The following is a 144,179-nucleotide window of genomic DNA, read 5'->3' as shown; positions in this document are numbered from 1 at the left end:
CATAAACAGCAAGCCCCTAGGAAGCAGTTACTGGCCACAACGTGTCTTCTCTCTCTCAGAGCGAATCCTGGATCCCTCCTACCCGTTGACGCCTGTGGTTCTTCCTAAATTCTGCTCAGAGCAAAGACTGTGGTTTCTGCTCTAAGTGTATGACATGAAAATCCATTTTTAGGCCATGCAATGAAATATGCGGCCCTGTAGAAAGCTTCCGGAATAAAGAGAGATGACAATAAACCCTTCTCCAGACTTTTTAGGGATTCTTCAAACCATGGCTTCTAATGTGAGACTTTGATACACGTCCCAAAGACTGAATCCTGAACCTTTTAAAAACAACTGGGAAAAAGGACTGAGAACGCTTTAATGCTTCTATACCGATTTTTAAAGAGGCTTGCAAAATATAATTATTGAAAAATACTGTTTGGAGCCGTGTCGTGATTAAGAATGCACCTGAAAATGAAGTTGCCTGGCAATTTTGAGTTATTCCCCAACTTAAAAAAAAAAAATCCACTTGATGGACTTTAAAATGATTTTGTATTTAAAAAGTGTGCATCTCCATCCAGGCTGACAGCTTAAGTACTAGGCTCTGTCCAGATAGAATCTGAAGCGAACTAAGGCAGAGCTTTTCAAATGCGAGCAAATTGGACCTGCCAGTCTGATCACCGCCGTGTCTGTAGGCACGGCTCCATTAGTTTCTGTACTCCTGTCTGACCCAGGAGCCGCCTCAGACTCACAGACAACCGCTGTGGATCATCCAACAAGTGCAGGGGAAAGCCAGCCAAGGTTCCTGGCCCTCTGGATTGGTCATCCTGGGTAGAAGGATGGAGAGTTGTGTAGGATTTAGAAGTTCAACCTTGTATGCATAGAAAGACAACAAGAGAGTAGCTGTTTCTCTGTTTATAAGCTCACTCACAATAACGAGAGCACCCTGCCCTCATTTACTGATGCATCTCTGTTAGCTTTCTCAACAGTTCTTGCTTTACAATTCTTTCTTTAAAAGGATTTATTTATTTTTATTTTATGTATGCCACTGTCTTCATGCACACCAGAAGAGGGCATCAGGTCTCATTACAGATGGTTGTGAGCCACCATGTGGTTGCTGGGAATTGAGCTCAGGACCTCTGGAAGAGCAGCCAGTGCTCTTTACCACTGAGCCATCTCCCCAGCCCTGCCAATGCTAAAGCCTGAGTGTGGTTGGGCTCCTGGCTTTGTGGAATTGGTGTTTGAACCTGATTGCTACTTCTTTCTTAGATCTTTTTAAGATTCCAATTTGGCTTATGTTGCTCCCTCTCTGAACCTAGCTATCTCAGTCCTTACTCTTGTGAACCTAGTTTTCAGCAGAGTGCACTGGGCTACTTGGCTTTTTCTCTGTGTCTACAAGAGTGTATAAGGGGTCGGACAGGGTGAGAGGGGATGTGGGAAAACTTAGAAAACTCCATCACTAAGATAGGATGGGGCATGAGGAACAGAAGGAGGGTGAGAGGGGTAGAAAGAGAAGTGGGGCGGAGAGGTAGGGGTAGGAAGAGAGCAACAGCTAAACATAAACAGAGGCAGCATGAGAGTACTAGATTTTCAGTTTTTTGTTGACCACCCTAAAGTCTGAAGTAGATTCGCATTGGATGTTTATTTCTATCTCAGCCCTCAGATTTTGCTGCCACCTGGTGCTAGAATGTTCTAAGAGGTGCCGACAAAATAGTTTGACACACTCCAGAAGAATCTAGGTCCCAAGGCAACACACAATGAAAACGATGGGATACTTACTTAATACATGAATAAAAGGCAGAACATCAAAAATTGCTTAATAGAATAAGCAATGAATACGGCCATTATAACAACTTTATAACAGGCATTGATGCAAATCATCATGTGGTCTTGAGATATTAGCATCACTGGGGATTATGAGCCATTTTGTCCCCCCTTTTGAGCCTGCACAGTCAATTATTACAGAACGCTCTGTATTTGTACACACAACAAATATTTTGTCTCGGTCAGTAATGTCCTTCAGCGGGAAAACTTCACTGTCCCTCTGTTCTAATTAGGATTGGTCATAAGTCATGGAAACTCGTTTTTGGTGTGTGTGTGTGTGTGTGTGTGTGTGTGTGTGTGTGTGTGTGTGTACTTCATTGGTTTGTTTTACTTCTCTCCGTTCTCCATCCAACCTCCATTGCTAAATGGTCCCTGTAAGCAGGATCTGCTTCCCCTGTTTCTTAGATTTCCAACATGATTTGTCCCCATTCCAATCTGTGTGTTGGGAAATTTTTTTCCCTTTCCTGTCACCCAGATTAACTTCCCTAGTCTAATGTCATTGTTGTTGATATTGAGACAGGATCTTGCTATTTAGTCCAGTCTGGTCTAGAACTTATGATTCTCCTGCTTCAGCTTCTTGATTGCTAGGATTATAGGTGTATACCTCCAACCCCTCCCCACTGATCTTTCAAAGAAATGCCATGCTTTTGGGCTCCCAAACAGAGCAGGATTTTTATGACTTGGCATTTGTTTTAGCTGTTGAGGGACATAAAAAGAATTCCCCAAGGTCCAGATAAGACAGAGGTTCAATGATAATATCATTCATCTGAGGTAGATTGAATCTCCACAGATGACCAAAAGGATTATCGTCACAAAATCTGCTCTTCTTACAATGCAACTGGCTTCTCCTTCCACGGAAAAGTGCAATCTGTGTTCTCTTTCACCCTGCCTGGATGGGCCATGACTTTGGAGGATGTTATGTGACTTTCGAGGCCAGATGAGAAATGATAATTGCTCTGCTTGTCTGTTATGAAATACTTTTAGAACATGGCCATGGAACAACTACAAAGAAATTCAAATTAGCTCACGCAGGAACATCTTATCGAGAGGTCACTTGTATTTCTTCCAGCCAACAACTCAGCTGAGGTCCCCACCAAGCCAGGATCAACCATGGACAGCCCTCCAGCTGATATGATCCAATCCACTGAGTTCCCTACCCCCATTCCAGCCTTCATGCCTTCACTGCTGAGGCTTAGCCATCAGAGAGCAGAAAGGAGCCATCTCTGCTGTGAGGTTCGAACTTCCAGTGCACGAACTGTGAATATAGTAAAGTGTTGGTTTATGCCACTGATGTTTTAGTGTGACTTTCAGTGTAGACATAGCCATGGAAATTGTCTTCTTCTTGGTGTGTTACTCACAAATTGGGAGGAAGCGAGGTGGCTCAGACTCCAACTCCTCCATTCCTTTGATGTAAGCTCCTTCCCGTTGGAAGTATCTCCCTCAAACAGTCTGAGTCCTTTCCACCTGTTAGATTCTCGAGTCTGACTTCTGGCATCCCAGAAGCCTCACCAGTAATGAAGCATGACTTCTCCGCTTCTCTCAGGAGATCTGAGACTTCCTAGCAAATAATTCTCTCTTGTCATTTGCAGTCCATTTCTATTTATCATTGGCCATTCATTCTACCATCCGCCCCTGGAAGTGACATCTTTCCTACAAGTGACATTAGGAATTTTACTTCTTCAGAAGCCACTCCAACCAACTCATAGAGATTTGACCTCACCTTCAGGTTCCAACAAGACAATTATGTGTTCGATGACCCCGTGACACCATTTTCTCAATCAGTGGTTCCAAACCTGTGGGTTGAGACCCCTTTGGGAACTTCACATGGCAATGACCCCTTCACAGGGGTCATATATCAGATATTCTGCATCTCGGATATTTGCATTATGATTCACAACAAATTTGCAGCAAACTTGCAGTTCTAAAGTAGCAACAAAAACAATTTTATGGTTGGGGGTTCATTACACCACAAGGAACTATATTAAAGAGTCACAGTGTTAGGAAGATTGAGGACCACCATTCTAGATTATTCATCTTTAGTGCCAAGATAATGGGTCTGAGATATATTGAGATACTATAGGTTGTGCTAAACTCCCTCCACACCCCCTTGATAATTTGCCTAAGGTGGCACAGCCTGAAAATGGTTGAGAAAAATTGAGTAGAACTGAGATCTGACCGTCAAGATCACTGACTTAGTCATATGGGGTATGCATAGAGCATTAAATTCTGATAACCCATGAGTCAATGAGCTTGATCCTCTTAAAAACTGTGGCAGGGAAAGGTGAGTCTTTCTTCCAAGACCCTCCTGCCTTCCTCTTCCTCATGCCTTTCAAGGTGTGCACACAAAGGCACTTATGTCTCTGCAAGACCCGATTAACAGTAGGTGTAAACCTCCAGTTCAGTTCGGTACGGGGAAAATAAACATTTCCCCCAAGGATACAAGAATCTGGGGGTTGGAGATTTAGCTCAGTGGTAGAGCGCTTGCCTAGCAAGCGCAAGGCTCTGGGTTCGGTTTCCAGCTCCGAAAAAAAAAAAAAAAAGAATCTGTGGGTACATTCCTCTGGCTGCCAAAACCTTTTCAAAACAGTCTACATTACAGCACATTCACATCTATCTATCTATCTATCTACCTACCTATCTATCTGTCTATCTATCTATCTAACTATCTACGTACCTATCTACCTATCTATCTGAGGTTAATAGAGCTGCATTTTGGTTCACCATGAACCATAGGCAAATGCCCGTTTTTGAGTAACAGACTGATTGACTCAGGCCTTTATTGCCCTGTAACAAAGGATAATCTGTTTCCACATGTCTTCTTGTATGGCAGAAACAGCTCAGTGCTTCTCTGTAACAGTGCACAGCATTGTTCCATGGGTCAGTGCCACCGGACTGTGTAGCAGGCTTCCTGGTGCACAGGGCTCTCACTCCAAGCCTGCTACTGAAGCTGCAGCCAACACAGGCCTTTTCCTGGTAGCAGTCTACCAACCATTCTCCCATATGTGTGTTGGGAGAGGAAATTTTTTGCTGAAAATCTTCAAGGGGTTAATGATAGAGTGTTTATATGACAAAATCATATTTCAAACCTCAATAAAAATACATGTAAATGTGTGTTTCCTTTCCCTCATCTCCTTCGTAAAAGGCCCCCACCCAGGACTGTCCTCCACACTCCTGCCTCTCTCCAGCCTCACTCCACCACACTGCCCATCCCTCCACTCTCTATCCTCAGACTTAGCTAGAACTTATTGGGAACTGAAGTCCTTTCCTCAGAACAGGGAACACAACAAAAGGTCTGTTGCTGTTTTTCCCCAGTAACAAATAGCATTTTTAACAAATACCTTGGTGGTAAAACTTCTAAACATCAGAGTTTAAAAATGGTGAACTCGGCCTTAAATGGAAAAAATAACAATTTAAATTTTTTACTTTTATTTACTTACTGTGTGTGCATGTATATGTGTGAGCACGAATGTATCACAGCACGTGTGTGGGTGTCAGAGCCAACTTGAGGGAGTTGGTTCTGTTCCTCCACCATATGGATTCTGAGGATCCAACTCGGCTTCTCAGGCTTGGTGGCAAACACCCTTCCCCTCTGGGCCATCTTGCTGACCCAGTATTAAGCAATGCATATACATATACTAAAAGAAAAAAACAGTATTGAAACACAAAACCATTGTGCAGGTTGAGCTGAGTCATCTTGGTTAGGCTGGGAATGGGGTTTTTTTCAGGCCTGATCTTGACTCAGGGTCACTGATGGCCTCACAAGGGAACGTTCACAAATATGAATGGAAGTGCAGCCGCTCTGAGACGCTGAAGGTTGTCAGTGGATGAGTTATGCAGAGGTGCTTAGCGTCATCTAGCTTGTCCTTTCCCTCCTTGTCTCTATCAGCCACGCTTCTGACTGACTGCTTACTCTGCTGCAGCTGCAGTTCCAGAAGGTTCTTTGCTGAAGCAAAACAATGTTTCCTCTGATAAGGACCGATGGGGCAAATGCCTTTTCCTCAATGCCCACTACTAAGGCCACCAAAAGCAGGTGTTAACATCAACAAGATGCAAAGATTCTCAGAACATCTGGTCAGAGCTATGCTCAACAGGCCACATATATGTTGGGTATATGCACACAGGAATGTTTTGGAGCAAAACTGTGTTATTTTCTCTAAATTACTTCTATGGGCCCTGATGGAGACTAATTCTTTGTCTGTGGAACACCAAGCTCTCATGTGACCTGGGGTGTTCATCAAAGTATACTATGATTGGCCCACTAATTTATAATGTTGAGTGTATAGAAATACTTCATCATCAAGTGGAATGTTCAGAAGTGGCCTTAGATATGCCCAAAGACAAAAAAAAAAGTGGCACTGGCTTAGTTTCCCCATGAGCCTTGCTTCTGTTATATTGTCTCTCTCTCTTCTCAATCTGCAATTAGGTCCTCACAGGGTATTCCTTGTGGTCAGAAGATAAGAAAGAAAACAATAGGAATAACTTTATAGACATGTCTTCTAAGAATGTTGGAAGATGCTGATATTAAATGCCTGTAGTGCTATAACCCCACTCAGATATGGCCATGAAAGACAGTGTTGAAATGAGAGTCTCGGGGCAGTGTCCTTGGTTAGTTAATTTGCCTGGAAGGATGGTGTGTTGGTTACAAGCCTGAGTCATCAGAGAAGAGGGAATCTCAGCTGGGAAAACACTCCAATCAGATTGGTCTGTAGGCAAGTCTGTGGGACATGTTCTTGATTGATGATTGGTATGGAAAGACCCAGCCTATTGTGGGCAATAGCATCCATGAGTAGGTGGCCCTGGGGTGTATGAGAAAAAAGCTTGGGGGAAAAGGAGAAATAAAGCAATTCGAGCAAGCTAGGAGGAACAAGTCAGCGAACTTGTGGCATAGCCTCCATGGCTTCCACAGCAGTTCTTGCCTCCAGGTTTCTGCCTTGAGTTCATCCCCTAGCTTCCCTTGGTGGTGGAATGTGGACTGAGAATTGTAAACTGAAATAAAACCTTTCTTTATTCAAATCACTTTTGGCCATAACTTTCAACCATAGCAATAGAAACCCTAAGACAGACAGATGGCTATGGTTACAGGCCATTCACAAACACTTTGGTTGACTGATCACAAAGTTAGAAGAAAGATGATTAGAAAATTGGAGACATAGGTGTCTGGAGAAGTGTTATATGGACAGACTTTTGTAAATGAATACAGAATTTGGCATTCGTACCCGAGGTGAGTAATCTCACCAAAAGACAACCTTACCGGGTAGTCAAGATGACTAGGGGTTTGGTTGTCAGTCAGTCTCTTTCCTATTTGCTCTTCTTGCTCAGTACGCCCACTAAATAAAGTAGCCAGGGCTTCAAGGTAGTGGGCCTCTAACACTGTGAGCTTTCTCTCACTAAAGACAATTTGGTTTCCTCCGTGGCAGTCTCCAGCTGCCAAATGAAGCTGACACCATTTTTCAGGCCACCTAGATGAGGGTGATAATATTGGGCTGTCTCCACCATAGAAAGAGAAACATATTGCTCTTACAAAATGTCTTATTTGCTGTGTCCTCCTAGTTTTCCACACAGCCTGGTTTCTGGACTGAGGAATTAATTTTATAGAGAATGAACACGCAAGTCTTGCCATGGAAGGAATTGACCTGATAGCATTTTGTAATTGTGTTTAAAGATTCAGGGCTGTACCGGATGAGTGGTAAGACTCATTAGTTGCATAATGTTCTAAAGCAATGTGAGTTCATGCTTGTGTTTACTTAGGAATTAAATCTAACTAGAGAAGTGAAGATATGGGTATCAAGTTGACCAGAAATGGACCATTCTAGGTTGTACTGTGTCAACATGGATAAACTGAGAACTGCATTTCCTCAGATTCCATTTCTTTTTTTCTTCTTAAAAACTTTGTATGGACTCTTTGTGAGTCTCACATCAAGCTCCCCCCACACCCCGTTCCACTCATTTCCCTGCCTCCTTTTATCTGCCTTTCATCTAGTAACCTCCACCCCCAAATACAACACACAAGCAAGTGAACAAAGGACGACAAAACAAAGCATAGAGAACATCTCATTGCGGACGCTGTCGTGTGTCACAGCATCCCACAGTGTACCCCTCTGTCCACACATCTTCACTTGCAAATGATCATGGCAAGGAATCATTGGTCTGGCTTGAGATCTCTGGCTTCTGTGACAGCATCAATAATGGCTCCTCGTCAGGATCCCTCCCAGTTATCCTGTTGTTGCCCAGTGTCATGGAGGTCCCGCAGCTTTGGAACAGCAGCACTGGTTCTTCCACACGTCCCAACCATTCACGGATAATATGGATTTTTAGGGTGAGCCAGTTGAGATCTGGGTGTGGGTAGTAGCTGAGCTCTGCCTTAACCACAACACCAAGGCACGGTCTCCACACTGCTCTGCCTAGGCCACCAAACGCTGGCATCAGCAAGAGGCTCGCCTGGACCCATGCCTCCAGAGCCAGCTCCACTGTGCTGTCCAGTTGTCCAGTTAAGGTTCCAGGCCCACTCTCCCGAGTCTTGTAGCCTGTGAGGGGATGGGCCAGCTCTGCCAATCTCATGACCTGGGACCAGCTCTCCTCACTGTAGGTGGTGAGGAGCAAGGTATCACCCCTGCTCCCGTGCTTCCTCATGGCAGGGCCAGCTCTCCGGAGCTCCCACCCTCTGGGCTGGCTCTCCTATAATGCCCCTCCACCCCCAAGGTCAGCTCTGCTGTTCTTGGCTGTCCAGCTGAGGTGCAGGGCTCACTCTTCTGAGTGCTGCAGCTGGTGAGGGGCAGCTTTTCTAACTGCCAGAGGTGGTGAGGGGCAGGGCAGGGCTATCGCTTCTATATCCATGCCACCCCACGGCAGAGAAGTAGTAAGTTAGCTCTCCTACACTCATGTCGTTGGGGCTGGCTCACCCACATTCCTGCCACCAGCAGCTTCACATCTCAGGGCCAGAGCTCCCGAGTGCTGCCACTGGTGAGAGATGGGGATAGCTCTCTTGATTGCCATATCCAGTGAGAGGCAGGGTCAGTTATGCAGAGCCCCTGGACATCCACGTGGTTCTAGGAGCATCCCCACACATTCTCTAGTGGTAATATGAGCAATGAACATCAGCACTACATAGCCATAGACTCAGACATGGCCCTCAGTGGCAGGTTGGGCAGGGACCTCACCATGGTCCAAGTGGTGGGGCTGGCCATTCACAACAGCTCTGCCTTCGAGTTCCGTCTCTCTTCACAATGCTCAAGCTGCTCCACTTCTCTTTCCCTCCCATCTGATCACCACATGATCGTCCATTGTGGTGGCTCCCACTGTAAAGCCCCTGGGTGACACCCTCCATCCCTGATGCATGTCATGGACACCGGTGTCTGTGGCTTGCCTATGCCATGTCTGTGGGTGACATGGCAGCCTGCAGGTCTCTGTCTGTCCTCCTCCTCCTGTGCTGCACTGCCTGGATTTGATTTGATTTGATTTTTATTGACCATCAAGCCAGGCATCAAGCTAGGATGAACAAAAGGGACTGCTGCCTGCTCTGTCCCTGACTAAACACCATCACCAAAAAGTGTCTCTTTGGCATTGCCAGGGGTGGAAATGTTCATTTCTTAATGGGAACTTTGGTGGCGTGTTTCAAGGGAAGAACCCGGGCTAGATTTCAAAGGCAAAAATGGATCAGTTTTCACTGCCTCTTGGCGGTTGCTGGGTTCAGAGGTGCAGCGTTGTCACATATTAGCATTTAGTTTGCCTTTCTTGTTTTTAAAGCCTGCCGTTGACGCCTTGCTCTCCTCAACCCCACCTTTTCTCTTCTCTCCTCTCATGGTAACTATGTTCATTTTCACCCTTTCTTCTGATTTTCTGTTACTGCCTTGGCCACCTCCTTCTCCCCAAAGCTCTGTTTATCATTCTCCGTATACGCATTCATTTTGGAGCTCTATTCTACTCTGTGGCTCTTAACGGTCTGTCTATCCAGATGTTTCCTCTGAGTTTCGTTTTTGCATATTGGACTGCTTGGGTGATGGTGGGCTCAGTGTGGTCTGCTTTAACTTGTTTCATCCTATCTCCCCTCAAAGACACAAGGACTTCGTTGGTCGCCATCATCCAACTTTGTGTCCAAACCAGGCAGCAAGCCAGAGAGCTCCACATCTCACGTTTCTGTTTAGGTGGCTTTTACCACTTGTCTGGGGCAAACGGAACAGGCAATCTTCTGACTCTGTGCAGCTGTAATTACATGGTGCACCAGGCAAGCTTTATGGCTTGTCTTCAGGGCAGCTGTATCTCCACTCTAAGAGCATGGGGGAGGATATCCGTTCCGCAGCCATTCATGGGCTAAGAGACACATAAGGAAAGTGGCTCCATATGGCAGTAGACCTCGTGGCAGTGCCCTGCTGTATGTTCCTTAAATGTTTATCAACTTCCTCTCGTGCAGAAGAACTATGCGCCCTTAGGGGAAGCATCCAGCAATGCTTCACTGTGCTCTGAACACGATGCCATGGAGTATACACAGACGACAAAGATGACAAACTTGTGGTCTGTATCCCTGAAGGGTGTGTGACGTCCTCCAGTCAATGCTCCTGTTGGATGCCATCTCAGATGGTCCCCCCTAGGGTGAGCTCCTCCCCTAGGCAGTGTGGCGGTGAAGTTTCTTCTGAGGCCTATTACTTCAGAGAATAAATTAGGGCAAGAGGAGGAGAAAGGTCCCATTTCAAACCCAATCTAGAGACATATGTAGGCTTCTGTCTAGATGCAAGGATTCTTTTCCAGTGACATGTAGGATCCACCTCCTTGAGACCTGAATTAAATTGCATGCAGTCTCCGTAATGAATTCAGCCTTGTGCTCAGCTCATTCCCAGAACCTCTGGCTTAATTATGAGAAGAAAACCTATTTATTCTGGGACATCACTACTTTGGGATAAATTCCTGGAAGCCATCAGAAAAGCATAGGGAAGATCTTTCTCCGAGTCTCTTCTCTGGATTTCTGAGAAAGGAGTATTTCGTGTTTGGCCTGTCAAGTTGCTTTTAGTCTCATCTTGTGGATTCACCCTTTATTTAATTCTCTTTGACCTTGGGTCTCCATGTTCATAGCGCAGTCTCCCAAAGACTACATCAAGCCTTGTCTTTCCCTGGGCACATGTTTAAATTATTGGCTGAAACATAAAATGATACTTCTACAGTACCCCACATTTTGCAAAATTCCTTTCGAGTATTTTAGTTCACTTCATCCTGACAGGGACCCAGAGCAGCAAAGCTGCAAAGAAACGAAGGCTCTGAAGAGAGGAGATCTGTTCAAGAGCTCAGAGCTAGAGGATGGACCAGATCTCACGAAGGACCTGGGTATTCCGACTTTTTCTCCCGATATACACCCAGTGGCCAAAGTCATTTCTAGCCATCATGCATTTTGAATGGCTCTGAAATCCAAATAAAAGTGATTGACATTTAGAGCCAAGGAACAGTACGTCTCCCTCAGTATCTAGCTCGGTTGTGGGAGCAAGTGGAGTCCCCCCTGCAAGTCTGAGCCAGGGACGCTTTCAAGAGCAAGGAGGTGAAAGAGAGCCCCATAACTTGGTGGTTCTTGTCATGACAATACCTGGGAGACTTAAAAACAAACAAACAAACAACAACAACAACCCCTCCCCACACACACACAAAACCCCACTGAATTCTGGCTTCCAGCCCCAGAGATTCTGATGTTAGTCAACTTAGATATTTAAGCTCCCAAGATCACACTAATATGCCCAGAGTTTGAGAAATGTTACCTTAGAGCTCCCTCCACTTACCTGAACATTGTAGGATCCGTGGACTCAATATGTCTTTGTCTTTCCTAAATGCCCATTATACCGATCATAAAGAATCACAAAGTAAAATCTAAAATGAATAATAGATTACTCTAAGCTCGTGTTCATAATCACTCCACAGAGAAACAATTATGTCAACAATTAGGTATATATTGTTCTATGCATGTACACACAAATAAATATGCACTCTTTTTTTTTTCCGGAGCTGGGGACTGAACCCAGGGCCTTGCGCTTGCTAGGCAAGTGCTCTACCACTGAGCCAAATCCCCAACCATAAATACGCACTCTTTAATAAAGAATACACATAATGCTTTGTTTTCTATTGGGGGGCATTTTTCCTGTGAATTTAATTACACTAAGTTTAAGTCAGTACATTCGTCAAAGGCTTCACAGTAACCTATGACTGTATTCCATTTAGTCTTCAATAGCATGAGTCTTCTTACTTATACCCACTGAACATCTCTCTCTCTCTCTCCTTCTCCTCTCCCTCTCTCTCTCCATTCCTTTCTCCTCCTAAAGAAATATAAAGTGAACTTTATATTTCTCTCTCTCTTTATATTCCCCCTCTTGTGTTTTTTATGTATGTGCATGGTTAATGGCTTATGTAACCCAGTAAATAACCTTGAATTCTCAATCCTCCTGCCTCTGCCTCTCAAGTGCTGGGATTAGAGGTGTGTATCAGCATGCCTGGCCATTTTCACTTATTAATAAATCCAGTAAAGAGGATTAGATTTGGTCCATCTTTATACTATCTGAGCTAAAAAAAATTAATATAATATTTTCCCTCATTTTCTGAGACTTTCTATATTCATATAATGCTTTTTAGTCAAGCTAACTCCCTACTCCAACTCCTCTTCCTCTTCTTCCTCCTCCTCCTCCTCCTTCTTTCTCTCTCTCTCTCTCTCCCTCTCCCTTTTCCTCTCCCTCTCAACTTTCTGAATCCAATTTGTGCTGCCTGTATACTCATGTGTGTAGGGTCTGGCTAACCCCCAGGGGGCACACCCCTAATGAAAACTGACTCCCTTAGCAGCTTCCAGCTGTTAATAGCCCCTCAGTTGTGGTAGGACTCATGAGTCCCTCCCCCAGCAAGGCTGGAATTTGATTGGCTTGCCCTCATACAGCACTTGTGCAGGCAACCACACCTACTGTGAATTCAGTGCTATTCACATCCAGAAGATACTGTTTCACTGTACTCCTCTGACCTCTGGCCTTAGAATCTTTCCACCCACTCTTCCATGATGTTCCCTGAGCTTTGAGTGAAAGGTGTCACAGAGATATTTCATTCATGGGTGAGCATCCCACAGAATGCTTGTTTTCAGATGTCTGACTAGTGGTGAGCCTCTGTAGTAACCACTTTCTACTGCACAAAAGCTTTTCTGATGAGGGCTGCAGGTTGCACTAATGTGAATGTCCTGTTGGTTCCTACTTTGTTTCCACAGTCATGATCTGGGCTATCCTTGGTGCTGATTTTACCAGGCTTGTTTTTCTCTCAAAGTCTCCCAGCTCCCCTTGTGTGTGTCATTTCTTGATTTTGGGAGCCAGAATAGTCCAGGCAAACTCCCCTCAGCTGCAATTGCTGTGATCCCCAGCCAACAGGCAGCAGTGATGTGGTTATGCAGCCCTGGAAGGCACTGCTTACAGTTTGTACTTAGTTCTCTGAGCACAGATGATGGTCCTAGCAGCAGCCACTGGGAACCCCTTTATAAATCCCTACCAGAAGTTTGTAGACTTCCTTGTGGGAGCCTTTTAACCAGCTTGCACAAAGTCCAACCCCATGGAAGAGAAACTTCATGGATCTGACAGTAGAAGAGGTCTGTTGGGAGTGTTCATTTGGGGACTGGAGAAGTTGCTGATGAAGTGATAAAATAGTTCCATTTCCTTTTTTTTCGCTTTTTAACTTAATTTTTTATTTACCCACTTTACAACCCAGTATCAGACCTTCCTCTTCTCCTAGCACCCAAGTCCTCCCCCCATTCCACCTACCCTCATCCCTCCCACCCACACGAAGACCAAGCTGCTCATCTGCTACATATGTGGAGAAGGCCTAGGTTCAGCTCATGTTGACTGTTTAGTTGGTGATACCGTGAATTTTGCAGGCAAATGAATGGAACTAGAAAATATCATCCATAGGACCCAAAAGGACATGCATGGTATGTACTCACTTATAAGTAGATATTAGCCATCAAGTACAGAATAACATGCTATAATCAACCCAAAGGAAAGATGGTTGAATCTTTCTCCGAGGTGGGAACAAATATCGGAGGTCAATGGGAGGATAGAGCTTAGTGGAAGATGTAGTGGGTGAGATCATATGTAGGGAGAGCAGGGGAGGGGGGGTTGCCAGTGAGGGGGGGCAATCTCTAGGACATGCCAGAGATGTGTGGAGAGGCCCTAGAGGGTCTATGAAAGGGACTCTAGCTGAGACTCTTGGCAGTCGGGGATTTGGGTAAAATGACTGCTTCTTCTTTTTTTTTTTTTTTTGGTTCTTTTTTTCCGGAGCTGGGGACCGAACCCAGGGCCTTGCGCTTCCTAGGCAAGCGCTCTACCACTGAGCTAAATCCCCAACCCCAAAATGACTGCTTCTTATAGCCAGGCAGGACTCCCGGGGAGAAATAAGGAAGAACAACCTACCCACAAAACCTCTGACCCAAAATGTCAAAGGTTTGTCCTCCCTTTAAGATGTATGGGGACAAAGATAGAGCAGAGACTGAAGGGAATGGCCAACTCATGACTTCCCCAAGTTGAGACCTGTCCCATGAGCAAAAACTAATTCCTGACACTATGAATGAAACTCTGGTATGCTTGCAGGCAGGAACTTAGCATAACTGTCCTTTGAGAAGCTTCACTCAGTAGCCAATGCAATGAGGTGCAGAGACCCACATCCAAACATTAAATGGAGCTCAGGGAGTCTTGTGGAAGAGTTGGGGGAAGGTGTGAGGGACCAGAAGAGGACAGAGATCCCACAGGAAGAACAACAGAGTCAACTGACCTGGACCCTTGGGGGCTCCCAGAGACAGAATTTCCTTTTGCTGTTCTAGCTATAATCAGCCATTCATTCTGAAGTAGCTTCTAAGTTGCCATCTTACCTGGAAGTTCTGAGCTAATTTTAATTTACCAGAAGAATCACAGGCAGTAAAATAGTATAATAATTTGGGGAAAAAAGGCCTTTAGTGGGAAGTGTCAAGTTTATTCATACCCTAAATCCAGTAGTTTTGAAGAGCAAGCAGAACTCTGGGTTCTACAACCCTCAACATTTCATCAGGTCTTCAGTTACTTAAAATTTCTCCATAGCTTGGGTAAGCTCACCAAGGAAGGCAATGGCGTGATGCCAACAACGATGGTGACTGGAGCCGAAGGCAGAGCACATGTTCAATCTCTAGAATCAATGTGCCAGGCACTGAATTAGGTATTTAATAGAGTCCTCTGCTATGGCTCATAAAGTTGGTACACAGTGCCATTATTATCCCCTTCTATAGGCGAGACAGACAAGGCCCCAGGAAAACTACGTTGCAAACACAGACTGTACTGTAGCTTTACACAATGTTGTGTTTTGGAGCCTAGTTCAGTGCCTACTTAGCACTGTACCTGGCTAAGCTAGGGCTTCAGCATGCAGTAGATAGATGAAGAACCACCCTGGCTCACATGCTCTGTCATGCTTCTTTTACCTGATTTCATGTCTGGACCTTGGTTCCCTAGCAATGACCACTTACATGGCAGTGATTTAGTGTCCCTTGCATCCTCTGTGTTTTCAAAGGCAGATCTTTCTTAGAATGTGGCTGCTGGCTCAATAGCATTGGCATTGCCTCTGAATGCATCAGAAAGGTAAAGTCACGAGCCCCTCTTCAGTCTACCGAATCAGAATCTCTGGACAGGAGGACCAAGAAACTACCTTTCTGTCAGCTCTCTAGGTGGTTCCCTATGAGCATTGGTGTTTAAGAGCCTCATGCCACAGATGGGCGCATTTTTGTCCTGAGGTTCACACCACATAACTCAGTTTGCCTGGGTGAATGGAAGAGACATCTGCAGTGAGTGGGAAGAAGACACTAGCAGAAGTGAGTTTGAACACAGAGAATAACAATTGGGTCTAGGGTTTTGAACTACCTTTGTAATAGACAGGTGAAGCTACCTGGGAGCGTCTGATGTCTCCTTCCTAGGCCTGGAGTTTCTGGGAAAATACAGAATTGGGGAAGGTGGGCTTCAGAGTGGCAGTGACACCACAGAGACAATGACTCAGGACAGTGGGGAGCACTAGCAGGGAGGTAGGACATTGCTGTGCCCTCGGTGGCAGTAATGACTCAAGAGAGCTGGGGAGGACTGCACCGGGACAGAGCTTGAGGACAGTCCTTCTTCCCTGTGACTGACTTGCATTAGAATGTTTGCTGCTTCTTCCCCTCTGGATTATAAGATCCTTAAAGGCAGGGACTGTGTAAACTTCAATAAATCCCTCAAACAAAAGTCCATTGCTGCACTGTCTGTGAATAATCAGTGAATTCCCACCAGGATTCTTCTTTTGCAGAAATTCAATGGGATCAGAGCCACCAGTAAGACATACCCTCTCCCCAAATCACTTATGTAATTTCCCAAAGGACACCATGGCAGATTAAAAACAAGTGAACAGATAAGGGGCACCCTGTGTAATCCACCGATATCCATGCTAATCACATTAATCAGAGCGAATTAATTACACCTGAAAACAGATGCAAAGTTACATTCCTTAGAAAAAAATCAATTCATTAAACTCATATTGGAATGCACAGTCAACAGCCCCCATGTTTCAAAACTATCTGCCTGATTTGTGGCAACTTCTGATTTACTAACGAAACTGCTTAAAACATTTTTTAAAGGCAATTACAATTACTGTCTGCCATTTGACAGAAAGAAATCTCGTCAGCTTTGTCCCCGTGTGTCAACTGTCACAATTTTCTAAAAATTTTGAGGCGAAAAATAGGCAGGCTCTACTATTTGCTAGCCTCGATTAGGGTTAATTCAATGTGTGTCTGCAAATAATAGTGTTTAATGTAATCTCTCTAATTACAGATAAAACGCATTTTCAGCCATGCTCATCACCGACAGTATTTTGCAATAAGTTAAACTGACAGCTGCTTTCTAGAGGGAAGGCAAAAACAAACCTTCCTTGGGGTTGTGTTGATTTTTCTCTCCCTCGCTTGCGCTCTCTCTCTCTCTCTCTCTCTCTCTCTCTCTCTCTCCTGCATTGAAGTTCAGAAAAAGATGAAACTAGACACTTTGGCTATGGACACCAACTTTGAAAATCATGGCACACTCTCTTCCTTGGGGAACACTTGCATTTTTTCACTTCCAACCCCCATCAGCAAATGTCTAGTCTGAATTCACTCAAGGAGAATTATCTGTGTTTTTTTTCTCTCCCCTAAACCAGGTGTTGTGTTTGGTAGTGGAGAGAACAAAAAAATGGCTCTACTAAACCCCACGACTTCCCATAAGTCAAACTGAGCTTCCATCTACACCACACACAATACTCACCACCCACGTGTTTCTAGATTCTCCCGAGTACAGCCATCCGAGTAAAGATACTTTGGATTGGGAAGATGGATCAGTAGGTAGAGTACTTGCTGTACAAGCATGAGGTCCTAGATTTGAAGCTGGGCATGATAGTGTGATTTTTCAGGGCTAGAGACACAGAGAAAGGCAGCAGATCCCTTGAACTTTCTGATTAGTCAGCTTCATTAGAAGCTTCATTAGAAGTCAACTTCATTAGAAGATTTGGTAGGCTCTGGGTTCAGTGAAAGACCCTGCCTCAAAGAAATAGGATGGACAGAAAGTGGGGAGGATACCTCACATTGACCTCTGACCTCTATCTGCATGAATTGGTGCACACACACATGAACACACACTGGAACACACACACACACACACACACACACACACACACAGATACAAAGATTTTCTAAAGGGTTAATGTGTGTCCTTTTCAACCACAGCTGAGTAAACCCAAGGAAACCTACTACCTACTATCTAGTGTCCAGCAACTTCAATGTGGCAAACACAAGAAATTAAGTCAGACTAATCAGGTTTTCTCTCTCAGGAATTAGGAAATGCCAAATAGAATGTCTCGGGATAAATAAAAACATAACTAAGAGAGAAACCATAAAATAGAAGGAAACGTTGAGTGCATACCACCAGGTCTGCGGGTTATAAGGAAGAAGACAGAATTCTTGCTCAATACCAAATGGATAAACATCAAATACACCTATGGTCTTAGATGCGTTCCTCATTGGCTTCATCTCTCAAACTTTATAGCCCAGAATCGTCTGAGAGAGCCTCTATTCTTTTTTTTTTTTTCATTTTTATTAACTTGAGTATTTCTTATTTACATTTCGATTGTTATTCCCCTTCCCGGTTTCTGGGCCAGCATCCCCCTAACCCCTCCCCCTTCCCTTCTCTATGTGTGTTCCCCTCCCCATCCTCCCCCATTACCGCCCTCCCCACAACAATCACGTTTACTGGGGGTTCAGTCTTGGCAGGACCAAGGGCTTCCCCTTCCACTGGTAGAGCCTCTATTCTTAAAGCATCACTTAGATAAAGCTGGTCAAGGCTCTTGTCTGTGGCAGATTGACTTGATTATTAACTAATGTTGGAGGCCCAATCCATAGTGAGTGGCATATAAGAAAGTGAGTTAATCATGAACCAGAGAGTGAGCCAGCAAGCAGCGTTCCACTGTGGTTCTTACCTCCATATCCCTGTCCCTGACTTCTTTCAGTAATGGACTGTGATCTGCAAGTATAGGCCAGATAAATTCTTTCCTCCCCAAGGTGTTTTTGGTTAGTGTTTTATCACAGCATCAGAAAGCAAACTGAAATAGAAATCCTGGTGGTTTATTTTTAGCATCTTCCAAACATGAGTGACTCATATGGAGCCATTGTCCTTATTGTTCCTGAATCTTTTCCACCTGTTTTCCACACAAGCTTTTTTTTATTGCATCCTGTGTGTTCTGTTTGAGATATAGTTCGAGTCCAATACCATGATTTACATCAGAGGCACTTTCCTCTCCCGGAAAGTCTATTGATCAGTTATCCAAAGGCAACAGGCTAGCTCACAGAATCCTCAGGGACTTGATCCCTTCCAGCTTACTTCTCTATGGTCTGTAGGTGGGACCTGTCCCCCGTCTAAAGTGACATCCACAGTCCTGATATAAGGGTGGAGAAGAAAAAGCCCAAAAAAAAAAAAAAAAAGCATCAACTGTCACTTTAGACAGGTTTCCAGAATTTGATAAAGTCTTATCAATAATTCATGAGTGGGAATTATGTGAGAGATCTCAGATCTTCTAGAGCAGCACATGAAACAGATGCAAAGCCAGCAAAAGAGCAAGAAGAGCCATGAACAGAGAGGACGAGACAGAAGCAGGAGCCTGAAGCCAGAGCTGGTACAAAATGGGCAGAATTTGTAGCTATCTTGAGGAGGTCTTTGGACCTTCCTATTTGTAGAACAGAGTTTAAAATAATCTCTTCTAGATCCCAGGAAGAAAAAGGCCTTAGCTAACATATGGGTTACAATACAAATCAGACAGGCTCCAACACCAGCCTTTCATTTATTTATAAACTGTCCTAAGATACCGCCTATGGTGATAGTGTCCTTGACTCTCCTCCAAGTTGATATTTCCACATGCAGAGCCTTCTCCTGGCCAGGCAACAGTTGTACTGTCTCAAATGCTATCTAGAAGCTGCTATGGCATGTGAATATAGTACTGACATTTCTAGTCTTCAAGATGACAGTAGGAAAAAAAAAGGAAAATGGGGAGCGGGTTAGCTGGTTCTGAAAGGTAAGGGGCATGCACTGTTTTGAGCAGATTAAGTTTATTCATTAAAAAGAATAGACATAAAACATCATAAGGTGTTTTTTGTAACGAACAAATTAATAGTTATAAGATATTGTGGCAGATTCAGGCGTCAGGGAAGAAGGGACCTAGTAGGCTCCTCTCTTGCCAAAGTTGTTGATCTGGTCAGGGATGAGGGTCAAAAGTCACATTTCTAGAATGCCACTACCTCAGAGAAGGTTGACGCTGCTGGTGCCTGGATTGCACTTTCAAAACCTGGAGGAATTCCTGCCTATGCTTTTGAGAAGAGGTATATAAAAATGCTCACAACACTAGCTTAGAGCAAGAGCTGAAAACAACGCATTGGCTGAAGCAAGATGAATAGAGAAATTACAGCAAATTAAGAGAGGTATTGAAAGCTGATCTCCTAGGGGTGCTGAAACACCTGAGAGCACAGGTAAGACCACCACTTCTGCTTGGAGGGAACCCACGCAGAGAGCCCAAGACACAGGAATCGAGGAGCAGTCTGGGACAGGATTCTTTTGGTTTATGTCTGTGTCCTGAGCTGACCCTGTGCCACAGCTCTCTGTACCCAGATCCTGTGGGGAGAGAGCTGGTGTCCCAGTAGTGCTGACACACAAGCTTTCAGGAGGATCAAGCAAATGTCAGAGACAGCAAGACCAGCTAACACCAGAGATAAGCAGATGGTGAGAGGCAAGCACAAGAACCTAAGCGACAGACACCAAGGCCACATGGCATCATCAGAACTCAGTCCCTCCACCACAGCAAGCCCTGGAGACCCCAACACACCAAAAAAAAAAAAAAAAGCAAGATTTGATTTACAGGACAGCACAGGTAAATAGGTAGAAACCCAGGAAATCCAGGACACAATGAGAAGACCAAACCTAAGGATAATAGGTATAGAAGAGAGCAAGATTCCCAACTTAAAGGGCCAGTAAATATCTTCAACACAACTATAGAAGAAAACTTCCCTAACCTAAGGAAAGAGATGCCCATAAACCATAAATAAAGGAAGACCTATCAGAATCAACAGAGACTATGAAAGCTAGAAGATCCTGGGGAGATGTCATACAGACCCTAAGAGAACACAAATGGCAGCCCAGGCTACTATATCCAGCAAAACTCTCAACTAACATAGATGGAGAGACCAAGATATTCCATGACAAAACCAAATTTACACAATATCTTTTTACAAATCAGGCCCTACAAAGGATAATAGATGGAAAACTCCAATACAAGGAGGAATACTACACCCTTGAAAAAGCAAGAAAGTAATCTCCTTGCAACGAAATGAGAAGAAGATTGTCACACAAGCATATCTCCACCTCTAACAACCAAAATAACAGGAAGCAACAATCACTATTCCTTAATATCTCTCAACATCAATGGACTCAATTCCCCAATGAAAAGACATAGACTAACAGACTGGGTACATAAAGAGGACCCAGCATTTTGCTGCACACAGGAAACACACCTCAGAGACAAAGACAGACACTACCTCAGAGTAAAAGGCTGGAAAACAACTTTCCAAACAAATGGTACCAAGAAACAAGCTAGAGTAGTCATTCTAATATCGAATAAAATCAACTTTCAACCAAAAGTCATCAAAAAAGATAAGGAAGGGCACTTCATATTCATCAAAGGAAAAATCCACCAAGATGAGCTCTCAATCCTGAATATCTATGCCCCAAATACAAGGGCACCTACATTCATAAAACAAACCTTACTAAAGCTCAAAACATTCACCGCACCTCACACAATAATAGTGGGAGACTTCAACACCCCACTCTCAGCAATGGACAGATCATGGAAACAGAAAATAAACAGAGACACAGTGAAACTAACAGAAGTTATGAACCAAATGGATTTAGTACAGAATTTTATCAGACCTTCATAGAAGACCCAATAACAATATCTTCCAAACTATTCCACACAATAGAAACAGAAGGAACACTATCAAATTCCTTCTATGAAACTACAATTATGCTTATACCTAAATCACACAAAGACCAAAAAAAAGAAAGAGCACTTCAGACCAATTTCCCTTATGAATATCAATGCAAAATTACTCAATAAAATTCTCACAAACTGAATCCAAGAACACATCATAACGATCATCTATCATGATCAAGTAGGCTTCATCTCAGGGAAGCAGGGATGGTTCAATATTTGGTAATCCATCAACATAATCTGCTATATAAACAAATTCAAAGGAAAAAACCCCACATAATCATCTCATTAGATGCTGAGAAAGCATTTGACAAAATTCAACACCCTTTGTGATGAAGGGTGTTGAACACCCATAGTCTTAGAACAATCAGGAATTCAAGGCCCATACCTAAACATAGCAAAAGCAATATACAACAAACCAGTAGCCAACATCAAACTAAATGGAGAGAAACTTGAAGGAATCCCACTAAAATTAAGGACTAGACAAGGCTGTCCACTCTCTCCCTACTTATTCAATACAGTACTCAAAGTCTTAGCCAGAGAAATCAGATAACAAAGAGGTTAAAGGGATACAAATAGGAAAGAAAGAAGCCAAAATATCACTATTTGCAGATGATATGATAGTATATTTAAGTGGCCCCCAAATTCCACTAGAGAACTCCTAAACCTGGTAGACAATTTCAGCAAAGTGACTGGATATAAAATTAACTCTAACAATTCACTAGCCTTCCTCTACTCAAAGGAAAAACAGGCTGAGAAAGAAATTAGGGAAATGACACCTGTCTTAGTCAGTGTTATCTCGAGTCACAGAGCTTATGGGTAGACTCTATATAGTAAGAGAATTGGTTGATGACTTACAGTATGTAGTCCAACTCCCCAACAGCTGTGAATGGAAGTCTAAGGATCTAACAGTGGCTCGGTAACACAAGGCAGGCAGGCAGAAAAAAAAAGACTCTTTCTTCTTCCCAATGTTCTTATGGAGGCCTCCAGCAGGTGTGTCCCAGATTAAAGGTGTGTCCCACCACACCTGGATCTGAGACTTGCTTTGTTCCAGATGACCTTGAACTCAGAGATATCCTTGCCACTTTCCCTCAAGATCTCTGTACCAAGATCCAGGTCAGAAACTTGTATCTCCCAGCCTCAAGCTCAGGATCAAAGGTGAGCCTTCCAATTCTGGGTTGTAGTTCATCCCAGATATAGTCAAGTTGACAACCAGGAACAGCCACTACAAAACCCTTCACAATAGCCACAAATAATAAAAAATACTTTAACCAAGCAAGTGAGAGATCTGTATGATAAGAACTTTTAAGACTCTGAAGAAAGAAATTGAAGAAGTTCCCAGAAGATGGAATGATCTCACATGATCATGAATTTGCAGGATTAATATAGTAAAAATGGCCATCTTGCTGAAAGCAATCTACAGATTCAACACAATCCCCATCAAAATTCCAACTCAATTCTTCATAGAGTTAGAAAGAGCAATTTGCAAATTCATTTGGAATAACCAAAAAACTATAGCAAAAACTATTGTCAACAATACAAGAACTTCTGGGGGAATCACCATTCCTGACCTCAAGCTGTATTACAGAGCAATAGTGATAAAAATTGGGGCTGGGGATTTAGCTCAGTGGTAGAGCGCTTACCTAGGAAGCGCAAGGCCCTGGGTTCGGTCCCCAGCTCCGAAAAAAAGAACCAAAAAAAAAAAATAGTGATAAAAATTATACGGTAATGGTACAGAGACAGGCAGGTAGATCAATGGAATAGAATTGAAGACTCAGAAATGAACCCTCACACCTATGGTCACTTGTTCTTTGACAAAGGAGCTAAAACCATCCAGTGGAAAAAAGATAGCATTTTCAACAAGTGGTGCTGGTTCAACTGGAGGTCAGCATGTAGAAGAATGCAAACCGATCCATTCTTTTCACCCTGTACAAAGCTTAAGTCCAAGTGGATCAAGGACCTCCACATTAAACCAGATACACTCAAACTAATAGAAGAGAAAGTGAGGGGAAGAGCCTCAAACACATGGGCATAATTTCCTGAACAAAACACCAATGGCTTATGCTCTAAGATCAGAATCGACAAATGGGACCTCATAAAACTGCAAACCTGCTGTAAGGCAAAGGACACTGTCATTAGGACAAAATGGCAACCAACAGATTGGGAAAAGATCTTTACCAATCCTACATCTGATAGAGGGCTAATATCCAAAATATACAAAGAACTCAAGAAGTTAGACTCCAGAGAGCCAAATAACCCTATTAAAAAGTGAGGTACAGGGCTGGAGAGATGGCTCAGAGGTTAAGAGCACTGACTGCTCTTCCAGAGGTCCTGAGTTCAATTCCCAGCAACCACATGGTGGCTCACAACCATCTGTAATGGGATGCTCTCTTCTGAAGTGTCTGAAGATTACTACTCTGCACTAACATATAAATAAAATAAATAAATCTTTTAAAAAAAGTGGGGTACAAAGCTAAACAAAGAATTCTCAACTGAGGAATATTGAATGGCTGAGAAGTACCTAAAGAAATGTTTCAACATCCTTAGTCATCAGGGAAATGCAAATTAAAGCAACCCTGAGATTCCTCCTCACACCAGCCAGAATGGCTAAGATCAAAAACTCAGGTGAGAGCAGATGCTGGTGAGGATGTGGAGAAAGAGGAACACTCCTCCATTGTTGGTGGGATTGCAAGCTGGTACAACCATTCTGGAAATTAGTCTAGAGGTTACTCAGAAAATTGGACTTTCTACTAACTGAGGACCCAGATATACAACTGCTGGGCATATACCCAAAAAATGCTCCAACATATAGCAAAGACACATGGTCCACTATGTTCATAGCAGCCTTATTTATAATAGCCAGAAGCTGGAAAGAACCCAGATGCCCTTCAACAGAGGAATGGATACAGAAAATGTGGTACATCTACACAATGGAATATTACTCAGCTATCAAAAACAACGACTTCATGAAATTCATAGGAAAATGGATGGAACTAGAAAATATCCTGATGGAGGCAACCCAATCACCAAAAACATACCTGGTATGCATCTCTGACAGTGGATATTAGCCTAAAAACGTGGATTACCTAGAATACAATCCATAGATTACATGAAGCTTAAAATGTGGGATGACCAAAGTGTGAATGCTTCAGTCCTCCTTAGAAGGGGGAACAAAAATATTCACAGGAGGAAATAAGGAGACAAAATTTGGAGCAGAGTCTGAAGGAAAGGCCATTCAGAAACTGCCCCACCTGGGGATCCATCCCATATGCACACAGCCACCAAACCCAGACAATATTGCTGATGCCAAGAAGTAGAAGCTGATAGGAGCCTAATATAGCTGTCTCCTGAGAGGTTCTGCCAGAGCCTGACAAATATAGAGATGGATGCATGCAGTTAACCATTGAACTGAGAACAGGTTCCCCAATAGAGGAGTTAGAAAAGGATTGAAGGAGCTGAAGGGGTTTGCAACCCCATAAGAACGACAATACCAACTGACCAGAGCTCTCAGGAACTAAACCACCAATCAATGAGTACACATGGACAGACCCATGGCTCCAGCTGCATATGTAGCAGAGGATGGCCATGTTGGGCACCAATGGGAGGAGAAGCCCTTGGTCCTTGATGTCCCAGTGCAGGGGAATGTCAGGGCAGGAAGGGGTGGGTGGGTGGGGAAGGGACACCCTCATAGAAGCAGAGGGAGAGGGGCTGGGATAGGGGGTTTATGGACGGGAAATAGGGAAAGGGGATCATACTTGAAATGTAAGTTTAAAAAAATCCAATAAAAATGAAAATAAAGAGGTATTATGGAATAGTCAAAGTTAACTAAGTGGAGTTCTGTATGTCATAGACAGGCCTCAAATATAGTTTTGACCCAAGGAATAGTAGTTTCAGAAGACTGGTTATACCCACAATATTTAAGACTTACATACCACAGGCAATGGTTATCCAATATTTAGAATAGGAGGGAGGAAGGAAAATTTAAGTGGACACCAGGGAATCCTAAATGTTCTTGTGTTGGTGGTTCAGAGGTGGTTATTATGGCATTCTTTCTGTATGTATAACATATTTTATTTGCTCGGTGCTTTTAAATAAATTCTGTACATGTGAAATACTTGGCTTTTTAATCATTATGCATTTTCAATTTTATATTATTTTAATTTCCCATAGGATCCCAGAGTGAGAGTCTGCTCTGAGGAGAAAGCAAACTGGTATTTCAAGAGAAGCACCCAAAGGGAATTCAAGAAGGCAGCTCCAGGTTCTTACACAGTCCAGCAAGCCTGAGGTTTGTGAGGGACAAGGCCTGAGAACAGTGAGGGCAGCATCAACAGGGCCTGGAGAGAGCCCAGCAGTTTGTAGAGAAGGAGTTAGGAGAGAAGGAAGGACAAATGTGTATTGCAGTGGTTTTCAACCTGTGGGTCATGAGCCCTTTGGCAGGCCTCTATCTCCAGAAATATTTACATTATGACTCATAACAGTAGCAAAATTTACAGCTATGAAGTAGGAACCAAAATAATTTTTTTGTTGGGGGTCACCATAACATGAGGAACTGTGTTAATGCATTGCAGCATTGGGAAGGCTGAGAACTGCTGGTGCAATGGATTGTGGCTATGGCTGTGGCTATGGCTGTGGCTGCGACTGTGTCTGCGGCTCTGGGATGGAATGGCCCTTTGTTGATGAGCAAAGAACTAGGGTTGGGTGGCCTCAGTTCAAGGCAGGATCAAATGGTTACTGAATTCCAGAAGGCAGTGAGGGGTTGTAGGGAGGTACCAGCCTTGCATTTAAATCCCGTGTGCTGTCTATGGGATCTTGGACTATGGCTTTAACCTCTCCCAGCCTCCTTCCTCTCTTGCATACTGAGGAAAACCACACTGTCTGAGAAATACTAAGCATTAGACAGCAACATGGGGTGAGTGGGCTCGCTAGAATATCTTGTGTAAACGGTAGGAGATTAATCAATGTTAGAATCTCTCTTTTCTTCCCTGAAAATCAAATACCTCAGGAGGTATGAGGGGTGGGCACATCATAACAAGGGACAGAAAGGGGCTCATGATTCCTTGACTCTGATGAAACACAGAGTTGGCCTGATGCAGAGGCAGGGGCAATACATACTGTTGGGAGGGCAGTGAGCAGCAACAGGAGACATCATGCCACCTCCACTGGTGTCACAGAGCAATTTGGGGACAATCCTGAGGAAGGTTCTAGGAACATTTCTATCCACCGTGAGGGTGTTAAGCAGCAGAACTGCAGAATCATCCTTTGACACTTGGGATATTTCAATGGGCATCCGGACCATTACAGAAAGCCTCTCAGGTTTCATGTTTCTTTCACCTGTTACTCTGGCTCCAGAACAAAGGTTTGTAAACATCCATGATTGGGGAGAAATTTTCAGATCTCTCCTGAAAGAAGAAACTGGGGGAGGATTGCCTGAAATCAGTAACTAAGGCAAAATGAAAGCAAAACGAAACACAAAAAAACCCAAACCACTAGAACCAGAACAATAACAAAATGCACACATCATCAACGTGATTCTTGGAAAGCATTTAAACCCAGAAGCCAACAATTAGCCAGAGAGGAGAAAGCAGGGTGTGAGGACATTTGGACTCCTCGGTTCAGAGCATAGTTAATCACCTTAGCCAGAAGGTGGGTGTGGTTCCAGTACGCACCAACAGAGGCCGGATAGGTGAAATGTAGACAATGGAGTGTTTTGCCTTAGAAAAGAAATATATTCTGGCCCGTGCTGCATCTTGGTAAGTGAAATCAGCAAGACAGAAAGTGACAAACCCCGCGATCAAATTTACAGGAGCAGACAAGGCTTTCTGTGCCTAATGGGTATAGTTTTAGCACTGCAAGACTGAGAAAACACCTGAGACAGCTTGCACAGTGTAAATGAACTTAACACTATTGAGCAGTGTAGATAAAATGGTGATGCTTTTGTGTAATGTGTTCCACCATGGAAAAAAAAAGTCAACAATGAGCTTTCTGTGTTCGTCCTTGCGCATTTATGAAATTCCAGCTATAGGCAAACCTGCTTTATTTCTCTCTGGTTTCCTGTTCTTTTCAATTCAAACCAGGCCTTTGTCCCTATGGTCTCCAAAACAGGGCTGGCTTGCTTGCTTGCTTTCTTTCCTTCTTTCTCTCTTATTGTTGTTGGTATTGTTTTCGGCTTACTGTTCATTTTAATTCATGTATAGATGGGAAGCTCCTGTGTCTTTCCTTCATTGCTTGTTTCCTAAGCATATTTTTCATTGAGCTTATGAGTCTCCTGGCTCCTAACTCTCACAAGGATTTAGATGTCGCAGAAGATGCCCAACGCTGAACTTCCTTAGAAAATGATGAACTGCCTTAGGACAACCCCAACATCTCTACTTTCAAGGTATCAGCACACAAAAAGACATATTGTGCTGAGGCTCTCTGAGGTGTTGGGATGAATTTGAATCAAAGCTGTGTCTGTGGCCTTCACAAAGAAGGGGTTTCTGACCCAGGGAGAAAGAGCGAAACAGACCAGGAGAAGTGGGTGGGGATGGGGCAGTGCTCCCTGCTCAGTCTTGGAGAACGACAGCCTCAAGTCTCATAATTTTGAATTCATAAACAGTACTGCTCTGATGCAGAAACGATTCCTCCTTGTCTCTGAGACCAGCCAACAAATGGTTAGCTCCATCCACCACGTTACAGGCAGTTGGACAAGAAATGGTGTTTCACAATGTGTGTGTGTGTGTGTGTGTGTGTGTGTGTGTGTGTTTTCTAGGCCCACCCAGCATGCTTTGCCCCCAGGAAACAGTCAATAAATGGTTATTGAATTTAGAGCGTCCTTCTTCCCAATCGCTGAGGTTTAATCTATTCCCGATTCAGAATATCTATTAACTTTGCAGCATCACTAAGCCTTAAAAAAAAAAAAAATCCATTTGTGGATGCGTTTAAAGAGTTCACAGTAAACCTCACTCTGCCGATTAAGAGAAAGCTGTTAAAGGAAGCAGGCTCATTCAACACACCAGTAGCCATTGGTAAAATGTAATTTAATTTAATCATTTAAATTTACATTGTTAATGTACAAGAGCATTTCTTTCAAACCACAGGTTAACACACACTTACTAAAAGCAATGCCGTTAGAGGAGAAGGACTTGGGAGACTTGGCCATTTGAAACAAAAGCAAGGCACTCTCCAAGAACAGCAAGTGGATTCCTGTTTCCCGCCCACCCCCACTGAGGACAGGTTCACACTGAAAGAGCCCTCCCTTCAGGGGGAGGAATCACCTGCTTTAATGCTTGTCCTCTGCAGAGCTAGTGTGCCGGTCTACTCCGTGTACACTTGGGTGTCAACATTTAAAAATTGTGACCTAAGAGGCTCTCATAGTTGTGATAACTATGGAAGACAGAAGGACACTGGCTGTAGTCTTTCCTTTCAGCACTAGTGTCTGGCCCTTAACTAAAACAGCCTCATCATTCTTCAAACCAGCAGATAGATGCTCAGACAGTCTTTTCCCTTCAGTCTGTGGGTGTGAGGACAGAAGGGGAACAGCATTTCCCAGAGCACCGTGCTGCTGTTTTGCTTTGCCTTTCAGACAGGACAAAAAAACAAAACAAAACAAAACAAAAAACCAAGGATTAACTTTCCAATACTCAAGGTGCACAAGAAGGTTATGTATGCACAGTACTTCTAATTTATTCAAATTCAAATTGAATTTGGTCTGAAGCGATCTCGTGTGAAATGTTAGCTTTCCTGATATTTAATAATGTTTATTAGGTTTGCATGTAAGCTCGATAAATTAATGCCAAAGTACTGCTTTATTCAAGGCCGTCTGCAGGAAGAACGTTAGTATGAGTGACTATGTTCAAAAGTCTATTTTTTGAAAGTAAGATGTGGGAGAGACTAAGGAAAGGCCAATTAAGTCTGAGTCTTAATTCTGTTGCTACCTGTTTGCCCTGCAGTGGCCCCCAGTTTCCTCCTTTGGGAATTTCAGGAGATCTGATCAGATCTGGTGAGGCAGGCACCCTTCCAAGTCTGAGGTTCAGAAATCTTAACATTTCAGGTCCTGTCATTGTGATAGGAAGGTAATATATCTCATAAAATCTTACACAAACAAAATACAAGATCAAATATCCAAGTGAGTTGCGAAGAAAGGGAGAGGACATGATTCGCTATCTGGGTTATACTTTGCAGCAATTAGGCAAGTCATTTGGCATTTGTTTGATTGTATAATTTAATGACAATATAAACAGTATAGTTTGTTTTTTTTCTTTTTCTTTTTTTAAAAAAAAAGACTAAAGCAAAAATGATTAAAAGCTAACAGAAGCTACCGTGACATTGGTTTGACATTCAAAGTTTGAGTCTTAGCAAAACGGCCAAAGGTATCTTGACTTGATACAGAGTATATAATATAAAGACTTTTAGACCTAAAAATCTTCAAACGTTATTTGAATTTAGCAAAACATAAGCAAAAATTTCATATCAAAGTGCTAAACAGTGCTGCCTTAAAGGTCACTGCAAACAAAGGATAAAATAACTGCGTGGGAAGTGACATTTATTGTACAAATGGTTAATAAAAAGACACATTATAAATATATATGTAACCTGCTATGTTTTTATATATATATATGCTTATTTAATTTCTAACCGGTGTATCCAAGTCACCACGAACACCCCATTTGATTATTCTGTAACTCAGCCTCCAGGAGCTGGTGGTCTTGCAATAAATACAGGCAAAGCGATTACAATAGAACGTGCATACAAATGTTCATACAAATAAGGACACTATGCAACGAATCATTTCATAATAATATGCCATCAACAGTAGAAACATAGAAAAGGGGGCACAAACACGGAATGTTGAACCGTAACCCACTAATCTTTGCTAATACATCAATACTATCTTTTCCTCTTTAAAAAAAAAAGAGATGATTCTCTTGCTTTCCAAAATTGTCTATAACCAATAACAAAAATTAATTTTATATATATTTATATATAAATCCTTATCATCTCTGGTGCTTACCCTGTCTGACCCAGTTCCTACTTATTTGCATGTTCTCCTAGGGTTAACCCTTGATCGAGTCACCCAATGCTCCTTGGGCTTCTGAATGGAGGAATCAGGAACTTGCTACAACTAAAGAAGGTTTAGAGAACTCTGTCCAGGTTGACAAACACACAGCGAACACAGTCATATGCAATCCATTTTATAACCTGATCCCCATTCAGGACATCTGGATAGTCATGGGTTGAGGGGAGGGGTGTCGAATTCCATCAAGAGTGGCCTGAAAGTCTTAGAAGGGCCATACCTCCGAAGGGTTCTACAGGGCAGGTGGACCAAGGGTGAGCTAGGAAAATGAGCACGCCGTTTGATAACATGACTGCCTCCTTCTTATTTTCATATAAAATGAGGGAGAGTTCACAAACAAGACTTAGTAAGACAGCACTCTAAAAAATTGCACTTGTATGTGGAAGCGAATAGCCATTATCATTTTGCTAAGTCTGATTTGTAGATAATCTTCCATCTTTTTTTTTTTTGCCATTTTATTTTAAGAAGAAGAAAGAAATGAAGAAATGAAGAATTTCCCCGCCTCATTTGCACCACTTATGTGCCTCGATCCGGGAAGTACATACTAAAGGGATCAGTCTTAAGACACAGCCCTACCCTGGTAAACAGCCCTTGGCTGTTCTTATTTTTAAATACAAAGCAACCATAGTCATATTCCCCCGGAAAGAGTTTTTAAAACAGTTATATTATCCTTTCTCCCCACCCCACTGCTGGGATAGCATCATCCAAAAGTGCTTCGTCAGCAATTTCTTAGAAAAGCCTCATGAACTATTTTACCCCCTCCCAGCCCACCCACCAAAGCCTAAATATAAAACACAACCCCAAAACAATACTCTGCAAGGTTTCTGGCTTTAGGTTGTAAGGAAAGGTGCCAGGAAAAAAAAAAAGTCTTTGCTTTCTATGGGAGCTGCTTTTTCCCCTGGAGGAAGGATAGAGGGGCAGGTGTTCAAACCCATCCTTTTGCTCACTTAATGACCAGTGCCAGCAGAGCAAGTAGCTCTCTGCTCAGGCTTCCCCTGCTCAGAAAGGCAGGGTATCAAGGAAGAGCTTGTCGATGACAGAAGGTGGGGACACCAAGTCCTCCAGCTTCAGGTAGAAGATGCGCTGGAGGCCCTGGGTGCAGATCTTCCTCAGTTCCACCAGTGCGCGAAGGACCTTGGGCTCTGAGGGCTCCAGAGCCTGTCCCTTCCTCTGGTGGTCCTTTAAGCTGCTTGTGATCTTGTTGCATAGCTCCTCCACTCTCTTTGGTTCTTTTAACCCATGTCGCTCTGTAGAAGGACAGAGAGAAGTTGATAAGCATGGGGGCAGATCAAAGGCACTAGACATCCTAATTAAGGTCTCTCTCCTTTTCTGTGGGATGGGTTAGACATTTTACAACTGGATGGCCCTTTGTGGACCAGGGTGATAGTTCTGTTAGTAACTCGGTCTGGACCTGCTTTTGTCCCCAGATCCCAGCAGATGTAGCCACATCGTAACAGCCAGTCTTGCCTGCATGACTTGGTGCAGAAAAGTGAATTAATGTTTCAGTCACAAACTAGGGAGGGAGCCACTGATGGGAGCCCCTTAGCGCTTGATCCTAAGTGAGTTCCTATGCTTCTGTGCTGGCCACCATCTAGAAAAGCACCTTTCCTTCCAGTGTTCCCTCAGAACACCCATTGACCTGCACCTGGAACTCTACAGAAACACACAGGTCCTCCTAAGGCAGAGAAGGAAAAGTCACATCCGAGAGAGGGAGGCCTGGAAAGACACGCATTTATCAAGACATGGAGAGTACCTCTTAATTCCACAAAACTATACAGAAAAGGGTCCCCATGTTAGCCAATTGGATCTTTTTGGTAAGGCTGGTGATGTTCTCAGTCACACAGTTGCAGAAAGCTGGCATTTGAAGCCAGTCTTCCAGGAAGAGTTTGTTCTCTGGCTAGAAAACACTGTTGGGTCTCACTATGACACAGCGGCCTGACATCCCATACAGGCAAGTTTGACAGTGTAAAGTAGAACCTCATTTCTTTTCTTTTCTTTTTTTTTTTTTTTTGGTTCTTTTTTTCGGAGCTGGGGACCGAACCCAGGGCCTTGCGCTTCCTAGGCAAGCGCTCTACCACTGAGCTAAATCCCCAACCCCAGAACCTCATTTCTAAGGGAAGAGTGGGGTCTCCTCTATTCCTAGTTTTCTTCTATTGGTATATTCATAACTAAAAACCATGTTTACTCGTTTTTGAACATGCGTGTGCATATGTATATGTATGTGTGTATTTTCGGACATTGACCTTGGTGTCTCCCCCAATCCGGTCCTTATATAAAACTCCACTTTTTAAAGGGTGGAAGGTATCTTTCTAACAGCGAACAAGCATTAGCTTCTAACCTCTCTTTGATTTAGTCGTTCTAGTCATAGGTCTTGTTAGAAAAGTTATTTCCCTGAAGCAAAAGCTAAAGAAAAAAAAAAAAAACCTACCAGGACATTTTTTCCCCCTGCAGAGCAGGAAGCCTACGTTCTCAGTGTGGGTCGTGGATATGACTTGGGGTAAGAGCTTTCCTCACTAAGGCCTTATTAAGAGAGGAGGCTGAATTTGAGGACTCCTAATGCCCCTTCCAGAGCTGTTGGGTTAAGATGTACTTAAGTACATCAATGGAAACTGCCCCCGGTGTCTCAGTGAATTATGACTTTCAGGTTTCTGGTAAGATGAACTGTTTTATAGAGAAAGAAGCCCAGGGTTTAGAAGTGAATCTAATTCTGGCTCTGTCCTTTGCCTGGGACTCAATCTCTAGAAGACTCAATGTCTTCCTAGGAGCATGGGATGCACAGGTCTTCGTCCTATTCTTCTTGTTCATCTTAAATGTTGGACAGCGAAGGACCTGAAAAGTGGGATCATCCTATAAATGTCCTCCAACTAAGATGATATTACCTATACCAACCATAGCGCGCCACACACCGGAATAGTCAGCACCTGAGACAGTGGCTGACACTTGGTGAATGGGAGGCAGCTGCAAGACTAAATGGAAACCGAGCCTCAAGCTTTGCAGCTCTCACTTTGCTTAGCCAGGTGCACACCTCCCCACTTGGTTTACCCTTACTAAACGCAGAGCCCTGCTGCTGCAGGCTCAAAAGAAACACATCGGGTGAACCTTGAGGAACCCTGCTTGCGGTGGCGAGCTGCTGAAAAGTTTAAGTTGTTCTCCCCAAAGCACAGAACCAGGTGGCAAGTTCGGCAGTCAATTCAAGAGGTATAAAAACGCCCATAGCCTCTGACCAACCTACCACAATTCCTGGGAGTATATCCAAAGAAGAAAGTCAAAGTAAACAAAAGCAATGGCCCTGCATGTATGGAAACACGGCACAGCATTTATCTGTTACCATCCCACACCCAAGAACCCAAACGAAGCAAGCACCGGGAAGAGGGGTGCTGTTGAAGAACAGGGGGGCTGTTCAGTAAATAACAGCATGCCCATACAGCGGAAGATCCTGAAGCTATCGGAGATAAGTATGAAGATTATTGAACAAACTGGTAACATTAGAGGAAGAAGAGAGTTTTTAAATAGCGCCCAGGCTACGATCTCATTGATGCAAAAATAATAATAAAAATCTGTGGCTGGTGAGATGGCTTAGCAAATAAGGGTGTTTGCTGCCCAGCATGAAGATCTGAGTTTAGTCCCTGATCTCTGCATGGTAGAAAAAGAAGAATGGGCTCCCCCATGCTGCCTTCTTTGACCTCCAGAATTGCACTGTGGACCATGCAAAAATGCACACACATGCACACTATAAAGAAGTGTATTTTCTTTTCTTCACAAAAAGGATGAACCTATTTGTGAGATAACTAGATGGCTCTTTTACCTTTCTTTTAAAATGTCTGGGTTAGTGCTATTTGGAGAATACTGTTAGAACAAGATGGGAGATGGTTCTTCATGAAGTCCTGCCCCATGTACCATACGGCCGAGCACTAACTTGCCGATATTTAATTCTATTAGCGTTGAGATACAGTAAATCTGATTTACAAGCTGGGGCGAGGAGGTGTCTCTCACAATCAAATGCCAGTCCATTAACTGAGTGCGGTCTTTCCATCCTTCCAGGGCCTCCTGGCCCACACGACATCCAAGATTCCACCCTCGTTATCAGGATGAAGAAACTGAGCAATTTGTCAGGTGTGATGTGGTGGGTGGGGGGACGTGGGGGTCGTCGATTGATTGTGGGACCTTAGAGCTAGACTTTCTCTTGGCCAAACTCACAGAAGGGAGCATGGAGTTTTCTCTGCTCTCCAGCCAGTGGCGGCTGCTCAATAACTATGGCAACCATTACTTATTCAGTGAATTGAAGTGGAGATCGATACCTCCTGCCAGCTGGATCAACCGGGCCTGGAATTCCTTGAGGAATTCATAGATACTCCTGTTAGGAGCCAAAGGCACCTCACCCTGCCTTTGTTGTTGTGAACACTCACAGGGTCTGTGGCTTCTTTAGTTTTCCATAGGAGCTAAGATAAAAATTCAGTCTCTGTGTATACTCCTGCCAGCAGACGGCAAGGTTTTCAGTTCACCAGGGAGCCACCAACTGTCTGGGGCCTTCCCTGCAATTTAAAATTCCTTAAAATTCTAACCACTGACATTCAGTTGAAGGGAACTTCCCCCCAACCCCTTGCAGACTGGCAAACAGCTACGGAGCCGAAATGAAGAGTCATAATACAGAGGGAGAGAGGGAGTCAGATATGCTCTCATTTCATAGAGATTTATACATCGAAATTATATTTTTTTCCGTGCGGGAGGGGTGTAACTTAGTGGTAGAGTGCCCACCTAGCATGTGTGATGCCCTGGGTTGAATCCTCAGTAGCAACAACAACCAAAAAATTGTTGTCACCCCCTCCAGTGATGTAACCGAATGAGCTTTTTGCATTAGGTTTATGCGATCTTTATACAATCCCACATCCAGTATCTTAGCTCAAGCATTATGTTTTCAAGATGTCAAAACAGAACTCTCACGGTCATGGCTCAGTATAGACACACATCACAAACACTGTGCGTGTACATCGGAAGGGATTCGATCTGCTTTGCTTAAATCCCCACCTAAGAGAAGAATGCCCACTTAAGGCACTACAAACCCAAAGCCTGGTTCCACCGGGCCTGGCAGGTCAGACATTTTAACCTGCTGGTGGAACTCATTTAATAGCCTTTAATGGGATACTCTTAGGTTATTTTAGCTCAGAACGAGGCAAGACAAATGTTTTCTTTAATTAATAAGTAAGAAGACTCGAAGAGTTAAGTGACTTTTGGTTTCTTTCAAACCAAATTTGAGAATCTTCTCTTACTACTGGCTGACTACCAGCCTCTGACTGCCTCTGTTAGAAAGTTTCTCCTCATCCTGAGATGAACTGGCCTTCCTACTTTCTGTGTACCTGATTAACTAGTAGTTAATTACTTCTTCTGATACATGTTTATTAAGTTATCTACTCTGGGGCAAACAGTACTGTAGATGGCGCGGTCAGAGCAGTGAAGAGAACAGCTCACGCTATGGTACGGGGCAGTTCGAATCTAAAGACAAGTTTGGATTCCTATTAGCATATTAGCATATTAGCATATTAGCATATTAGCATATTAGCATATTAGATACCCATGCCACAGAAGACTCTGCTGAGCATAAGGAGGGCAGGAGGGAGTTGGAGGGAAAGGGAAGGGGGCAGGAGGAGAGGAAGAAGGAAGAGGAGAGGTGGAGAGAAGAGGGGAGGAGAGGGGGCGGGTGGGATTGAGTGAGTGAAATAATAAGGCACTCAGGTCTATGCCTGTGTACTTCCCCCTCAGCCAGTTAAGACCTACTCATCTCAGATCCAATATTCTGTCAAGAGAACTTCCTTCTTGGCTCCTTGTCTAGGTCAGATTCTCTTCAAGTACAGGATCTCCCTTTGCAGGACATGCAAGTTTGAAATCTGATACTCATGTGACAATTGCCTGCCTCTTTCCTTAGGTTTGAGCCTCCTGGAGAAGTGTCCTATATTTGCTTACCACGGTCCCATCTCCTACACCAAACCTAGCACACCGATGACACCTAATACCCATCCGATAGATGAATCTGTAAGTCGGAAGGCCAAAGTCATTTAAGAAATGATTAACTGAACACTAAGCGTGGGAGTTGCTCAGATTAAAAGAGTGAACTGGGAGCTGTCAAGAAGCTCACAATAGTAAAGAACTTTATAAAATCCCAGACCTCCCAGGCAGAAGCTCCCCTCTTCGTACCCCTCAGCTTTGTCAGTTATTAGCTGGGTGACTTTGGGTCCATTTCCACACTTGTGAAAGAGGGCTTAAAAATGCCAGTTGCCTCTCGCCGTGAGGAATGAAATGATCTTTACATGCCAAGTACTTGGAATAATGTCAGGCACTTGGGATATAGTAGACACTTAATAAATACTTGCAAATTCTCTGTTTTAAAAACTTATTATCTTCCGTGTCAGCCATAGCTCTGAATTCCTCTGCTAATGGCACAGAAATCTCCCTTCCCCCAAACTCATAATAACTTCTGGGGATTCCTTCCCTGGGGTTCCCTCCCAGAAACTTTAGAGAGTCTCTGCGTGGTGTTCCTTGCATCTGTGTTTTCTCAATGACGATTTCCTCTGGACAAGATCTCTAATATCTGCTGCCTATGTTGTTTTAATTGCTTTTGACTGGCTTCCTTGCTGTGATCCGTCTCAGGTACTTTCAAACGTGTAAAGCCATGCTAAAGCCACACATGTAAAACTCTTGGCACAGTGCCAGGTACGGTCTTAAAAATATTAGCTATTATTAATGCCAAAGAATCCCAATTAGCCACAGGTTCCCTTGTTCGTCACAAACATGGCTCTCGTCCCAGCAGCGTCAACAAAGCCTAGGAGCCCGCAAGAAATGCAGAACCTTAGGCCCTGCTCCAGGCCCACACAACTAGCACGTGCAACTCAACAATATGTCCAATGCCAGGTGGAGAAGCTCAGCCCTGGTGAGTCCTTGCCCTCAAAGCTGCTGGGCAACTTCTCTGCCCTGGGTTCACTGCATCTCTGTAAACCTCGTCTCCCAAGGCATCTTATTTTATTTCCACAGGGCACTGCCTACAAGAACGCTCTTCCAAAGAAGCTTTATTCCCACTTCAAACAGTCTCACGTTCGCTTCCTACGCTGAGCTAACTTCTGCTGTTTTACAGGGCACCCTTCTGCCTCTTGGTCGATAAGAGAAGGATCAGGACCTCCTCCTCAGAGCAGAGAGCTGTGGATAGACAGGGATGAATAGTATTCAGCAGTAGCCCATCCCCCCAAGCCGGCTTTTTGAGCAGGTCTTGGGACACTGGCCAACTTTGAGATGATGACACAGTTCTAGCCAAGGAGGAAGAAAAGAAATGGGGCCTGTTCCAGAGACAGCAAACATCTAACAGGACTTCCTGCTCTGAGCCCCTCCTCTCTCTCTCTAGGAAGTTACACTGCTGCTGCTTGTTGAACCATGTGTCCTCTGCCAAGTGCTGGGCAGCCCCAGAACCCCCACTGGTCAGGGGGTTCAGGTCAAGGTGCACAAAGCTCTCTTTTCTGTATGTCTCTCCAAGACCATGGACTCCTTAAGGGGAAGGGACTATTTGCCCGGCATGTGGCAGAGCTCCCAGACACCAACTGAATGAATCTAAGTTGAAATTGGGCATCTTTCAGGCTATTTTCTAATAACAATGGTGGGCTAAAAATAATTTAGATTTTCCTGATTTGAGAGATTTGCTGATATTTACAACACATCTGTTCAATTAATACCATCATGCACCAGACAGGTAAATCTAAAGACTAGTAGGATTTCCCCCTGCCCTTAGACTTGTTTTTGGGCCCAAAATGTATCCCAAGTGTGGCCAAATAAACTCAGACTTTTAATCTCCAAATCCTGAAACTGTCCCCCTTCTTTTCCAAACTATATCATTCCGCCAAATCTTGCCCATACTTGCCTTTGCTACATTGTTGACAGTTGTATTTGATGCAAAAGTCAGAATGACCAGATAGATATTCAAAGCGAGCAGAAGAGCTCTGGAAAGACAGGTAGAGGGACCAGCCAAGTGTTGGTCTCACCACTGTCCCTAGGTCTGTCTTTCCTCCTCCTCCTTACTAGAGGCCACGTTCCAATAAGACCAGGAAAAATAGATAGAAGAGAAAGAACTCATTGTTCTACCTGACAGAAGACTTGAATCTGGAAAAGAACACCTTGGGGAATTAAAAAAGAAAACCTCCATTTAGGCATCAAAATTTCTTCTGCTATCTGGCTCCAAAGGACCCTTTAGATCATATTTCCCTATCAACCACTAGATAGAAAATACATGCTTATATTCCAAGGTTAGTTCATAGTATGAGGCCACAAGGTAAATATCCCAATGAATCAGTTGTTTCATTGAAAAAAACTTTCCATTTCCCCACAGCCCAGAGACTACTCGCAAGCTGGTGCCTCTGGAGGCGAGTGACACGCTCTTCCAGAGTGGACTCCTGTCTCTGCTCTCGTGCTTCCTTCAGAACAGGAAGTCATTCAGAATCAGAGCCTGGACGCTCTGAAATGTTCTCCCTCTTGCTGCTCTGGTCATGTATGTGATTAAATAACACGAAGAAAGTAATTTGACCATCATGATTCCCCCACAACTGTGCTGGAGTGTTTTATGATCATGCCCTGGACCTCTGGCTTCCCTGGTTTAGAATGACCTTTTCATCTAAACGCTACTGCTTTGGGAAGTTACTCATGACCGGTACGTTGAGTGTTCTTAATTCGCCATAACATAGCAATTACCCAGACTTCCTCTTCACTGAGTCTATCCCTTTAAGAACCTAGATGTTGCCAGACATAAGGCTCCTGCCTTTAAACCTATAACTCTGGAGGCAGAGGCAGACAGATCTCTGTAAGTTCTAAGCCAGTCCGATCCACAGAGTGAGTTCCGGCACAGCTGTCTCAAAAAACAAAACAAAACAAAACAAACAAACAAACCAAAAACCAAACCAAACTAAGACAAAAGGACCTAAACTCTAACCACCAGGCAGAGCCCCTTGGTAAACGACAAGATTCCTGTCATCGGGACGTATGGGAGGCTCATCTTCCCATTCCTTCCCACTGGCAGCCTGGCCCGGAGAGGCCCCAGGGCCTGGACCTGGTAAAGTGGTAACTCCGCACTAACTTTCCGTTTGGAGGATTGCAAGCCTATCACAGCACACTGCGCCCCATCAATGTCAGAGAAGCAAAGCCTTCACCTTGCTCCAGGGATGTGGCTTTGGCAGAAGGCAATGGTTAGGGCAGATGAACCGGAGACCCAGAAAACATGTGAAAACCACAAACTGTGGGGGAACTCCCTGTTACTGTAGCGTGGGAGAGAGATCAAAAAGAAACGACTTCCTGGCCCATTCTCACCACCCAGCACTTCAGGGGAGGAAGAAGAAAAATAAACTAGGGGGAGACATCATACTTAGGTAAACTACCACCACTATCCAATTTCTGAAGGCATCTTGAGGAAGCCAGACTGGCTAGTGGGCTAAAATCCCTTCTCCCTTGCACACGTTCCTCTCTGGTTTCAGAACAGACAGGTTCTTGAATGAATTTCCCCAGGGCTCATCTGATGCTCCACAACCCCTCTTTCCGACTATGAGGCATCCTGAGACTTCAGGAAGACTTTTGGCACTGCCTACCTCACTGACAGTGGGAGTGTTTCCTAGGCATGTTTCTTCTTCTGTTCTCCAATGGTCTCACGCTTCCCAGATCCCTCCTCCCAGCTACCAAATCCCAAGAGTCTTGTGAGATTAGAGGGCTAATTCTGCTTGTGTGACACAGGCAGCACCTCTGACAGTTTGTTCTATAAAAGCAGGCAGGAATGAAGGCAGGAACTGGAACTGCCCTGTGAGAAAGACCTCCATACAAATCATTCAGCCCATCGAAGCTCCCTCGCCGTTTTGTGATCCTTTGCGTCTCCCGAGTGTCTAAGGAAATAGTCGCCAAGCATACTGTACTGCCTTGTTTTGTTTGAGACAGGCTGGTCTGGAACTCACCAGGTAAGACTAGCTAACCTCGAACTCACGATCTTCTTGCCTTAGTCTCCCGCATGCTGGAATTGTCGGTGTTGAGTCATCAGGCTCAGTTCTTACTGCCATAGAAGGCTACCAACTTTTCTCCATGACACTGAGTTCGCTTTCGCACCGCTCAAGGTTTCCACAGGTCAGACCCCAACTTGAGGGAGCTTCTGCCAGTGCCGCTCCAAGGAGAGGCATAAGGAGGTCTAATGTCTGCCAAGAGTCCAATTTGGCTGCATCATCAGCCTAATCTTTTGTAACCTACACTGCCACCCCATGGAATGGAAGTTATTGTTCCCATTTTGTGGATGAGTAAATAGAAGTGCAGAGGAGACATTGTAAGACTCAGTAGTCCTTGCTAAGGAAGCACCAGACTCCAGATTAATAGGGAGGTTACCGTAACCAGAAACACATGTTCTCCCTGCCATGCCAAACTGCCTCTTCCTCCAGCAATCTCTGCCTGAGTGGGCAGTGGATAGGTCAGCTCTGATCACAACCCAGCACAAGTGGGATGCAGAGACTAGCACCGCTTATGTTCTACCTGGGTGCTATGTGGTCTCTTTAGATTGGGAGCACGTGGTACCCTGGTGTCTGTTAATTTCCACAGAGCAACGCAAAAACAAGAACCGGCCTCGTAAGCCAGGCCTTCCTTGTGAGCCACGGCCCCTGTGCTTCACGACTTGCTGCTTCCTCCTCTCCTTCCTGACCTACTTCGTGCTCAGAGCCAGTTGCCACCCTAGATCATTCTAGAATGTAAATCTGGCCATCTCATTCCTCCGTTCAAAGCTCTCTGTGGCTCTCCCTCCACTGACCTCAAGACAGACCCCCACCTGCCTCACTGGGTGCGGAAGGCCGAGGAAAGGTTCTATGTTCTTCAACACTCTTTCTGTAGGTCTAGTGGCTTCTCCCATCACTAGACTTTTTTAGCCATTTCCTTTGTGACCCTTTGGCCAGTCATCTTTCCAATAGCTTCAGGAGATTTTTATTTATGCTTAGAGTTATTATTTTTTCTACAGCGGCCTGCAAACACTCTCTGCCCCCTAACCTGTGGTCTCTTGACACCTGATCCCCTCTCGAGCATCTCCACATTCTGTTCAACCCTCTGCATCCTGTGGATTAATTTACACATCCTGTCTCCTCCAGGTAAGCCTGTCATCGTCTTTGAACCCAGTGACATGTGAGACAGCACCTGGACCAGCGAATATATATATTCAATTCCTATTCCCATAGTGATATGGCAACGAACTGGTTTTAGCTGTAGAAGGCTAAAGCCCACTCAAAAAAAATTTTTTTTTTGTTTTTTGTAAATAAATTCAATCCTGTTCTATACTTCCCAGTTTTTGGATGTCTAACTGTCCCAGAAATGCTGAATGGGTCTGAAATGGAGCTAGATAACATTAGAGTCTCATCAGTCTTTGGAGTGAAGCGCTTGGGTCTTAAACACCAATTGGCTTTATGTTTTGCTATGACGTCAGAAGGCCCTATCGGTGTAATCCATAACCTCGGAAGCTGTCTTTGCTTTTGTTTCACAGTCTTGGAATACTACAGCAGCCCTAGTAAGAACTGAGCTTCTCCAGGACCAAAGACCAGGAGGAGAGAGTCACGCACACGACTAGCCTGGCATCTGGGGGCACACAGATACATCTAACTTTGGCTCACAGATGACGTAGGCAGATGCATGTAAACAGCGCTAAGACCAGTGGTTCTCAACCTTCATGACACTGCGACCAACCCTTTACTACAGCTCATGCTGTGGCGACCCCCAGACATAAAATTATTTTCATTGCTCCTCCCTAACTGTAATTTTACTACTGTTATGGATTATAATGTAAACGTCTAATATGAAGATGGTGTTAGGCGACCCCTGTGAAAGGGTCATTTGACCCCCAGCGGGTTTGTGGCCTACAGGTTGGGAGCCACTGGCTTCAGCAAAGCAAGGCTGTTTTAGAAAGCGGAGGCCGGCTTTGCTGAGGAACATAATCAGTATCGCCTACCTGGGAAATATTTCCTCTAGCTAAGAGCATATCCAGTTTGAACTTGACTCTCAGCCAGTCAGCCCAGTTGGGTTTGGGTCTGACCCAAGGGAGGAGGAATCTGCAGATCCAGTTAACCCCTTCTGGAGCTTGTGCCTCAAGTCACTTTCTCCCCAGGTCCACTGATGACCACCGATGAAGATGCAACTTAATAAGAAACTGCAAGGATGAGGGGTGAAGGGGGACCCATAGCAGCATCTCTAGGGGATGATGGGATATGTGAGGAGAGAGTAATGTAGAAACTGGGCATTTTATGTGCATGTATTTTCATGGTGTGTGTGTGTGTGTGTGTGTGTGTGTGTGTGTGTGTCTGTGTGACTGTGTGTGTGTGACTGTGTGTGTGTGTGTGACTGTGTGTGTGTGTGACTGTGTGTGTGTGTGTGTGACTGTGTGTGTGTGTGTGTGTGTGTGTGTGTGACTCTGTGTGTGTGTGTGTGTGTGTGACTGTGTGTACGACAGAGGACGTCCTTGGGTATCTTCTTTAGGAATGCCACCTACCCTTCTGGAGACAAAGTCTGTCACTGGTCCAAGCTCACCAGTTAGGTGAGGCTGGCTGGCCAGTCAGCCCTCGGGGACCATCCTGTCACCTCCTCAGTGTGGGATCATTAGTTCGTGTTCTAGGGATTGAATTCGGGCCCTCGGGCTTGCAAGGCAAGCATTTTAGTACTTGACCTATCTCCTCAGCTCTAGGAATGGAACACATTTCATACTTCTGCTTTTGAACTTTTTAAAAAAAAAACGTGGAGTCGTTTTTGCTTTTTGACAAATACCCATTTTTCCCGATTCTCTCCCATTCAGGATCAGTGAATGATGTTGTCTTCCCATATGCTGTAGCTCTTTGATGTATTTTAAGTCTCTACGCAAGAACTGGGAAGGAGCCCATAGGAGTGGCAGGCTGGTTAAGATGATCTTTCTGGAGACCTTCTGTAAAAACAGCCTTGAGGGAGTCAGATCAGCTGCCAGCAGGCTCCTGAGGAATCGGGTCTGATAATAACTCAGTAGTACTAATCCTCTCTCCTATTAGTCCGTAAGGGTAAATTGTGGATACAGGCTTTCTTTGCTTAAAGTAGTCAAACTTGGTGGTTAGCTATAAAGAAGTACAGAAGCTGCCTGGGCACAGATACAAGAAAGGGGGCCACGGTCGCTGGCTCTCGGCAGCAACTGGAGCTTACCTGTGATCATACTCAGTGCTGACAGGCAGGCTAAGGCTTGGATATCAAGGTTCAGGCTCTGCAAATTTAAAGAAAAGTCTTTAATGGAGTCGAGCCACTCCCCAAATCCGCGAAGGCACTGAAGTCGGTGCAGGACAAGTCCATTGCAGAACACAAACTTATCTTCAGCAGTGTTTGACCTAGGGGTGGGCAGAGGAGGGAGATACACGTTAAATAGGTCTTCTCAGTCTGGCTAACATGGTATTGTCCTAATACACGGGTACCGACATCACACGGGGCAGCACTGGAAACTGTGTAGCACTGCCATGAACAAAGGTGTGTTCCTGGGATTGGACGGCCTGTACCGTCTGTCTGTGCTAACGTCTTCAGGGAACATAGGCCAAGACATGGAGTGTGCCTAGGGCGAGCATAGGCTAATGGCTTGTCTGGGAGGGAATGTGGAGAGGCAGATCCTCAGAGAACATCTAGTCCAGTGATTCTCAACCTGTGGGTTGTGACCCCTTTGGGGGTAGGTGTCCACAGAGGTCACCTAAGACCATCTGCATATCAAATATTTACATAATAATTCATAAGAGTAGCAAAAATACAGTTACAAGAATAATTTTATGGCTGGGGGTGTCAACGCACCGCACCATGAGGAACTGTATTAAGGGGGTCCCAGGATTAGGAAGGTTGAGAACCACTGGTCTGGGGAATGCCTAGCACATGACTTCTGGCTAATTCATATCTGTTACTCTGTTGAAATCAGCATAGCTGTGGTTTTCGACACAACTGCAGGCCTACGAGGTTCCCTCACAGAAGTGAGGAGCAGAGCATGAGACCCTCAGCAGATGTTACAGCCATTGACTCTCCCCTGCTTTTCCACACCCAGAAGTGCATACTGCTGCCCCACCCAGTTCCATGCAGCCAAGGGCAGTGCAGAAGTCTGTGGGAGGCGGGAAACCGGCTGAAGCAGGGGATCTCTGACTTTTGGGAGGTTATTATTCACGTTATGTAGGTCTGAGTTCTTGGTGATACATCTTTGGGAGGGACACACCCACACGACTGTAAGCAGACCCTCATATGTGTTCCCAATAGTTAGCCCAGTAAATATACTGGTTCGTCATCCTGAACTTGGATAAAATCATTTCTTTGGCCTATTGTTGGTCCCCTCTCTGGGGTGAATAGACCTTTGTTGGGAGGTCTCCTGAAGTAAAGTCACACAATGGCCCCCCCTCTCTGCGGCAAATGGGAGATTTCCCCCTTGGGGCTTGCAGTTCAAGGCTGCTCCCTTATTTCCTTAAATGCCAGAAGCTGATAAGGCTTGAGGCTAGACTCTGTAATTCCATTATGTAAACTCAAAGTGCCAATCTCAGAGCCCAGCCGAAGGGGGCGGAATGCATTGTCTCCTTGGACTTAAACTAGGGAGCTATAGAGGGCTGTGGAAATCTGCCGATGTATCTGTAACCATCCCCTTCTTATAAAAGGAGCCCTGGAACCTCCATCCGACAAGACGGCTTAGCAGTGTAACCTTGGACACTCCTTTCATCTCTCTGGACTTCCTTTCTCTTATCTGTGAAACAGGATTTTAATCATGGTTTCCTAAGGTTGCAGAGGCCTTTGAAAGCCGGTGCACAGGGTCTAGCACAGAATGGTTCAGAGGGCACGAGGTGTAACCAAGTCTCCATTTTGTGGGATCCTTACTTTAATCTTGGCTGTCCCTTAACTTTCAGCAATCTGGCTTCATGTTTCCCTCTCTAGGAGGACTGCATCCGCAAGCCAGTGCCTGCGCTTCCCGACGAATAGCTCTATTTACCCCTTCACTCAGCCGGTCCTTACTGAGCACCAAGGACGAGAAGCTGCTGGACATAGGTGCCGCAGAGAGCTTGGTGAGCTGGGGTGCCCACCTGCACGGAGTTTATCCTTGGCTGAGTCCTTTGCTACTCGCCTAAGGTGGCAGGCACCTCACTACCAACTCTCACGTGCACTGCACTGGCTTGGAATTAAGCTAAAACCAGACACTCTAGCCACAAGCCCCCATCTCTCCGCCAGATCCTTCTTCACAGGGGGCAGATGGACAGAATGTTTCCACCGAGTTTGAACATGGACTTCTAACCTCCGGTTTCAGGATCATGGGAGTAGGAGTTACAATGCAGTTTCCAGTATTATACTCTATAGGCTGCTAGGTCAGAGTGGGCGGGGTTGGGGGTAGGGGGAGGGGAGGAGCATAGGAGCTACATTTTATGTAGGAGTTTCTGGTGTCACAATATGAAATGGGACCAGGTGCTAGAGAAGAGAGAAGGAGGGAAATGACAGTTTCTCTTATAATGCCCGGTGAAGGAAAGGCCTATTTCTGATATGTAGTTGAAATGAAGCAAGGAAGATGGAATTAAATGTGCCCCGGGTGAATAAAAATTTTTTTTATCTTCAAAAAGGGACATGTGTGGAGAGAAGCTTAGGTCTGGGTTCAAGCTATTTGAAAACTCACTTTCTCTTGGGCATGGCAGTGCACCTCTGGGCCCCAGCACTCAGGAGGTTGGAACAGGGAAGATTCCAAGCTCAAGGGCACTGTGAGTCTTCAAGTCTAAATGACCTAGTGAGACCTATTGATCCATATATATATATATATATGAGACCTATTGATCCATATATATATATATATGTGGCAGATGAGAGATAGATAGATAGATAAATAGATAAATAGATGATTGATAGACAGACAGATAGGCAGGTAGATAGAATTCACTTCCTCAGGGCTGGAGAGATGGCTCAGCGATTAAGAGCACTGGCTGTTCTTCCAAAGGACCCTCATTCAATTCCCAGCACCCACCTGGCAGTTCACAATTGTCTATAACTCCAGTTCCAGGGGATCTGACACCCTCACACAGATACACGTGTGTACAAATACCAATGTATATAAAAATAGATTAAAAAAATAAAAGGAATCCACTCCTCCTCATGCTCGCTGGCACTCAACACTCATGGGTGAGCCACATCTTTTGAGCCGAGCGCTCATCTGTGGAGCTTCCAGAGGCCCATATGCAACTCATCAGGCCAACCCGGTATTTCCACAAACACCTTCTGTACCATGAGAACGGTCCTGGGGCCATGGACGTGAGGGACTATCAGATCCATGCTCTCTGGTTTGCATCATACAGAACTGGATTTCTAGTGAGGCAACGCTCTGCTCAGAGCCCTACAAGGTGTCTAGACCTCAGACTAGAGCCCAGGGTCCTAGCGGCGCCCTGCCCCTACTCCCTGCACCCCCTCACCTTGGGGCTTTCCATTCCCCACAACTCAGTGTTTGAATGCATTTCATCTTTGCTTCTTGAACAGACTTCTCACTGTTATAAATGAGGAGACTGACAGAAGGTAGAATAGGACCCACCTGATAGAAAGTCTAAGAACGAACAGCTCCAAAAAGGCTGATTCTATAAGTAACGTCTGATCTTCTTTGGGGAGATCAGTGAATCCGGGGATCTTTTCTGCCCAGCTTCTGGACACGTCGATGGAGGCCGTCAGAAGGTTGTAGAACTGCTGCACGTGCTCAGCGTCTGTGCCCGCAGTGGCCTGGTCGGTGGGACAGTACTGGAAGGCAATGCACAGACAGCAGCCTTACCCTGATTGCATGAGGATGGTGCCATCGTTTGAGACTGGCTCTGTCTAGACGTCAATGCCCAAACCCTACTGCCCTTTAAAAAACCACTGACATTCATAGCCTCATCTGATCCTCCAATGGCCCAGGGACATAAAATAAAATGAATTTATTGTTATTATCCAATAGACAGAAATTCCTTCAAGACCCATCAGAGCAGGGGTTTGTCAAAGTCATCTAGGGAGCTTTATAAAGCATTCGCATCTCAGTTCTGCCTCCGGAGAGGTTAGATTAAGTGGTTCAGAGTGAGGTCTGCCCACTAGGAACTTTAAAAGCTCCATAGATGATTCCACAGAGCATCTCACAGGACAAACCACTGTCCACAGGGAAGCCACTGTCCTAGGACCTTGGATCAAAGTAGGCCTTCTGGGTTCTGCCATAGCATAGTGGTCGTCCAATAAGATGTTCCCAATAAGGAGCCAGAGTACAGTCTGTAGCCCAGTATCGCCATTCAGCAGCAGCTAGGAATGTGCTAGATGTGGCAATCCCAGTCACTCTAGGTCCAACACGCCGAGTCTTATCAGAAAGGGAGGTTCTAATGTCCACTGATGTGTGAAAAATCACAACTAACCAATAAAGAGAAATGATTGAACTTTGCTCACTGCTGATGGATTTCTATGAGATAAATCTGGAAGTAGGCGTGTTGGGTTGGGGAGTTCCTCTGCGGCAGAGCCCAGACAGCCATATGCTACCAGACTTGGGGATTTGTGGCTGCTTGTATTAATCAAAATTAGATAAAATTAAAAATTCAGGTTTCTTTTTTTTTTATCACACTGGCCATATTTGAGGTGCTTAAAAGTTAGGCGGGTGGGGTACAAGTTCATCATTGAAGAAAGACATGTTAGATCGCATGAGCTAGGAACTTGGGGTGCAGTTGACGGAAGGCGGGGAAGAAGAGGAAGACAGAGGAGGAAGACAAAGGAAGAGAAGAGGGAGGGGGAGGAGGGAGGGGAGAGGGAGGAGGGCTCTCCCAAGCTTTTGGCTATTCTGGTAAACACACAGTTTTGCCTCTCGCAATGGAGGCAACACCTCTTCTGCTTGAGGCAGAATAATCAAGGCAGCAAGAGCAAAGGACAAGAGCAGAGGTGTGAGAGATGCTGTGTGAACAGGTGTGAGCAGGTGTGAGCAGGTGTGAGCAGGTGTGAGCAGGTGTGAGCAGGTGTGAGCAGGTGTGAGCAGGTGTGAGCAGGTGTGAGCAGGTGTGAACAGATGCATCCTTGCCTTCGTGTTCACTGGAAAGAGAGCAGTTGCCCTCCCCACTCTGCCCCAACCTTGATCCTCACCAGTCAGGGATTTTAACCCCTATTTTATAAGGAAACTGAAGCTCCAGGAAGCTATGGAACATTCCCAAGTTACATAGCTGCCCACGGTACGCTAGGGTTTGAAGTGTGTCTGGGATTATAGTCCTGTGTCTCTTGGCTTTATATTGTGAGACAGGGTCTCGCTATGGGGCCATGGCTCTCCTGACTCTCACTACATATGCCAGGCCTGCCTCTCACTGCAGCCACGTCTTGCCTCTGCCTCTTGAGTACTGAGACTACAGGCTGACTGTTAGTGTGTTTGATGCTGACTGATGATGCAGCTTACTGCTTCCTCAGAACGATTAGGGCTCCGATGTTCAGTCCTCAGCCCCCCTCAACCGTTTCTAAAAGGTGTGACGATCCAAAGGATGAGACTCACAGCCTGGACACATTAGGTAAGTGCATTGTCACCGAGCTGCATCCCCACCTGACTTCATTTGTTTTCAATGCAATAGTCAGGGTGGGTGCCTAGGTTTGCCAGAAAGCCCAGACCTGATTGGAAGAGAAACAGCTGGAGAGAAGCAGCCAGTGACCATAAGGCACTGCTGTAAAACCTCCCCCACGGGAGGAGTTGAGACACTAGATGCAAATGGGTCTTTTTTTTTTCTTCTATTTTCCCCAAGAAGCAGGAAGACACAAAGGTACAGAAATCAGATGTTGAGCCCAGGGAGTTTTATCTGATTTGTGAAAAATTGCAGAGAGCCCAGCGCTCTCTTCTGTGGGGTGGGGATAACAACATGGTTAAAGGTCTGTAGTGAAGGCCGTCCTGTGGGAGGGACGAAGATGATGCTGATGCTACTGATAGAGTTCTGACACCATCACCATCCCTCGCCTTCTCCATTTATCCAGTAGGGACTGCGTTGCATTAAAGCAGATGCTTTCGAATCTTCACCTCAACCTTCTAAGATCTTGTAACATCAGGTCTAGTCCAAAGCCAGGCCTCCTTTATCCCCAACTATGTCACAGTTCGCCTGGGATTATGATTCCCCCAGACATCATGGGTGGGTGGCATCATGGGGCATGGGACCGAGTCCAGGAGAGGGAAGCAGCTCCCTTCCCAAGGACATCTGAAAAGGCTCTGAGGCCCTGAGTGAGCCTGCGTCTCTTTCTAACACACACACTCCCCTAACCTGTGGAGAGCTGAGCAAAGAGATGGGCTACGCATCTCTAGAAAAATCACAGTGGCTTCTCTGCACCTGTCTCTGGGCGTCTGGTAGATTAGCTAATTGCTGAGGTCCTCCCCAACCCTCCCCCACCGCTTGCATTTTAAGTTTCTAAATACTGTGAAGTCACACCAGGCAGGGTGTTGTGGCCTGGAATTTGACACCAGTCCAGCACCATTTTGTTTTTAAGCGGTGGCCTGGAATGAGGGGGAGGATGCAAACACCCCCTAGGAATAGGAGCTGCAGCTAACTGCTTTCAGCATATCAACAACAGTTCTGCTTCCAGCATTTGCTCAGAACCCAGCAGAGCATGCCGTTTTCACCAGAGCGCTCTGCAGGGACAAGCCCTGCTGGGCTCACAGTTCATGCTTCCTGCACTGGTAAGAGCAGTCCCTGCCTGCCTGGGGTATGAGCTTTACTTTGACAGTAAAGGAAAAGACTCAGCAGGCCCAGCTTGCCTGACTGCAGTCCCTTTGGGATTCACCTGCAGAATTCTTGACCAAGAATTCTGGAGCTAAACTGGATACAACCTGAGGCTAGTAAGGGGTGGATCGGCACCCAGTGATATGGGCATGTGCCTGTGTATGAATCATGTATGTTCTTCTGAACATAACATTTAAAGAAACAGGCCAAGGCTCCCACATACTCTGCCTGGTCTAGCAGGCAGTCAAAGAGTGGGGTCCCCAGCTATGCCTCCTTATAGTCCGTGCATCTCTTGGCAAGGTTTGGGGGTCACCAAAGAAAACCCCAAGGTATTTGTTCATTGATAATTCCATTCAAACATATACCAAATGCAGAAAGAAATTTTAAAACGATCTTTTCTCTCTATTTCTGCTAATGTGTCATCCCAGCACATCAGGATACTTGACCCATCAGAATCTGGCTTTAGCACTGGTCAGAGATAGAACATCACTTTCACTGTTAGGCAGGGCGGGATGGAGATTTCTACAAAGGCCCTGTAGAAGGAGGACTGGGAGCTGCACACAACAGCCAACGGATATGATTTTTAACCAAAACAGCCTGCACGCTGCATTCAGCAGCAACTGTGGGGGTCAGGTTTCAGCAGTGGCCCGGGTCTGTAAGTTACTCGAGTAGAGAAAAGCACTCTGAAAAATTAGCCACGTGATGTTTTAATAGCAGAATGGAGCTGAATATGTATCACCCTTCTAGCCCTCGATAAACATGTGAACTATCCGAAGGAAATGGAGTCCCTCCCCACCCCCCTTAGTATGCCATTTTTCCCTCGGCCTTCATATCACTGTGGATTGACAGATGTGATCATTATATGAGCCAGATTATGTATACATAGCCTTGGGTTTTAGCACTTTAAAGAGTGTCATTTTAGAGCCAAAGAGGTGGCCGTGTGCATTAAACACTTGTCGTACAATCATGAAGAATTTATATAAGACTCCAGTGGGCATGATGAACCACCCGTAACTCTAACCTGAAAAGGTAGAGACAAGAGACTCATGAAGCCAGCAGGCTAGTTAGACAGGCTGGTGCCAGGTTCCCGAGAGACCCTGCTTCAATATATATGGAGGGCAGTGATGGAGAGCGACTACAGACATTATTAACCTCTGGACTCCACAAGACACATGTGTGTTCACCCCACACACACCCACACAAGTGCACACCACACATACATATGGCAATAAGTAAGATAAATTTAAAGTGACATTTAAAAAGTTGTTAAAAAAAATTGGTGATGAATATGTTTTTCTCCTAACTCCCGTCTTTTTTTTTTAAGTTTGTGCTCCTCTCTCAGAAAAAAAAAAACTAAGAAAAAACAGTTTGGCATCACTGCAGGCCATGTTTCCAGTACCTTCCTTTCTCTTTCACTGGCATGTGAGCTCCACGAAGGCAGGGTTCGATCAGACCCACGATCCGTGTGCCCCCTGCCCTATATAGTTGATAAGTGAATTGAGTGCTTCCTGGAAACTTTATAGCTCCTCCTTTCTCATCCCTAAGATAAACGGGGACATCCAAAGTAAAATCAAATTGCCATTATTAGACTGTATTGGCAGCTCTCGAACCTTACAATGCCAAATAATTGTCTTGTTAAAATAAAGATTCTTTCTGGCCTCCTTCTTTCAAGCCTGATTCAGTAGGTCTGGGTGTGACTCTGGGTGTGACCTTCATGTAAAAGCAAACACTGCCATTTGTTGGTGGTGAGGTGGCCTGGGTACCACACTCAGGGAGATACTGGCCTGGAGGCAGTCTGGGTACCACACTCAGAGAGATACTGGCCTGGAGGCAGTCTGCCTACCACACTCAGGAAGATGCTGGCCTGGAGGCAGTCTGCCTACCACACTCAGGGAGATGCTGGCCTGGAGGCAGTCTGCCTACCACACTCAGGGAGATACTGGCCTGGAGGCAGTCTGCCTACCACACTCAGGGAGATGCTGGCCTGGAGGAAGTCTGCCTACCACACTCAGGGAGATGCTGGCCTGGAGGAAGTCTGCCTACCACACTCATGGTGCAACTGTATGTAGCAGATGCAATTATGGGAGGACTAGGGAATCAGAACACTAGGCGTGATCAAAGAAATGCATTTCCTCCAATCTCTTCACCATTCAAACTGAAAGCCCTGATGGAAGGAACTGTCTGATGCCACCCAGTGAATTAACTGGGAAATAGCTCCCCCAAAGCTTCTTGAAACCAGTGTTTGCAGCCTTCACACTGTGGTCTCTGTAAGTCCAGCGTGTGCTGGCCATGCTGGGTCTTGAAGGCTATCTCATTAACATTGAAGGGGCATTTGCTGGCGTCTGGTTTGTGTGAGCAATAGTTCTCGTAGTTGCAGTCTGTGACTGCTCTAAGTGGCACTGATTACCAGAAAACACGCTAGCGTGCTGAAAATACTTGGAATGACCAACTAATGAGGACATTAAGTATATTTCCTCATTAGTAATTATGCAGGCACTGAAGTCAAACCCCGGTATCTATATATACTTGTATTGCTAAATTAAAAGCAACTGTGGGGCAGGGAATAGCAGCACCGCGGGTAGAAACAAATCAAATGTGACATGTTTTGACTGCACTGATGTACAATGATCTGAGCTCATTTTTGAGGGAGAGAAGTTTGGCCCACAGGAGAAGTGAAGGTTCCAGAGCCAGGAATGCGTCACGGAGTTCAGGAGCGCTCATCCTGGCCTCTTAAAACATTCACTCCCTCTGTGACTTGGAACAAAACCCTTCCTTTTTCCACATTCGGGGAGAAAGGGGCTCACTCAGTTTCTACCTTTAAGGCACATATTCTGCTTTAAGGCACAGGGAGATTAAAAGGCACTGTCTGGCAGACACTTTCTTCTTTCTCCAGTGACCTGATCACTGGGGGAAGCAGTTAATACGTTTGTTGGCCAAATCAACTGTTAGGCTGAAACTTGACAGGGCAACTTGTCTGACATACATTAAGCTATGAGAGCATACTAAAATGTTAATAGTAGTAGTTGAGAGACATGAGGCAGCTGCTAATGTGTAGGAAACAGTGTTTCTTTGTATTTACTTCTAAAGGAAAGGATTGAAAGAGGATATAATGTTGCCATATAATTCTATAGCATAAACGTGATGATGAGGTATAAATACATATCATTATTGTAGGTTTTCACCTAAGTTGTCATTCCCCAGCAGGGAGAGTATAGGGGCATAGAAGCATCCCCCTGGCTGAGGGATGGTTCGTATCTCATCTCAGCCCTGCACCCGCCTTAGACCACACAATTACCCCGCTGAACCTTTGTGCATTCCTCTGAAAACACAGCGGTTGCCCCGGATGATCTCAAGGTCATCTGTCCTGTGATTTTATAGTTACAAACTTTTAAGGGGAAGGTATCAGACAACCTTAATTTCAGGCAACGACAATCTTTTAAAAAGAGTGACACCATACTTTTTGTGGCACAGAGATGAGGGCTTAGGTGAAAATATTTAAGATGGTGTCTGGCTCGAAGTAGCCATTTTGTTTCATTTAGAAAAGCCCTCCCCCCATGTATTTATTTGTTTATATGTGAATGGGCACACTAGTGCCGTGGAGTGGGATTTGATTCTCTCTGTTTACCATGGAGGTTCTGGGGATTGAACTCAGGCCCTCAGGGCTGGCAGCAAAAGCATTTACTCACTGAGCCATCTTGCCTGTTTCATTAATTCTGTGTTCTAAGTATGTGCATGTAAGGGTATATGCACATGTGTGTATGCATATGTGGGTGGAGACCAGAGGTTAACATCTAGTGACCTCCTTGTCTACTCTCCAACCTTTAAAAATTTCTAATTTCTTTGGAAATGTCACATTGTCAATGAATTGTCTTAGTCGACATTCTATTGTTGTGAAAAGACACGGTTACTAAGGCAGCTCATAAAAGCAAATTTTTAATTGGGGGTTTGCAGTGACATGCTTCCTTCAATAAGCCCCACTTGTTACGGGAATAAGTCTGTACCTTCTAATCCTTCTCAAACAGTGCCACTCCATGGTGATATGAGCCTATCAGGGCATTCTTATTCAAAACACCACATGTATATGATATATTTTGATCATATTCATCCCCAACTCCTCTTCCTAATCCACTTTATTTTTGAGAAAGACTCTTACACTGAACCTGGGGCTCACCATTGACTAGAACAATTTCTCTGGAATTTCGAGAGTTTGCTGCTATGGCTGGATTTTTATACACTTGTTAGGGATTTGAACTCAGGTCCTCATGCTGGTGTGATGCACATTTCACCAACTTGGACATCTCCTTCTCGGCAGCAATTCTAATGTTTTGATAGTTAGCAAAGTCAATAGCAAGCGTGTGTGTGTGTGTGTGTGTGTGTGTGTGTGTGTGTGTGTGCGCGCGCTTATACATTTATATACTCATTCTTGCATATCGCTGCATTTAAGCTCTTACGTTAAGGAACGAAAAAGTAAACCTCAGCATCATAAAGTCTTAATTAAGAGTTGGAAGAGATTTAATGTTGTCACGTAGACAACCTTTCCCTCTGTGGAAAATCCTGTTATGGGCTGTCCTTGACTACTCCTTTCTTTGCTGACCTCACTCTGACAGCAGTAGGTGTTGGACCAGAGAACTTGTCCACAGAGCAGGTTTGAAAGCGTTCTCCCCGTCCCTGCCATCTTCTTTCTCTAGCTTTGCCCGGGAGAACAGAGGGAGGTATTCTTTTCCTTTTTGATACAGGGAAAAGATAGTGACCTAATTTCTACAATTCCCTTCCCATGTATCTTCTTTCTCCCTCCACCCATCTCGCACACGTTTCCAGAGAAACTACATTCCCCTTAAACCTGGTCTTGGATTGGACTCTGTCCTTGAAGTGTGATCTGAGAGGACGGAGTGCGAGGGGCCATATGGGATTGGATCCTGGTTGCATATGTCTACCGCCACAGCAGGTAATTTAGCGCCCTCCCCCCCTCCACATACACATACTTTGTTGGATCTGAATGTCTGTGGAATAAACTCTTGAATGAACCACTGACAAGCCAAGGCTCTCCCCTTTAAAAAAAAATCTAAATGTTGAGCTTCACATTTATTTTTGTTAAGTTTCTTCGTGATGGTTTCAGCCCTTCCTGTTCCAACCTGTCGAGATCATTCTGAATGTTGATACTGACATCCATCATATTAGCGATCCCGCCCAGCTTTCTGTCATCTGCAAATGCGATCAGCATGCTCCTCTGTCTTCTTCCAAGTTTTTTTTTTTTTTTGATGAAAGCTTGCTGTATTTTTTTTTAAAGTCTTTTTAATTTAGTTGATTTGGGTCCAATTTTTGATAATTTTGTAGAGCTATCTAAATGCAGGAGAACCCAAGCGACGAAGTTCAACCTGATTCCAAAACAATGCAACTGAAATAAATATGCTTTGCAAAATTGAGCTAGGCCTCGAAGGTAGCATCAGCACGACCCAGACTCTGGCATGGGCAATCTGCTATTTGGGGCAAAGCTAACAATTAAATTGGATAAATGTTTGTTGATGAGGGTGATGACTCCAGACTAACAGACTGAATGGTGCAGAGACAAGCAAACACACTGGATTGATTTTTTTCAATGTAGAGACATTTCCCAGCTGGGACAACTCAACATACTAGGGGAGACATTGCTGCCGCATGAAAATTAGGCCATAGACACTGACAATTTAGATAGTTTGGGGACACAATATCATTTTGGGGGGAGCAACTTTTCTTGACTGACCATCAGAAGTAATGCCAAATACTCCGGGATGATGGCAGATTGTGTGCTGTGATCTTAGCCAAGGCAGTTACTATGGTTTCATTACTGCAGATGAAGTGCAGAGGGAGAGGTGGGGTGCTTTGGGGGAGGAGAATCTTCATGCCCCAAACCCTTGTGTCTCCCACCCTCACTGCAACCAGAGAGTCAGTGAACCCTGACTCCTAATTTGACCTCTGATAGTCGTTTTATGTGTGACCTTGGGCTACTCAGTTCTTTCACCTCTCTCTGTTTTGATTTTCTTATTGGGCCATAGGAATCATAATACTTATATTAATGGCGTTGCTACACGGTACCTCACTGTGTGGTGCCTATACTTATTAGCACATTGGATATACGCCCAGAGTGAAGGGTTTGATCAAGGAAACAATATACTGGGTCCCATGCTGAAGTTTTGACAAATGCCATCCTATTTAATCTTCACAAAGAATCCCAGGAAGCAGGTAATATCATCTAATAACAAAGATGAAGAAATCCAGGCACTGAACATATCAGTTTCTCAAGGTCACCCAGCTGGTAAATGCTGGCATTAGGATTTTTATCTAGACTTGCCTGCTTTCAGAGCCTGAACCCTTAGTCGGTGAACTACTCTGTTAGGCTGTTTGAGACCCGACTTTTCATCAAGAGATGGTACTTACAATCAGAGTAAGAGTCCTCAACCTTTGGTGCTAAGGATCTACCAAGCTACTCACAAGGGGTCTTGTGATCAGGTGTAGGGAGGGCCTAGAACGAAGGCAGGGAGGAGGGCAAGAGGATCTCAGCGGGCACACTCAGCATTTTTGTCAACACTACAACCCAGGAGGAGGCCCAGTAGCAAAGGCACACTCCTGTCTTTTTGCCAGGCATTCACCCAGATGCCGGAAATGCTGAATTAGCCATGGGGAAGGAAATCAGATCAACCAGTGGGAGACCCCCACACCAGCCTCTCTTCATTTGTGTTCCTAAGTGGAAGTAGGTGGCCCTTAGAGCAGCGCAGGCCCTTTCAAGGGTGCAGTGAGACAGTGTGACACAATGTTTAACAGGAAGAATTATTCAGTAACTAGGATCATTTTTTTCTCCTCTTTCATTTGTAATAAGACTGTATTTTACTAGAGCTCCGCTTTTCAAAATTCAATAAGACATGGCCTCATCATAATGTTTGTAGCTTTTCTCAAAAACCTTTGATCACCCTTCTCAATAGCATTCAGATTTAGGGCAGTTAATAGACTTCAGACTGGCGATTATTTTTTTTTTTTATGATGTCCTATGTGAAACTGAAATGTTGATATGTTTTGGTTGACTGAGATAACAACATTGGTAATCGTTTACGTTTTTTAAAAAACACGGTTTTTGTCATCCTTGTGTGACTGATGCTCAAAACCCCTCCTCTGGTGTTAAATATTGTAATCATTTCCACTGCAGGGAGGACAGAGCCAAGAAGAGGAGCCAGGTAACATAGTCAGGGAACAGAAACTGTAGTGCTCCATCCCAGTCCTCCTGATGCCTCTGACACCAAGCCCAGGGCTTCTTCCTCCTCAGAGTCTGACCTCCACCCCACCCCCATACAAGCAGCAAGTTAATCAGCGAGGATGCAACCGGGTAGACTACTTCAGGTTAACTTGGGGGCTCAGCAACAGAGTCTACTCACAATGTAAGAAATCCAATACTCCACAATGTCTAAGGCATCAAAACAAAAGAAGAAGAGGAACCCTACAAATTGCAGTTCACCTGTGGGGCTTTTCATTGGCACCACAGAGAATCCTGCCACCATAGGGGTGGCAGGTGTAGCCCTGTCAGCGTCATTTATTAAAGCCACTCAGAGATCCAATAAAGCAAAAATTATTTGGTAGAGTGAATGCACTTTTTGCTAAATGAAATGAGAACTATAGGAAAGGTAAAAAAAACTAGTAGTAGGACTAGCACAGAGCCGGGCGCAGTCATTCAGCCAACCCTTGCTACGACGATCATGAATGGAAAATCAGAACCATTCGAAAGCGTTCACGGAACTTACTCTGGAGTAATCAAGGTCTCTGGGCGTTGCGTCTGTTAAAGCTCGGACAAGGGCGTTCATCATACAGATCGGAGGAGATGGTGGGGAGGGCTGCGAGGGCTCCTGTTGTAGTGGGCTCTTTGGTTTGGAAGGCAGACGACCTCTCCTCCCTTTCAGACTATCTGTACGCACAACTGACGAGACACAGAGAGGGAGGGAAAAAAAAAACCACCACTGTTTAAAGATCACATTTGGAGTAGGCATAAATCATGAAGAGGAATCCAAACACATTAGAGTCTGGCAATGATGAATGAGACCCCCCATTTCAGAGCAGTGTTAAGTTTGGAAGAAGGCTCAACCGGGATTGAGCGAGAGTTGACATAATCAGGAGAAAGAAAAGCTACCCCATACTCACATTTGGTGATGAAAGTCTTCTCAAATAGAACAATGGCTTTTTATAAAATTGATTTTTTTTTTTTTTTTGGTTTGAGAAATTAGAATGAGCAGTCCTCCATGTTACTTTAGTGTAAATATAAACACCGTTACAAGGAAAATGATTGAAAGAAAGGAACACTAGGAAAATTTGCTGCCTCGGTGTAAACATTAGCAGATCTCACTGTCTGAGGATAAGCATTAGCAAACCAGATGAAAAGCACGGTCTTACCTTCCTTCACCATCCCGACACTGAGACACTTCTGAAACCTGCAGTACTGACATCGATTTCGACGTCTCTTGTCTACCGGGCAGTTTTTATTTGCCAAGCAAACATATTTTGCGTTTTTCTGCACCGTTCTCTGAGAAGACATAACACAGAGATAGTCAACCAATGGTTTCTGGAAAGAGGCAAGACCTGACAAGACGTATTTTAATTACAACGTGAAAAGCGACAGTGCAATTTGTATAATTAGATAAATTTAATTTCCTAACACACTAGCCTGCAGGAAAAACAATTTTATTAGTGTTCCTGGCTGACAGTGAAAATCATCTTGGGTTGTTCTGAAGCGAGTCTCAGGAGGCACCCGACTCGGAGTGATAAAATCATATCTGAAATTACCAGGTCAACACATCGTACCTTGGAGGATTAGATTATCTCCACTTTTAATATCCCCTTGGGAACAATTTTCTACTTGTTCTACTCCCCTGATTATCACTGACCTTATTAAAATAAAATCAGAATTATCCGGGCTGTACTATGTATGGTGTAAGTATTGTATGCCAGATATCACAATAACTGGTTCTGTTAATCGATAGAGATGAAACCATACACAGTCAAATCTGAGTTTGTCTTGTTAAAATATATAGGAAATAATGTTTTCAGCCTAAAACATATAGGAAATTGTGTTTTAATTAAAAGATAAACCCATGTGGTTGTACTACTTGGTTTGCTTTATCTTTAAAGGACACAGATAATAAACTGTCCAATTCTGACTTTGAAAAGCACATTCTTAAAGTTGGGTAGAAAGGTCACTGTCATAGCCAAGAAAGAAAACCCAAAGTCAAGTAAGAATAAGAGAAGGAAAGAAATATGAAAGTCATATAGACCCCGGGATTACATAAATGACTATTATTTTACACACCAAAAAGAACCACATTATCAAAGACACAGCATAAAACTTGATGCTGGAGATAAAAATAACATCGCGTTTTTCTGAGTCACATAGAATTTTGAAATGACTCGCGGGACAATAATTAAACATCTCTCATGCTCTGAATGCAAAATGATGCTTAAAAAGCCATAAAAACAAAGCTTTTCGAAAATGGTTGCATCTTATCACTTAGGAAGAAGTATTCCAAAAGGACCAGAATCTAGACAGCCCCACCCAGAACAGAACACTGGAATGTACTTGGGAAGGCTGGGTAGTGTTTTAAGAGAAGTTTAGGCAAGCTCTGCTTAGTGATCTGCTTTGGGTTCAAAATTCTAGTTTTACTTTTGACGTTTACTTCCCGCTTTTTGTGCCTCCCAGGGATTCAGTTTTACCCTGGCATGTGTTCGTTCCACCCAAGGGAATCAGTGGCTGTACATAGGACAAGGCCAACCTGTGTCAAGTCTCAGGCGTGGCTGCTGCACCTGAGTTTTCAGCGCCTCCGTTCTCTGTACTGACAGCAGCAGCTCTCTTTCCCAGAACACACCCGTACTTTCTAGCACCCCTTCTTGCCATTATCCCCAAGGCACTGTGCCGATCTAAGCGCCCGTGGCATTTTGCTGCAGGTATAGGATTCTCTGATAGCCCAAAGCCTCGTCCACACTTGTGTGTGTGTGTGTGTGTGTGTGTGTGTGTGTGTGTGTGTGTGTGTGTGTGTGGTGTAAGGACAGAGAGATCGTTACAGTCCAATCACTGCATTCCCATCATTAACTGCACTTCATGCCACAATTTTAAAGAATTCAATTTAATGGTAGAAAGCCACTGGGTAAATCCAGTTCCAGTTCCTTTAATTAACAGATCTGTGGGGTGGTCCTACCCTGGCCTGCCCCCATCCTTTCAAGTATAGATCTGTTTCCAGCGGACTGCTGAGGAAAAGGGAGGCGGCGGGGGAAAGGTTACTGATGCTACACTCCTGTGTGGTGCTACATTCTCAGTGTTTAGGGATGGTTCTGCTGTGGGGTCTTCCTTCACGAACTCTTCCTCGAATGTCTTTCTTTTCTCCCTTCCTGCTGACTGTTTATCACCCTTCAGCATTTCCATGGCAATGTGATAAAACTCAAACCCGCTAAGGGAACGCAGGTATGTGGTAGTGGCTATGGGAAACTTCGAGTAACAGGGAGAGGGGGGAGAAAGGAAGAGAAGGGGGAGGCTAACCCAGGGTTGGAGACTAGCTCAGGCCTGGCAATCACAAAGCCCTGGATTCAGCCCCCAGCACTCAGGGCAAGAGACAAAGGCTTATGAAGCAAAACAAGTGGCTTATTAGAAGGAAGTTCTGCCCTTAAAACATCACAAACGTGTTTATCCGTGGGGGCCTCTAACATGGCAACATCCTTACCCAAGCATCCTTTCATGCACATGGAGAATTCAGTGAGTGATGTGATAACCATTGTCATGTGACAACCAGATGCCTGTTGGCTTGTATGTCTAACCACAAACATGTGCCGGTCATAAATACGGAGTCTTCATTCAGTACTTAGCGTTTTGTGACTTAAAGGCTAGGAAGTCTTAAAGATGAAATAATATCTAATTTAGTATGGCCTTTCTTTGTGTTTGATCCACTGGTCGGGGAACTAAGATCTAGAAAGAAGGGCTATGTCCAATGTCATAACTGATAGGTGACAAGTTAGGAATTTTATTTGAATCTTCCAGCCCTGATTCTGGCTCCTAAATATATACTCTTTTTTTTTTTTTTTTTTTTTTTTTTTTTTTGCCTCCCAAATCCTTGTTACCCAATCAGCATCCCACTTCACCTATGTCATTTGTATGTTTCTGTTTGTGCCTGAAGTATCTATCAGTAGGTTAGGGTGTAAAGAGAATGACACAGAAATGTCTGGAACCATCTGAGACTCAGTGACAACAGAAGAACAGCACTGCTCCCTCACATATGGGGGGAGGGGGAAAGACTATTGAACTCCAGAGTCAAGAGAAGCCAGCTGTCTCCTATCCCAAATACAAGCAACATTGTTGCATAAGACTAACCACAGGATACTTCTCCAGGGTTCAGTTTCTTTGCTAATATGTGGAGGCCACTCTCACTGAAAAATTCTCCACTAAGAGAACGATCATCATGGGTGTTGTGTGTGCACACATGCAGGGAGGTAAGCATTACTGGAGGAAAGGGTGGGTTGACAGGGCCTGAGATACCTTCTACCCTTCTGAGGACTAAGCTGTCACAAGCTGCTTCTAGCCACACGGCCTTCCCCCTCTATACTGCCACCCCAGAGCATCTTGGGAGCACATGGATTATGAGTTGACCTCCTGTCTCCACCTCACTCTCTGAGTGTGAGTTCTGTGGCAGTGGAATGACCTCTCTGAATCTCCATTTTCTCCTCTAAGAAACAACGATAATTATCATCTAGCTTCAAGGCACACTGAATTAAAAAGAAAAAAAACCCGCGCCAGTGAATGACCAAAATCCAATCTTAAGTCTCTCAGCTCATCCTGTGTAGACTGAGACACAAATGCCCAGGCCTGCCACGCAGGTGCTATTTCCTCACACTCTGGGGAGACAATGAAGGGGTAATGATGGTAGTGATGTTTGAGCATTGTGGAAGTTTAGATCCTTTTGAGAATTTGCAGAAACCTCTATTCAGGAAAAAAAAAAAAAAAAACCAAACCCTCAGAAAGCAACGTCAGGTCTGGAGGTTGGTGAAGGCCCTTCAAATGCATGGACAGTTTATGCGGAAACTTTGAGTTTAAAAACCCTGGGAAAGATGGGCCTGAAGCTCTAGGCCTAGGAATCGGAATGCACGGTGTGTGTGGGATTATAGCTTTCACATTGGTAAGGGCAAGGACTCAGCTACACTCACGTAGACGCCTCAGCAAGGGGTCTGACTGCAGAGTGGAGGAAGTACCTGGAGGAGGCATGCTCTCACCTTGAAGAAGCCCTTGCAGCCCTCGCAGGTGCGGACTCCGTAGTGCTGGCAGGCAGCATTGTCCCCGCACACAGCACACGTGCCCTCGCCGGATGATGAGCTCCTATTGGGTGGCGATGGTAGGCTGGGGCTCTCTCCCAGCAGGCTGGACGCGGTAGGGGACGCTGTGAGGCCCAGCGGAGGGAAGGTCAACGTGGCCGTCCTCTTGGCCAGCGGGAGCCCGTACGGATGGCCCTCGAGCGCAGCAGCTTGGCTGCCCGCGGCGGCCGCGGCTCCCAGGGGTAGACTGAGCGCAGCTGCGGCCGTGGGGTCATAGCCCAGGTGGTGGCCGCCGGCTGGGCTGGGCGCGGGAGGGTGTGGCGGTGAGGGCTTGAAGAAGATCGGGAAGCGCGCAGCAGCGGCCATTGGGGGCACTGCCTTCATCTGCGGGTCCAGCAGCGGTCCCGGAGCGATGCAGCCAGGCGCAGAGGGCAGCTCGTCGTCCCACAGCGCCCCCGCCTGCGGGGGGAAGCCTGGAGTGGTCGGCGTAGACGGCGGAGACTGCTTGAAGTACATGGAGGTGCTGGGCAGTACCTCGTCCTCGGGGCCAGAGGGAGGAGGAATGGACGGCTGCTGCTGCTGGTGGTGGTGGTGATGATGATGGTGATGGTGGTGGTGGTGGTGGTAGCCATGCTCGCGACCCTCTTCCATCTTGATCAAAGGCCGAGGCCCAGAAGGCGGCATTTGGTACAGGCAGGAGGGCTTGAGTTCGCAGCTGCTGGGGTAGCCCTCCATGAAGGTACTGAAGCTGGGCAGGGACGTCGTGGCCGTGGCCATGATCCCCGTGCTACCGAGGTCCATGGTCAGCTTGGCATAGTCGGGGTTCATGATTTCTGTGGTGTATTCCGAGCCATAAGTCTGCGTGGCATAAGTGGACCCCGGAGGCGAAGGGCTATATTGGGCTTGCACGCAGGGCATATCTACAGGGACAGAGAAAGGGGCTCAGAAGCCAGTTGACACTCCATCGGTCACCACGTGGATCCACTGCTCTCCAGAATCAGGAAACAGAGTGGCATCCTCTCCCACCTGCTGGCGAAGGCTGAATGCCCCTAGCCTCCTTTCTTCCTCCCTGAGAAGACAGCTGAGACCCTGACTGACAAAGGGGCCCCACCGGCAATAAAATGGACTCCCTGGGGTGGCTACACCCATCTTCTCTCCCTTGCTCTGTTCATTAAACTTTGATATAGATGCTTTCTCTCATAAGCCCATTTTTAAAATTAGTTTAACTCCTAAACAACAACAACAACAGCAACAACAACGACGACACTCTCCCAAAAACAATTGGAGTTGTCTCCTTAGCCATAGGGAAGGCCAAGGGGAAAGGAAGGAAATAACTTGTTAATTAATTTGGAGAGGAGGCCATTGATCCCCCAAGATATACATAGGTTGATTTGTAAACCTGTGAGTTATTGGTAGGGGGAGAGGTCCCTTGTGGGACAAGGAAGGCAGTGGCATGCTAACATTTTATGAGTGCCAACTAAGGCTGCCCACACAAGTTGTGGTTGCTGCTTCCCACCCACTCCTCCAAACAGGATTAGCAGCCTGCACAAACTGGACCCCTACTGATGACTTCAGCCGGCTTAAGTGGTGAGGTGGGCATGTAGGCCCAGGAAATGGACCGGGGGAGTCTGTGCCATCTGCAAAGAAAAAGCTCAGCTGTAACAGCACACCCACCAAACCTGCTCTCTCCTATATGCTGTGTGCGGATGCATATATGTATACCCTTCCCAATTCTGACTAATAGGATAATCTAACCCAGTAGGATCAGAGCGGTTTTATAACAACAGCTCACAGCTCTTCTAACAGGCACATTGGTCTAGGTATTTTCTCATGAAAGCAATTTCAAAACAGAGACACAGTCTCTCTGCCAGTTTGCCTAGGCTGGACCCCCAAAGCAGCTGGTAGAGAGGTGCTTGCTATATTCACAGAGGTGGAGGAAGGTGTGAAGGCCCCGAGAGTTACTGGCTCTGTGAATGACTTTTCTAATAATTTTCCTTTTCTTTTTTTTTTTTTTTATGGCTAAGTCAAAGTGGTAGCATGGGGAGTTTCTGGTGGTTGGTTTTTCCGAGGCAAAGGAAACCCAGGTGCCTCCAGTCTTCTTGGAGGGTGTGGTGTGAAGGTGTGATTAGCAGAAAAGTGGGTGCTTCACATTTCCCTTCACATCTTTCTCTTACCCACATTTCCAAAGCTGATTGAGTCATGCGTGTATGGGATGAAATCTTGACGTGAAAAAAGGTGCTGAGGGCCTGTTGGAAGAAGCAGTGTTGAGGAGTGGCCGGTTCATGCCTGCCTTCTCAAGGGAGGCCTCCTGAGCTAGCTTGGAGTTAAAGAATTACTTAGCTTGGTGTCTAGTTCTTAGGATGAAATGGAAACTGTTTAAAAGACACAGCGTGGCCTTTACATCCCTCCCCCTCTTGCATCTCTAAGAATCTCTCAGAATCACCTGCTATTCTGTCCTCTCCCTATTGGCTCTTTGTCTTTCTGAAGTCTCCAGCAGGAGAGTGACTGTATCTGTGTATCTTTGGTGCCTATCCAGGCCCGCCTCTTCTTATACCTTTACCAAATTTGTAAAGAGGCCTGTAAACCAAATCCGGGCCCTTTACCTTTACTTCTCTGCCTCAATCACCTCAAACTCCTGCACCACAAATGATCTGGGTTTTAGATCAATAAAAAGGTTCCCTATCTCCCCAAGTGATCTCTTAAATGAATATATTGGATATAAAAGGACAAAAAGAAAGCCATTAAAAACATAGCATATCCCGATCGCTTGGAGTATTTGCTTTTCTTCTTAGGAAACATACTTTGGAGAAATGCTTCGTGTACTCTCTCTGCTCTGCTTGGTAGCAACAGGGTGTGGTATACAGCGGAGCTTCGTGCCAGGAAGCTCCTGTGCTGTGAAATGTAGGGTCAGTAGCCCTACATGTTGGTTCTGGGCAGGTTCACCAGACTGCCCGCTGGTTGTTGGTTTCTCCACCCATTTCCCTTGCTCCGGAGGAATAAGGGCTTCGGACCTACCTGGAGGGTATCTTGCGCGCTGAATGGTGGGGCTGGGGGTCTCTCCAGCGGAGGCTGAGAGTGTAGGAGGCGGGGACGTCGGGATAGGCGAAGCAGCCGCCGCCGCTGTGCTGGCCCGCTCTGTTGAGGGTCCAGGCTCAGCGCCCGGGCTTGTCGGGCTGCGCTCTCCCGCAGTGGGCTCTGCAGGCACCGAGAAAGGGGACAGAGATTGTGGTAAGACTAGGCTGGGTCATCTTTCCCAGGGCTGGGTGAGTGGGGTGGGGGTGGGGGACCTGGAGAAACGCTAGATAATTACAAAGAATGTCATAAGGTTAAGTGAAAGCGCTTAGGGCTCACGGAGTCCTGGGCAAGAAGCACCACATCGTCGTAGGAAGCTAAGGGGAGGTTGCCGGCACCCACTGAGCTCACAGCCCTTTCTTTTATGGTACATGATGCTAAAATCCCTGCATGGTCGTCGCTAAGAAATTGATCTTTTCTACACCCACTGTTGGTTTCCAGCTTGCGAAGTCAGGAAGACTGAAGTAAGGGAGACACTTAAGGAACGAATAGAGCCCGAATTGGGGATTGTGGTAGTGTCAGTGAGTATGCTGAAGAAAATAGCCATTTTTCAACTCCGACGGCCCCCACTCCTCAAACACAAATTTTACACGCCGCGTAGGAAATGCACAAGGTCCGGAACGAATGCATGAATGCCCGGAGGAATTAAGAAAGTCTGTGCTTTTCATTCTAAATGCTAATGGAGCTTCCCTTCTATTAGTCGCGAGTTTCGAGGGCCAGGGGTCAAGCAAACAAAAGGGCACAGAGGAAAGGCCTAAGCTGGGAGCCTCGCGCTCCGGCAGACAGCTTTGGCTGTGGCTGCGACGGACCAAGGGAGGTCCCCTGCCCTCAGCGGGCGGTATCCCCGAGGGTGGGCGGCCTCAAGGCTCCAGGCCACCCGGTGGCTCAGAGGTGGTACATTCCGGAGAGCGCCCAGAGCAGCTCCCGGGCGAAAGTCCCGGTGCACAACCTAGTGAAACTTTGTAGTTGGAAGCGCAGCTTGACTGGCAGGGAGGAGGGCTCTAGCTGCCCCTAACTCCGGCTTATAGCGCCCCCTTTGTTCGGGGTGGGCACAGCTCAAAGGTTAGAAATGCGCCCCCTCCCCCCTCGTGGGGAACCCAACCCCCAAACTAACCAAAAGATCTCTGGTGAAAGCTGGACCCAAGGGTGGGGTAAGTTTCATCTCCTGCCACTCCCGCGCCCAGAGTTTGCTTGTAGAGAGAAAGAGGCTCGGGTTCCCCAGGTCTAGGAAATTCTCGATGGCCAGGAAATGGGGGATTCCCTTGCCATCCCCAACCCGAGGTACTCCGACGGAAACCTTGCGCTCGCTGAAGCGTTGGCACGAGTGGATCTTTCCACAGCTGTAGCATGTGCTTCTCGTCCTCCCCCTCTCGCATCTTCAAGGGGGGGGTCTTCCAGCAACCCCACCCCCAATTCTACTGGGTTTCCTATCCCGACTGTCTCTCGGAGCCTTTCAAGAGTAGTCTTTCTTTCAGGGGCAGCCTCTGAACTCTGGTGGGCGGGGGTCGCGCCTCCCCAGGAAAGGGGTTCCTCTCAGAGGTCGGCACCCCGCCCATCGTACAGCCCAGCCCAGAGCCCCATCGCTCTCTCCGCCCCCCGCCCCGATGGTCCGGTTACCTAGGTAAAGCCTCTGCGCCTGGAAACACGTTCTGTCGCTCAGGCTCGTGGCCGCTGGGGCCGGGAGTACAGAGCCTCGGGGTTGTAAATTAGGAAGAAATAACTACCTCTGTCAAAGCCCCTTTCTTTCTCCGGGGCAGACGAAGGGAACACCCCCGTGTTCCTCTCCCCGTGGTGAAGTGTGTGGAGGAAACCGTGAAACACACCATTGTGACCCGGGCTCCTCCGCGGAGTTTCCAATGGGGAGCGGGGGCGGAGGTTGGGCGGGGGCAAGAGAGGTGGAGAAGAGACCGGCAGAAAGGGAAAGACAGAGATTCTCAGAAAGACCGAGGGAGCTGAGACAAACCCCGGGGGAGAATTTCTGTGAGCCAGCGCTGGGTCCAGGATTGGGGGGGGGGCTGGGGGCGCCTGTGGAGGGAGTGGTGGCCCGGGCAGTCTTTGGCGTTCACGTTAATGCGTATCTTGCTGCGTTAAAACAACTCCAATAAAGTAATTTCATTCATTGTATTCAGTATGCGCGTTGGGCAGCTTTTCTTTCTCTAACTTGGTTCTGTGAGAAACATTTCCCGATTGTTGGGAAAGGAGCTCCGGAATTGGAATAGCGAAGGAATGGCTGAACCGAACCCTGTAACCTCTCTCCCAGCACTCCAAGGCCCAAGGATAAGCAGCTCGAGAGTACTGATGACCACACTCCCCGCGGCTCTTCCCTCGGGAGAACCCGGGCACATAAACAAAAGGCCACCTCCAAGAACGTTCTTGGAAATCAAGGGACCAATGATCATGAGCTCCCTCCTGACTGCCGGAAGCCTCCAACAGGTTCGAGAAAGTGCCTTTGAAAGCCAGTCTCCGCAGACTGCGCTCTGCCTCTCAGCTCTCTTTTTCATCGAGAACTTTCCTCCTTACCAAGAATAAAAACACTCGGAGCAACTTCTCCGAAAGCGCATTGAAAAGTAGTAACACAAGCCTTTCCCACACCAGTCAAGGCCCGGAGAAGAGGGACGCTGTCCCCACGCGTGTCGGGGCGCGAGAGTCGGCAATTACACCCGATTACCTCCGTGGGGAAAAGTGTAAACCAGCAAGTCGGCGACGCCTGGCAGACGTGCCTAGTGGAGCCCCGGGCTCATTTCAATACAATAAGCCGCATTCCTACAATTACACCCTCTTTGCTGAGCTCCTCCAGCGCCTCTGCAAACTCTGGCCGCTGCTGCCCAGGCAGTGTCCCTCCTAGGCTTTCTCCCAGACAACCAGCTTCATTTCACCATTAGACACATTAACTCGGACCCACCAGAGTCCCTATTTTCAATCCCACTTAAAAGGCAGGAAAATTACTGCCGTTCATCACCGGGGCTCCAACTCTCTGCCGCAGCCGCCGCCGCCGCCGCCGCCGCCGCCGCCGACAGCATCATTACCATGACAACTAGAGCCGAAATACCCTGAATTACAACGCTGGAGCAGCTATAGCACAAATCCAGGTCCTCCTCTTTGTTAGAGGCTTTTCGCCTCTTTGGGTGGGGAGAAGAATCTCACAAGCTCCAGAGTCCCCGAGGGCCAGCTACAGGGGAAAAGTTTCAGATTGGAGCCCACCGCTCGCCTGGGGAGCAAAGCCTGAGAGGGGAGGCGGCGGGGGGGGGCGAGCCCCACATTAAAAGTTGTCAATTTCAGGAGCGACACTTCCCAGCGCGCCAACTTTTAAGCAAGTCCCCATATTAACTGGGCATATTGTACGTACTTGGGTTCTGTGGAGGTTCCGTCTTTAGAGCGAGTTTCTAGAGAGCGACCCCGAAATCTGGATTGGGGGAGAGTCACAGCTGCTGTCCCGGAAGGGCTGCGGTGCACAAACCCAGCGGCTCCCAGAGGCGGTGAGCAGCGGCTGGCTGGGGATGCTGCGATCCCAACTCATGGGAGAGCGCCGCCGAGAGGTTCCGCAGGCGTCCAGTCTCCGGCTGCGACCAGGGGCTAGGATGTCGCCACGTTTCCCACCTCCACGGCCACTGCCCGCTCTGTCAGCGTTGCAAAGTGAGCCCTGGAGGGGCGTCCGGCTGCGGCGCGGCGCGGCGCGACACCGGCGAGGGCGCCGAGAGAGAGGGGTGTGAGCGCGCGGGAGAGAGTGGAGTGTGTGTGCGGAGCGTGTGAGCGCGCGTGTGTCTGTGTGTGCAAGTGAAGGAGCGGGTGTGAGCGTGTCTGTGTATGGGGAGCGGAGGAGGAGCAGGCGCTGGAGGGGTGGGGGGCGGGAGGCAGGAGACTCGGCTCTCCCGGCTGCGCGTTCGCTCGCTCTCTCGGCACGTCATTTATGCCACAGGAGCCCTAGCGGCCTCTCCATAGAGTGCCTGGAATGCGAGACGTCAATGTGACGCCATGGGACGCTACGTCACCCTCCTCCTCCCTCCCCTGGCCCAGCCGGTTCCGCGTGTGCGAGGGTGTGTGTGTGTGTGTGTGTGTGTGTGTGTGTGTGTGTGTGTGTGTGTGTGTGTGTGTGTGTGTGTGTGTGTGTTCGCGCGCGCGCTCACGCGCGTTCCCCGGCCATTCTCAGGGACGCACAATGGAAACCGCGGGGAGCTGCGGACCACAGCCCTGAGGCTTCTCAGATTCGCGCCGCCAACCCCTCTGCACCGGAGCTGCTTGCCAGGGCTCCGGTCTACCGGAGGGTGCCGCAGCCCGCCCGCGGGTCAGGCGGGACCGCCCAGCTGTCAGGCTCCGGGTGGAGTAGAGTTGGAGGAGTGCTGCTGGCTCGCCTCCGAGGCTGCCCCGAGGCACCTAGCCAGGTCCAGGGGGTAAGAGAGAGGACAGCTCTTCCGAAAGGGAAGGCTACGCCAGCCAGCTTCTCCGAGTGACCTGGCAGTCACTGCTGAAGGAGTCTGGCACCAGCCCGAAGACTCCCTGAGGTGCAGCTGTGCTTTCCTCATGCAGTGGTTCTAAGGCTGTTTACGTCTCTCTGGCCCTTTGCGCCTAGGCTAATTTGCCTCTTCCTCCTGTCTGCTGTTGGTGTTTCGCCCTAGGATGCAGACCGCTCCAGGGACAAGATTTTATTTCTTTACACTTATGGTGTGGTGTTCTTTACTGGACACTTTATAATCCAAAGAAATGCACATCGAGCCACGCGCGCGCTGCACGAGAAACTATATATAAAACAAACACACCACACGTGTTGAACAGCTGAGTGAGTCTGACTGTTAAACAGATCCTCTACTCCTCCCCTGCACCGGGTCACACTTGGAACTCGCACTTTCACTTTTTTTGAGGGTCGTAGACGCCTCCCCTTCCATCTCTCAAATGAAATATTTCAAAATCAATCAACAGGATTCATTAAGCGGTCTCTAGGGGATCTTTCCTATGGCCCATTTGTCTTCCAAGTATGCAGAAAGTCTGGGCGACTGTATAAGGGACAGCGATTTCTTCCTGGAAATGAATTTAGGATGTCACTTTCTTGCTGAAAACAAAGCAAACCAGACAAACAAAACCAAAACATGTTCGAGTTTGGAACTCTTAGTTCCAAAGGTGGCTACTAAGTGAAAGTAACCTCTCTCAGAAATGATTGTTTTACGAAGGAAATGTTTGAATGAAACAACTCAGACAGACGCGGTCTCTGGTGGTCTGCTAGAATCCCAAGTGGCATTTTTTTTTTTTTTTTTGACTTGAGCCTGTGGGTGGCAAAGTTGGGGGAAGAGGATCCCCTAGTCATAGCACATGCCCCAGAATCGAAGAAGGTTCGAACTGGGACCAGAAACTCGAAAACAAAACAACACGTGCATAGTGTGCCTCTCTAAGTCTACGCCTCCACTTTCACTTTAGCAGGCTGGTGTGCTTAAGACCGTGAGAGGACGCCCGGAAAGTTGTCCCAGCCCAGAGGAACCGAGCCCCCTGGCTGCGGGTGCGTTCCCATCCTAGCCCAGAAAGAAGGAGGGCGCTCCTACATTGAATCCATTCAAAGGCTGGGGGTTGGGGGAGCAGGACCTGGAGCCGCGCGGCGCTGACGCACGCGAGGCGCGTGATTGACGCAGGCGATGTTACTAAATTGGGCGGTTGGCCGGGCCCAGGCGGCGGCGCGCGCGGCAGATAGCGGAGTAGGTTCCCCTCGGTCACCCCCTCCCATCTCCATTCAGCGCGGCACGGCGTGGGGCGGGGCGGGGTGGGACGCGCGCGTCCGCGCCGGGATCCGGCGAACCAAATATAGACGGGTCCCGGCTATTTTTAGTGGGGCGTCGGGCGCGCGCGCGCGCCGCACCAAGGGGCGCCCCGACTCGGCCCGGAGAGCGGACTGCAGAGTCGCCATCTTGTACTCGGCTCGACCCTGTCTGGTGCTGGGCAACTGGGGGCCGAGGGTAGGGGGCTGGAAGGGAGGCGCGGGCGCGAGCGAGGCGCGCTGCCTATGGCGCGCGCGCTCTCATGGCCCAGCGCGGTACCCCCCATCTGCTCGCCCGGGGCTCTGCAAGCCTCTGGGCCAGGTCCCGCCACGGAGACTGCCGGGCCGGCCCTGACTCGCGAGGGGGCGGAGCTGCCGGCGGCCGCCACTTCCTGAGAGCCGGGGATACCCATCCCGGACGTCACGGAGGAGTCGAGGCGGCGGTGGCGGCCCGGGGCTCAGCCTGCACTTGCATCATGGGTGAAGCAGCAGCTGCCCCGATCCTTTGTGCCCCCCCCCCCCCCATTGAGTATCTGCTTTGTTAACTGAAAATACCATGACGGACCAGTGTGATCACCAGTTCCAGACCTCAAAGAAAGTGAAGCTGTCAGGCAAGAAGAGGGAGACTCCCCCAGCCGGCTGCGATGGTATCTGGTGGGTGGGTGTGTAGAGAAGCACTTGACAGTTTTCCACGTATTACTTCTTGCCTAACTCTTCACCCTTAAGAAGGTTTAAAAATAATTTTATTTCCATGCTGTAAAAATTTCATCTGTGTTCTGCACCCCACCCATTCTCCTTCACTTTAAAATCTCATGCAGAGCTGGAATCACTCAATTCAGGAACCCTAAAATTAGGTACAATTTTTAGGAGACATGACATCTTTCCATGGAATTATAGAATACGTTCCATTTTCTAATTTAATATGTGAAAGGCCCTTGCTCACTCAGTTTATTATAAAGTCACTAACTTTGTTCATATGAATTGGACGGTTCCCGTGTCCTGAGTTGAGACAGAAGTAATTTACCAGATCCACGACAATGCCACTTGCATGTGTGTTGGTAACCAAAACCAACATCACGGACACTCCTGGATTGAAGGAGGATCTTCTCCGACTTTTAGCACTTAGGAGTCTCTCTCTATAAATAGTGCTTTTTTTTCTGGGTGGTAGTACTGGAGGGGAAACAATTATCCTAGTTTACCTTAAAAAAAATAAATAAATTTCACCCTTAGCTAGCCGGGAATCTCCAGGAACAGATTTTTGAGTGGGTGTGCGATTGGGACCTATCCCGGCTAGTTTTATGTTACTTTCCTCTTGTGCTTTCTTTTACTTCCTTTCAGTCCTGAGCATCATTCAGGTCACCTGCCTTAGTTCCTTAATGCTCAGTCAGGGTGAGCTAGTCTGCCTGGCTGGGGCTGCTGAGAGTGGGAAGCTGGAGTCACCGTTGGAGAGTTTGCAGTGGTTATTTATTGATAACTGACAAGTTTTTGAAACTCAGAAGAAAAGTCATGGAAGCAGAGCCAGGGTTGTGCTCTCTTACAGATACCCTTCTCTGCTTCATCAAAGGCCCCTAAAGGCAGGCAGCTCTTTCCAGGAGCCAAACAGAATTGTCCTGTTTTTTATTTTTATTTTTTTGTAAATATATATATATATATATATATATATATATATATATATACTCTTTTCTTCACTTTAAAGGTCAGATTTACTACAAATAGAAAATAATATTTTATGAGGCCTATGCAATGATTTTTTTTTTAGAAATCTACATTACTTTTTTGATTACAATATTCCTAAGTGAAATTCAATACTAGATACAGCTAAATCTCCAATTTTTGAGAAACTAAATTAGAATAAATGCCTTAGTCTGTGGCATAATGAAGACTTCCCAGGTTTGGGCTTTTTTCTAGAAAAAAAAAAAGAAGAAAGGACTTTCATGCGTGTACTAGTTTGTAACGTTAAGAAAGTAATCTCTTTTAACATCAGTCTGTTAAAAACTATACAGTAATTATTATAGGTTTGTAAGATAACTTTCATTTATTTTATTTTGATGTGAATTTTTAGCTCCAATCTGCCTGTAAGAATGAAAGATATATATTCTCTTGAAAAATAAAATAAGGGATTTGAGGAAATCTTGTGTGTTCGATATAAAGCAATTATTATTTTTTGAACAAAGTAGAATTAAAAACAGCTGCCTAAGAAGAATGAGGTGTAATCTTGTTGGTTTTACCAGTGTGTAAAGAATGGTTACTGTTACAAGTAAGGAAAGGTGAAAGAGAACTATAATCCAGGAGTTGGGGAGATGGCTCAGTGGGTAAGAACATTTGCTATGCAAGCATGAAGACCAGGCTTTGAACCCCCAGCATCTATGTTAAAAGCCATGCATGCATGACTCTGTGTCTGTAACTTAGCTTTGGAAGACAGGAGACAGGTGGATCCTGGGAGTTTGTTGGCTAAACCAGGTTGCAATTCTGCTTCTATGAGACCCTGTCTCAAGCGAATAAGGTGGAAGGCTACAGAGGGAGTTGTATGCCCACCTCTGACTTCCACATGTATGTGCACTCACACACAGTCATGCATCATATACACACCTACATGCATTGTACACAGCACACACACCCCCACACACAAATTGCAAGCCAGAAGTTACCACCTAAGGAAAGTAAGTTTTGAATTTTAAGTCTATTTTCTAAAACCAGGGCAGAGGCTCCATATTCAACACATGCATGCACACACACAACATGTGTATATAAAATTTACTGACTTCAGCACACACACACACACACACACACACACACACACACACACACACACCCTTCAGTTGTACCTGGCCCCCGAATCAAGGACCCTTGTAAACTTTCAAATCAATTCTATCTTTGTAAGATAAGTCTTCCTAAAATACACCTTTCATTTTGGCACCTATGGCCTTAACCGTCTCCAGCCGCTAGATTTTTGTTTCCCCCAAAGCCAAAAGTCTATTATTTCCAGACTTTTCCTGGTATAGCCGGACTGTTATCCTCACTGTTCTCCACACAGGCTCCATCACATTCTCTCTTTTTAATGGACACTCTTCCCCTTCTCCACTTGTTGGGATCTTATCTAACAGGAGCTTGTGAAGAACCAGCTTGAGCCAGAGACTTTTCATGACATTCTCATCCTCCTGCTTTTTAACCCTCTTTTGTCTATAGCTCAGAACCCCTGCCAAGTCACAGGCTTCAAAACCCTGCCTCACACATCCCCAAGTCTTCTGTGGGTCCCAAGACAATAAGTAGCCATGAAATATGCCCTGTCTAATTTGAATGCAGATAGATGACTGCCACAGGGATTTGTATGGCCGGTGTACGGATAGGGCATTTTTGGCGTGGATGGATGTATTTGAGGTCACTAGCATTGTTTGCTTTACCTGAACTTTTCATATTCCTGACTGAACGCAGCTTGTCAAGGTGCCCGCCAGAAGCACAAGACAGCTGCCTGGTGATACAAGGAAATGACAGTTTGGCTTGTTGCGTAGGAAGCTCTGCTGTGATCTTTTCTTTTCTTTCCTGGCAGACTTTTGGTTTGACTCTTACTCTGTTCTAAGTTCTTTCCTCTCCGTTTGTACTTTCTCTTGTGCTGCTTTCAACAATGAACTATGTATGGATGCTTTAGGCTTGCAAGTGTTCCTGTCTTTTCTTGGGGGGAAACTACTTGAATACTTAGAAAATTGGGAACTATGACATCTATGTTCAGTCAGTTAGATGCAAAAAAAATTTCTTGAATTTCTTATCTTTTCAAACGTTGAGATAGACTCATATGCCACTCTGTTGTGTGGGGAGATGAAGTGGGCAAAGATTTGGGGATTATGATTTGTTAGAAGCTCATGTAACTTAAAGTGGTAGATCTTACTTTAACAAAGCAAAACAGCAAAGCAGGAAAGGTTTCTGATCTTACAGAACGTTTTCTAAAATGTTAAAACCTGAGATGGAAAGACTAATCTGTGGTGTGAGGGCGAATAATATTCCACAGTGTCATGAATGGCTTTCTCTCCACTGTGTTACAGTGGCCAATGGCCAGGATAGGCTTGTAATCTCGTTTAAAAGATTATTTGATCTCTTAGTCATGTTCTCCCTGGTCACTGGCAGGGGGAAGACTGCAGTCATTTAGGAGGGAAGGGTTATTGGTCATGTGTAATAAGCCGGCTTAGGTTTTACCTAGCTGCTCGATTCTTGCCCATTATCCTAGCTGTGAAAAAAAAAAAAATACCGCCTCATGTGTAGAAGTTTGGCTCTTTCCATCTCTCCAAAAGCGAGAGGCCGTGTGGCACAGAGGCAGGGACGAGCCTTGGCTACCATGAAGCCACTGAACCTTGGTACATTAATCTTTTAGGGGCCTAAATGCCAGGATCTGTAAATGACAGTGTTGAGTTACCTTTCTGATCTCGTAGGTTCTAAAGTTGAATGCTCATTTTTTTTTTTTTTTTGAACCACTTAAATTCTGTGAACTCGAGCCAGCCTTTTCCCAGTCCCCTCTCCTATGTTACCACTGCGGTCAGGAGGCTCAGTAGCTCTTCTATGTAGCATTTTGCTTTTGGTAGTACTGTTACATTGGTAGTAGTATTTTATTAAAGCGCTTTAGCTTGCGTGGTAATGAACTCTGAACTCCAGCCATCAAATGAGTGGGATCTCGGTGGTCTGAGAGAGTTAGTGGACTGCCAACATCACAGCCCCATCCCTGTCCGCAAGCTGGAAATGAGCAGAAGCCTGGATGGTCCAAAAGTCATTTTATATTTAGCCTTGGAATTTGTCTTTGAACATTCATCTGAATATGGATGAGTCACAAATTGACTTCATACAAATTAGCAAACTTTCTTGGAGCCGATTCTGTTGTTTGCTGCTCTTCATTCCTTCCTGCATGCTAGGCACAGGCAGGCTCTCAAGAGTAGCAGCCAGGTCAGAGCTGTCCTCTGTTTTTTTTTTTTTCCTAGAGAAGCTGAGGTGGGATGTAAGTCTTTGCCTGTCCTGTTGAGTCTGAGTAGACTGTAGAGTAGACTATAGAGGCAGGTCCAAGAGCATATCGAGGGGTCTATAGAGGCAGGTCACTGGGAAGATCCAAGAGCATATCGATCGAGGGGACTGTAGAGACAGGTCACTGGGAAGATCCAAGAGCATATTGAGGGGACTGTAGAGGCAGGTTACTGGGAAGATCCAAGAGCATATCGAGGGGACTGTAGAGGCAGGTCATTGAGCAGTTCCAAGAGCATATCGAGTGGGAGAAACGTGGGCAAAGTGATGATGAGAAGCACAGCAGACTCTGCTCGTGAACGTGTCGGTTCTGTGGTTGGATTCATCTTCTGAATGAATAACCCAGCTCTGTAGGCACTGGAAAGTTCTGAATTTTAGCAGATTGCAGGTTTCTGTGTTGTCGAAGTCAAGTTCGGAGAGTAAAGACCGTTTGGCCATTAGGGTTATTTTTAAAGAACCCTTTCCACATATTTAGGTATCTGGTTTCCTACTTAGATCGTGTAATTAGTAACTGATTCTGATTTTTTTTTTACCATAGTACATTTTCCAGTATTTATTCTGCATGTTTATAGTTCAGTACTGGAAAAATTCCTCCCTCACATCTGTTCTAGATTAGTTCCCTATTCCAGTTATGTTTTCCTGTTTTATCAACTGTGGTGAAGAGAATAGAAAGCCATATTTTAAAGATTTCTGCTATTTAAGTGCAGTAAAATTGAATAAATTGTCTTATTCTAATTTCTGAAAAAATTTTATTCCCCTGTTAAAAAGCAACAATAGAAAAACTGGATAAAAATTGCAACGTATTTACCATAGCGCCAACACCATTTTATAGTTGTGGAATCACTTTTTAATTTTTCAAACATTTTTTGAGAGACTCTTGTTCCAGTGTCTTGGGTCTCTGTATTCTTTGGCATGACTATTTCTTTGGGTGACTTTACTGAGCCCTCAATCCAGTTCTTTATCAGAGTAAGCACTCTGTAAGGCCTTTGATGAATCTATGAAACCGGATTGCAAGAAGCTTATTCAGAATATTCTCTTTTCTTTATTCTTACCCACCCACAGCCCTCTGAGCTTCCTGATGTCGTTTTACTCCTGGTTCAGGCACAAGAGGTGCAGAGAAAGTCCATTCTACACCACTGTGCACCACTGGGCCTAACCTACTGAGTCACTCAGACTGACAAATGTAGACCCAATTTAGTCATTTGAAGGAGTTGTTGTCCTACTTTGTGTGTGCACACAGATGTGTTTTGTGTGTGTGTGTGTGTGTGTGTGTGTGTGTGTGGGTGGGTGTAATTAAGTCAGTAATATATGCTGTATTTGTATGGTTCTGTCTGGAGTGGTGGCTAGAGGTCTATCCCTCTTTACTGATGTTGCTTTTGTGGCAGTTGATAGGCTGGGTCAGACTAGCTTGTTGGTGAGCTTTGAGAATCCTGGTGTTTCCACCCATGGTTTCTAGACCAGGGATTGTAGATGTGCACTCTTACAGGCAGCGTGGCTTTCTTCGTGGGTGTGGGGGAATCTAAGCTGAAGTGTTCATGCCTCCATGGTGTGTACTTTACAGACATCTCTGGGTGTCTCTTTGTTTCGATGAGCCATTTGTGATGCCTTTGCAAGACTTCATTCTTATTTTCTTCACTGCCCCTGTCCTTGGTTTAAAAGTGTTGACATTGGTGACATCCTCCCATGCAGTTGTAGATTTCCAACCATGCCTCTTACTGTGCTTTCTGGCCCTTTATGCTTCTTGTCAAGGCCTTCAGATCATTTATGTATGTGCCACCCACAGGCTGAGGGTGCCCTTTTCTCGCCTCTCACCTGCTGCCCTTCCCTCTCTCACCTGCTGCCCTTCCCTCTCTCACCTGCTGCCCTTCCCCCCCATCACCTGCTGCCCTTCCCCTTCTCACCTGCTGCCCTTCTCCCTCTCACCTGCTGCCCTTCCCTCTCTCCCCTGCTGCCCTTCCCCCCATCACCTGCTGCCCTTCCCCCTCTCACCTGCTGCCCTTCTCCCTCACCTGCTGCCCTTCCCCCTCTCACCTGCTGCCCTTCCCCCTCTCACCTGCTGCCCTTCCCCCTCTCACCTGCTGCCCTTCTCCCTCTCACCTGCTGCCCTTCCCCCTCTCACCTGCTGCCCTTCTCCCTCTCACCTGCTGCCCTTCTCCCTCTCACCTGCTGCCCTTCCCCCTCTCACCTGCTGCCCTTCCCCCTCTCACCTGCTGCCCTTCCCCCTCTCACCTGCTGCCCTTCCCCCTCTCACCTGCTGCCCTTCTCCCTCTCACCTGCTGCCCTTCCCCCTCTCACCTGCTGCCCTTCTCCCTCTCACCTGCTGCCCTTCTCCCTCTCACCTGCTGCCCTTCCCCCTCTCACCTGCTGCCCTTCTCCCTCTCACCTGCTGTCCTTCCCCCCTCACCTGCTGCCCTTCCCCCTCTCACCTGCTGCCCTTCTCCCTCTCACCTGCTGCCCTTCCCTCTCTCCCCTGCTGCCCTTCCCCTTCTCACCTGCTGCCCTTCCCCCTCTCCCCTGCTGCCCTTCCCCTTCTCACCTGCTGCCCTTCCCCTTCTCACCTGCTGCCCTTCCCCCCTCACCTGCTGCCCTTCCCCCTCTCACCTGCTGCCCTTCCCCCTCTCACCTGCTGCCCTTCCCCTTCTCACCTGCTGCCCTTCCCCCTCTCACCTGCTGCCCTTCCCCCCTCACCTGCTGCCCTTCCCCCTCTCACCTGCTGTCCTTCCCCCTCTCACCTGCTGCCCTTCCCCCTCTCACCTGCTGTCCTTCCCCCCCTCACCTGCTGTCTCTTCCCCCTCTCACCTGCTGCCCTTCCCCCTCTCACCTGCTGCCCTTCCCCCTCTCACCTGCTGTCTCCTCCCACCCCGCCCCCACCTGCTGTCACCTTCCATCCTTCCAGACATTACTTTCTCCCCGACACAGGGTCTCTCGCACTGGAGCCAGGCTGGTTTCCAGGTTGTGAAGTCCCGCTCTAGCTTTCCAAGGTTGTTGCAGCTGGGCACCGTTATGCCCGGCTCTTCTACAGGTTTTAGACACATCTCCAAGCTGGTGCAGACATGAAGTCGCTTTCTTTGTTAGACAGATAGGGCACTTCCTTGCTGTCCTTGCCTTTTTCACTGAACAGTCTATCTCTGAGTTGGTTCCATATCAGTGGAGGGAATCTTAGATACCTTCCTCTTAGTGTGTCTCAGCGATCGCTTCGTATGGCTGGCCGTGCATCATTCACTTAGCAGGCCCTGTGCTGATAGACGTTTAGGAAGTTCCAAGTCTGTAGTTAGAAGTGTTGTCGCAATAAATGCGTTGAGGAGGATTTTATACTTGTGCAAATATATTTATAACATTCCTAGAAGTGGGTTGCTGGGCCAAAGAGTAAATATGGTAGTAGCCTGATAAACAAGGCAAAATTGTCCTCCACAGAAGTTGTAGAGTTTATACCTCTCTTGAAACAAAGGCAAATACCAGTTAATGCATATTCTTGGCAGCAAGGTACATTTCTTAACGTTGGGATTTTTCTCAGTCTGGTAAGTGAAAACTGTTGGTGTGGTTTTACTTTCTGTTACTCTTATGAGTAAGTGTGAACACCTTTTCCTATATTCAAGAGTCATTTCTCTTTCCTCTTTTGTGAAGCATCTTCTAGACCCTTTGCCATGTTTTGGGAGGTGGAGGGAATTAAACATCCCTGTGCAGACTCTGTTACAGTATACATTTCTGCTGGCGTAATCTGAATGGCACCACATTCCCCCCGCCTTTGAACTTTGCTTATGGTCTTGTGGTTACGTAGATTGTAAAATATATGGTCTTACTTGTCAGTATTCACTCTGGGGACTTCTGGATCTTGTCAGTTAGAAAACCCCACTCCACCCCATGTTTATGAAGGATTTCATGTTGATTTGTATCCTTCTGTCATTTCTATTTTAGGTTTTCATATTTGATTCACTTGTCTTGGTGTATGGTATGGAAGCAGTCCAATGTAGTGTGTTTTCCTAGTGGCCATCCAGCTGCCTCAGCCCCATTTGTCAGTAGTCTGCTCTCTCCAGTTCGCTGCTTCTGGAAGCAGGGCTGATTCATCCACTTCCTGTTTTCACACCTTTGCCGTGACTGAACATGAATACACTCCTGCTTTTCCTCACGCCGAGCCCCTCTGCAGTGGTGCTGCTGTCTTTCACTGTGCTGCCTCTGCCTTCCTCTGCCTTCCTCAACAGCCCCAGCAGCCTGGCAGTCTTTTGAGTGGATCCAGGCTGACTAGAAGGCTTGCCAGTTCTCATGGTGCAGAGATCAGCCCCAAAGGAATCCTAAGTATACTACAGTTCATTCATGAGACGTCAAACCCAAGGTCGCCCCTGGCTCTCGATCTTCACGGCTGACCAGCTCTCTAGAAGCCGAGCCACATTACCAGTGTCCTCTACTCTTGAAGTCTGGCTTGTTTCTCTCCATGCGGAACCCCCCTCTCCTGCCATCTCTGCTTTGTCTGACTGAGTGGGCTTTTCCTTCCTATACTTTCCAGGGGAACCAATATGGCAGAAAGCAGTACTGGTGTTTCCACTCTGTGCTGGCCAGCTCCGGAACCCTCGTCTTCCTCCACTGGAACTGTGGCTGTGGATGGACAGAATGAAACCTCTCACTGAACGGGAACCATTTTTGTTTTGCGCCCTGGCTTTGTCGTCCCAGGAGAGCACGTCCAGGCTACTAGGGCTAAACCCACTCTATCCTTGGCTCCTGGCAGTGCGCTTTAATAAAAGACTTCCTTCCACTTTGAACTACCGCCCCAGGCATCTTCCCCCTCCAAACCTGCCTAGGCCACCTTGCCTGTTCTTTATGATTTGAGCCTTACTTTTTGATCCTGTTTGTTATCTCCACCTTCAGACTTCCCTCTGAGGGCGGTGGTACACTCTGCCCTGTATCAGTTTGGCTTAGAAGTTATTTTGGTCAAATATACTTTATGTAAATTGAAGTTGGTTAAAGCAACAACGGTTTGCTCCACAATGTATCTTAAGCTATTAGGTTTTGAGTGGTGTTATTAGAGCCTCATGGGAGTGGTCCAGCACTACTGACTCATTCTTGAGGCTTTTTTTTTTTTAATAGTCTTTTCATTTTTAGCTACAGCAGCATGGTGTTGCTCGAGACATCAAAATGTTAAGGCAAGCCAGCTTAGCCGTTCAGCGGCTGGGGAGAGTTGGACAAAAGTGATCTTAACTAAGTAGTAGCAGAGGCTACTTGGAACGAATCAAAACATCTAGTAGCAAGATAAAAACATGTTGGCTTGATTGTTTTCTTTTTCCTTCATTAAAAAGGTCATGTGTATACAGTACAGGACACTCAGAAAAAAATATAGATAAGGAATAGAAGGACAAAAGAATAAAGAGCTGCAGATGAGTTTATGACTAACTTACGCTGCCCCTCTGTGTTGGGAAGGCATTTTGTGCACTGACTCTGTTCACTGTCATCACTTGCCCTGATTGACCTGAGTCCCTCAAGTATTATTTTATCACCTTGTCCCCCAGACTTGGTTTCTGTTCCCTTTAGCCTTTCATTTTACAACTGGGGACTAGCCCACTTTTGATAAATTATAATTAGACTTAATATATAGGTTGCCATTCTTCTCCCTTCTGTCCGTTCTGCCTCAGCCTGGGTTCTCTAGACACTCCTGTTTGCTGTAAGTAGGACAGTTTGTAAATGAAGCCATTCTACCAAACCTTTCTCTCAAATTCCCAAAGGGGACTAGTTGAGAATTCCTGTGGAATTCATCCTTTTCCCTCCTTTCCTCCCTCCCTTCCTTCCTTCCTTCCTTCCTTCCTTCCTTCCTTTCTTTTTCCCTTCCTTCACCTCTCCATATGATATTTTTGAAGTTCATGCTTGCTAAATATTATCTGTACAAGTTAAGTAGTAGAAGTAGATACAAAGGAGTAGGTTTGCCTTACTGTGAATGCGGTTTGCCACAGAGAACTCATCTCAGTGGAGGGAGTTACTGCTCTTAGAGACGTGCTGCAGTGTACTCTAGGCCAGTCTTTGGCTCCAGATTCTCTTGCTCCAGCCCCTCAAGTGCAGGAACAACAGGCCTGTACCACTGTACTCAAGCATGGAGGAAAATGACTGAAGAGATTTTTCTCTAAAACAAGGTTGTCTGATATATGTTGTGTGCTATACCTGAGTCCAAGCCCATATGTATGTAAACTCACCAGTTACCACATCTCTCCAGAGCCAGACTAATGGCAGAATGAATCATTTTCAAAATGGGGCCCTAGAGGCTGCCCTCTTTGCAGTTGCTGTGTGAGTTGCTTACCATTCTTGCTTTGTTGTGGTTTAAAAAAATTTATCTCTGTGTGTGTGCATATATTTACATGCAACTAAGTGTGTGTGTGTGTGTGTGTATGTGTTGTGTGTCTGTGTGCATGTACTTGCATGCAACAAAGTGTATGTGTGTGTGTGTGCCACATGTGTACAGATGTCCACAGAGGTTGGAAGAGGCATTGGAGCCCTCTAGAGATACAAGTGATTGTGAGCTGCCACATGGGTGCTGGGATCTAAACCCATCTCCGTGTTACATTTTTTCCTCAAGCAGATAGATCAAGCAAGTTCCCATATCTTATAGCTGACATATAAGTTCATGATGGGAAGTGGGCAAATAGTAACCTCAAAGCTCAGCCATCTCAGTTATGATCATGGAAACAGTGCAGCTGTAGGCTCGGTGTGGACTGAAAATGATGTTAGGAGTACTCAGCATCATGAGCTCCTCAGGAGTACTCAGCATCATGAGCTCCTCAGGAGTACTCAGCATCATAAGTTCCTCAGGAGTACTCAGCATCAAGAGCTCCTCAGGAGTACTCAGCATCATGAGCTCCTGAGTTTGTGCTGTAGTGATAGATACTCCAACACCCATTCTGCTTCAGTTGAGTATTCTAAATCAGCATGGGGAAATCCTACTTCTTTTGCCCAAAGAGCATCAAGTAAGTTATTCTGGCCAGTAAGACATGGAGGCCAAAGGCTTTTAGGAAGCAATTCCTTGACATTAAAAGAGGGGAGATACATGTGGCTCCTGCTCTTTATTTGGATGTATGTGAGCATCCTGGCTAGAACAACTCTGGCCATCCTGACAGAAGCCACTTGAAGTTGGAGTGAATCTCAGGGAGCGTGGCAGAAACCTGAGCTTGACCTTGTGGAATTGCTGGCCACACTGTGCCTTTCTTCGGAACTTGCAGTTCTCTGAGATAACACAGTTCCTTGTATAAGTTAGTGAGATCTGGGACCTTGCCACTTGCAGTCAAAGCATCCCAAGTCACAGGCAGGTCCAAGCCATGAAGATTTGATCATATTCTGATAGCTTTCCTCTTATCAGAGGTTCTTTTATTTTCTCCCATCTATCTTCTGACTTCATAACTTGGATGTAGAGCCTATCTGGCCACTTCTTCTTCTGTCTTCTCTCAGTGCAATGTTCAGACCAGGGGTCTTCAGGAAAAACAGTAGGGAACAAGACAGCAGTACTGTCTCCACGGAGCCTTTTGACTTTAAGTAGCTAAGGGTAGGTAGGTAGGTAGGTAGGTAGGTAGGTAGGTAGGTAGGAAGGTAGGTTTGTCCCATTTGCCATTCATTCTTCTGATTCTGATGCTGGCTTTGATCTTGGACCCTTGTGTTTGGTACCTGATGACTTGAGCTCTAGATTGATATCTTTGTTTCCCTCTCTTCCTTCCCCTCCCCTCCTCCTTTTGTCTTTTACTTAGGGACTGGCCGCTGTAGGGACATAAGATGTTTTCTAGGAGTGAAAAGGAGTTTAATGAAATAAGTAGACCCCTGTGTTTTGAGTCTAGACTCTAGACCCTTAAGGTCAGGAGGAAGTAGGTTAGTATTGGTCTGTTTCTCACCCAGCTCCTTTTATTCAAGGCAACGAATAAGCAGCCACCCAAATGGTCTTCACTTCAGCCTCGCCATTTGCTACCTGAAACTTTGAGCAGATCCCAGAAGACATTGAATTTATTCTTTCAAATTTGTTACTGTCTACTTTCCCCCCTATTTTTTGCACTTATTCTGGCTTAAATGAAAGAGTATGAACTTGGTAAATTTTTTAAAAAGTAAAGAAAAATCTGCTACAGCTTAGTTGGGTTTCAGGGTTATTTTCCAGTGAGTTAATGTTAAGTCTTTAGGATGAGCCCTGTGTAGCTTATTAGTCTGTTTGGAAAAGGTAATGAGGATGATGTGGGGAATAATAAAAGTAGGAAGTGAGATTTGTATTATTGCTCACCAAAAGCCAGGAGGAGGAGGAGGAAGAGGAGGAGGAGGACGAGGGAGAGGAAGAGGAGGAGGAAGAGGAGGAAGTGGGAGAATAGGAGGAGGAAGAGGAGAAGGAGGGAGAATAGGAGGAGGAAGAGGAAGAAGAGGGAGAATAGGAGGAGGAAGAGGAGGAGGAGGAAGAGAAGAAGAGGCGGAAGAGGAGGAGGAGGAGGAAGAGGAGGAGGAGACAGGGACACACTGTACAAGAGAAGAAGGTAAAGGACTGGGCTTGGGTCTTAATTTCTTGTGGACCAGAATTTCTGGTCAACCAAATTAGGAGATAGTGAAATACCCCCTCTAGTGGCGAGGGGCCAGATTCTACACTTGGCTGCTGTGGTGAGTGCTGGAATGGAAGATTTCTAAGATGTCTGTGTGCTAAAAGGGATCCTGAGTCCTTGGAGTTAAGATCTTTAGTGCAGGTTTCCTTACCAGGAAACAGGTTTATCGGGATAAAAACTCAGTGGAAAACGTAGAGGTCGAGATAGTGGAGGGATATGTTCAGAGTCCATTTTTATGAAGGTTGTAGAATGGTCCCAAGTTAGATCATTACTGCTAAACTTATTGTTAGAAAGAAGTGATACAGTAGGTGTCTTTTAATTCCATCCAGAGAGAGAGAGAGAGAGAGAGAGAGAGAGAGAGAGAGAGAGAGAGAGAGAGAGAACAACAGAGAGAGACACACACATAGAGACAGAGACAGAGAGACAGGCAGAGAGACAGAGAGACAGAGAGAAGTCATATTAAAAGTTGTGGGTTGGGTTTTTAAGGTGGTTTAGGTGACAAAGGCACTTTCTGCCAGACCCGGTGACCCAGACTCAATCCCTAGAACTACATAGCAGAAAGAGAAAACTGACTCTGGCAAGTTATCCTTTGACCCTCTCAGTTCTCACACACATACATATAATAAATATAAAAACTTAAAAATGACAAAGCAGGTAATGCCATGCAGCAGCATTCACAGACACACATGTAGCATGTGCAGCAGCATTCACAGACATACATGTAGCATGTGCAGCAGCATTCACTGACATTTGTGTAGCATGCTGGCTGTACATTTTCAAAGTGTGACCTTGGTTGGAAATCTTTAGTAGTAATTCTGACCACCAGATATTTAATTTTCGTATTAGAAGTGATTTAATTTCTGCCTGGAGACAGGCAGTGAAGCTAACTGTACTGAATACTGTATTTCCCAAGATTCAGTGCACTTGAAAGATGTCTCGCGTTGTGAATGCATGTTGCTGATAATAGAGATTGTGATTGTTTATAAGTCTCAAAGGCCAGTTTTCTTTTTATGTGCGTTCCTTGTTCTGTGTACACCTGTGTGGTGTTCATACCACAGCACACATGTACAGGTCAGTGGACACATGTGGGAGTTGGTTCGCCCTTCCCAGCCTATAGGTCCTGGGGATAAAACTCAGGTTGGCTTAAAAGCAAATGTCTTTACCTAGTGAGCCCTCTCACTGGCACATGGTATGGCCACAATTCTGTGACTATTTTAATTCCTGCTTGGGAAGATTTTTTTTATGCTCATTTAAAGATTTTCGAAGAGGTAAAAGTTCAGAGAATAGTATTTTTCTGACACTCTGATATAACCAGGAAGATTTAAATACTGCACCGTCTCTAGTGCAGAAAAAAGTGGCTAAGGTACAAGATGATAAACTGTGGTACAAGAACATAAATGGTATGCCATTTATGTATTTATGCATTTTTATTTATGTATTTACTTGAGACAGGCTCTTATTATATAACTTTGGCTGGTCTGGAATTCACTATGTAGATCAGGCTGGCCTTGAACTAAAAAAGATCCACTTGCCCAAGCATCTAAAGAGCTAGGATTAAAGGCATATACCCCCATGACTGCTGTCATGTATTCTTTTTAAGTATTAAATCTTCTTATCCTCAAGAAAGTTGAGGCTTGTATATAATTTTTAACATGTATAGTGGTATTTCTTATTGCCACAGTGACGGTAATTATAAGGAAATACAAATGAACACTTTATGTGGATGTGGCCAAGGAGAGAGTGTGGCATTCTGACATGGACTTTCATGGAGCTGGAGAGCTCAGCAAGCAGCCCATGGAGGTACTCATCTCTCAGGCAAGAGGAACTAGGTCTGGAAGGAAGGCAGGGTCACCTTGTGGGGAAACCCAGGACCTGGAGGTAGAGGTCAGCAAGGAACAAGAGAGTAAGTTAGGCGAGTGAGAGTGAGAATTAGGATCCTGGTGAGTGAGTCCACAGATAATGCAGAAAGCGACTTAACTCTAAATGATTCGTTTGTGTCTATGGGAGAAGTAAGCTGATTGGGCGGTCCCCACTGAATTAGCGTGACTGGGGTAAGGTTGTCTGCAAGAAGTGAGTAGATCTCAGAGGCAAAGAAAGACCACTGTACCTCAGTGACTGCTTGCTTCTATATATAAAAGTTGATATTAAGAATCGATATGATGATGGTATTGCCAAAATTAGGCATGCATTGGTGTGTGCAAAGATTTGCAGTAAACAGGCTTGAGTAGAGGGTGCAGGCTCCAACCCCTGTTTGACATCTCAGGCAAGTATACATCCTAGTTTGTATTCACATAGATACAGTATTTTTAGCACTCTTATTTATGCATACTCATTTTTATTGAGATCTCTGGAGGAAGGTGGTGCCTCTGGAGGCTCAGAGGGGATAAATGGAATTAGTAAATTAGAGCAGATGGGGTTAAATGATAGGAGGAGGACTTGGACCCAGGGCCCCACAAAGATGTCTCCCTCATTCGTTCACTGTGCTTCTTTCCCGGGGTTGCTATAGCAAAGTGCTGTAAGCTGGTGGAATGGCCAGGAGCCCCCGGAAGCTCTAGGGAAGAATCTCTGTTTTCCTTGGCTTGTGACTGCTTCACTCCACCTCTACGTCTATGGCTGTATGGCTGTATTGGCTTCCTTTCTGTTCTGGGTTTTCTCTTTGGGATCTCTTAAACCCATTTCTGCCTTTCTATCATTAGATTTAGGGTACTATGGGGTAGCTGGGACACTCTTATCTATTGGTACTCAACAATACCCACGAGGACGTTTTCCAAATAAGGTAATACAGCCACTGGGGATGGGCTCATACACTTAACTTTTCAGCACCCTTCTCCCCTGATCCTGATATATTGATTGTATGCATTTAGTGCTACATCTTCCTTTTGTACTGAGAAAGTAAGATTCTGTCTGGAAAATGGGCAAGTAGGCTAGGAACTTTGAGCTAGAAGGTGGAGGGACACTAAGGAAATTCTGCCTGGTGCTAAGTGTTAAACTTTAAGAGATCAAGTATCTCTTCAACTCAAGCTTCAGACAGAGTGAACTGGTTGGTATAAAGTGAAAAAATGTTCTTTCCAAAAGGCCGTCAATGAGAAAGCCTTTGTGGAGAACCGAAGGAATTCATACAGAAGTTCCCCCAAAGTTGTTGAGTCAGCTTAAACAACTAAAATAAATTAAAATATTCAGTTTTGCATGATTGACATGACTAAAAGCTGACTATTATAGTTCTTGTGTAATTAGACCAAAAGGTAGAGTGGGAAAGGAGAGACATTTGTAATGGGTTTCAGTCAGTATGATCAGTTTCTTACATTTGATTACATTAGAATGCCTCACTTGGGTCTTCTAAGTCAAAATAACCCATGTATGTAAATTCTGTGACAGAGACTTGTGACACTTGTATGCAGTTAGGCTCCCAGTTCAGGCACGCTCAGACAACACTTGTGTAAATGACGCAAGTCTGATGACACCCACACCGGATAGCCCCAACCTTATACTGTTTCTTTCCTGGAGACTCTTGGATGTTAGGAGAGCTGTTCATTACTGGGCCATATCTTGTTCCTTTTCATTTTTTGGTTTTGTTTGTTTGTTTTTGCATGTAACTTGTGTTTTCTTTATGGAAACCAAGGCTTTCCCTTTACTCTGCTAGCCTAGAAATTTCTCCAGAATACATCATGGTGTGCTTATTTCATTAGCCCTGACCAGTGACATGAGCCTCTCAGGCCTGGCACTGATTCTTCCAGGGAGGTGCTTCTGTGTGTGGATCACCTTTCTCTGCTCTTGGAACTGGTTTTCTCTGGCTTTAGAAGGCCTGCTGTTTCTCTCTCTCTCTCTCTCTCTCTCTCTCTCTCTCCTATTTTTACTTTTGGTCTGGGTTGTGTAATTTCTATTCATCGCTTTGCAAGCAACAAATTTGTCCTTCAGAGAGTCGGTTACACATTTTATTTTATTTTTTTTCCGTGGGAATTTAAAATTTATAAATGATGCCTAAAGAATTTGCCAATCCATTATTTTGATTTCTATATCTAGAATTCAATAACATATACAAATAGAGCATGTTTACTTCTGTAAGCATGGTCTACATCAGAAATGTAAGGCTGTTTAATTTTTGGGAAATATTGGTGCAATAGCAACTTTAAGAGAGGGACCCCTTCACCCCGTTACCCAAAACAGGCAGGTATGGTGTCACACACCTTTAATCCCAGCACTGGAGAGGCAAGGCCAGGTGAATCTTCAAGTTCTAGGCTAGCCTGGCCTACAAAGCAAGGTCCAGAACAGTCAGGGCTACACAGAGAAACCCCCATTTTGAAAAACCAACCAAACAAACAAACAAAAAATTAGAGAGGTCAAAGGGAAAGATCTTTTGGTCATTTCCACATATATTGCAAACATATTTGCTAAATTAATATCCATTCAAGAGCAGTTCTTGGCAATCTTTTAAGAGCCAACATCATAATTAACAATTTTCAAACAACATTGAAAACTGATACTGAATTACATGAGCAAGATCCCTTTAAAATGTGTCCCCACCACTCTGGATCTGGATTTTTAGATTAAAAAGTACCTTGGTAAACAGGATCTTAAAGCAAGCACTGATATATCAGGGGCCTAATACAACAGAGATGTATTCTTCCCCCAGGGATAAGTCCAAGTTGCCTCACAGCTTTCCTCAGTGTGGTGGTTTGGGCACGAAGGTTGCTTCCCACACTGGGCTCCACTGTTTCCCACCGCCTTGGATTCTTCTGTTTCCAGTTGGTGATGTTGCAAGCTAGGGTGGAGGATATTCAGTTTCCTTTCAGGTCACCTTGGTCTGTCAGTGACACACATGCTTTCTGTTTATTGTTCCACATTCCATTGTCGCGGATGAGACACGTGACCTTACCTATGTGCAAGGTGTGTGGGTTGGCGGGCAGGGTGAAAATGGGAACTAGTGTCTGACTGGGCATGCGCGGGTAAGGACTAAACTTTCTTATCTGTGGTTGGCAGGTGTGGAGTTGGGAGCACTGTCAGAGAGGGCCCAGTAGCAGTTTACATCGAACTTGAGAACAGATACATCTTTGGTCTCAAAATTCTCCTTTCACCAATTTTTTTCTCCAAAAGTTCCTTGCAAAATATATGCATATTATATTTTAAGATACACCTAGCAATTCTGAAGTAATAAAAGATTGGAAATATAGCAAGTGTCCTCTGAAAGGGCCAGGGTAAATACAATATTGTGTGTCCTTTCAGTGGAAGGCACTCTAGCCACGGAGATGAACAAGCAGGGGTATATTCTTGCTGACGACAGAGGGAGAAGTGAGGCAGAAACCCTGCATTTCTACCATTTACCTGAAAGGAGATACACACACACACACACAATGCTCATACATGCATTGAATTTGTGTACAAAGATCACAAAAAGTGGGGAAGAATCACAAGAAGCTGGTGACAGTGGCCACTTCTGACTTAGTCTGAGGTTCTGGAGGAGAGAATCACGGAGAGACGAGTTGCACTGTGTGTGCTTTTGCGTCTCCATCGTGTGCCTGCTTATAAACATCAGTTGTAGGGGTGGCGGCATCTGCCCTGGAAAGATGGCTGTAATACACTGTTGCTTGAGAAACAACGATTTATCAGATGTATGGACAGCAGGGTCTCAAATAAATGAGGCACACGTATGAAAATGTAATAGTTTATTCGTGTTTTCCTGCTTGTCTATGTTTTTAACCTTTTCATAACGTACATGGCACCTGTAATAACGTTTTTTAAAATTACGAAAGTAGGAGAAACTTTAAAAAGTAGCCTTTTGGTCCTGCTGTATGGCCGCCCTCCTTTTCCTCTAGGGAGACAGGCAAATGCCTTCTTTACTGTCTCGCCTGTGCCTTTCTTCCTATACATTAACTGTGCTCAACTTCATTGCCACATACACATCCAGGGCACACGCGCTGTGTACTCCTGGCATTTTTGGTTCACACCCTTCATCTAGGCATTTCTCTGTATGCCACGAACAATGGATTTTCATAAGGAGGCTGTGAGGGGGCTGCAGAAAATACTGACTTGGCACTTAGGGCAGCAAATGGCTATGCCTTCTTGTCCCTGTGTGATGTAGCCAAGGTCATCAAACCCCAGAGACCATGGACTTGTTAGTAATGCCCGTGGTGTTTAAGGTGAAGTTCAAAGCACGTGTGTACTGAATATGTCCTTTCTAACATGATCCTGGTGGCCTTCAGGGATCTCTGTCTCTGTACCTTAACTTGGTCACATGGTACAGTCACAGGAGCATATGTAGTAAGCAGCAGCCATGTTAAAAAATATAGAAATAGTCCAGCTGCCAATGACATGGTCCCCACTCTGACACTGTGGACACATTCCACTCTTCTTGATATAACAAAGTGCGTTTCTTTCTGTTCTCCTCATACTGTTTCCCTTCCTCCATCTTTATTCAAATGTGTTTTTCTCTTAGAATTTTAGGAGTCAGTTATAAATGAATGAGAACACAAAGGAGTGGGTAGCTGGCAACACTGTTTTTGAGAGTAGATTTGATGGGGTCTCTTGGTTCCTAGTTCTGTAGCCAGTGTCATTTTCACCCGTGTTTCTTCCCTGTAGTCACAAGAGGAGTACTTATTATAGCCTAGATGTTTGCTCTAGGGACTTTCCTTAGACCTTTTCTTTTTGGGAAGTCCTCTATATATAACCATCGATCAGGGTTTTACTCAGTGATGGTACATTTTATTTATTGACTTCACCGGGCCACATGATGACCAGGTTACGTGGCTAAACCTTGTTTCTCCATGAGGCTGTAGGGTATTTCTGAGAGAGAGATTTGGGGGAGGGAGGGAGAGAGGAAGAGAGGGAGGGGGAAAGAGATGGTTAGATAGGTATGGGAAGTTTTGAGTCTGTGGACTAAGGCAGATGAGCCTCCAGCATTAGTATGTACTATGAAATCCATGGGGAGCCTAAAGAGAGCAGAGATATTCAAGAAGTGAGTACTTTTCTCTGTCTGAGCTGAGAGTTGGGCTTCTGGGTGGAGTGGGACACATCCCATTCTTGAGCCTTTGGACTTGAACCAGAACTCTCAGTTTGGGTCTCAGGCTTAGACTTAACAGTGAAACCACAGCAGCACCTGTGCCTGGGCCTCCAGCACAAATCATGGGTCACCCCAGGCTCTGTTCATGTGAGCCGATTCTTCATAGCCTCAATCTTAATTCCTCTCCTCTTTCCTCCCTCTCTCCCTCCTCTTTCCTTTTCTTACCTCTCCCCTTCCCCCTTTTCTTTTCTTTCTTCCTCTTTTCTTGGTTTCATTTCTCAGGAGAACCCTGATGTAGCTATCTCCTCCAAAGGAGATGATTCACATGCCCTCCTTGTCAAAGCCATTACAGTCTCAGTTCTCTCTCTCTCTCTCTCTCTCTCTCTCTCTCTCTCTCTCTCTCACACACACACACACACACACACACACACACATGCACACAGAAATCACATTCTGTTAGAGCACTGGTCTTAATTTGATTAGCCATCCTACACACATATTGAATATCTAGTGTGCACTTATCATGGGAGCTTGGGTAAGAAACTACTGAGAAGCTCACGGAATAATGGAGTCTTGTAAGCAGGCAGTTGTGGTACCATGCTACAGATGCTGTGTGTACACGGTTCTGTGGGAGCAGGGAAGGAGCTTAGCAGAAATCAGAAGGGGTGGAGAGAGAGAAAGGGGAGTAAGGAGAGATTGGTGGGGTAGGGGGAGGAAGGAAAGGACTTGAATATTGAAGATGGAGGAATGCAAGCAATGAAGGTAAACATGTAGGCAGGCCCAGCAAGGTTGGTCATGGGAATGGGAACACATGGGACAGGTCTGGAAAATGACACGTGCCTGGGGTCTGGGGTGTGAACTGGGGAAGTGGCTGGAGTTAAAGACAGAGAATGAGAAAGGACAGAATTGTGTCGGGCCACCTGCGAGAGCCAGAGACATGCATGTCATAAAGCAATGTAAAACCTTTACAGGATTTTGGCTAGAGGAACAATGTAAGGTATAAGGAAGTTTTAGACTCTGTAGGCTTGGGATACAAATCAAGTTAAGTCTCCATCATTTAACTCAGGCTAGAAATGTCAACAAGACTCTGTAAAGTTGACTTGCCTTTGCTCTGGGTTTTGTTTTGTCTTCTTTTTAAGAATTAGTTCATCTAGGGGTTGGGGATTTAGCTCAGTGGTAGAGTACTTGCCTAGCAAGCGCAAGGCCCTGGGTTCGGTCCCCAGCTCTGAAAAAAAAAGAACCATCATTAAGAATTAGTTCATCTAAGTAATAGCTAAGAGTTACTAATGGCATTGGCCATCTTTCTAGACCAAATGTGTAAATGACATCTTAACCTCTGTTGCTACAACTCTGAGGTAGGCACTGTGGCCTGGCAGTCTGAGATCAGGACTTTATGCACAGTATATGCTAATCTTAACTATTATCGAGAAACTACTGCTGTGTCACCCGAGTGACTTGTGTGGGCCTCGAGTGAGCAGTACCACCCTCACGTCCTCAGTCCAATTACCACGCTATAAATGCACCTACAGTTGCAGTGAGGTGACTATAGAGAGATAGGTTCTAAGCCTGTGAAATCTCCGTCACCCTGAAGATCCAGTTTGGGGTAGGGCGTTTTCATAAGCGTGCTTCAGCTCCCCTAAGGAGCTCTCTGAGAAGTGCATCTCTGTCCTTTAGGCATTAGTTGTAGGTTCCTGATACTAGCGGCTACTAAGCCTGTTGAATACCTTGTGTGGGTCTCCCTTTAAGAGTTGGTCTGTTAGCTTGGACATCTGTCACATCCTGCCAAAGCCTTGCTGTTCTGCTCCCCCCTTCCCCATATTTCCCAGATTTTTTTCCAACTTTAGGGCCCAAGTGGGAGTCTTATGTTGGAGGATGTTGTGCAAACCACACGCATAAAGAAAATAATTTACATTTTTCCATTCTTAGCTTCTGGAACATCAGTGATTCCATCCTCCCACTTCTATTGGGCAGAAATTGAGGTATTCTCCTTATGCTCCCTTGTCTTCTCCAAAATCCACCACACATGCTCACTCGCATGCATGCACGCACACACATGCACACACACATGCATACACACACATTCCCTGCCACACATAGCATCTTGGTCATGGGTCTAACATCAATCTCTTACTCAAGGGTCCAAGAACATGCAGTATTCTTTAGTAATAAGGGGATGCTCACACCATCAACATTTTTGAACTCTTGTCTCTTTGTTGTCCCCCAAGCCTAACATGTCCACATCCCTTTTTCTTCTGTCATTATAGCATTAGATTTTAACTACTTCATATTGGTTGGCATCACTCATTGAACAGCGTTCTGAAATCTACAAAATTATAGCTATAGCTTCCAAGCCTGATGATCAGAATACACAACTTTTACTACTCTAGGCTTCTGGAGGCCTTGGGTTTGTGTAGACAGTGATGCTAGGACCTCCTTGAACACTTCTGCTGGGTTTTTAGTTTGTTTTTCCTTTAGAAAAGCCTTTGGAAATGTGAAGAAACAAGTTCAAATCAATGTCAGATCCATGTCCAGAATCTGGGCCATCAGTTGACTAGCTAGGCATGTTCAGTGTAGTGAGCCTGGTTCTTCAAAACGTTGGTTCTGAATCTCACTTAACCTGTTACAATATGCAGAATCGCTCAATCTGTGTCCAGTGATGAATAAGGCCCACTTCCAAGCATCCAGTGTGAAGGTGTGTGCGTATGGCCTGGAGATTGGCTTCAAGATTCAAGCCCAAGTGATGGCCATTTGCTGTGATCACATACAGGTCTGCTCTTGATCTGCTCTGTCTCCAGACCTTAACAATGTGGCTAAAGATGACTGAATTAAACCCCGTGTAAGTAAAGAGAACAGAAACTAGACACGTGGAGAAGATACAGTTAATAGACATTAACAAAGTGCAGGGTCAGCTCTTTGAAGAATGTAATAAACTTATCAAATCCCCAGAGCACTGAAAGAAAGAAAACAGAAATGATTACTATTAGCAACGAAGTACGAATATACTAATGGACCATCCTAACAGTCAGAGAACTAAGATAGGTTGTGAACATTTCATAGTGAAATTCAATACCTTTAATCACAACTTTGTAACAGAAGCCAATAAAAACTGGAGTAGAATAAATAGCACCGTATCATTTTAAAAGTCACTAAGTTTGTGCCTAAATCTTTAATTTTCATGAGAAAGCTTATCAGACAAACACTACTGAACATTTTAAGAAGAAATAAAAAGAATGTTAAGCAAAATTGAAAATAGAGGGGCCTGTTTAGTGAATTGAGCATCACCCAGTTATGACAATCCAAGAAAAATATTTTAAGTATCAGCATTCCTTTTGATTATAAACACAAAAATCCTTAACTAGAAAGATGGCTCATCAGTTAAGATCACGTATTGCTCTCAGGAGGACCTGAGTTTGACTCTTAACCCTGCATTGAGTAGGCCACAGATGCCTGCAACTCCAGCTCCAGGACTCTAATACTCTCGTCTAGAATCTGGACACTTGTATTTAAGGATATAATATATATTATATATTATATATTTGTATATATATACACACACATGTCAAAAATAGCAATCGTGGGGCTGGAGAGATGGCTCAGCGATTAAGAGCACGGACTGCTCTTCCAGAGGTCCTGAGTTCAAGTCCCAGTAACCACATGGTGGCTCACAACCATCTGTAATGAGATCTGGTGCCCTCTTCTGGTGTGTCTGAAGACAGCTACAGTATACTTATATACATAAAATAAATAAATACAAAAAAATTTAAAAAAATAGCAATCGTGATGACCAAGTGGACTTTCTTTCAGGAATTTGAGTTTGTATTTGAGGTTGTATTTCACATGTTCATATGTAGTCCTTCCAAGTTCAGAGACATTATGTGCACGACTCAAGCTAGGAATGGAAGTGTAGCCTACAAAATGCCTAGAGTGGAATCCTATCCGACACGGAAGAGATAGAAACCTCCTCCCTCATGGGTGAGAGCCACCTGCGGATGTCCTCTCTGCCCATTTCTCCTTCACTGCACTGAAGGTCTTGGCTCTTCTCTGGTAGTGAGGTAAGTAACAGAGTTAAAAGACACAAAGCTTGGAAAGGCAGACCCAAACCTTTATCTTCAAATAGAAACACGTTTTTACACAGAAGAATCTTAAGGTACAAAACAATTAGAATCAATAAGTTAATCTAGAAAAACACGCACACACACAATGCAAGGTTAATATGTGAAAAAGTGAATTGTGGGGCTGGAGAGATGGCCCAGGGATTAAGACCACTTTGTTGCTCCTGTTCAGTACTCGGGATCCACATGGTGGCTGGTTCACAGCCGTCTGTAACTCCTCAAGGCAATTCAACACCCTCTTCGCACCACGCATGAACACAGTGCACCCACACACATGCAGTCACACCCACATAAAATTAAATAAATACGTGTAAAATTAGTTCTGTTTCTAAATTATTGATGGAGTAACTAGAAAAGACACGAATGTGATTCGTCATAAGGCAGCAGCATGAAATATTTAGAGAGGCATCATTGACCTAGACCTGAAATTTAAACTGTAAACTTTCTAGAAGAAAACTCAGAAGAGTATTTTCACAAATTGGGGTAGGCGAAGATTTTCTCGAAATGGTATTAGTGGAACCAAATAGAAAAAAAAAGATTGATGAGTTGGAATGGAAAACATTGTTTGTGGATGCTACTAAATAGAGCAGAGTAGGAGGAAGTGTTTGCACTGCACATATCTGACCTGATGAAGGACTTGTGTCTATAATGAAAAACACTTTACAAATCAGCAACAAATAACGAACTATTAAAAATGGGCCAGAATATTTAACAGATTGCTCAGGAAGGAAGAGATATAGATAGTCAATAAGCATGTGAGATCACCCAATACTGTTGGTCTTTGGAAAATATATATTACAACAAGACACGGTTTCATTAAAATAAAATGCTGAAATTAAAAAGGTGGACAATAGCAAATGCTATGGCTGCGGAGAAACAGTTGATGGGAATATGAAACTGCAAATCACTTTGGAGCCCATGGGAGGTGTTGGGGGGAGTCAGTGTGGGCAATGAGGTCAGTATAATGTTCACATACAAGGTTCTCAGAAAAATTATATATAAAACTTTACTCCCAAGAAAGGGCAATGTATGCTCTTTCCTAATGCCCACATTAAACATTTACAAAAATCTATACACTGAACCAAATAGAAAATGTCTCAAAGTAGTAAATATACATAACAGTGCCTCTGACCACAATGTTATGACACTAGAAAAAACTCCTTATAGTGTGTCATAAGAAGAATTCAGAGCAGATGTCTTACCATTACAGATGAAGAATGAGGAGAATGGATGGAGAAATTAGGAACACAACTTTGAATACCACTGGGGATTAGGAAATGGGAACTAATATAATTAAATGCAAAAAAATCACCAAGTTGGCAAACATATAGAGAATGGGTAATAAATCCATTTGCTACACTAAACAGAAACACTAGACTTCTCCCCCCGCCCCCCTGAAAGTCGAAGAAGAAAGGAAGCTGGATGCTACAATGAACTGGGAAGGAACACGGTATCACAGAGGAGTGAGAAGACATGACACACATGTGTCACTAAGGGGTGGGACACCATGACAAAATGTGACTGTCCAAGAAAAAAAATCACTTTTCCACAGGTGACTAAAGAAAACATCTGCACAATAGGAGCCAGCCATTCAAGAAATCACAAGAAATGCTCAGTTATTTTACAAAAGGTCTATTCCACCCAGAAAGCTGCCTCCTGAGTGCTGGGAGTAAAGGTGTGCGACACCAGATTCGACTTAGTTTACTTTTTGAAGTGTGTTCTGAATATCACTAAGCTCATTTGCTGTTGTACACAAGTGCATCACGCCTACAAAAATAGTGCAAATATTTTCCAGGAGTGTTAGAAAACCAACTCACGGGCTGGACTAAAATGACTGATCTAGCATCAGAGGCTTATTTCATGAACTTTTTTTTTTCTTGGTTCTTTTTTTTTTTTTTCCGGAGCTGGGGACCGAACCCAGGGCCTTGCGCTTCCTAGGCAAGCGCTCTACCACTGAGCTAAATCCCCAACCCTATTTCATGAACTTTTGATAGTTTAACATGAAATGTATCAATCCATTTTACTACTACTAAACAAGGCACAAAAGGGCACTCTGTGACATATGCTGCTGCCCATTGTTACAAGCTCCACGAAGAAGGGCTGGAAGCAGATTTTTTTTTTGGACCCATTAAAGCCCATTCATGAGAAACTAAGAGTGAAGATTTTAGTTATTAGTGAAGTTTTAGGCATATTCCATTAAAAGTGCCAAATATTACTGAAATATTTAACATTATCAGGTGGCTTCCTAACTATGGATTTGAACTAAGGGTAAGTATTAGAAAGGAGGAGACAAAAAACATCACCTGGAAAATACTAAGAAAATACGAAAGGATCAAATGAAAAGCTGTTAGAGCCAATACAAGAATATGAGTACTGGACACACACACACACACACACACACACACACACACACACACACACACACACACACACACACACACGAGAGAGAGAGAGAGAGAGAGAGAGAGAGAGAGAGAGAGAGAGAGAGAAAGGGAGACAGAGATACAGAGACAGAGACAGAGACAGAGACACACAGAGAGAGACAGACCAGAGGCAGAGGCAGAGAGAGAGAAAGAGAAAGGGAGACAGAGAGACAGAGACAGAGACAGAGACACACAGAGAGAGACAGACCAGAGGCAGAGGCAGAGGCAGAGGCAGAGGCAGAGGCAGAGAAAGGAAGTGTTTGTATATGTACAGACGTCTGTGTTTACATAGGGAAATATACATACATATATGCATGCAAGTATGTATATATGCATGTATTCATAATAACATTCTTAGAAACTAATACAGAATAACCAGAAGATATAATAGAAAACATCCATTTTTTCTGTTTTTCTTTTATTGGCTATTTTATTTACATTTCAAATGTTGCCCCCTTTCCTGGTTTCCCCTCTAGCAACCTCCATCCCATCCCCCTCCCCCTGCTTCTATGAGGGTGCTCCCCCACCTACGCACCCACTCCCTCCCTCCTTCCTGCCCTGGCATTCCCCTACCCTGGGGCATCTAGGCTTCACAGGACCAAGGGCCTCTTCTTCCACTGATGCCCGATAAGGCCATCCTCTGCTACATATGCAGATGGAGCCATGGGTCCATCCCTGTGTACTCTTGGGATGGTGGTTTAGTTCCCGGGAGCACTGGTGGGGGGTGTCTGGTTGATTGATATTGTTGTTCTTCCTATGGGGTTGCAAACCCCTTCAGCTCCTTCAGTCCTTTCTCTAACTCCTCCATTCAGAGCCCTGTTCTCAGTCCAATGCTTGGCTGCAAACATCAGCCTCTGTATCTGTCAGGCTCTGGCAGAGCCTCTCAGGAGACAGCTGTATCAGGCTCCTGTCAGCATGCACTTCTTGGCATCAGCAATAGTGTCTGGGTTTAGTGATTGTGTATGGGATGGATCCTCAAGTTGGGCAGTCACTGGATGGCCTTTCCTTCACTCTCTGCTCCACATTTTGTCTCCATATTTCTTCCTGTGAGTATATTGTTTCCCCTTCTGTGACTGAAGCATCCACACTTTGGTCTTCCATCTTGAGCTTCATGTGATCTATAAATTGTATCTTGGGTATTCTGAGCTTTGTGCTAATATCCACTTATCAATGAGTGGATACCATGTGTGTTCTTTTGTGATTGGGTTACCTCACTCAGGATGATATTTTCTAGTTCCATCCATTTGCCTATGAATTTCATGAAGTCATTGTTTTTAATAGCAGAGCAGTACTCCATTGTGTAGATGTACCACATTTTCTGTATCCATTCCTCTGTTGAAGGGCATCTGGGTTCTTTCCAGCTTCTGGCTATTATAAATAAGGCTGCTATGAACATAGTGGAGCACGTGTCTTTGTTATATATTGGAGCATCTTTTGTATATATGCCCAGGAGTGGTATAGCTGGGTCCTCAGATAGTGCAATGTCCAATTTTCTGAGACACCTCCAGACTGGTTTCCAGAATGGTTGTACCAGCTTGCAATCCCACCAACAATGGAGGAGTGTTCCTCTTTCTCCACATCCTCACCAGCATCTGCTGTCACCTGAGGGTTGGGTTTTTTTTTTTTTTTTTTTTTTTTGCCATTCTGACTGGTGTGAGGTGGAATCCCAGGGTTGTTTTGATTTGCATTTCCCTGATGACTAAGGATGTTGAACGTTTTTTAGGTGCTTCTCAGCCATTCGAAATACCTCAGTTGAGAATTCTTTGTTTAGCTCTGTATCCCATTTTTAATAGGGTTATTTGATTCTCTACAGTCTAACTTCTTGAGTTCTTGGTATACATTGACTATTAGCCCTCTATCTGATGTAGGATTGGTAAAGATCTTTCCCCAATCTGTTGAGAAAACAACCCTTTCGTATTCATAATAAAAAAATGCAAGACCCTGGAGAATTAACAAGAAACATACTGAAGTATATGAAAAAAAAATCATCACAATGCTTTTTTTTTTTTTTTAGATCTTTTTTTTTTCTTTTGCATTTTTTTTTCGGAGCCGAGGACTGAACCCAGGACCTTGTGCTTGCTAGGCAAGCGCACTACCGCTGAGCTAAATCCCCAACCCCATCACAATGCTTTTTGAGAGAAGAGAAAACTTAGAAATCTGGAGGGACAGAACATAGCTTTGAACAAATAGGTCCACAATTGCCAAACATTCAACAAACTCAAACAAGCTTTAAAGTAGGTTTTAGGAATTGGACAGTGTGATTCCAAAGTTTATATGGAGCTGCAAGCTGTAGCCGTGCACACACACACACACACACACACACACACACACACACACACTTATATCAAAATGCAAAATCTGCTACTCACTAGACCTCTATTCATTTATAAACTTACCATTAAGTGAAGCTGGAGGATATGATGTTAAAGGAAACAAGCCAGTCACAGAAAGGCAAATCCCACATCTGAGTATAGAATCTAAAGAAGTTGAATTTATACAAGTAAGGGGTTTAGCGGTGCTTGTCAGGGCCTGGGGTGAGGGACAAGGTTAGTGGACAAAGGGCTGTGTCAGTCAAAGGGTGTGAAGTTTCAGTAGATAGGAGGCGTGCACTTCAATGATCTCTTGCACACAATAGTGACTATGATGATACTGATTTCTATATTGCAAAAGGACATAAATGGCAATTTTTAAATTGCAAGAAAACCCCGTGTCATGCTAGCAGATTTGTTAGCCTGATTTGATCCCTACACACTATAAGCATAGATCAAGGCACTGCACTGCACCCCATAAGCATATACGATTATTATCTATGAATCGAAACACATGATAAAGGCTTTAATAATAGAAACGTCAGAACGGGGAGGATACAAGATGTACCTAATGAACTAGTGAAGATGCCAGGAACAATGGCAGAGACTGTAACTACCTCTCTCTCCGGCATTGCCCTCAAACATTCTTGGACCCGGCTTTATCTTTTGTCTCCTCAGTTTTCCTTTCTCTAAAATTTAGACTAATAATTATCTTCCTTTTCAGGATGGGGTTTCACAAGTCTTTTGGCCCAATGCCTCAACTACATGAAACTATTCTTATTTTACTGGATTGGACAAAATATTCCTTCTTGAGGGCCATTTAGAGTGGGCTTGGTGTTGAATGGGGCCATCAGACAGTGGCGGGATTTTGTGACTACGGAGTGCTGACACTTCATCATCGTCAGAGTTACATTAACTGGATCACCTGTGAACGGGCTCGAGGTTATTAAAGGTGAAGTGGAGACAATGACTTCAGACCAACTGGGCATCATTAGCATGGCTCAGGGGCTGCCTGAGGGAGGAGGCAAAAAACCATTGCAACATGATCCAGAACACCTAAGTCACAGAGGCAACCTAGATGTCCATCACAGGATGGACAAGAGAATACATTTTAAAAAAAAAAAAAGAAATTCTGTCATTTGCAACATGAAGGAACTTGGAAGATATTGTTATGAAATAAACTAAGTATGGGAAGAAACATGTTGGGCAGACTTGGCTTCTGAAGTGTGCTTTAACCGTAGCAATGTTTGTTTTTGCTAGTATACAAAATAGTGGGTCTCATCATTCATGCGTGCATATCATTAAATGTATAACATTGCACTCTACTCATGCTTGCCCCCTCGGTATTCTGCTGCCCCTCTCAACCCTGGATATTTTGTTTCAGACAAGCTTCCTACTATTAAAATGCTTCTTCGATTGGATCTTAGCTGAGATGCCGCGATCTGATGAAAAACCTACTTCTTACGAAAGCAGCCTGACCTACGTGAGAGCACATGACAGGTCCTGGGATACTCATGTTAGTGCAGCTGCATTAACCACAGCCAGTTAGGTGTCTGTCAACAGAGGGCGGGATTAGGAATAACAGGCATATATGAACAATGGGGTTATACTCAGCCGTAACGAACATTGAAATTACGTTATTTTCAGGAAAAGTTGATAGAAATGGAGGTTATCACATTAAAAGAAATAAGCCAGATTTAGACAGATATGGCTTATTTTCTCTCAGACACAGAAGCTAGATTTTTTATAAAGAGAAGAGGAAGGGAGCCAATCAGAATGGACGAGAGAGATAAAGGCAACAGGGATAGTGGATACGATCAAAGTACAGTGTATATAAGGCTGGAGAATATTAGACTAATACCTATTATTGTGTATAACAAAACCATAGACATGCACTTCACTCAAGTGTTTGCAAAGCCATTTGGAGAGGTGCATCAGGGATTGGAGAGCTGGTTCAGGGTAGGTAAAGTGCTTGTTGTACAAAGCATGAGGAGTGACCTGAGTTTGGAACCTCAGCACACACGTAAAAGCTGGGCATGGCAGTGTGTGTCTGTCATGCCAGTGTTTGTTGGGGCTCTAGTGGGTAGAGGGAGGACTGGGACAGACTGCCTCCAGGGCTTGAAGGCCAGCCAGTGTAGTCAAAAACAGAGAGGCGGGGCTGGGGATTTAGCTCAGTGGTAGAGCGCTTACCTAGGAAGCGCAAGGCCCTGGGTTCGGTCCCCAGCTCCGAAAAAAAAAAAAAAAAAAGAACCAAAAAAAACCCAAATCAAAACAACAACAACAACAAAAAAAAACAGAGAGGCTCTGCCTCAATAGGTAGGGTAGAGAGCGATGGAGGAAGATGCTCAACATTAACCTTTGTCCTCAATGTACAGCTACACACACACATGCATGTGACATGATATACCGCAAACCCCTACCACCCACACATATAGAGAAAGTGTGTCTGGGGTAAGGCATAAGGGGAAAAATTCTCCCCATGGTTTATAGAACAAACCCAGATGTATGTAGATCAGGGAAAACCCCCGAACTTCATCACTGAATTGGTAATGAAAATGTTCAACAGGCAGGAATTGATTCAAAAAGCACCAGGTGAAAACGACAGCCAAATAATGTGCCTAGTAGTTGTGTCTGATTTACAGGAAATGAACGACCCTACATGTTTTACTCACTTAGCACATCATCTAGTGATTGCCTATTGATCTACACAAACTGAAACGGTGCCAGTTAGCAACTCCTCACACGAGCTCCACCCAGATCACAACACAGGGCATTTCTGACACTCTAGCGAGTTCCCCCACTTCCTGGTCCCCTTGAGAGCCCACTCATTCCACCAGAGGTAGTCACTGGATTAATTTTACCTGCTCTGAAGCTTCCGTTGGTGAGTGATTACTGGGGAAACAGGTCACACTCCCCGGTCTATAACCACTCCTAACCTGTTCTAGTTCAAGGAAGATTCTCCTGACTGTGTACATGCAGACATCCTTAATTAAATGCAGCAAGCCACAAGACATGAAGATAGGTGGGGGAGTTGTGGGAAGAAAGGTGAGGAGAGAGGAAGAAAGGGGTAAGAGGAGAATGAGGGTGAGTGCTGTCAAAGTTCCCCTCCTCCCTTTCTAATAGATCTATAATGAAATTGTGAAAGAATAAATTAGAAGAAAAAACTGCCTCTTGATGGACCTCTGGGATGTGTTTTGTTTTTCTTAAAATAATATTTTGAGACATCCATTTTCTTGTGACTTTTAGTCATTTATAAAGATACTGGAAAACATTCTGTCTTAAGTTACACTTCATTTCCTTTTTCTTTTTTTTGACATTTGGCTTTACAATTATTAGTATTTTTATGGATAAAGTGGCCATGGGGGTTGGGGAGGTGGTTTAGTCAGAAAAGTGGTTGCTATATAGATGTGAATTGGGATCTCTAGAACCTATGTGGGAGGCTGGGCTTGGCAACATGTGTGTAATTTCAGTTCTGGGAACATGAAGACAGGAGACTCCTAGGACTTATGGGCCCACCAATTGAACCATGTGGTGAACTCCAGGTTCAGTGAGAGACCCTGTCTCAATAAAAGAAAAAATAAGGCAGAGAATGATAGAGGGGAACAACCAACATTGACCTCTGTCCTCTATGTGCCTGCCTCTCTCTCTCTCTCTCTCTCTCTCTCTCTCTCTCTCTCTCTCTCTCTCTCTCTCTGTCTCTCTCTCTCTCTGTCTCTCTCTCTCTCTCTCTCTCACACACACACACAAATTAATATCTATGAACAATATATTTTGGTGGACACACTCATTTCTCTGGGGCGTATACCTAGACATAAGATTCAACTTTTCAGGATTTTGCCAAATTTATCTTGCATGAATTTGCATTTCAAATTGCAGCGTGTGACAGCTACTCATTCTTTTTTTTTTTTTCCAGCACACAGTAAACAGACAAGGCAGTCTTTTCTCTATGGGAAGACCAAACCCAAGAGAATGTAGCAGAATAACCTCTCGTGAGATCCAGGATCTCATTCAAGAGAAACATGAAGAGGTCCACAGTAGCAGTTTGTCCTGGGTTGCAGTGGGAACTTGGGTTATGAGCCTAGGAGGAGTGGGGGAAGAAAGTGAGGAGTGAGGAAAGCCAGTCTTAGGAAAGGAATATTGATATTAGGTAAGAGGCGGGGGGCTCTGCCTGCTGGGTGGTGTCTCAGGGAGCTGGAGGAGCTTAGACAGAGGGCAGATGCATGAGCCGGCCATGAGTTCTGCCTTCACATCTTCCATGTTTCCTTTGGTGTTTACCTCAACACTAGGGCTGATGCCGTTGGTTCTTCTGGGCACACAGAGTAGGAAGTTCTTCCTGTGCCCCCTCCTGTGGACTTGAATTTGCAGGTAGAGCTTATGAATGGCAAGGGCGAAGTTGACCCAGGGGTAATCAGTGACCACCCCAAATGCACCACCAAGTCCTGGAGAAGCTTGCATGCCCGTTTTCTCAGCAGGAAGCTGTCCAAGGAGCGTCGGTCAGTTGTTATCTTGTGCCTGTGACCATAGTACCTGACAGAACTTAAGGGAGGAAAGATTTATTTTGGCTCATTATTTCAGAGGGCTCTGTCCATCATGGGGTAGCATGGTAGAGCACCTCAGTTATGGTGGCCATTGCTTGTGGCAGAGGCTGTTTACATCATTGAGTTGGGAGGCTGTGGTCATGGGCTACAATATATATAACTTTCAAAGGCATTCCCATACTAACATACTTCTGCAAGCATGTTACAGAGCTGAGGAAAATAACCTTCAGAACATGGGTTGTCAGGACCCCTTCAGATTCAAACTATTAACAGAATATCAGTATCAATATATATGTGTGTATATATATACATATGTGTGTGTATGTATGTATGTGTTTAAACAAATAGCTTAAACATTTTTATTTGTTTGCTATTAAGCTTTTAAACATGATATAATGAAAATGTACTGAGAAGAAAATGTTGGAGGTTTTGGTTAGAGTTAAATCAAAGATAATTCATTAATAAAGAATTTTCAAGTGTGAACCCCTAAGAAATGTCCATAAGACAACTGATCTCAACTCTCTATATCTCTCTCTATATCACCTTGTTTTGGAGGACATTGACAAACATTTGATTTAGAACTTAAGAGTTTTCCAAAATGAAGCCATAATTAATAAAACTATGATACATTTAAACTAAACAATTTTAATAAAACTTTTTGTTCCAAAACAATAGTAAAGGAAACAAGGCATTTTGTAAGATGTGGTGCTGAACAAGTCACAGTAAAAATAAATGTCCTGGCCCAGGGCACTACTGAGGGCCATGTTTGGGTCCACAGTCTTGTGGCAGCTGGGGTCTGTTTTGATGTCTGTGGCCCAAGTTACCACCAAGGGCCATGCAGGTGTCAATGGTATAGGCTGCCAGCAGACAATCTGAGTACTTGAGGGCCATGCTGCTACTGGGGCATGCTAATCTGAGTGTCACCTCAGGCCATGGTGAATCCAGACCCATGGTTCCACAGAGGAACATGTCTGGGTCCATGGTCCTTTTGTAGCCAAGATATATGTTGATGGCTGAGACCTATGTTACCACCAAAGACCGTGCAGATGTCCCTGGTCTAGTCTGCACCTGAGGCCATGTTGATGTTCAATGCTGTACTGAGCTGGTCCCACCCCTCATTGGCCATCACATTTGGGAGAGCAGGCACCCACTCCTAGCCTGGACAGCACGGTAGAGCTGGCCCTGGTTATATGGGGATGGGAGAGATGACCTCAAGGGCATAAGAAAAGGAAAGGTGTACCTGCCTTTTGCCTGGGCAACATGGGAAAGCTGGCCCTGGTGGTGCAAGCATAGGAGAGTTGATGGGCTAACCAGCTCAGCTGTCATCCAGGCCCAGATCCAGGACTTTGAGTTGGCCCACCCCAACATCCACTCTATCTATGAACTGTTGGAGCACACGAAGGGGTTGGACCTGCAGGTCCAAAGTTGCAGGATCTCCATGACACAGCTCAACAACAGATCCTGAGAGGAGTCTTGGTGACAATCCAGTATTGAGAGTCTAACAGAAGCCAGAGGCATCAAACCAGATCAATGACTCATAGCAATGAGCATTTGCAAGTAAAGCAAAAGGGTCTATTATGTGACACACCAAAGCTTCCATAGAGATATATATTTTATTTATTTTTAATTTTAATTTTATTTTGAGGAGAGGTTGCAACGGTGGAGTGTAGGAAGTCATACAGGTGAAGGCAGGTACAAGATAGAACAAGGCCTGTCATTGGACGAGAAGGAAGGATGGGCGGGAGAAAAGTTTTAGAGAGGAGGCAGAAGAAGCAGTGGAGAGAACATGGAGGCTAATGTTAAGATTCCTGCACATTTACAGGTTGTTATGAATATTCTTAAGGGATGGATGTGTACAGGTCTTTGTATGTTTAGGTGGGCAATTATATCTTATCAATTGGATCAGAGGTTATTGTGTTGTGTGTTCTTTTATGTGGTGATTTAAGTTTAAGTGATTATGTGGTGGCTAGAGACACTAGGCCACCATGAAATTGGGATGTATATTTCTGGCATGATGGCAATCTGCTTTGGGAACTGGATGGGTAAAGAGATTGTAGCCAGGCTCAGAGAGAAGCCATTGGCAGTGTGATATGGGATAGAGCAAAGTGGGTGAGAGGCTTTGCTGACTGAGATGAAGATATCTACCAGATATCTTGGGGCACTACGGTGCCGGATCTAGGGCAGGATAAAAGACGGCATTTTTTAAAAATAATTTTACAACAGTGGAGGGATAGGGAGATGAATGGAATTTGGGTGCATGATATGAAATTCATAAAAAAAATCAATAAAAAACCTGCTTAGCCCATGTAATTGTATGATTTCAGGGCTGACTACTTGGTACTAGATGAACACTTTGGGGGCTCTTCCCTTGGGGGGGCAGCTTCTTCTCTCAGCATTCCTTAGTTGGCTATAGTTCTACATCTAGAGATGCCCCTTGAGATTCCCTCTTCCCATTTTAGCATATTTATATTGATACCATCCTTGTTAGGGTCATGTTTAGGCAGCAATATTGATGAGACTTCACGGTTATAGCTTCTCTGACATTTCTATGAGACACAATCTGGGCTACGTCACTCAGTGTTAGCGTTACTGTTCTTGAGCCTGTCTCACTCCGTAGCTCAGGCTTTACTCAAGTTCCTGATTCCTTTGCCTCAGACTTCCTAGTTTTTGGACTGCAGATGTTTGTCGCTATGCCAGGCAGCTTTCTAAATGCATGGGAAAAGCTCAGTCTATAAATACATGAGGACATTAGGTGTGCTTGCAAGCACAACGGGAACAGCTAAGTTGGCTGGGGAGGTATCCTATAATGATAGTGAAAACAAAGCAACGTTTTTAGGTCTAACCCTGAACAGGATACTCGCAGCAATCTGGTGTGCCTAACGTGTGACCTGTAGGATAGCATGCGTCCTGGGATAGTTAGGAGTCCAGGCAGAATCCAGTACATCTGTAGACCACACCACCACTACAATGTCAAAAGGTTTGAACACCCTGTGAGCTGAGGGCCTCTTTGGGTGACAGTTGACAAGGGAGATGACACAGGCCAACCGATTCTGTTTCTCCTCTTAACAAGCGCTGTGAATGCTTTCGATTCCTTATGACTACTGTGATTATTTTAGTGGAAGCCACCAGCCTTTGTTTGTTTGTTTTTTTCAGGACTTGAGATTGAGCCGGGGCCTCATGCATACCAGAAGAGCTCCCTACCACCGAGTCCTCCACCACCCTCTTTATTGACCTATCAACTTTGGCCTCAGATTCATTCTACACAGCCCTGTGCATCTGGCCTATCTTCAGATTCGTACTGCTGAAGTTTCCACAGTCTGTGGAGTTTTAGACTCATCTACCTCAGGATAGATAGTGTGGATATTAGAAACGGTTGGTTGGTCATATTTGGAAGACTCAGGTTCCGATTCTGGAACATTCACCAGCCAACTTAAGCTATCCTTCCTCTAATCCCCTCAAGTTTACATTTTCTGATCTGTGAATAAAAACATCCGACTAAACTAAGAAGTCTTCCAGGATGTTTTTAGTCAGCAACACGTGCGATGTTCTGTGGAAAAGGTGTAGAGGGTCTGACTGGAGTTCCTGCTGACGCAAGGAGTTGTAGGCCTGTGGAGACTATGGAGACATGTTGGGCACTTCTCCTGTCTTTCCTCTCTGAGATGCCTGGCGGCTTTAGAGACAGTTCCCGCATACAGGAAGCAACCATGAAGTGTTCCCAGATCGGTTCCTCATTTCAGCAGGTGTGCCAGTGGGACCGATGGCTCCCAGCAGTGAAGGGGAAGTCTGTGGTTTGTTTTCACACTATGGTGTGAGTTCTTGTTAAGTTCTCTGTGCTTTACTATATACTCAGAAGCTACCTGATGCAGGCCTGCTGCTAGAAGAAGATTAAGTCCCTAAGTACCACAGTAGTGCTGACAATTGTGGAGGATTCCACCAGAGTGGTGGGTGTAGACATATGCATTTGTACAGTTACTTTTTAATGTAATTACAGCATAGAACTACACATACATATTGAAAAAGTATTAGTCTCCTGATTTTTATATTGTGCTTTAGGTAGGTAAGATGTGACCACCTGGGGATACAGTATGATGGATGGGAAAGACTTCTTTATTCTACGATTGTCCTATCCTGAGAGTTTTTGTTTCAAAGATTAAAAAAATAAGTTTCAAGGGGGTTTATAAGATTCTGTAAGGATGATTCCATAATCGTCTGAGTTGGGGTCTCCCACTCCCCCTAAAATGAAGGTTACTTGACCGTTCTGATTGTGCAATGGGTTTTCATAGTGTTGTCCACCAAGCACATGTTGATCAGCAGCAAGGCCAGCCTTAGCAATCACACAGTGTGTGCTGATCCTATTGGGTGCCTGGTTTCCGAGTCGTGTTGTGCTTCTTGGCTTTCAGGCTCCCCAGCCCTCCCTGTTCTGGAATGTTCATACAAAGGGATGAAGAGTAGCCTGGCCAACGGCTTGCTTGGATTTCTGAGGGAAGTGAGCAGAATAGGATTCTGTCCTGTAGTCATTTTGGGTTCAGTCAATGTTGACTTAATTCTCTAAGGGAACTTAAGAGTTGAAAATATTGAGGGTTCTGAAAGGAGGAGGAAAAATTGAGAAATAACCTTTGTGGACAGAATAATGTGCCTTATCCTCTCAGAGAGTTCTGTCGCATGTCTAGGACCTTAGCATGTTCACATGGCAAGGAGGAATTAAGACTCTGATCAGCTTACACAGTGCAAGAAGGTCATCATGGCTTGTGCTGAGGGCCCAAGACAGTCATAAGGTCTTTAAAGGAGGCAAAGAGAGGCAGGAAAAGCAATGGGATGACAGCTGGGTATTCCAGTACTGGCTTTGAAGGAGGAAAGGACCGTGAGTCAAGGAATGTGGGTGGTCTCTGGAAGCCAGGAAAAGAAAGGAAATGTCTTCTCCCTAAAGCCTCCAGAAAGGACGACAGCCAGGCCAGCACCCTGACTTTAATCAAGTCAGATCCATGTTGGGTTTTCAATCTATCAAAATGCAAAATAATACATTTGTGCTTATTTTAAGCAATTGGATTTTCACTAATTTGTTATAGCACAGTATAAGTCAGATGCCATTCTGATACACATGAAAGCAAACACACTACTGCAAAAATATTTTAGTAATTAAGGGAGGCCCAAGGCTTAGGAGTCAGCAAAGAGGGTCATCGAACTGAATGAAGCAAAATCTGAGGTAGTGTGTTGGGAAAGACAAGAAGCTTGGGCTTAAGACTTAGGGTCCTGGGGAGAAGGAATGCATCTAGGAAAGAAGGCATTAGGAATCCAGTTCAGGGGCTGGCAAGATGTCCCTGTGGGCAAAGGTGCTTGCTGCCAAGTCTGATAACCTGAGTTCAGTCCTCAGGATCCATGTGTTGGAAGGAGAGAATTGATTTTCTCAAGCTGTCCCCTGATCTCCCCATACATGCCATGGTACACACGTGACCACACAGATCCATACATAATATAAATAAAGGGATGGAATTAAAAGAACTCTTTAAATAGAAAACGAGTCTTAGAAGCAGTCTTAGGGATTTGGGACATATAAGTTATTCACATAGAGATGAATCTTTGATGGGAAAGTACACATGACAACAGTGGGTTTGTGATGGGTTAGGGATGCAGAAAGGTTGTGGAAGAATGGGGTGTTTGCATTTATATCTGAGTGCTTTGTCAGGGGCAGGTGTTGAGAATTTCTCTTAACTTTTCCTATGTGTAAAATGAGGGTGCAGATTATTGGTATTCCCTTGTGGAGTGGAAGGAAGCCCATGAGACTTGGTAAATGTCCCCAGTGAGGTCCTCAGGAATAATGTGACTGTGGCTACAGCGTTGCAGTAGTATGAGGTCAGCATCTTGGGCTCAGCCCCTGTAGAACCTATGGTAAACAGTGGAGTACGGCTTTCCCATCAGCAGAGGATCTGTGTCCCACCTGCGAGTATTCATTATAGTTCTTAAATGTAGAAGTGATGACCGTAACAGATGCCAGTGCTCGGTGGTTAGACTATTCAGTAAACGTGTGGGTATCTGATATGTTTCATGGCTTCAACTTCAAAGTCTTTCCTAATTGCTAAAAGCCATGGGGTGGGAATGGAGGGAATCAGGGGGCTACGGACCCCAAATGTCTCAATTCTGAAGCACTGAGCATTCCAAAAGCTAAAACACTGAATTCAGTAAAAATGTCTTTGCATTCTGTTTGATTTTGCACACTTTTCAGTTTCTCACAAACCTTTCCTGACAGAGCATTGTAGCATCTGCCAGTGATAGGGCAACCAGAGGGTTTGGCAGCTTGTGGGTGGGAGTTTCAGGGTTTGGGGACTTGGCTGCAGTTAGATTGGGCTGTTGGAGTGGGCGGACGAAACTGTGTATTGATGATGGTCTTTGCTTTTCCTAAATCACAATTGCATCACACGAGAGAGCTGGGTTTATGTCGAGCATTGCAAAAGCCTCCTGGGAAAAGGGCAAAACTGGTTTGAGTGCGTAAGAAATTTATTTATGGCAATCACGGTATCAAACTGAGATGGGAGACTGTTGAGAATCTGGACCATTTTATGGTGGAGCAGAAAGGAAGATCCATTTTAGTTTTCTAAGTAAGAAACATGTAGTAGAGTCCCTTTGTAGTTAGAATGGTTTGGTTTTTTTTTTGACTCTGTGCTTTTCATGGGGCAGCAGAGAGGCTATTCTTATTGTGCTAATTCAAATAAGGATGGATTCTGGGAAGAAATATCAGTGAGAAAAGAAGAAGATGAGGAAAGCTGAGCAGAAAGCAAGGGGCCAGCTTCACAGAAGGCGGTGGAAGGCTGTCAAGCACAGCTGGCCAGGTTTCTTGTGACTCATGTGCACTGCAGCACAATATGGCTGACTCCCCTGGACAGAGGCTCACAGCTCTCTGCAGGTTTAAGGTGACTCACACGCTAGGTCCCATCTAAGGCTTACCTGCCATGCTGAACTAGGGCTTCTTTCTTTGGTTTGACTTTAGTTTTTAACTCATGGCAGCCTGGTTTCTGGTGACTGTATTAAGTGGTGGAAAGGAAATTGTATCAGTTTTTTTTTCCTGGATAATATTAGAAAACCAGAGTTAATGCTTCGTGCTTGCAAACTGTCCTCTAACATGGGCCACTTAGGGGAAGATTCAGAAACACATGCTTGTAGTATAGTGCGTTGAGACTTATTCGCTGGTGACGCAGATGGAGTATGTAAAGGAGTTGACCGCCCACACCCTGGCTTTCCATCCTCCTGTGAAACCTTCTTTGGCTTCCGTTCACAGCATCTCTAATATTTTGAGTCCTAATTGAGGTCCAGTTGACATAGTAGAAGTCACTTATGTCTGGAGTGTTGAACTGGATGGATTTTGACATAGTGTATACTGGGGGACAAGGATGCCTTCCAGTTCCCCAGTGCCCTTTATAGCCTGTGTGTCCCTTCCCCTCTTTCCCCAGACTTCCGGGTTGCCTCCAGTTACTAGAGATGAGTTTATATTTTCTGGAATTTCATAGAAATGGAAGCACAAAACTTGCACCACTTAAAATCTGGCTTGTTTCATTTTCTATAATTAGTTTGAGATAAATCCTTGTAGTTATGCATATCAATAGTGCATTCCTTTTGACCTGATGTCACTTTACTGAAGTTAACCAGACAGAACTATTGCCTTTGGTTATTCTTACATACAAGGTACCTATCTTGGAAACATACATTAGGTGCCAACCATGTACCGGGTCATTTTCCTCTGCACCTTATTATGATTATCATTATAATTTGAGTTTTAAAACTCTTTTTAATTTCCTGAGTATGAGTGCTTTGTCTGAAAGGATGTTTGTGTACCACGTGTGTGTAGTACCTGTGGAGACCAGGAGAAGGCATTGGATCCCTTGGGACTGGAGTTACAGATGGCTGTGAGCTATCATGTGGAAACTAAAAATTGAACCTAGGTCCTTTGGAAGAGAGGCCAGTGCTGTCAACTTCTGAGCCATCTCTCCAGCCCTACTTTACTATCTTTTAAATCCATTTCCTATATGCCATTGATTCCACACATGCATAGCTTTCCTCACAATCAGCGTCCTCCATGGAGGGGCACATGTTTTAGAACCAATAAGTCTCACCAACCAGAAGCTAGTATCGATGTTGTGCATTCTCTGGGTTTGGACAAATGTAATGTGATACTCATCTAATAGAACATCCACATAGAATCTTTCTCTGCCCCTCAGCCTCACATCCTCTGTGCTTCTGTCCTTAACCCTTAATTAACCACCTTGTAACCACCAACATCCTGATCAACCTCATCTCCCAGCCAATGTAAAACCCCTCAGCCTGTTGCTGGAGGGATCCAGAGAATGAACTAGAGGGAAAGGAAAATGGAGGGAGAGAGGGAGAGAAAGAAGGGCAGGGTAGAGAAGAAAACAAGCAAGGGAAGGAGAGGGGAAGGAGGAAAGGAAGGGAGAGCATAACCTCTCAAACCTATCCTCCTGTTTTCTCTATACTCTAGGTCATGGAGGATGGAGGACTGGAGAGGAGTTACGTGGATACACGGGGTAACAATAGCTCACACACTTACCCACCTGCTGGTCTGGAGGTGCCTTGGCCTGGCTTTGGTCACCTGGCTCTGCCGATGCAACGACCTCCAATGTCTAATTTAGACTTCTTAGACGAGGCTAGAGGCAGGTCTGCCATGACACACGGAGACCCCTGTCTAGCAAGGTGTCACTTCATTTTTCCTGTCTGGGTACATGACAGTGTTTACCCATTTCCCGCTCTTCTGTAATAGAAGCCACAGATTTGCTTCTGCTGCTGTGGACTGAGAAAAGCAGAGGTGACTGCCACTAGGGTGTCTCTTGTTTTGAGGAAATGTTCTGTTAAAGTCTTGCCTTCTGAAATCTGCAGTGTAAAGTGGGTTCAAGTCTTAGGGATCAAGAACTCTCTAGAACTCTTTTTACCAAGCTCTTCTGTGTCCACACTGGGCAGAAGGATGCTTAGTTTCTCTCTCACAGCCTTTCCTGGCTCTGTATGGAATTGTTTGGGAGTGGCAATGCCGCACCTCCTCGGCGAACTTGGCTTTGTGGAATATGGTAAAGATAATGCCCTTGTGAATACGGCTCTCTAAAACGTTGGGGCCTTAATTATTCTCAGGCGGACTAAAACAAAGGGGTGGGTAGGGCAGTATGGTTGTTTTACCCTCTGGGGACCAAGAGGACCTTCTGTTTATGGAGAGTTATTGTGTGGAGTTTCATCTATAAATTCTAGTCTCCATCTTGGGGCCACAGAGAAGACCTAGGCCTGAACCTCTCCCTCTCCCTCTCCTTCTCCCCCACCTCTCTCTCACAAACACACACACACATACACACACATACACACACACACACACACACACACACACACACACACGACTGGGCTTGCCTGTCTGTCAGTGGCCATTCAGTGTTATGGGATGGGATGGCTTTTCGTTTGATTTTGTTTTAAGTTGTCAATTCCTATTCCTAAAAATAGAAAATAGTGGTTCATAAAAATAATATCAAGCTCTGTTGGCTTTAGTATTGACTGGTTTCCCACGAAATATTTGATTGGCCTAGCTAGATGCTATAAAAGCAATAAGACTTTATATGTGTACTGTTCGTTATAATAAAGATTTATTCTGTAAGTAAAATCACAGTCTTCGCATGTGTTGGGTATAATCAAAGCTCTGGGTTTGATTATGTGGGGATACGAAGGGGTCATTTTGACTTTGGAGTCAAAATGTCGCGGGCTGCAATCAGCAGCTATGTAAGGCTGGGAAGTATCTAGATCTTCCCTACAGGTAGAGCAGAAACGATGCTTCTCACTGGCCTCAGAAGCTGTGAGCACTTCATTGAATAATGTGCGATGCTGGGCCAGACAGTAAACAGTAGGGTTGTCTGCTTTTGTCCCCTCTATACTATAGATTAATGTCCTACTATATCATGACATGATTGAACAGGGTAGGCCAGGATGGGGCATTCTACCAGATAGAAAGAGCATATATCAATGACATAACCAGGAAAGGGTTCAAATTCTGAAGATCCAGCAGAAGTTAGCAACTCTAAGAGACAAGGAGGTACAAGCTCAGGGATTGAGGTCAAGGAGTGTCACTAATGAAATCTTAGTGTGCTGTAGCATGGCTAAAGCTTGGACTTGAAAGGTGAGGTCCACAATCATCTGGAGAGTGCCTGGCATGTCATAGGACTGCAGGTTGGGATGAGGGAGAGCCTCTGATCACAGCACTTCCTCGGGGAAGGAGCATGAGAGACAGCTCTCTATAGCTTCCTTCCTACATCAGAGGACTCTTCAAACATTTCTTACGACCACCAAATCTCACTCTCTTTATCTCCTTTCTACTGATCTTGGCAGGGGTGAATTATAATTAAGTATTGTTGGAAAAAAGTATTGTTACTTATGTTAACAAACAAACAAAAACCACCTATTTGAATTAGTTTTTTGGGGTTAAGTGGGATTGAATGTGTTCCTGTGTTTATGAATGGCATTGCTACTTTGGTGAAGTATCTGCTTATGCCATTCATAGCCAGTTTATAAATCTGTGCGTCCTGTAGCCATATTGACTCTTTGTCAGTTACGTTCTATCTTTTCCCAGTTGTATTTGTCTTTGGCATTTTGATTTTTATGTCTTCTACTTTTAAAACTTCCATAAACTCTACGATTACTTATCATGACTTTCTCCCATTGTACATTTTTGCCCATGACTTTTATATTTGATTGTAGGCATGGAAAAGCTTGCTTGGTATCTAGAACTCTGCTATCCCCTTGAAACTTATTTGTGAGGCCCAGACACATGTACACACAGGCCTCCCTACTGTGTTCTAGTTCCACAGCACTGACTGAAGGTCTGCTCTGATCACATATGAGACTCATGTGTGATGAACTCTGGTTATGTATAACTTACACTACTGATCTCAAAAGCACCAAAGAGATCCTCTCAGTGCTTTGGGGTGTTGGAGTATGAATACTGAGTTTCTGGGTGGTATATTTACCTATGGCATCTCTTTTAGGCATGCTGGTCATTTCCTGTAAATATAAGCTCAGTTTTTCTGTAAGGGGTGAAAGTATAGCACCGTGGGTGTTGATAAGAAACAATGGATGTTCTGTGTAGTCTCATCAGTGAGGAGAGTGGATTGAAGAGAAAGCCTGCTCCTGTACCCTTTCTCGAGCTGTTGTTATCACGCTGCATTTGTTCTTGCAAGTAGTGTAATGTCTGTGCTTCCCGTCCAACAGGCTGGTGGCTGCTAATTCAGCAAATTCAATTCCAAGTGAAAAATGTTGCCCTTATACCGAGTTTGTAATTCTTCTATTATCAGCTTCATCCATCACAGAAAGGCAAGGGGCCAGAACTGTGAGATTGAACATGAGGAAGCCTGGTAAGGCTGTGTCTTCCTTAATTTCACTAATTGATTTTCTCTTCTCACTTTAACAATGATGTATCTGTCTACGCACGAGACAGTATTTGGCCGGCATGCATGTTCAAAATTAAGCCATTTCAGAGCTGTGCTTAGAAATCTCATTTCTCTAGTCGTTATTTATAAAATAACTCCTCTCGGTCAAGCATGCTGGTCTGTGGACAAAGATCCAGCTTGCCCCGTGATACTCGCTGTGAATTTTGTAGCTGTTAAGTCACACTGGTAGCTCGGCCTCACAGAAGAACGCTCTAAGTGGTTTTTCCAGCCTTTGACCAACATATCCAATCTCTGCCTTCATTTGGATCCTGGGTCAGCCTAGGGTAGGTGACTCAAAAGGAATCATTGATTTATTGCTAGAGAGCAGCGCATCAACATCTAGTTTCATAAATTTCTTTGAGCAAAGTTCAGGGATTTTTTTTTCTTTCTGCCAGCTCTTGGGTCTCCTGGTGTGGTAGGCATGGAATGTTTGTCGCCTTAGGTCAACAGACTGTTACACTTCTGATTTCATTCACCACAATTAGGAACGCCAAACCCATTGAGTTAACATGTTCAGCTGAGACTTGATTCACAGATACTATGGAAAAAGGAGACTTATTAGAGTCAACGGATCTAGACTTCTTAACAGGAAGAACCATGGACGGTTTCTGTGAGAGACAGGCAGATTTGGTGTTGCCTGGAGACCAGACATAGCAAGGAAAGAGCTACACCTGGGAAGGCACTTGGGTTTTAGGGAGAATTAGACCCTCCTTTCGAGAGGTTTGACATTTTTAGGATTTGTGGGATGGAGAGAGTTTTGATAGTTTTAAGTAAGATAGCAGTGGTTTGTTTAGTAGGTTCAGGATTTCTTTCCAAAGCTTGGCAACATGGGGATCATAGACTGACCACCTAGAAGGCACAGTTCCCAGCCTCTGGAGATGTCCCTGTGGCTGGACTTTGGAGCCCTGGTAAAAAGATACCCAGGAAGAGGTAAGAAGTCTGAACACAGTTAAGCTTCTCTTAGTTCAGATCTGGCATTCTGTTTGCTTCTGGAAGGTGGGAGTTTTCTTTCTCTGCTTTGCTTGTTGGTGCTGGGGTAGAAGTTTACTGGGTACCTTGCGACATTTGAAAATGATCAGTTGAGACCGAGAGGCCTAGGTCTCGATAGTGATGAGTTCCAACAGAGAAGCAGCTGAGTGGGGAACCCACAGTCAAGTGCAGGGAAATAAGGCTGTGAAGAAGAAGGGGATTCAAAGGGTCAACCAACCCTGGGAGTCAGGCAAGATGGCAGGGCAGTGAGATTTGGGCTTTGAGAAAGAGGCCTTATTTGGATTTTAATTTTTAAAAGAAAGGAGCAGAGTGTATATGACAGAAACACAAATGTAAACTAAAATTTGGTATCTGGAAGTTTTAGTTAATATAAGATAAAAGAAAAAAACATTATTAGCAATTTAAAAAATAGTTCCTGAAAACATTTCTCAAATTTTAGCTGTAGAAGAATATCTTAATTAAATCTATGTATCTGTCTTAAGATCTCTCTCTCTCTCTCTCTCTCTCTCTCTCTCTCTCTCTCGTGTGTAAATACATACACTAAAGACTATATATAACAAATCTATTCATACGTATAAATATGGAGAGGGAACGAGGGGGAGGGAAGGGAGAGATAGTTCCTGTTTTTCTGGAAATCAATAGTTTAATATATATGTATTATAAAATTAGCTTGATTCCCTTCCCAATTGTGTGCTTTTATTTTGGGATTGCTTTTTGCAATAAATGACTCAGAAACGGAAGTGAAAAATCAGTTTACAGTTTGACTCGAGTTTTTCTTTCCCTGGTAGGGTTGTTGTAATTCTTACATAATTTGAGTACAAACCTCTCTGTGTTTATTAGATGTCGGCTGCTAGGTTTCTGTGTGGAAGAGCCGCACCACCCCCACTTCCATGCCTCTGTAATTACATGTGAACTTGTAAGATCAGCAAGTACAATGATTCATCACCCCAAGGTACTCTGCTAAAGGCAACATTGCTACAAGACTATTGTTCCTTGATGAATATATTTATTTTGAGCCTTGGTTAATTTTTTTTTTTGCTTTAAAAATAAGCTCCAGATCTCTATCTGTACTTATTATATAAGGGATGAGAAACACTTGAGTGCGTTCGTCTACTTTTAAGATATCGCATCTGATGAAAACAAAGGCTACAGAGTTCTTATTTTAAATTTTATTTTTCTTGGATATTTTATGTATTTACACTTCCTATATTCCCTACCCCTCCCCCTGTTTCTATGAGGATGCTCCCACTCCCACCCATCCACTCCCACCTCAGCAACCTGCCATTCCCCTACACTGGGGAAATGAGCCTTCATAGGACCAAGGCCTTTTCCTGCTATTGAAGCTGGACAATGCCGTCCTCTGCTACATATGTGGCTGGAGTCATGGGTCTGTTCATGTGCACTCACTGGTTGGTGGTTTAGTCTCTGGGAGCTCTGGTGGGGTCTGGTTGGCTGATATTGTTGTTCTTCCTATGGTGTTGCAAACCTCTTCAGCTCCTTCAGTCTTTTCCCTAACTCTTTCATTGGGGTTCCCTTGTTCAGTCCAATGGTTAGGTGCAACCATCCTCATCTATATCAGTAGGGTTCTGGCAGAGCCTCTCAGAAAACACCCATATCTGTCTCCTGTCTCCAAGTCCTTGGCATCAGCAACAGTGACTGGGTTTGGTGGCTGCATATGGGATGGATCCCCAGGTGAGGCAAGTCTCAGGATGACCTTTTCTTCAGTCCCTGCTCCAGTCTTTAACCTGTATTTCCTCCTGTAAGTATTCTGTTCTCCATTCTAAGAAGGAATGAAGCATCTACATTTTGGTTTTCCTACTTCTTGGCTTCTTGTGATCTTTGAATTTGTTTGTAGGTATTCCAAGCTTTTGGGTTAATATCCACTTATCAGTGAGTGCATACCATGTGTGTTCTTATGTGACTGACTGGGTACCTCACTCAGGATATTTTCTAGTTCCATCCATTTGCCTAAGAATTTCATAAAGTCATTGTTTTTAATAGCTGAGTATAGTCCATTGTGCAAATGTACCACATTTTCTGTATCCATTCCTCTGTTGAAGGACATCTGGGTTCTTTCCAGCTTCTGGCTATTATAAATTAGGCTGCTGTGAACATAGTGGAGCATGTGTCCTTGTTACATATAAGAGCATCTTTTGGGTGTGTTTCCAGGAGCAGTGTAGCTGGGTCCTCGGATAGTACTATGTCCAATTTTCTGAGTAACCTCCAGACTGATTTCCAGAATGGTTGTACCAGTCTGCAGACCCACCAACAATGGAGGAGTGTTCCTCATTCTCCACATCCTCACCAGCATCTGCTGTCACCTGAGTTTTTGATCTTAGCTATTCTGATTGGTGTGAGGTGGAATCTCAGGGTTGTTTTGATTTGCATTTCCCTGATGTTGAACATTTCTTTAGGTACTTTTCAGTCATTTGGTATTCCTCAGTTGAGAATTCTTTGTTTAGCTCTGTACCCCATTTTTAATAGGATTATTTGATTCTCTGGAGTCTAACTTCTTGAGTTCTTTGTATATATTAATATTAGCCCTCTATCAGATGTAGGATTGGTAAAGACTTTTTCCTAATCTGTTGGTTGCCATTTGTCCTATTAATAGTGTTCTTTTGTTCTTTGCCTGTTGTTTCTTTTTTTTTTCTCTTTTTCTTTTTTTCGGAGCTGGGGACCGAACCCAGGGCCTTGCATTTGCTAGGCAAGCGCTCTACCACTGAGCTAAATCCCCAACCCCTGCTTGTCGTTTCTTGATCTTAGAGCATAAGCCATTGGTGTTTTCTTCAGGAAAATTTCCCCAGTGCCCATGTGTTCAAGGCTCTTCCCCACTTTCTCTTCTATTAGTTTTCATGTATATAGTTTTATGTGGAGGTGTTTGATCCACTTGGACTTGAGCATTGTGCAAGGAGATAAGAATGGGTCAAGTTGCATTCTTTTACATGCTGACCTCCAGTTGAACCAGCACTATTTGTTGAAAATGCTGTCTTTTTTCCATTATATAGTTTTAGCTACTTTGTGAAAGATCGAGTGAACATAGGAGTCTGGGTTCATTTCTGGGTTTTCAATTCTATCCCACTGTTCTACCTGCCTGTCTCTGTACCAATACCATGAAGTTTTTATCAATATTGCTCTGTAATACTGCTTGAGGTCAGGGATGGTGATTTCCCCCAGAGGCTCTTGTATTGTTGAGAATAGTTTTCACTATCTTGGGTTTTTTGTTATTCCAAATGAATTTGCAAATTGCTCTTCTTATTATATGAAGAAATGAGTTGGAATGTTGATGGGGATTGTATTGAATCTGTAGATTGCTTTTGGCAAGATGGACATTTTTACTATATTAATCCTGTGAATCCATGAGCATGGGCGATCTTTCCATCTTTTCAGATCTTTGATTTCTTTCTTCAGAGACTTGAAGTTCTTGTCATACAGATCTTTCACTTGCTTGGTTAGAGTCACACCAAGGTATTTTATATTATTTGGGACTATTGTGAAGGGTGTCATTTCCTTAATGTCTTTCTCAGCCTGTTTATCCACTGAGTAGAGGAAGGCTACTGATTTGTTTGAGTTAATTTTATATCCGACCATTTTGCTGATGTTGTTTATCAGGTTTAGGAGTTCTCTGGTGGAATTTTTGGGGTCACTTAAGAATACAATCATATCATCTGCAAATAGTGATATTTTGATTTCTTGCTTTCCAATTTGTATCCCTTTGACCTCTTTCTGTTGTTTAATTTTTTCTTTGGCTAGGACTTCAAGTACTATATTGAATAAGTAGGGAGAGAGAGGGCAGCCTTGTCTAGTCCCTGATTATAGTGGGATTGCTTCAAGTTTTTCTCCATTTAGTTTGATGTTGGCTACTGGTTTGTTGTATATTGCTTTTACTATGTCTAGGTATGGGCCTTGAATTCCTGATCTTTCTAAGACTTTTAGCATGAAGGGATGTTGAATTTTGTCAAATGCTTTCTTGGCATCTAAATGATCATGTGGTTTTTTTTCCTTGACTTTTTTTATATAGTGGATTACATTGATGGATATCTGTATATTGAACCATCCCTGTGTTCCTGGGATGAAGGTTACTTGATCATGATGAATGATCATTTTGATGTGTTCTTGGATTTGGTTTGCGAGAATCTTATTAAGTATTTTGGCATCGATATTCACAAGGGAAATTGGTCTGAAGTTTTCTTTCTTTGTTGAGTCTTTGTCGTGGAATAGTTTTAAGAGTATTGGTATTAGGTCTTCTTTGAAAGTTTGATAGAATTGTGTACTAAATCCATCTGTTCTGGGCTTTTTATTTATTTATTTTTGGTTGGGAGAATTTTAATGACTGCTTCTATTTCTTTAGGGTTTATGGGACTGTTTAGATGGTTTATCTAATCGTGATTTATATTTGGTACCTGGTACCTATCTAGAAAATTGTCCATTTCATCCAGATTTTCCAGTTTTGTTGAATATAGGTTTTAGTAGTAGGATCAGAAAACGTTTTGAATTTCCTCAGTTTCTGTTGTTATGTCTCCCTTTTCATTCCTGATTTTGTTAATTTGGATACTGTCTCTATGCCCTCTGGTTAGGGTGGCTAAGGGTTGATCTAATTTGTTGATTTTCTCAAAGAACCAGCTCCTGGTTTTGTTGATTCTTTGTATAGTTCTTTTTGTTTCTACTTGGTTGATTTCAGCTCTGAATTTAATTATTTCCTGCTGTCTAGTCCTCGTGGGTGAATTTGCTTCTTTTTGTTCTAGAGCTTTCAGGTGTGCTGTCAAGCTGCTATTGTATGCTCTCTCCAATTTCTTTTTGGAGGCACTCAGAGCTATGAGTTTTCCTGTTAACACTGCTTCATTGTATCCCATAAGTTTGGGTATTTTGTGCCTCCATTTTCACTAAATTCCAAAGAGTCTTTTCTTCCTTCCTTCCTTCCTTCCTTCCTTCCTTCCTTCCTTCCTTCCTTCCTCCCTCCCTCCCTCCCTCCCTCCCTCCCTCCCTCCCTCCCTCCCTCCCTCCCTCCCTTCTTTCTTTCTTTCTTTCTTTCTTTCTTTCTTTCTTTCTTTCTTTCTTTCTTTCTTTCTTTCTTGACCAAGTTGTCATTGAGTAGGGTGTTGTTCAGCTTCCATGTGTATGTGGGCTTTCTGTTGCTTTTGTTGTTATTGAAGACCAGCCTTAGTTCATGGTGAACTGATAGAATGCATGGGATTATTTCAATCTCCTTGTATTTATTGAGGCCTGTTTTGTGACCAATTATATGGTTAATGTTTGAGAAGGTACCATGATGTTCTGAGAAGAAGGTTATATTCTTTCGTTTTAGGATGAAATGTTCTATAGATGTCTGTTAAATCCATTTATGTTCATAACTTCTGTTAGTTTCACTCTGTCTCTGCTTAGTTTCTGTTTCCATGATCTGTCCATTGATGAGAGTGGTGTGTTGAAATCTCCTACTATTATTGTGTGTGGTGTAATGTATGCTTTGAGCTTTAGTAAAGTTTTTTTTAATGAATGTGGGTGCCCTTGCATTTGGAGAATAGATGTTCAGAATTGAGAGTTCATCTTGGTAAATTTTTCCTTTGATGAGTATAAAGTGTCCTTCCTTATCATTTTTGATAACTTGTCATTGAAAGTTGATTTTATTTGATATTAGAATGGCTACTCCAACTTGTTTCTTGGAACTATTTCCTTGGAATTTTTCCCAGCCTTTTACTCTTAGGTAGTGTCTTTCTTTGTTACCAAGGTGTGTTTCCTGTATGCAGCATAATGCTGAGTCCTCTTTACATATTCAGTCTGTTTATTTATGTCCTTTTATTGGGGAATTGAGTCCATCGATGCTAAGAGATAGCAAGAAATAATGATTGTGTCCTGATATTTTTGTTGTTAGAGGTGGAATTATGTTTGTGAGGCTATCTTCTTTTGGGTTTGTTGCAAGAAGATTACTTTTTTGCTTTTTCTAGAGTGTAGTTTCCCTCTTTGTGTTGTAGTTTTCCATCTATTATCCTTTGTACGGCTGGATTTGTTGGAAGATATTGTGCACATTTGGATTTGTCATGGAATATCTTGTTTTCTCCATCTATGGTAATTGAGAATTTTACTGAATATAGTAGCCTGTGCTGGCATTTGTGTTCTCTTAGGGTCTGAATGACATCTGCCCAGGATCTTCTAGCTTTCATAGTCTCTGGTGAGAAGTCTGGTGTAATTCTGATAGGTTTGACTTTATGTGTTTCTTGACCTTTTTTCCTTACTGCTTTTAATATTCTGTCTTTGTTTTGTGTATTTAGTGTTTTGACTGTTATGTGATGGGAGGAATTTCTTTTCTGGTCTAATCTGGGTGGAGTTCTGTAGGCTTCTTTATGTGCTTATGGTCATCTCTTTATTTAGGTTAGGGAAGTTTTCTTCTATAATTTTGTTGAAGATATTTATTGCCCTTTAAGTTGGGAATCTTTGTTTTCTTCTATAACTATTAACCTTAGGTTTGGTCTTCTCATTGTGTCCTGGATTTCCCGGGTGTTTTGAGTTAGGAGTTTATTGCTTTTAGCATTTTCTTTGACTATTGTGTCAATGTTTTCTATGGTATCTTCTGCCCCTGAGATTCTCTCTTCTATCTCTTGTATTCTGTTGGTGATGCTTGTGTCTATGACTCCTGTTGTTTTTCTTAGGTTTTCTAACTCTAGGATTGTCTCATTTTGTGATTTATTTATTGTTTCTATTTTCATGTTTTATTTCCTGGATGGTTTTGTTCAATTCCTTCACCTGTTTGGTTGTATTTTCCTGTAATTCTTTAGAGGATTTTTCAGTTTCCTCTTTGAGGGCTTCTACTTGTTTACCTGTGTTCTGTATTTCTTTAAGGGAGTTATTTATGTCCTTCTTTAAGTCCTCTATCATCATCATGAGATATGATTTTTAAATCCAAATCTTGTTTTTCTGGTGTGTTGGGATATCCAGTATTTGCTTTGGTGGGAGAATTGGGTTCTGATGATGCCAAGTAATCTTGGTTTCTGTTGCTTAAATTCTTGTGCTTTCCTCCTGCCATCTGTTTATCTCTGATGTTAGTTAGTCTTCCTGTCTCTAACTGGAGCTTGTCTCTTGTGGGTCTGTGAGCCCATGAGCCTATGACCTTAGGAGTGAGAGCGCTCCTGGCAGATCAACTCTCTGCTGGCAGGTTTTGTGTCTGAGAGCTGTGGGACAGCCCCAGCTCTGGGAGCAGATGGAGACCTAAAGGGTCCCATCTCAGGCAGCCTTGAGGCTCTTGAGCCCTGTGCACTCTTGGTGGGTCTCTCTTTGGACAGTCAGTAGAGAGAAAATGGAGTCCTACTTGTGGGCTGTGGGCTTCGGAGGGAGAGTGCTCCTGGCCAACCAGCTCTCTGCAGGCAGGTTTTGTGTCTGAGGGCTGTGGAACACCTCTGCTCTGGGCATCCCAAATTCTTAGCAGTGTCTTAGATGTACTTTTATCAATGTTATCACCATTATTCTTACCATAATCATCATTTGGTCAGTGTTGGTAGCTAATTATTTAATTCAAGGAGTGCAATAAGGTTGATCCAAGAACGTTTACATATCATGGATTGAGTAACAAGAGTTTTTGCTCTTAGAAAAACAGAGAAAAATGATTAATAGTCAAGGATTTTAGGAGTTCTTAAATTTCAAATGGTCTAGTTGTCAAATTTTGTTTGTAAGGGAGTTTGCTTGATCCAGTCATCCATCCATCTATTCATCCATCCAGACAGACAGATGGCTCTTACTGTGTAGCTCTGACAAGCCCGGAACTCACTGTAAAGACTGGACTTGATGTCACAGAGCTCCAGTTGCCTCTGTTTCCTGAGTGCTGGCATTAAAGGCTTGCACCCTCACATGCAGTTTGGAGCCTTTTAAAGAATTGATTAATAAGAGGTAAAAAATGTAATGTATAGGTAGATATTCACTCTGCTTTTATCTCCTAAGCCCATTAAAAGGCTGCAATTCTGTGTGCTTACCCTTCACCTTATGAGAGAGATTTTGGGATCTGCTGGTAAAATCTACTACCTAGCAGAGTCTTCCACTAGAGTTGGGGAATCTACATTCTCTTTCTGTAGTCTTTGCCCATATCCTTCAGGAAGATCTGCAGATGTATTTATAGCTGCCATTGCGAGCCAAATGCTCTACCCCCATAGATGTTGAAATCCTTATTCCTGAAACCTGTGAATATGACCTTGTTTAAAAAGGGGGTCCTGGTAGAAGCAAATCATTTAGATCAGGTGGTTTTGGATTGGGTATACTCCAGTGTCCTCAAAGAGGAGGAAATTTGTACACAGATATATGGAGAAGACCACATAACAATAGAGGCAGAGATTAAGTATGGGGGTCAAGAAACCAAGGGAATCCCCAAATTGTTGGGAATTACCAAAAGTTAGAAGGAGGCATGACAAGATCCTTCAAACTGAACAAGGTCCTGCTGCCACCTTGAGTTTGAACTTCCAGCCTCAGGAACTGTAGACATTTCTGTTGTTTGAGCCCACCTTGTTCTATGACAATTTATTACAGCAGTCATAGGAAACAAATATTTCTCAGTGAACAACATGTGACTATTTGTATGTGATAGTCTAGGCCTATAATTCTAGCCCTAGATTCAAGGCCTGCTTTGGGTAACATAGCAAAAACTTGTCTCAAAGAGGTTTTTTTTTTTTAATTTCTTCAAAAATTTCATATGCGTATATTTTAAGTTTTTGGTCATTTTCACCTCCTATTTTCTGCTCTCACAGCCCTCTCTTTCCTGCTAAAACTCTTTCTTTTCCCATCAAGCAACCCTTCTACTTTCATTTCTAAATTCTTTCATTTGACTCACGGAGTATAACTGTTGTACTCGCATGAGCAGGAGTGAGACGTTATTCTCTAGAACATGGGCAACTTCTCAGTGGTTACAACTACTTTAGGCAGCAGTTTTTAACCTGTAGATCGTGACCCCCTTAGGAAGGTCACATACCAGATATTCTGCATATCAGATCTTTATAATATAATTTGGAGCAAAATTACAGTTATGAAATAGCAACAAACTAATTTGATGATTGGGAGGGTCACAACATGAGGAACTATATTAAAGTTTCTCTTGGCAGCAGTAGGAAGGCTGAGAACCACTGACATAGAGAATTACACACTTTCCTCCAGCAACCATTAATTTCCAATATTCCCTCTGGGAAGGACCGGCCACATAAACCCCTCCTCCATGCATGCTGAAATGGTGATGGGCCCAGTCTTATACATGTCTTGTGCAGTGAGTTCTTGGGTACAGCGGCATAGCACAGTCAGAAGGCACTTTTGCATGCAGTCTTCCCTGGTCTCTGACCCTCACAATCTGTCCGCCCACCCCTTCCATGTTGTTCTCAGAGTTTTGGGTGAGTTAATATAGGTGTCCTCTATTCTTAGCACTTGTTGACTGACTGAGGACCTTTGTTATAACTGCCGGTGACTACAAAGGGCAGCCGCTCTGATCAAGGTGGAGAACAGCACGAATCTATGTGCATCAGCATAAGTTATTTAGAACATGGTTTGGCACCGTGTCCAGTTGCCAAGACAACAGTCACAGGTTTACCCTCCAGGGCCTCTGATCTCCCCAAGAGTTGGCTCTCGATGAGGTTTGCAGAATGCCTGCCTGGGGAATGGGTCTCATCCAATCAAAAAGTGGTTGGTTACATCTTCAATAGTCATCCCACTACTGTGTCAGTGGACACATGCCCTGAAACCCACTATTATGGTTGGTGAGGTTCACAGCTGATTGTGACCATTAGTGACTTTTCCCCCAGCAGCTTGTATAGCAATTTCTAGTACTGTGAAAGCCACCCAGCAGGGAGGACACTGCCAGCTCAGTTCCAATTTGATTTATGTTCTGCAACCAAAATGTGTGAAGTCTTCAGCCATGGGGTCCTATCATCAAGAACTCTAGAGGGCAAACAACATTGGCAATAGTCTATATTGTTTTTGGGGGTCTCTGGGGCCTTTTCTTTAACCAATCCCTTGTGTGAAGGAAAAATGTTTTGATATTTTTCTAGTTAGGGCTGCTATTGCACAACTGACCTTTTGTCAACTTGACACCCAAACACATCACTGTTAAGCCACAACCTTACAAACACTTCAAAAGTTGTCTCTTTAAAAATATCTACTCTCTTTTAAGATACAAAAACTTCGGAGCTGGGGACCGAACCCAGGACCTTGCGCTTCCTAGGCAAGCGCTCTACCACTGAGCTAAATCCCCAACCCCACAAAATCTCTTTTTAATGAAGTCTCTCAACTGTGGACTCTCATAAAATAGAAAACAAATGAGATACTCTCTTACTTCAAGAGGGAAGGACCAAGGCACAGTCACAATCTGAACAGAGCAAAATCAAACTCTAACAGTGTAAGTCACTCAATGTCCAGTGACTGGGATTGTCCACTCACAATCTTCTGGGCTTCTCCAAAGGACTTGGGTCACTTTGCAGGCGCGGCCCTCTGCAACACATACAGTTTGCTTTCTAGGCACAAGCCAGCTCCACTCTACAACTATTGCCTCCTTTGTTTATCCTATGGTAATGGCATCTCCAAAGTACAGGTTCTCTGCTGCGACTTCACTGTGCTTTCACCAGTAGCCTCTTCTGGGCTCTCTTCTTGGTGCCTACAGGGCTCGCATTCTATGCATGAGTCCTTCAATTCTGGGCTTTCAACTACTATTGAGGCTGCAGCTTCCCCAGTGGTCCTTTCTGTCCTCTCAAGTGCCAAACCTCACGTGATCTTCATGCCTTCTTCATGCCTTCAAAATCAGTATCACGTGGGTGACTCTTATACTACCAACTTTGGCTGCCAGCACATGATACAACCTTGGCCTCCCCTGGAACACAGCCTCTGTGTGCTGACTCTTGGGAAACACTTCCCAAAAGATTTTACCTCAAAGGTGATCACTTCTTAATCACCCCTAATCTCTTAGCTCCAGCTGAGCAGTGTTGATTGCCTCAACAAAGCAAAAGTTTCACATCAGCATCTTATTAATTACAGCCAATTCATCAGCTGATCAGAACCACACATTTTGAACTCAAAATATGCAATGGCCATTATAGAATCTTTATGGAGCTTCTCAAGCCAAGCTCCAGGGCTTCTGTTTCTCTCAACATTTGGCTCCCAAGCTCTCGGCTCACAAAGCTTTGGATACTCAACTGCTTTCCTACTCCAGAGTTCCAAAGACCTTCCATAGTCCTTCTCAAAACAACATGGTTCAGGTCTGTTGCAGCAATTTCTCACTATCTTGCTACCAATTTCTGTCCTAGTTTAGGGTTATTGTTGCTGTAATGAAGCACCATGACCGAAGCAACTTGAAGAGGAAAGGGTTTATGTGACTTCCACACTTCCACATCACTGTTCATCACACAAGGAAGTCAGGGCAAAAACGCAGACAAGAAATGGACCCCAGAGACAGAAGTTGATGCAGAGGCTGTGGAGGGGTGCTGCTTACTGACTTGCTCCTTGTGGCTTGCTCACCCTGCTTTCTAATAGAACCCAGAACCACCAGCCCAGAGATGGCACTACCCACAATGGGCTGAGCTCTCTCCCATTAATCACAATTAAGAAATACTCTACAAGCTTGTCTATAGCCTGATCTTAGGGAGGCATTTTCCTTCTCTCAGATGACCATAACTGGTGTTAAGTTGATGTAAAGCTCACTAGAAAAATTCTTAAAGTTTGTCATATGTCTATTGGCTCTGTGTTAACTTTAGAAACAGCCGTATTGAGACAAAACTTGGTGTGTGTTTAGTTTGCTCTCTTAGAGTACAATTGTGATGACAATATTTAAATGACTCTGATATTAGCATTTTAAAAATAGGAATCAATTAGTTCATTACTAGTTTTAAGATATATGATAATACGTAATCAGTCCTACAATTTGTAGAATGATTGACAAGACAAGAGTATATCGAAAGCACTAGAGACTATAACTGGAGCCATTTTAAACAGAGAACACATATTAAGTAAACTATGTATACTTAATTTCAGAGATTTTTTTGTTTATTATTTTTTCTATTTCTGATTGAAATATGGCTTAATTTTAAATTTCTAGAGTAGCAATAGTATTTATATCCTTGGGCTGCCCACCCTCTCAAAATGGTCTAAGGATCTAGGGTCCTTAATTAATTCAAAGAGACCAGCTATCTTTCCAAAGATCTCACACAGAAAAAGAAAAAGGATGGAAATTTGTTTTATTTTTAATTTTTGTGCTGGGAATTGGACTCACAGCTTCAAGCATGCTAAACACAGGCTCTCCCAGCAAGTCCCAGCAACGGAAAGCTTTACCAGCCTTCTGTTCGGCCCCATGGTTCCTGCCATCTACAGGTTACTGGTTATGACTGGACCATCCCCATTCTTTGTTGTGATCTTTATTATCCTTGTCAATCTTACTGCAGTGGTATGTCCCACATCCAGAGCACAGATCTTTCTTTTTTTTTTTTAAACATTCTCTGTAATTTATTTTGCATTATTTTATAATACAGGACCATTTCATTTTTAGATGTAAGTCACGAATTACACTCAAATAAAAGGGTAATTTTCATGTTTGTGTTCCCTTCAGATCTCTATAACATTCTTTTCTTTCTCTTATCCCTTTGGATTGAATCAACCATCCAACGCTAATGAACTCATCTTTTAAAAAAATTACTCCCCTGCATCTGCTTTCCTCCTAAAGTGCTATACGGGCTATGTTTCTCAGAGCCAGCCCAACTGTCACTAGATTCCTTCCAGACCACAGATCTTTAAGTCACACACGCGCATGGGCATGCGCGCGTGCATACACACACACACACACACACACACACACACACACACACACACACGATAGGTTTTTTTAGTCTGATAACCCTAAACCCTACTATTTGACTTACTAGCAGTGAGTCCTTGGAAAAGTAACTTCAGTGCAAGGGGCACCTCTATTCAGTTTTAAACCCAGCACTGTCCCGTGTCTTCTAGATTAGTCATATGCATTAAATGAGAAATGCATGTTAGACACCCATAAAAACACATGGCAGAAAGCACCATTTCTTTTTGTTTTTTTTCCAACATAATATTTCTATTGATTATTTGGGAATTTCATAGTATGCATCCTGATTATATTCACTGGCCGGTCCTCCCAGGTCTGACCCCTCACCCTTGTGACCTCCCCATCAAAAATGAAGAAAGAGGAAGAGGAGGAAAACAAGGAGGAGGAAAACAAACAAGAAAACAGACAAGGATGTTTGACATGAAGATCAGTTCGTTTCCTGGATTGGAACTTCTCAAAAGACCTCTATGGTCCATGCTGCCCCTTAAGGCCAATTTGGTATCCAATGTCTGCTGTCCCAGGACCTGTTGAAGCCAGAGGTTCATGTAGATGTCTGTGATTTGGGATGCCACTGGAGACCATGTGGATGTCTGGGGCTTGGTGCAACCACTGGAGGCCGACAATGTTTCCAACAGTGAAACAATGACTTGACAGCCGAAGGCTGTCCCTATATGCTTATGAAGAAATCTAACTGTGGGTGTGTGGGAAGCCTGTGAGGAAAACACATAAGGAAGAGAAAAATGAAATGGTTCATGTGGTGCGATTTTCTCTGTGTGCATGGCAAGGAGAGTGGCATTCACTAAGAATTCCACTCTAGGTCTTTAACATTCTCTACCTCCCTTCTCCTGTGCTTACATCAGTAGCTCTGGCCCATGGGTTGTGGTGGAGGTAAGGATCCTCATTCTAGGATGAACCATAGAAGACTGGATGAACCCTTAAGCTGTTCTTGGGTCTTTAAGGGGATGTAACTACATTAGCATTAGCATCGTGTGGAGTGTACATTAGCCTAGGTCTTGAGGAATTAAACCCCTCCTAGTCAGGTAGACAGATAGTAAGAGAGAAATATGTGTAATTAGGTCACTGGGATCTGGAGGTTAATTCAATTCCCTGTTTTTGTTTTTGTCTTTTTAAATAGAGATGTCTCATTTGGTCCAGACCCTCAAATTCACTATGCTGTTGAAGCTGACCTTGAACTTCTGATCTTCTTTTCTCTACATTCAAGTGCTAGAAGAGTTATACATGTACTCCACCACACTCAGTTTTGTGCAGCGTTGGGGATCGAAGGCTTCATGAATGCCAGGCGAGAACTTTCCCAACTGAGCTACTGACCCAGCTCCTGTCTTAATAAAGATAGAATAAAGCATGAATACAGAATTAGAAAATAATCCATAGGCATTGCAATAATAGTTGTTGATTTCTAGTTTGCATTTCAGAGTTTTCTTCCTCTTCCCCTCTTCTGTGACAGGGTCTTACTGTTTGGCCCAATTGGTGTTTTAATGCCCAGGTGGGTTTACCTGATGTTTACAATGCGTTTTCCTGTGTTAGAACATTTAAGTCAAAAGCGATGTGTTTCGTTCACGTTAGTTTTGGCCAAGTTGGCCAAATAATAGGCTTTGTCTCTGAAAGAATCAACAGTCATGATTTGTAGTCAATATCGATGACAATGTCTTCATACTCTAGCGCTGGTAACTGGAACTTTCTGTAGACTAGAGGCTGGACAGCTACATAGCTGGTGGGCCAGAAGTTGATATCCAGAGGAGAGATTAGAAAACTTGAGTGACAGAAGCCAGTCCTCTATTCTGTTAGAAGGTGAAACCGTCTAACCTTGAAGTTTAGCACCAAATGTATTCACCAGTACTACGTCCATTCCCCCAAAGACACTAGCTTCCCTTTGTCTGTTGTTATTTTTTTTCTTACAAGGTGTGGCACATTTTGTAGAGGATTCTCTCCAACATGCTCTGGCATGTGTGGAAAATGGAAAGGTTTTCTGAAGAAAAGAAATCACCACTCTCAAACTTGACTTGAGAAATTGGTGTCTTTTTCTGCCAACAGTATTTTTATTGATTTACTGATCACGTACATTCCCAGTCCTCCAAGGTCCATTCCCTATCCTTGTGACCCTCCCCCTTCCCCCAAAAAAAGAAAAAAAGAAAAGAAAAAATATATACCAAGTCCAATTTGTGTTGCCCATATACTCACTGGAGCGTGATCAAACTCTCAATGTCTTTCTAGCCCCTTAGTGAAAATGGAGTCCCTGCCCTGCCCCTTCCCACCCTTCTCCTATTGCCAGTAGCCAGAAGCCATTGTCATGAAGAGCTACACTTCAGCATCCCTATCATAATTTTTAAGGGTTCTCTTGAATGGATTCCTGTCCAGCGTTTCTTTTCTGGGGGTGGGAATGGGGCATTGGTATGGGGTGGGGGTGGAGATGAGGATGGGGTGACACTGGACATGGGTTAAGGCTGGATGGGGCGGGGAGGGGGCTGGGGTGGAGTGAGGCTGGGGGATAGGTTTGGGGAGAGGTTGTCACAGAAGCCTTCTGTGTCTCATTATTTTTTGTTTGTTTGTTTGTTTGCTTTTTTTTTTAAATTTGGAATCAATTTTTGAGGAAGACTTTGAAGTTGCTCTGCACAGGCAGTTCTCTAATGCCCTGGCTGAGCAGTGTGAAGGGAATATTTCCTTTCTGGAGAGAGTGAAATATAGGGTATTTCTAAGAGTCCATGAAAGTATCTATCCCAATGTTTTGTTCACATGGATTTTTTTAGTGAAAACTCACAATATTATGAAGCTTCTTGTAGATCATGTCCTATACATGACATTTTTTTCCTACCTGATATGAGAGTTGTGAGTTTGTAGACAAAAATATGTGTGTGCTATTTTATATCATCTTCAAAAGACTCACTTTATTTTTATTCATGTGTGTATGAATATGTTTGTGCCTTTGTGTGTCAGTTGTATATCTGGGTTCCTGAGGAGACCAGAAGAGCATGCTGAATTCCACGGAACTAGAGTCACAAGCAGTTGTAGACTGACCAATCAATGTCGGCACTGAGAATCGAATTCTGGTCTTCTGGAAGAATAACAAGCATTCTTATTAACAGCTGAGCCATTGCTCCAACCCATTTTACACCTGAATTTTACTGCTGGTTTGAACTTTTAAACTTAATTTGTATCTTTTAATATATATATATATATATATATTGATGTCAGGTAGAAAATTTAAATAGAACAAGACTTAACAAAGACTACAGCATGCCCTGAACTGGTTTTTCATGTTGGATTCTTGTTCGTTCTTCAATTTTGTTAGCCAGACATACCAGACTTACACTAACTTTCCATGTTTTATGTGTCAGTGACTTCCTACTATGGGGATGGGGCCTACCATCTTTTCATTTAGTCTCTTCCGATTGTGTTAAAGAGAATGCCAGTCAAGATTTTTGTTAAACTGATATTTAGGCAAGACACTTTTCTATGTGTGGTTCTGGAGAGAAAGTCCCTGGCATCACGTATGCTATGCAAGCATGGGACCTTGAATCCTTATGTAAACATTTAGAAGTCCTTTAACTTTGTTTCTAGTTGTTCCACTTTTTTCTTCTGAAGCAAACCTCTGGAGTGTTTTTTGAGACTATAGAGGTGTGTAAGATATTGGTATGTATAGATTCTCCTTATAGTCTATGAGTTCTTATTAAAACACAGACTGGCATTAAAAACCCAACTCTAAAAGGGTTTTTGTAGTTAACTGTCTAGCCAGCTCACTCCCAGATCCTAAGGAACTGGATATGGGAGGCTACTAGAGCCCAGGTGTCAGAGGTCAACCTGGGCAGCACAGCAAGATTCTGTCCTCAAACCCAACCCAACCCAAACTCAAATCTATGACCTGTTCATACTTGAGACCATTAAATACGTTGTCTTGGAAGTGATGGCGATATAAGTCAAAGCTTAAGCCAGCTTAAACATTAATAAAGGAATTAGATATGGACTTCGTCTGATTCAGGTCCCACTGACTAAAGAGAGAGAAGTGAAGCATCAGTCCAGTCAGAGAGAGCGGGAATATCAAGAGTGGCTTTCTCCAGACATCCAGATTGCAGAGTGATTTCCTTTCCCTCGTTTTCAGGTTTTTCCATGTTTTCTAAAATGAATCATGTCAGGGAAGTGCTTTTTAAATGGACCTCATTCTTGTCAAACGCCAGCAGCCACGTCCGAGAACAGCAGCTTTCATGGTCAGGCAACACTGCTTTGCGTGGCCTATTATTTTACAAATTCTTGATGTCAGGTGTATTTCTTCTCCTACACTTTGTCCTTGGACACATATCTGTGGAGTTTTGACATGGGTTAGGTGCATTTGCTCTCCACTATGAATGGGTTTTCACGGAAATCACCACAGTGGCCATGCAACCTAAACGGACACAAGTGTGCTTCATTTTCAGTTTTCTTTCTCTGTGCTCAGGTGATTGCTGATGGCTTTCATTTTTTGTTGTGCACTGGCTTTTTTTGTGTGTGAATTGTTTTATGCTCACCCATGCCCTTGGTTAGTGGATTTTGACCTCACCAGATTTTGGGCAGAGATTACTCTAGGCGTGAACAGAAAGGTGTGGACCAAAATAACAAAACTGTGTAATGAGTTCGTGAAAGAGCAACTCATTTTGTCATGATTGTGACATACACTTACCTAGACGAGGCAAGAAAATGTAATGATTTAGAGGTAGAGGTTCTTAAAATTATTTTAATTGGGTAGATTTACGGGAAAAGTGTGACAATCTGAGATATGAAGATCGTGTGTAGTGATAAAATCAGAGTGGCTAACATTTGTCGTTTAATTTTCTTTGTTTTGATTAACACGCAATCACATATTCCTAGGGCAGGTAAGGTATTTCAGTGAATGCGAGCCATAGGACACTGGTTGTAAGATGCTACTCTTGTCTGTTCTCCATATTATAAAGAGCCTTTTGCCCGTAGTGTTACCTCTCCTGCTTTTCTCCCAGTCAGTGGCAATCATGGCTGATATCAGCTAAGCATGTGGCATGAGTGGTTGGACCACCTACAGGTTGTATAGTGACATTTCTGTGATCACCGATGAGCATGTGCCATCTTTAGAATTTATGACTGGGAAATTATCAGAGCAAACTAGTGATGGGAGTAAACAGAAACTATGGGGAAGAAACTTTAGATCTCGTGGCTCAGAAGGTGTTGGGAGTAGCTTGGCTGTGCTGCTCGTAAACTGAAACTTGGGTCAGGAAACCTAGTCACAGAGGAAGCTGGATACACAGAGAAGAGAAACCCAACAGCAAAGTGACAATTCCAGCCCTCAGTGAGTCAAAGGTTGAGTTGTAAAGCTTTCATATGTTCTGAAAGTTGTCGTAATCCTTTTTCCCTTCTCTAACTGCATTAGATTTCTGGCCTATAGTTATTTGGGGCCATATTCTGAGGAACTTAGGGGCTTGGTAGCCAAGGGATAAACATTAACAGGTTTTGAGATGTGGGATGATTTAAGTATATTAAGTGGAGATTAATCTAGCAACAGTAGTGTGGAGGAGAGATAAGAAATTGATTTGAGGAATTATTAAGGTAATGCACATGGGAGGTGGTTAAAGCTAACTAAGGGTGTTTGGGATATGGGAAACAAGGAAGATGTTTAGTTTTGTGCCCATTGACTTTCAGATGCTGTATTCAAGACTATTTAATTCAGTTTAAATGACTTTTACTGAGTTTTTGTTATCCTGCCCCTAGCTCTTTATGGTAGATAAATGAGTAAGGTGGCCCATGCCTTTGAAGAGCTCCTACATTTGTACTTAAGAGGCAACTTTTAGACGATAGATCCATGGACCAGCAGAACCTTGAAGAAGTGAGGTATTAGAGTGGGGGCAGGGTATAGAGACAGGGGCTGAGAGTAAAGCAATGGGGACATCTTAAAGGAAGAAGAACTAGAAGTGGGGTCAGGATGCTCTCAGAAGGAATGGAGGAGGCACAAAGCCATCCATAATCTTTCTTCTTTCATACTATTTTTATTGATTATTTTGGAATCTCACATCATGAACCCTGATCACACTCACTTCCCAGTTCTATCCCCATCCTTGTAACTCTCCCCCAAAGAAGGCTAGGAAGAAAAAAAAACGAATTCAATTTGTGTTGCCCATATACTCATTGGAGCATGGTCAAACTCCTAGTGGCCAGCCCCTTAAAGAAAATTGAGTTCTTGTACATTTGCGCCCCTGCCTGAAGCCATTGACTGGGGAAAGCATCAGTATTCTGATTACATTTTTAAAGAGTTTTCTTCAATGGCTTTCTGTCTAATCTTTTACATTTTGGTGGGTAGGATAGGGGTTGTCACAGAATCCTAGTATGTCCTTCTTTCTCAACTATGACTCTGGAGTCATTGATACCATCAGAAAAGTAGCTTCCTCGACCTTTACAGTTAGCAGGAGCATGGATCATGGACTTCTGGGTGTTTCTGGTGATAGCGTGGACCATGGGCATCCACATGGACTCTGGCATCAGCAGGCACCAAGCACCTAAGCATGGGCTCAGGAGCCAGCACTCAGATCAGCAGGCCATCAGTAATAGTAAATGCTGTAGAAAGTGGGGAGAAGGTAGACAGTTTGGTGTGTAATAGGTCAGTCGTGATCCTAGGAGGAGTTCTGAGTAAGGGGCTATCAAGGAAATAGATGAAGATTATCATCACAATATGGGTATCGAAGAGGTAAATGGAGGAAACATGACAGAAATCACAGAGAGGCCAAGAGTGGTCTGGGGACTTAGCTTTGAACCCTGGTGCAGCCGAGAAGGCAGAAGAACGACCGAGGGCTCAGGAAAGACTTGAAGAAGCAGGATTCGAGGAAATAGGGGTTTGTTCTTTCTTCCTCTGCTCCACCCCAGCCCTCCCCACCTTCCCTGCCCCACTATTATTTCTCTCTGAATGAAGATCAAAGAGATAAACTTACTGGGAGAGATACTTGGACCTGGAGTCAAAGACAGAAATGAGGATAATGCACAGTACAGAGGAATTCAGAGAGGAAGAGAAAGGAAGTGAAAAAATCCCTCAGAACAGTAGAGAAGATAGAAGTAGGGTCTTGTGATTGGGGATTTTGGGCACCTAGAGGAAGAGAAAGTTTTCAAAGGCCACAGAAGGGATGGAGTAGATGTTGACGAGAGACAAAAGAGGCATTCTCAGGAGTAACCAGGAGACAAACACAGCTAGGAATACCACCGAGATGAATCAAGATATGAAAGCCCAACTTCACAGCTTCCCCTCCCCCACCCACATCAATTTACTAAGAACTGAATTCCAAAGCAGTTTCAGCACCTTTCTCCTGAGTTTGTTGTTGTTCTAACTCCTGCCTCTGCTTTCTGAATGGAGCTCGGTATGGTGATTGCTTGCAGAGTCAATTTAGGGAGCCGGTTAAATCAGAACCGTGAGCCACTCGAGGGCTCAGCGCCTGTGCAGGTTGGACAAACATCCTTGGTCGTGATTGAGCCGGTGCGTCATGAGAAGTGATTGTGGAGTGTTCTGTATCTCAGAGTGTACGTGTGGTGGGTGAGAATATTTTGTCAGATGTTTAAACAATTTCAGTTTTACATATGAATTACAGTGGAGTGTATGGTTTATATGTAATACCCGACAGTTCACTCATCCAAGAGAAAGTCATTGCTATCTTGACCATTTTGGTGTGAAACTCTAGGGCTTCCTGGGGATGGCTCAGCAGAGACCTGGCTGCTCTTCCAGAGGACCCAGGTTCAATTTCCAGCACCCACATAGCAGCTCACAACTGCATGTAACTCCAGTTCTGAAGGATCTGACACCCTCACGCAGACATAAAAGCAGAAAAAACATCTATGCACATAAAAATAAGTCACTCTGAAAAAAACGAAAGGAAGTCCACGGCTTTGCTATGGAAACCACAGGTTCAGAGGACTCGGTCATTTCTGATAACAGAATGAGAGCATTTAAAGTGTTTATAACAATGTTTAATGTATTCTCAGATCTCAAGACTTAGTTCCTTAAATTTCTGTTTCACCTTACAGATGAAGCTTTGAATTTCTGAGGACTCATTTCTCAGAAGAGTTTGGGGAATGTTGAATCCCCTCGGAGGTAGCCAGCATTAAATAATAACTGTTTTTAAAAAGTTAAATTTAAATTTCTTTTTTACTCATTCACTTTATATCCCACTCTCTGCCTCTCCTGCTCACTGCCCCTTCCACTCACCCCCTCCTGCAACTTTTCCCCCTCCCCTTCTCCTATGATTGGGTGGGGACTCCCTGGGTACCGTCCTCCCCCCCAACCCTGGCACTTCAAATCTCTGAGAGGCTAGATATTTTCTCTCCGACTTTTCAGAAGTGACCATTGGGGGCCAAATGAAATGACTGAGGCCCTGATATGCCATTTCCATGTGCATCAGAGTAGATACAGAACAGACAGCTGCAGCAGGAAGCTGTGTGACGATATTATTTCTTCTGATTGCAAGAGCCTCCAGATTACGATTATTTTTTTTTTAATTTTCATTAGTTCTTTGGGATTTTCACACAGTGTATTTTGATCATCTCATCTCCTTCCTGAAGTTTCTCCCAGATCCACGCTCACTTTCTCTACCAGAGTGACTTTGACGCCTCTACTTTTTGTTTCTAAAACCCATCAAGTCCAATTTGTGCATCCCGTATGTTCTTGGGTATGTGGTCCCTCACTGGAGGGCGCTTTTCCTCCCAGAGATCACACCCTAAAGAAAACTTGTTCTTCCTCTCTAGGCAGTTGTGGGCTGCCAGCAGTCCCTAAGCTAGAGGTGGGACTTTGTGGCCAACGTCCCTAGCCATACTGGGCTGTTGTCCGGCTTCAGCTTGCACAGGTCTTGTGCAGGCTGTCATAACCACTGTGAGTTCCTGTGTGCAACTGCCCTGTTGCGGCCATATTTTTGCTCGCTTGCTTTTCAACTTTTGGTTGCTGGAACTAAAGAGAATGAGACTCCAGAAAAAAAGAAGAAAGTCTTAGACATTTTGTGTTTTCAAAGCACACTGTGCTCACTGGTTATTTCTCGTCCTGCTGGGACAGCAGATGGGCATGTCATCCATGATGTCCATGGGCTTCAGCATGAGGCGGGGTCAGAGACTGTCCTGGTTGTTCGCCCAGGAGGTGAAAAGGAATGAGTCAGAGTTTCTGGTTGAGTTCCAGGGAGGCCTCAGGAGAGCCCTTCTCACTGAGCTGATGCTGAAACCTTTAATGTTTTTCTGAACTAGCAGACCTTCTCCTGAGAGTAGATTCAATGCTAATGATACCCATCTCTCCCTCTCCCTTCCCCTCTCCCTCTCCCTTCCCCTCTCCCTCTCCATCCTCCTCCTCCTCCTCCTCCTCCTCTCTCTCTCTCTCTCTCTCTCTCTCTCTCTCTCTCTCTCTGTGTGTGTGTGAGTGTCTGTGTATGTGTGAGTGTGTGTGAATGTGTCTGTGTGTGAATGTGTGTGTGTGTGTATGTGTGTGTGTGTGTGTGTGTGATACACACGCACATGTGCTTTTATTCACTGCTGCTGCCTTTCCTGATTTATAATTGCACAGAGAGCAGTGCATTTCCTACCTCCCTTATCTCTTACATCTCAGTTTAGGAAGAGGTAGTTTATACTTCAGAGGTATTTCTAGTTAAGGAGTGTCTCTTCTGCCACGAGGCATCGGGCTTCTCTGTGTATATTTTGGCTTACCTAAGTTCTATGATCCACCTAAAATTCTAGTAATTGCCCACGGACGTCCTTATTTGTATGCCTTCCTCATGTTGCACTTGACAAACAAGAGTGGCTACCTTTCAACTCTATGCTCAAGTTAAGTTAGCTCTCTCCAACTTTGTGCAGAGCCCTTGTCATTCATTTCGTATTTTTAGCATAAACATTTGCTTGTTCCCCACTGGTAAGTCTGAACCAAGGTTTCCAAACAATATCCTCACATACAGGAGAGAATTCTCAATGGAAAGGCAGAAGGTCTGCCTTGGATCAAATGTCTGTCACCAGAATAACAAGCATTGGTACTGAGGCTTGATGCTTCTGCTGCCCCAGACTCTAGGCTGTTCCTTCTCATGAACTCAACATCAGGGTGGTTTATCAACTCTTGTACTGGTTCTCTTGATTTTCTTGTAAGAAGAAGCATGCTTTTAGAAATCATTTTTGGAAAGACATCTGGTACTTCAGCATGGTCGCTGTATGTGGCCCCCTGACTGGCCATAAGTACCACAGGGAAAAGCCATGGGCACTGAAGCCAATGACATCTGGCACTGTGCTTTGGATCTAGACTGCTTTCTTATCATGCACTCTGGCTTAAAATGTCTCTTCAAAAGGCTCATACATCTTGGTCTCCAAAGCAATGTTTGGACATTGGGCTTTTGAGAAATGATTGGATCATGGCCTGTGGGTGGGATCCCTGACCTGTTAATACCTAAATGGATTCACAATCCGATGTTGTTGTTTTTTGCGGGGAGGGGGCTGTCCTCTTTGGAGGAAGTAGATCACGTGAGGGGTGTTTTCGAAGGGTTTGTCTTGTCTTAGCCCCTTCTTGATCTCTTGGTCTTTCTTTGTGCTTCCTGGTCACCACAGGGCAGGGCAAGCCACTCTTTTCTTTTACATTCTCATGCTCTAATGTTCTTCCTCACTGTGACCCAAGAACAATGAAGCCATCTGACAGTGGACTGAAACCACTGAAGCCAGGAGCCAACATAAATCTTCCCGTTCTTAAATTGCTTTCAGAGGCATTTTGTCACAGTGGTAAAAGACTGCTAACACACCATGTAACCTCGCTATATAGAGACTGCTGTGAGTTTTACTCTTAGGGGCAGATGGCATGTACTCCATGGTACTGCACAAATGACACCTATTCCCATTGTTTTCCTGAATGTGGCATTTAAGGGTTTATAGCACCCTTCTTGGAATACTTTGAAGAGTTTGACTATATTCTGAGTCTGTTTGGCAACCTCTTCCAACAACTAGCTTCTTGAAAGAGAATGCATGGACCGAGGAAGCATGGTTTACTTGGGTGACCTGATATATGTCTCTGGTTTGTATACTTTTCACAAGTTTCCTGCAGTATCTCTAGGTCAAATGAAACAAACAAAAACAAACAAACAAAAAACAAAAAAAAAACAAAAGCAAAAACAAAAACACCCAGTGCACTATTCGAGAACCCAAGAGCACAACTCATTTGACTCTTAAAGATTGTCAAGTCCAAGTTTATCATGCCAATAAGAGGATCTTTCTGTCCACACCCAAGGGTTGTAACATCACTCTGCCTATCACTCCAGCCTTTCTATCTGCTGTAGAGTTTCTTGCCACATGTCACCATTCTCCCAGCATTCAGTACCTTCAGAGCAGTGGCTTGCAGCTCTCCATTTCCGAGTTCATTACAGCTTCCTTTCATGAACTAGGCACAGTGCAGTCCATTCATAGGACCTTCAAGACATTTTCTGTCTACTCAGGTACTAGTAGAGGTTCTTTGTCTAGCACATGGCTGCCAAGGAGAACTTCTGCATAAGAGTCCTTTGCTCTTCCCATACCTACTACCCATCTGAGCTGAAACTCATGATTCTGTAATGTACGTACTCTGTTAACCATAATTGCCCCATGATATGCAAAACACCCATTGTGTGTGTATAAGTTCTTAGCTCTTCATGTATATTTGTATTTACCATGTAATAAATTACCCCTTTGTAAGCTTCTAGCTTAGTTTCTTCAATTTATGCCCTCAATCCTTTTATCATGGTTTAATTGTTTTTGCTATTTTTAAGTATGTGGGTGTTTTGCCTGCAAATATGTCTGCGTACCACATGTGTGCCTGGTGTCTGTGGAGGCCAGATGAGGGCACTGGATTTCCTGGATCTGGGGTCGCAGACATGGGTGCTGGGAATCAAACCTAGATCCTCTGGGAGAGCAGCCAGAGCAGCTCTTAACTTATGAGCTATCTCTTCAGCTTCTCAGCATATTTAAAAAAAAAAAAACATGAAAACTGCAAATATCCCTTCTCACCAACTCACAACTTTAAAATGTTCAGAACCCCATCATCACTGGTTAGCATGCCGCTCTTATGAATTCCCCTCCACCAGCAGATCTCACCACTCCTGGGTCTTTTCTCCCTGCCATTTTGCAGAGAGCTCATTGGCATCTCCTGCTTTTTCAGACTTCATGGTCTTCCCTAGCTCCTCAGCTTGCCCCGTTACCTTGATGAACTCGAAAGACTTGTCTTAGGGAAGAAGAGATTCGTTCGTTTTCTTTCTGCCTCCATGAATCTTTAATTACTTATATAATAAATGTTTATTGGAGATATGGAATGTAATAGAAACATTATATTAAAAGTTAAATAGTAAACCTTTTCTGGCTTCAGCCTGTGAATACTTTTATTTCGATAAAGCTTTCACCTATCCACGTTGAGTGAGGCGAGGTAAATAACTAAGTTTTAGCCAAAGAATGGCCCGATTCAGCTATTTTTGCATTTCTCTGCCTCAAACAATGCGTATTGGGTCAAATTATGACTTATTCCCCCCTCTACATTTTGACCTCTTTTGCCTTCACCCATGTGAATCATTTGGGGACGCGGGTCGTATCATTCATAAGGAATCTCTGTTACTTGTCTGCTTCATCATATTCATTCACGTTTCTTCCGCCCTCGTGAACAATATTCCTCTCAGCAGTTCTGCTGACTGGCTTGACTGCGAGCCACTGTGCTCCCGCAGACTCTGCACCTGGACTCGGCTGATGACTGAGAGGGTCAGATGTTATCACGTGTGCTTCTGAATTGGGTTCAGGGAAACTATGTTGTGTTTTTCTCTTGGGAGGGCAGTAATAGTAGCCCCTTCTACCATTTCCTGACCACATGCTTGCAGATTGTGTGAAAGAATAAGGCAGACCTGAAGAAAAAAATTAACGAGGAATCAGGAAGTCAGAGTGGGATTTAGCTTCCTGGTTGTGAAGTTGCTTAAGCTCAATGCTCTGCCTTGAGGTCTGACTGCAATCCCGTTCTTCCTGTGGCCCTCGAACCAATATATCCTCCCCTTTGTGTAATACAGTTCCCCCTGGTTTCTGGTTTCTTGCAAAACAAAGAATCCCAGGTAATCTAGTCTTCTTATCTCTTCCTCTGTTTAACCAGCTCTGTGGTTTTTGTCACTATTATTTTACACATCTCCTTATGATATTGTTGATGTGTGATGTTTGATGATGTGATGTTGTAGACTGTGCCCAAAGTGAGTTATATTAGGAAATCAGAGAGCACCAGTGGGATGATTCCAGAATACCAAGAAGATTAGTTAGGAGGATTAATTCACATAGACAGACCAGTCAAGATTTGTTTTTGGAAGATAGGCAATCTGGGAGATGGCGAGATGGTTCAATGGGGAAGAGTGATCGCTGCTCCATTAAAGGAGTGGCATTTGTGCTACAAGGCCCCACATCAGGCTGCACACAGCTGCCTGCAACAACAGCTCCAGGGGATCTGCTGCCCTCTTCTGGCCTTCAATGGTCACAGGCACACAGACACGGACACACACACAGATACAAACACGCACACAGAAAGATACAGACACAGATACATGCATGAACAGACACACAAATGCACACATACAGAAAGAGACAACAGACAGACAGACAGACAGAATTGGAATTAAATCTCTGAAATTTTGAGAGCCCAGAACAACTAAAATAAAATGGAGGGACCTTAGAAATTTATAAGCATGTATTTATAGGTATGTCTAGTTTTATAGAATGTTTATGTAGAACATAGAATTTAATAGACAAGAGTTCAACATCTATACATATCTAGTTCATATATTCTGTAAAGGTTCAGAGATTTAACTTGTTTTTGTAAAAAAAAT

General features: G+C 44.4%; 1 protein-coding gene and 1 long non-coding RNA gene across 3 annotated transcripts; one reads left to right on the top strand and one right to left on the bottom strand.

Moving 5' to 3' along the window:
• Positions 1 to 28,333: 28,333 nt before the first annotated feature.
• Nr4a3 (nuclear receptor subfamily 4, group A, member 3) lies at positions 28,334 to 69,387 on the bottom strand. Of its 2 annotated transcripts, XM_087550887.1 has the most exons (9): positions 68,822 to 69,387; positions 65,419 to 65,598; positions 64,578 to 64,649; positions 62,365 to 63,323; positions 58,510 to 58,639; positions 57,867 to 58,039; positions 46,947 to 47,146; positions 43,580 to 43,758; positions 28,334 to 31,635 (listed from the first exon to the last, which is right to left on the bottom strand). In XM_087550887.1, exons 4-9 carry the CDS (start codon positions 63,319 to 63,321, stop codon positions 31,388 to 31,390), a joined length of 1,887 nt encoding a protein of 628 aa, XP_087407013.1. In that variant the 5' UTR covers positions 63,322 to 63,323; positions 64,578 to 64,649; positions 65,419 to 65,598; positions 68,822 to 69,387; the 3' UTR covers positions 28,334 to 31,387.
• A 1,928-nt stretch (positions 69,388 to 71,315) lies between these two features.
• On the top strand, positions 71,316 to 131,747 carry LOC148005779 (uncharacterized). The gene is made up of 2 exons (XR_015620210.1): positions 71,316 to 71,859; positions 130,676 to 131,747. It is a non-coding gene; the product is annotated as an uncharacterized LOC148005779 (long non-coding RNA).
• Positions 131,748 to 144,179: the final 12,432 nt, after the last annotated feature.

This window comes from Rattus norvegicus, chromosome 5, assembly GCF_021556685.1.
Source record: "Rattus norvegicus strain SHRSP/BbbUtx chromosome 5, alternate assembly SHRSP_T2T, whole genome shotgun sequence".
Taxonomy (NCBI): domain Eukaryota; kingdom Metazoa; phylum Chordata; class Mammalia; order Rodentia; family Muridae; genus Rattus; species Rattus norvegicus.
This window is presented reverse-complemented; position numbering and strand designations above follow the sequence as displayed.

Coding starts and splice junctions, on each gene's coding strand:
- Nr4a3 (XM_087550887.1), bottom strand. CDS start 63,321: ATGCCCTGCGTGCAAGCCCAATATAGCCCTTCGCCTCCGGGGTCCACT. Junction 58,640..62,364: donor GCTGCAAGGGCTTCTTCAAG/GTGAGAGCATGC, acceptor ATGTCTTCTCAG/AGAACGGTGCAGAAAAACGC. Junction 47,147..57,866: donor GAGACCTTGATTACTCCAGA/GTAAGTTCCGTG, acceptor ATTGCCTTCCAG/TACTGTCCCACCGACCAGGC.